This window comes from Rhinopithecus roxellana, chromosome 8 (assembly GCF_007565055.1).
Source record: "Rhinopithecus roxellana isolate Shanxi Qingling chromosome 8, ASM756505v1, whole genome shotgun sequence".
In the NCBI taxonomy this organism is placed as follows: domain Eukaryota; kingdom Metazoa; phylum Chordata; class Mammalia; order Primates; family Cercopithecidae; genus Rhinopithecus; species Rhinopithecus roxellana.
The window spans coordinates 17,883,900-18,022,055 of record NC_044556.1 but is presented as its reverse complement, the minus strand read 5'-3'; the positions used below and the strand labels follow the sequence as shown (position 1 = coordinate 18,022,055).

At 54.2% G+C, this 138,156-nt stretch overlaps 3 protein-coding genes, 1 non-coding gene and 3 pseudogenes across 10 annotated transcripts in view; 6 read left to right on the top strand and 1 right to left on the bottom strand.

The window, feature by feature from the left end:
- The window catches only part of KXD1 (KxDL motif containing 1), a 10,634-nt gene extending 4,355 nt beyond the window's left edge, over positions 1-6,279 (bottom strand). The window contains exons 1-3 of one of the 2 annotated variants that reach the window (XM_010386656.2): positions 6,127-6,279; positions 2,292-2,413; positions 523-675 (exon numbers count right to left, since the gene is read on the bottom strand). In XM_010386656.2, coding sequence (XP_010384958.1) covers positions 523-675; positions 2,292-2,392 — 254 coding nt within the window. In that variant the 5' untranslated portion in view covers positions 2,393-2,413; positions 6,127-6,279. Of the gene's footprint in view, positions 1-522; positions 676-2,291; positions 2,414-6,091 lie in introns of both variants that reach the window. The other variant, XM_030935522.1, reaches the window with a different exon arrangement.
- Positions 6,280-9,982: 3,703 nt separating this feature from the next.
- LOC104680626 lies at positions 9,983-11,392 on the top strand (annotated as a pseudogene). Its single transcript, XR_750481.2, has one exon. The product of XR_750481.2 is annotated as an elongation factor 1-gamma-like (transcript).
- A 2,804-nt stretch (positions 11,393-14,196) lies between these two features.
- Positions 14,197-14,327, top strand: LOC115899428. The gene has a single exon (XR_004059136.1). It is a non-coding gene; the product is annotated as a small nucleolar RNA SNORA70 (small nucleolar RNA).
- On the top strand, positions 14,294-14,681 carry LOC104680674 (annotated as a pseudogene).
- Positions 14,682-24,934: 10,253 nt separating this feature from the next.
- FKBP8 (FKBP prolyl isomerase 8) lies at positions 24,935-36,063 on the top strand. 4 transcript variants are annotated; one of them, XM_010386655.2, is made up of 9 exons: positions 24,935-25,104; positions 26,585-26,901; positions 30,004-30,173; positions 30,265-30,353; positions 31,291-31,508; positions 31,951-32,123; positions 34,474-34,551; positions 35,025-35,156; positions 35,565-36,063. In XM_010386655.2, exons 1-9 carry the CDS (start codon positions 24,959-24,961, stop codon positions 35,649-35,651), a joined length of 1,410 nt encoding a protein of 469 aa, XP_010384957.2. In that variant the 5' UTR covers positions 24,935-24,958; the 3' UTR covers positions 35,652-36,063. The 4 variants fall into 4 exon arrangements, with proteins under 4 accessions (XP_010384957.2, XP_010384956.2, XP_030792886.1 ...); XM_010386654.2 differs by having other exon boundaries at positions 31,288-31,508; XM_030937026.1 differs by lacking the exon at positions 24,935-25,104 and adding an exon at positions 25,622-25,692.
- An 11,454-nt stretch (positions 36,064-47,517) lies between these two features.
- On the top strand, positions 47,518-134,887 carry ELL (elongation factor for RNA polymerase II). The gene is made up of 12 exons (XM_010386653.2): positions 47,518-47,725; positions 100,208-100,255; positions 109,389-109,510; positions 109,723-109,886; positions 114,842-115,116; positions 118,014-118,138; positions 125,952-126,048; positions 126,625-127,123; positions 130,760-130,826; positions 131,095-131,266; positions 132,297-132,341; positions 132,703-134,887. Exons 1-12 carry the CDS (start codon positions 47,591-47,593, stop codon positions 132,817-132,819), a joined length of 1,866 nt encoding a protein of 621 aa, XP_010384955.1. The 5' UTR covers positions 47,518-47,590; the 3' UTR covers positions 132,820-134,887.
- On the top strand, positions 134,047-134,887 carry LOC115899264 (annotated as a pseudogene). The gene has a single exon (XR_004058981.1). The product of XR_004058981.1 is annotated as an uncharacterized LOC115899264 (transcript).
- Positions 134,888-138,156: the final 3,269 nt, after the last annotated feature.

Sequence of the window (138,156 nt, the reverse complement as noted above, 5' to 3'; positions counted from 1 at the left end):
CCTGGGCGGCAGAGCGAGACTCCGTCTCAAAAAAAAAAAAAAGATTTTATCCCAAGGTTGGAATTGTCCCAGACCCTTAAGTGTACAGCGAAGCCTTGTAAAACGAACAGAAATCTCCCCTTGGCCGGGCGCGGTGGCTCAAGCCTGTAATCCCAGCACTTTGGGAGGCCGAGGCGGGTGGATCACGAGGTCAGGAGATCGAGACCCTCCTGGCTAACACGGTAAAACCCCGTCTCTACTAAAAATACAAAAAACTAGCCGGGTGCGGTGGCGGGCGCCTGTAGTCCCAGCTACTCGGAGGCTGAGGCGGGAGAATGGCGTAAACACAGGAGGCGGAGCTTGCAGTGAGCTGAGATCCGGCCACTGCACTCCAGCTTGGGCGACAGAGCGAGACTCCGTCTCAAAAAAAAAAAAAAAAAAAGAAATCTCCCCTTTATACTGGTATGTGAAGGAAACTGAGGCTTAGGTGGGGAGGTGGAGGCAGAGGTCAGCTGGGGCCCTGGGGTGAGGCTGAGCACCCACCTGATCCGGCGGAAGATGCTGTCCAGGTCCCGTTTCATCTCTACCAGGGTCCTTGTGTGGTGCAGGAAGCGCTCGCTCATCTGCTGCAGGCGGGCGCTGGACAGGTTGTTGAAGTTGAGCAGCATCTCATTGGTCTTCTCAAAGCGGTCCAGCCTGATGGTGGAGAGAAGGCATGAGCTGCCCAGCTTCGGGGCCCTGCTCAACCTGGCACAGCTGACTGTTCATGCCAAGCCCTTGCCTGCTTCACAACCTCTGCATGGGCTGTTCCTTTGTCCTGCAGAGTTCTACCTACTCTTTGAGCCACCTAGCAAACTCCTATTCAACCTTCAAAACCCTACTCAAGGGTGTCCTTCTCATGTAGCCTTGTCTACCTGTTCAATCAGACTTTTTTTTTTTGAGATGGAGTCTTGCTCTGTTGCCCAGGCTGGAGTACAGTGGTGTGATCTCAGCCCACTGGAAGCTCCGCCTCCTGGGTTCAGGCCATTCTCCTGTCTCAGCCTCCCCAGTAGCTGGGACTACAGGTGCCCGCCACCATACCTGGCTAATTTTTTTTTTTTTTTTTTTAGTAGAGACGGGGTTTCACTGTGTTAGCCAGGATGATCTCAATCTCCTGACCTCATGATCTGCCCACCTCGGCCCCCCAAAGTATTGGGATTACAGGCGTGAGCCACTGCGCCCGGCCCAATCAGACTCAACTCCACTAGCCCCAGGTTGTTCCTCTGGCCCAGCCCTGACACCATAGGGCCAGGAGGGTCTGTGTCTGGCTTTGTCTCCCCTCAGTCTGGAAGTTCCCCAGAGCCACATCTGAATCTGACTTAAAAAAATAGGAGACGGCCGGGCGCGGTGGCTCAAGCCTGTAATCCCAGCACTTTGGGAGGCCGAGACGGGCGGATCACGAGGTCAGGAGATCGAGACCATCCTGGCTAACACGGTGAAACCCCGTCTCTACTAAAAATACAAAAAAAACTAGCCGGGCGAGGTGGCGGGCGCCTGTAGTCCCAGCTACTCGGGAGGCTGAGGCAGGAGAATGGCGTAAACCCGGGAGGCGGAGCTTGCAGTGAGCTGAGATCTGGCCACTGCACTCCAGTCCGGGCGACAGAGCGAGACTCCGCCTCAAAAAAAAAAAAAAAAAAAAAAAAAAAAAAAAAAAAAAAAAAAAAAATAGGAGACCAGCCAGGCACAGCAGCTCAAGCCTGCAATCCCAGCCCTTTGGGAGGCTGAGGCAGGTGGATCACGAGGTCAGGAGTTCAAGACCAGCCTGGCCAACATGGTGAAACCTGCCTCTACTGAAAATACAAAAATTGGCTGGGCATGGTGGCACATGCCTGTAATACAGCTACTTGGAAGGCTGAGGCAGGAGAAATCACTTGAACCCAGGAGGCAGAGGTTGCAGTGAGCCGAGATCGCGCCATTGCACTCCAGCCTGGGCAACAAGAGTGAAACTCTGTCTCAAAAACAAGAAACAAATAAACAAAAAACCCTGCATATGGTCTCCTCTGGTCCTTCAACTCTCCCCACCCCAGGCCTCGGGTCCGGAGCCCCTGCGGCCCTTCAAACCTCCACAGCTGCAAAACCTCCCCAAAGCCCTGCTTCCCGTGCCAAGGCCTCGCCTCCAGGCCGGGAAGGAATTTACTTTGGAGCCAGCGACAGATTTGCTCATTTCCTTCATTTTATCACCAGTGTGGGCCCCGGGTAGGGGCGGGCAAGACAAGAATGTTGGCCAGCCCGTGGATTCCTTCCCACACTCACATCCCCCAGCCGCCACTCACATGTTCTTCTGGGCCAGGATGATGGCGTTGACATCATCTGTGTTCACCATGCTCAGGATGCGGCCGCAGAAGACCCTCGAGGCCGAGTCCGGGAGGTCCATCTCTTCCTCCTCCTCCGCTGCCTGAAACAGGCAAGAACAGAGTGGTCTGCACCAGTCACCAGGTGAGGTGGGACAAAGAGGCCAGGCCGGGACCCCCATGTGCTGGAATCTAACCCAACCGTGGTGGTATCCTACGGTGGGGATGTGTGACTGTGGCTGTCATGCCACCTGAACCTCAGGTGTGCCAGCCCAGGAATTTGGAGGTATTGGGCAAACTAAGAGAGGTTGTATTTGTAAACTGTACCCAAGCACATTAGAATCCCATCACCTCCCTCTTCCATGAGCCCAAGACCACAGGCACCTCTCATCTGCACAGATCTGCTAGCTTCCTCCCTCATTCCACGTCACACACCTGCTGTCCTCACAAGCTGAATATGTGTGGCTGCCTCAGCAAATCATCAGCACCTCCAATGTCTCCTCTCCCAAGAGGTCAGGGACCCCTATTCCAGTCACTCTTACTGCTTCTCTTACTACTTGACCTTGCTTTTTTATTTCTTTTTTTTTTTTTTTTTTGAGATGGAGTCTCGCTTTGTCGCCCGGGCTGGAGTGCAGTGGCTGGATCTCAGCTCACTGCAAGCTCTGCCTCCTGGGTTTACGCCATTCTCCTGCCTCAGCCTCCCGAGTAGCTGGGACTACAGGCGCCTGCCACCTCGCCCGGCTAGTTTTTTTTTTTTTTGTATTTTTTAGTAGAGACGGGGTTTCACCGTGTTAGCCAGGATGGTCTCAATCTCCTGACCTCGTGATCCACCCGTCTTGGCCTCCCAAAGTACTGGGATTACAGGCTTGAGCCACTGCGCCCGGCCACTTTTTTATTTCTTTTTGATACGGAGTTCTACTCCTGTCTCCCAGGCTGGAGCACAATGGTGCGATCTCAGCTCACCGCAACCTCCGCCTCCCGGGTTCAAGCGATTCGCCTGCCTCACCCTCCCGAGTAGCTGGGATTACAGGCGCCTGCCATGACGCCTGGCTAATTTTTGTAGTTTTTAGTAGGGACAGGGTTTCACCATGTTGGCCAGGCTGGTCTTGAACTCCTGACTTCAGGCGATCCACCCACCTCAGCCTCCCAAACTGCTGGGATTACAGGCATGAGCCACCGTGCCCAGCCTACTTTACCTTGTTTTTGTTTGTTAAGAGACAGGGTCTCGCTATGCTGCCTAGGCAGCTCCTAAATTCCTAGGCTGACACGACCCTCTTGCCTTGGTCTCCCAAAATGCTAGGATTACAGGCATGAGCCACCGCACCCAGCCACACTTTACCTTGATTTAATTGCTTCACTGGTTCACATCTTCATGAAATTATCCTAGTCATCAGCTAACCCATTTGCCTGTCACCCCCACAACGTCAGCTCCAAAAAAGCAGAGGTGGCCGGGTGCGGTGGCTCACGCCTGTAATCCTAGCACTCTGGGAGGCCGAGGCAGGTGGATCACCTGAGGTCAGGAGTTCAAGACCAGCCTGGCCAACATAGTGAAACCCCATCTCTACTAAAAATATAAAAATTAGCCAGGCATGGTGGCAGGCACCTGTACTCCCAGCTACTTGGGAGCCTGAGGCAGGGGAATCGCTTGAACCCGGAATGCAGAAGTTGTGGTGAGCCAAGATCGCGCCACTTCACTCCAGCCTGGGCAACAGACTCTGTCTCAAAAAACAGAAAAAAAAAAAAAAAAGGCAGAGGTGTGTCTGTCACCAAAGCCTGACCCGGAACCTGGTTCATAGCAAGGGGCTGCCAGAATGTCAGAATGTTGTTGTGGGGAAGGGCAACAGAACTTTTCAAACTCAGCTCTGACATGATGCTTTTTTAAATTTTTTTTTTTTTTTTGAGTCCTGCTCTGTTGCCCAGGCTGGAGTGCAGTGGTGCGATCTCGGCTCACTGCAAGCTCTGCCTCCTGGGTTCACGCCATTCTCCTGCCTCAGCCTCCCGAGTAGCTGGGACTACAGGTGCCCGCCACCACGCCTGGCTAATTTTTTGTATTTTTAGTAGAGACGGGGTTTCACCGTGTTAGCCATGATGGTCTCGATCTGCTGACCTCTTGATCCGCCCGCCTCGGCCTCCCAAAGTGCTGAGATTACATGACATGACACTTTTATTAGCAAACTAAAGCCAAGAATTGCAGGCACTCACAGCCAACCTGTGGGCCCCAGTAACCCAGATGGTTTTGAGGTTCCCAGTTTCACTGGCACACAGATGACTGTAGTGGCAGGCAGGGACTTCCAGAAGCAACCAGGGGAGGAGGGGCTACTGCACTGACCCTCCTAGGGAGTTCAGGAAAAATCTAGGATCCTGATATAGTTTGCCTCTGAGGCCCACACATTTAATAGCCAAGAAACAGAGAGACCTACTTCTACTGGATCAGAAAGGGTTTCAGAGGCTGGGCGTGGTGGCTCATGTCTGTAATCCCAGCACCTTGGGAGGCTGAGGTGGGCAGACTACTTGAGGTCAGGAGTTCAAGACCAGCCTGGACAACATGGTGAAACCCCCATCTCTACTAAAAATCAAAAATTATCCAGGCATGACTGCGGTCACCTGTAGTCCCAGCTACTCAGGAGGCTGAGGCAGGAGAATTGCTTGAACTCAGGAGGCAGAGGTTGCAATGAGCCGAGATCAAGCCACTGCATTCTAGTGTGGGTGACAGAGGGAGACTCCATCTCAACTTAAAAAAAAGAAAGACACCTGGAGAGGGAGGTCCATAGCTAGTGCCAGAGAGGCACAGTATTGGGACCTTCTGGGATACACTCCTGCTTCAAAACAGGACTCTTTTCTGTCTCTGGCTCCCAGATGTGAGGGCCGGGGGGGTTCCTGGCACTTCCCTCCCGTCCCCCCCGCAACTTCCTCTCACAAGAAGCCTCTGATTACTGCTAGTCTGCCCCACATACACAGTGAAATTAACCCAGCAAAAGCTCTGATCCCAACTCCAAATGTAGATTTATTGAAGAAACACAGAGAGGTAGGCTGTTTGACCATGGCAGAGCCACTTTACCCTTCTGAATCAGTTTTTTTCAACCATAAAATGGGAATAAGGTAGAATGACGATCTCACAGTGCTGTCTGTGGCAACTGAAACCAAAGGTGATAACGAGTGGAGCTCAGGACAGGCTGTTTCTCCAAGAGGAGTGTGAAGAAGTCCCGGGACAGGGCCCGGGAATCAACATTTTGACAGCATCCCAGGGGTCTCTAAGAACATATTACGGGCAAACACTTGTAGAGCACTTCAGTTAATCCTCAATCACCGTTACGAGGCAAACAATCATCTCCGAGTGAAACTGAGGCTCACAGGGGCGGGCTCAGTTGCCAAAACTCACACGGAGAGAGAGAGAAGCACCACGGTTCTATATTCAGGTTATTTAACAGAATTTAACTCAGCCATCCAAGCTCTGAAAAACCCCAAGTGGGGAGGGGCGCAAATACCCCCTCACGCCCCATCCCCTACAATACGGGGAAACTGAGGCACAGACCGGGCAACGCCCAGCTCCAGGTTACACGACACACCCAGAACACAGGCGGCCCCAATTTCTATGCCCCTGATCCGGATCCAGATCCAGCCCGCGGCGCCGCCTGCGTATCCATTGAGCAGACGGGGAAACTCATGCCTGTGCGCAGCAGCAATGACCAGATGTGGCCAGCGGCGCACCCCATCCCACCGCAGCCCGGGGGCCGCGCCCGACCCGGACCGGTTCCCCGAGGCCCTGGAGTCCCCAGCCCCACCCCAAACTCTGCCCCGGCGTCGGTAGCGGCGGCACCTGCACATCTGGCGGCCTTGCTCGCGCTTCCGGGATGGCGCCCGCGCTGGCGCAACGTCACCACGCACCGATCGTGCGAGTGCGCGCGGCGGCGGCGTACCCTGGAGTCGCTTGCGTGCGTGGAGTCACGATAGGAAAAGGCGGGGCTTAGACAGAGCTACAGCTCGCGGGCGCATCACAATGAATAGCCAATCAAACAGTTTGTCTCGCGCCTGCGTATTTCCAGAAGCCCAGACTTCAAAGCAGCCCGGAAGAAGGAAGGCTGAGAAGTGTCCCATTTTATAGATGGTGTGATTGGCGTCCCAGAGCGGTAACCCTCTGCAAGGTCGGAAATGCTACAGTGGTCAGCGACCAAACCACACTCAGGTGTCCTGCTTTCCAGGCAGGGAATCAGACTCATCTGTGTTCAGACAAACCTACTCCATTTTTGCTGATTTTAGTCTAAGTTTCCTTTTTTTTTTCCCCAGGCAGAGTTAAGCTCTTGTTGCCGAGGCTGGAGTACAATGGCGCGATCTCAGCCCACCGCAACCTCCGCTTCCCAGGTTCAAGCGATTCGCCTACCTCAGCCTTCCCGAGTAGCTGGAATTACAGGCATGCGCTACCATGCCCGGCTAATTTTATGTTTTTAGTAGAGACAGGGTTTCTCCATGTTCGTCAGTCTGGTCCTGAACTCCCGACCTCAGGTGATCCGCCCGCCTCGGCCTCCCAAAGTGCTGGAATTACAGGCATGAGTCACCGCGCCCAACCCTGGTTTCCATTTACACTTCCACGTTGTTTTGGAGGAATGCACTGGGGAATTTTTTAAAAAGGGTTTACGGGCTGGGGAAGTGGCTCACATCCTGTAATTGTAACCCGAGCACTTTGGGAGGCCGAGGCGGGCGGATCACGAGATCAGGAGTTCGAGACCAACCTGACCAATATGGTGAAACCTCGTCTGTACTAAAAATAAAAAAAATTAGTCGGGCGTGGTGGCGGGAGCCTGTAATCCCAGCTACTCAGGAGGCTGAGACAGGAGAATCGCTTGAACCCGGGAGGCAGAGGTTGCAGTGAGCCAAGATCGCACCACTGCACTCCAGCTTGGGCGACAGAGCAAGACCACGTCTCAAAAAAAAGGACAAACTAAAAAATGAAGAAAATGGGCCGGGCGCGGTGGCTCACGCCTGTAATGCCAACACTTTGGGAGGCCGAGGTGGGCAGATCACGAGGTCAGGAGATGGAGACCATCCTGGCTAACATGGTGAAACCCCATCTCCACTAAAAATACAAAAAAATTAGGCAGGTGTGGTGGCGGGCGCCTGTAGTCCCAGCTACTGGGGAGGCTGAGGCAGGAGAATGGCGTGAACCCGGGAGGTGGAACTTGCAGTGAGCTGAGATGGCACCACTGCACTCCAGCCTGGGCGACAGAGTGAGACTTTGTCTCAAAAAAAAAAAAAAAAAAAGGAAGAAAATGTATGGTGAATTTTAAATTCATACTAGTTTGTGTATATGAGTACCAGGTTTCTGTAATAAAATGCCTCACAGCTACAATTGGGAAAAAAAAAAAAAAAAAAAACATGGGCCGGTGGCCCGAGCCTATGGTCCCAGCTACTCAAGAGGCTGAGGTGGGAGGATCTTTTGAGGCCAGGAGGCAGAAGTTGCAGTGAGCCAAGATCCCACTCCAGCCTGGGCAACAGAGTGAGACCCAGTCTCAAAAAACAAACAGGCCGGGCGCGGTGGCTCACACCTATAACCCCAGCACTTTGGGAGGCTGAGGCGGGTGGATCACCTGAGGTCAGGAGTTTGAGACCAGACAGGCCAACATGGTGAAACCCCGTCTCTACTAAAAATACAAAAAAAATTTAGCCTGGTGTGGTGGCAGGTGCCTGTAATCATAGCTACTCAGGAGGCTGAGGCACGAGCATCTCTTGAACCCAGGAGGCGGAGGTTGCAGTCAGCCGAGATTGTGCCACTGCACTCCAGCCTGGGTGACAGAATGAGACTTTGTCTCAAAAAGCAACAACAACAACAACAATCACTATAAACTGATATAGATTTATTTCATGGGTTATAATTATTTCCTTTCCTGCCCCTTTAAATTAGCTCCTGTGTCCTTGAAATATGTCCCCACCATTCTCTGAGCATTATTTATCTTGAGCTCCACAACATGATCCAATGTTGTGGAAAATCCCTGGAATCAGCCATTTTCTCCAAGGAACCCGGTTCCTTTGCTTGAAGAGTAGGATTTAGAAACCAAGATCAGGCAGGGCGCAGTGATTCACACCTGTAATCCCAGCACTGTGGGAAGCTGAGGTGGGCAGATCAGGAAGTCAGGAGTTCGAGACCACCTGGGCCAACATGATGAAACCCTGTCTCTTCTAAAAACACAAAAAAATTAGGCAGGCATGGTGGGCTCCTGTAATCCCAATTACTCGAGAGGCTGGAGAATCACTTGGACCTGTGAGGCAGAGGTTGCAGTGAGCTGAGATCACCCACTGCACTCCAGCCTTGGCAACAAGAGCGAAACTCTGTCTTAAAACAAAAAAGAAAGAGGCCAGGTGTAGTAGCTCACTCCTGTAATCCCAGCACTTTGGGAGGCCGAGATGGGTGGATCACCTGAGGTCAGGAGTTGGACACCAGCCTGACCAACATGGAGAAATCCTGTCTTTACTAAAAATACAAAATTAGCCAGGCATGGTGGAGGTCAGGGGTTCGAGATTGGCCTGGGCAATATGGTGAAACCCCGTCTCTACTAAAAATACAAAAATTGGCCGGGCGCGGTGGCTCAAGCCTGTAATCCCAGCACTTTGGGAGGCCGAGACGGGCGGATCACGAGGCAAGGAGATCAAGACCATCCTGGCTAACATGGTGAAACCCCGTCTCTACTAAAAATACAAAAAACTAGCCGGGCGAGGTGGCCGGTGTCTGTAGTCCCAGCTACTCGGGAGGCTGAGCCAGGAGAATGGCGTGAACCCGGGAGGCGGAGCTTGCAGTGAGCTGAGATCCGGCCACTGCACTCCAGCCTGGGCGACAGAACGAGACTCCGTCTCAAAAAATAATAATAATAATAAAATAAATAAATAAATAAAATTAGGCCGGGTGCGGTGGCTCACGCCTGTAATCTCAACACTTTGGGAGGCCGAGGCGGACGGATCACGAGGTCAGGAGATCAAGACCATCCTGGCCAACATGGTGAAACCCTGTCTCTACTAAAAAAAAACTACGAAAATTAGCTGGGCGTGGTGGCGCATGCCCATAATCCTAGCTATTCGGGAGGCTGAGGCAGGAGAATCGCTTGAACCAGAGAGTCAGAGGTTGCAGTGAGCTGAGATCGTGCTATTGTACTCCAGCGTGGGAACAGAGTAAGACTCTGTCTAAAAATATAAATAAATAAATAAATAAATAAAATTAATATTTACAAGTAATTATTGTTATTGAGATTACATACGGTGTGTATGTTATGAATTATATTTGTAACTTCTCTGAGTCTCTGTTAATTGCAAGTCTGTGTAATCACAACATGTAGGTTGTTGAGAGCTTGGAAGATAAACACACAAGTTCTTGGGCACATGAAGACTGTTTCAGAGCCCTGAAATTACACAAACCTGAGTTTTAAATCCAGCTCTGTCACATCCTAGCTGAATGGCCTTGGGCAAGCAGCTTAACTTTATGAAATCACGTAGGCAAAATCCTTACAAGAGTTGAAACACAGTAAGCCCACAGTACACTGTGGATAATATCACTCCCAGGTTCTGCTGCCATCATTCGTGGGAAAGTCAATGACTGGGAGGCAGGGGCTGGAAGATCCATTCAGCCCAAGAGTTCAAGGCCAGCCTGGGAAACATTGAGAACTTGTTTCTAAAAAAAATTAGCCCTTTTCTTTGCGGAATCACCATGGCGGCTGGGACCCTGTATACGTATCCTGAAAACTGGAAGGCCTTCAAGGCTCTCATCGCTGCTCAGTACAGCGGGGCTCAGGTCCACGTGCTCTTCGCACCACCCCACTTCTATTTTGGCCAAACCAACCACACCCCTGAATTTCTCCGCAAATTTCCTGCCGGCAAGGTTCCGGCATTTGAGGGTGACAATGGATTCTGTGTGTTTGAGAGCAACGCCATTGCCTACTATGTGAGCAACGAGGAGCTGCGGGGAAGTACTGCAGAGGGAGCAGCCCAGGTGGTGCAGTGGGTGAGCTTTGCTGATTCCGATATAGTGCCCCCAGCCAGTACCTGGGTATTCCCCACCTTGGGCATCATGCACCACAACAAACAGGCCACTGAGAATGCAAAGGAGGAAGTGAGACGAATTCTGGGGCTGCTAGATGCTCACTTGAAGACGAGGACTTTTCTGGTGGGCGAACAAGTGACATTGGCTGACATCACAGTTGTCTGCACCCTATTGTGGCTCTCTATAAGCAGGTCCTAGAGCCTTCTTTCCGCCAGGGCTTTCCCAATACCAACCGCTGGTTCCTCACCTGCATTAATCAGCCCCAGTTCCGGGCTGTCTTGGGGGAAGTGAAGCTGTGTGAGAAGATGGCCCAGTTTGATGCTAAAAAGTTTGCAGAGACCCAGCCTAAAAAAGATACACCACGGAAAGAGAAGGGTTCACGGGAAGAGAAGCAGAAGCCCCAGGCTGAGCTGAAGGAGGAGAAAAAGGCAGCTGCCCCTGCTCCTGAGGAGGAGATGGATGAATGTGAGCAGGCGCTGGCTGCTGAGCCCAAGGCCAAGGACCCCTTCGCTCACTTGCCCAAGAGTACCTTTGTGTTGGATGAATTTAAGCGCAAGTACTCCAATGAGGACACACTCTCTGTGGCACTGCCATATTTCTGGGAACACTTTGATAAGGACGGCTGGTCTCTGTGGTACTCAGAGTATCGCTTCCCTGAAGAACTCACTCAGACCTTCATGAGCTTCAATCTCATCACTGTAATGTTCCAGCGACTGGACAAGCTGAGGAAGAATGCCTTCGCCAGTGTCATCCTCTTTGGAACCAACAATAGCAGCTCCATTTCTGGAGTCTGGGTCTTCCGAGGCCAGGAGCTTGCCTTTCCGCTGAGTCTAGATTGGCAGGTGGACTACGAGTCATACACATGGTGGAAACTGGATCCTGGCAGCAAGGAGACCCAGACGCTGGTTCGAGAGTACTTTTCCTGGGAGGGGGCCTTCCAGCATGTGGGCAAAGCCTTCAATCAGGGCAAGATCTTCAAGTGAACATCTCTTGCCATCGCCTAGCTGCCTGCACCTGCCCTTCAGGGAGATGCGGGTCATTAAAGGAAACTGAACATTGAAAATAAATAAATAAATAAATAAATAAGGCCGGGCGCGGTGGCTCAAGCCTGTAATCCCAGCACTTTGGGAGGCCGAGACGGGCGGATCACGAGGTCAGGAGATCGAGACCCTCCTGGCTAACACGGTGAAACCCCGTCTCTACTAAAAAAATACAAAAAACTAGCCGGGCAACGTGGCGGGCGCCTGTAGTCCCAGCTACTTGGGAGGCTGAGGCAGGAGAATGGCGTAAACCCGGGAGGCGGGGCTTGCAGTGAGCTGAGATCCGGCCATTGCACTCCAGCCTGGGCGGCAGAGCGAGACTCCATCTCAAAAAAAAAAAAAAAATAAAAAATAAATAAATAAATAAATAAAATAAATAAAATTAACTGGGCATGGTGGTGCACATCTGTAGTCCCATATGCTTGGGAGGCTGAAGCGGAAGAATTACCTGATCCCAGGAGTTCCAGGCTGCAGTAAGCTAGGATAGGCTGCAGTAAGCTAGGATTGCACCACTGTACTTCAGGCTAGGTAACAGAGGGAGACCCAGTCTCAAAAAAAAAAAAAAAAAAGAAAGAAAAAAGAAAAAAAAGTCAATGAGGACTGGAATTCTTTTGTTTTTTTCTTTTGAGACGGAGTCTTGCCGTGTCGCCCAGGCTGGAGTGCAGTGGCACGATCTCAGCTCACTGCAAGCTCCGCCTGCCGGGTTCACACCATTCTCCTGCCTCAGCCTCCCCAGTAGCTGGGACTACAGGCACCCGCCACCACTCCTGGCTAATTTTTTTTTTTGTATTTTTTTTAGTAGAAACAGGGTTTCACTGCGTTACCCAGGATGGTCGTGATCTCCTGACCTGGTGATCTGCCCGCCTCGGCCTCCCAAAGTGCTGGGATTACAGGCGTGAGCCACCGCGCCTGTCCTGGAATTCTTATATATTTAGTTCAACAATTGGTTTTTGTTGTTGTTGTTTTTGAGATGACTGAGTCTTGATTTGTCGCCCAGGCTGGAGTGCAGTGGTGTGATCTCGGCTCACTGCAACCTCTGCCTCCCGGATTCAAGCCATTCTCCTGCCTCAGCCTCCCAAGTAGCTGGGATTACAGGTGCATGCCACCACGCCCAGCTAATTTTTGTTTTTTTTTTTGTTTTTTTTTTTTCGAGACGGAGTCTCGCTCTGTCGCCCAGACTGGAGTGCAGTGGCCGGATCTCAGCTCACTGCAAGCTCTGCCTCCCGGGTTCACGCCATTCTCCTGCCTCAGCCTCCCGAGTAGCTGGGACTACAGGCGCCCACCACCTCGCCCGGCTAGTTTTTTTGTATTTTTTTAGTAGAGACGGAGTTTCACCGGGTTAGCCAGGATGGTCTTGATCTCCTGACCTCGTGATCCATCCGCCTCGGCCTCTCAAAGTGCTGGGATTACAGGCTTGAGCCACCGCGCCCGGCCAATTTTTGTATTTTTAATAGAGACAGGGTGTCACGATGTTAGCCAGCTTGGTCTTGAATTCCTGACCTCGTGATCCACCCACCTTGGCCTCCCAAAGTGCTGGGATTACAGGTGTGAGCTACTGTACCTGGCTAGAATTCTTTTTTTTTTTTCTTTTTGAGACATAGTCTCACTCTGTCACCCAGGCTTGAGTGCAGTGGTACGATCTAGGCTCACTGCAACCTCCACCTCCCGGGTTCAAGCGATTCTCCTGCCTCAGTCTCACAAGTAGCTGGGACTACAGGTGCCCGTCACCATGCCCATCTAATTTTTGTATTTTTAGTACAGACCAGGTTTCACCATGTTGGCCAGGCTGGTCTTGAACTCCTGATCTTGTGATCCGCCTGCCTCGGCCTCCCAAAGTGCTGGGATTACAGGCATGAGCCACTGTGCCTGGCTATGATTCTTGTATGTTTAGTTCAACAGTTTGTTTGTTTATTTTTTTCTTGAGACAGAGTCTCACTCTGTCACCAGGCTGGAGTGCAATGGCACGATCTCAGCTCACTGCAATCTCTGCTTCCCGGGTTCAGGCGATTCTCCTGCCTCAGCCTCCTGAGGAGCTGGGATTACAGGCACACACCACTATACTTGGCTAATTTTTGTATTTTTAGTAGAGACAGGGTTTCACTATGTTGGCCAGGCTGGTCTTGAACTCCTGGCCTCAACTGATCTGCCCGCTTTGGCCTCCCAAAGTGCTGGGATTACAGGCGTGAGCCACTGTGCTGGCCAGTCCAACAATTTAAAAAATTTTTCAGACCGGTCGCAGTGGCTCACGCCTGTAATCCTAGCACTTTGGGAGGCCAAAGCGGGTGGATCACGGGTCAGGATTTTGAGACCAGCCTGACCAACATGGTGAAACCCCATCTCTAGTAAAAATACAAAAATTAGCTGGGCGTGGTGGCGCACATCTTTAATCCCAGCTACTCAGGAGGCTGAGGCAGGAGAATTGCTTGAATCTGGGAAGCAGAGGTTGCAGTGAGCCGAGATTGCACTACTGCACTCCAGCGTGAGCAACAGAGCGAGACTGTGTCTCAAAAAAAAAAAATAAATAAAATAAAATAAAAAATTTTTGGCTGGGGGCCGTGGCTCACGCCTGTAATCCCAGCACTTTGGGAGGCCCAGGCGGGCAGATCACAAGGTCAGGAGTTCGAGACCAGCCTGGCCAACATGGTGAAACCTCATCTCTACTAAAAACACAAAAATTAGCTGAGTGTGGTGGTGCACACCTGTAATCCCAGCTATTTGGGAGGCTGAGGTAGAGAATTGCCGGAACCTGGGGGGCAGAGGTTGCAATGAGCTGAGTTTGCACCACTGCCTACTAGCCCGGTCGACAGAGCAAGACTCCATCTCAAAAATAATAATAATTCCGACTGAGTTCCTTTCCTCATGGGGGCCCAGTGTGCAATGGCTGCAAACAGCAGCTTCCCTGGTAGTGATGCAACCTGTTTGTTGTATGGGTTGCTCTAAGGGACCTTGGAGACAGTACTTTCAGATGGATGTTCATGTTTCTGACCTTGCATTAGCCCAGTGTAGGCTCCAAACAGGCATGCGAGGTGCCATTGGAAAGCCCCAGGGCACTGTGGCCAGGGTTCACATTGGCCAAGTTATGTCCATCTGCACCAAGCTGCAGAGCAAGGAGCATGTGATTGAGGCCCTGTGCAGGGCCAAGTTCAAGCTCCCCAGCCGCCAGAAGATCCACATCTCAAAGAAGTGGGGCTTCACCAAGTTCAATGCCAACGAATTTGAAGACATGGTGGCTGAGAAGCGGCTCATCCCAGATGGGTCAAGTACGTTCCCAATCGTGGCGCTCTGGACAAGTGGCAGGCCCTGTACTCATGAGGGCTTCCACTGTGCTGCCCCCCTTAATACTCATCAATAAATTCTACTTCCTGTCCACCTAAAAAAAAAAATGCTTTCACTTCAGTTACCCCTCTTTCTTACGTACTTTGTTATTTTAGTTTTATCCTGATTCCCTCAATAAACATTATTAGTATATTAAAATAATAATAATAATAATAATAAATTGTTCACTCCCCTCTGGATATGGCCCATATTCTGGGGACCCAGGAAGTTCTCCATTCTTACCTAGCCCTGGAGGAGGAGGAGAAACAGAGTGAAAAATAGACCCCTCTACCCCACTGGGGTCAGTGGTTGGAAAGAAAGGGGAGGGACTTAAAGCTGGAGAAAACTAGAGTAGAATGTGAGGGCTAATATTAGAAGCAAGTAAGGTTGCAAGGAGGCAGGTACCTCTGGATGGGGTTTTGAGGTAGAAATGGGATTTTTCTAGAAACAGACAATCATTCGGAGCTGAGGGAATTACAGGAGCCAAGGAAGGATGATGGGAAAGCACCTAGGGTGGACTTGATCTTTGTAGGAATTGGCAGGGAGCTCAGTGCACCAGGCAGGAGACACTTCTGAGAGGGCAGCTGGGATGGAGGCTGCTGGGAAAAGAAGAACCGTGACTCTGTTTGCACTCTGCAGCAGAAGACGCCCAGGCTGGAGAAGCCAAGCTTTTCCCTTTTTCTTTTCTTTCTTTCTTTTTTTTTTCCTTTTTTTTTTTTTTTTTTTTTGAGACAGAGTCTCACTTTATCGCCAGGCTAGAGTGCAGTGGCATGATCTCCGTTCACTGCAACCTCTGCCTTCCTGGTTCAAGCGATTCTCCTGCCTCAGCCTCCCAAGTAGCTGGGATTACAGGCACCCGCCATCACGCCCAGCTAATTTTTGTATTTTTAGTAGAGACGGGGTTTCACCATGTTGGTGAAAACAGCACGGTCTCGATCTCCTGATCTTGTGATTCATCTGCCTCGGCCTCTCAAAGTGCTGGGATTACAGGCGTGAGCCACCGTGCCTGGCATTTTTTTTTTTTTTTTTTTTTTTTTTTTTGAGACCAGGTCTTCCTCTGTCACTTAGGCTGGAGTATAGTATTGCAATCTTGGCTCACTGCAACCTCTGCCTCCCAGATTCAGGCAATTCTCCTGCCTCACCCTCTTGAGTAGCTGGGATTACAGGCATGCACCACCATGCCCAGATAATTTTTTTTTTTTTGAGACGGAGTCTCGCTCTGTTGTCCAGGCTGGAGTGCAGTGGCATGATCTCAGCTCACTGCAAGCTCCGCCTCCCGGGTTCACACCATTCTCCTGCCTCAGCCTCCCAAGTAGCTGGGCCTACAGGTGCCCGCCACCGCGTCCAGCTTTAGTAGAGACAGGGTTTCACCATGTTAGCCAGGATGGTCTCAATCTCCTGACCCTGTGATCCGCCCACCTCAGCCTCCCAAAGTACTGGGATTACAGGCGTGAGCCACTGCTCATGGTGCCTGGATAATTTTTGTATTGGTAAAGACAGGGTTGGCCGGGCGTGGTGGCTCAAGCCTGTAATCCCAGCACTTTGGGAGGCCGAGACGGGTGGATCACGAGGTCAGGAGATCGAGACCATCCTGGCTAACACGGTGAAACCCCGTCTCTACTAAAAAATACAAAAAACTAGCCGGGCGAGGTGGCTGGCGCCTGTAGTCCCAGCTACTCGGGAGGCTGAGGCGGGAGAATGGCGTAAACCCGGGAGGCGGAGGTTGCAGTGAGCTGAGATCCGGCCACTGCACTCCAGCCTGGGCGACAGAGCGAGACTCCGTCTCAAAAAAAAAAAAAAAAAAAAAAGGGTTTCGCCACGTTGGCCAGGCTGGTCTCGAACTCCTGACCTCAAGTGATCCACCCGCCTGGCCTCCCAAAGTGCTGGGATTACAGACATGAGCCACTATGCCAGGCCAAAAGCAAATTTTTCAGTGGGTCCCTGAGGCTCTTTTGGAAGCCAAAGATCATTTAGGAGGGTCTTAGAAGGGGTGGGGTCTATAGATTGACGCCAAAAGGGACTTGGCTGGCCCCTGATGTTTGCTTTTTTTTGAGACCGAGTCTCGCTCTGTTGCTCAGGCTGGAGTGCAGTGGCCGGATCTCGGCTCACTGCAAGCTCCGCCTCCCGGGTTTACGCCATTCTCCTGCCTCAGCCTCCCGAGTAGCTGGGACTACAGGCGGCCGCCACCTCGCCCGGCTAGTTTTTTTGTATTTTTTAGTAGAGGCAGGGTTTCACCGTGTTAGCCAAGATGGTCTCAATCTCCTGACCTCGTGATCCGCCCATGTCGGGCTCCAAAATGCTGGGATTACAGGCTTGAGCCACTGTGGCCGGCTCCCCTGATATTTTCTACACACTGGACCTGAGACAAAAACATGTTTTTTTGTGTGATCAGGGGAGAGGCTAGAAAGTTATGGGAACATTCAGTCTGCTCAGAGATGGGGACATTGGGGGGTCAGATTTGGGAACTGGAAGGGTTTCTCTGCCACTTTTTTCCGTTTCATTTCCTTTTTTGTGTGTGTGATAGGGTCTTACTCTGTTGCCTGCACTGAAGTGCAATGGCGTAATCATTGCTCCAGCCTAGCAACAGAGCGACTCCATCTCAACAACAACAACAAAAAAAAGAGAGATAGAAAAACCTCCTAAGGAGACAGATTTATGTCTAGATATGTCCATAATTACATTAAATACCCATAGACCAAATGCCCCAGTTAAAAAACAAAGATGGGGCCGGGCGCGGTGGCTCAAGCCTGTAATCCCAGCACTTTGGGAGGCCGAGACGGGCGGATCACAAGGTCAGGAGATCGAGACCATCCTGGCTAACACGGTGAAACCCCGTCTCTACTAAAAAATACAAAAAACTAGCCGGGCGAGGTGGCGGGCGCCTGTAGTCCCAGCTACTCGGGAGGCTGAGGCAGGAGAATGGCGGGAACCCGGGAGGCGGAGCTTGCAGTGAGCCAGGATCCCGCCACTACACTCCAGCCTGGGCGACACAGCGAGACTCCATCTCAAAAAAAAAAAAAAAAAAAAAAAAAAAACAAAGATGGAGGCCGGGCACGGTGGCTCACGCCTGTAATCTCAGAACTTTGGGAGGCTGAGGCGGGTGGACCACCTGATGTCAGGAGTTCAAGAGTAGCCTGGCTAACATGGTGAAACCCCGTTTCTACTAAACACACACACACACACCAATTAGCCGGGCATGGTGGCATGTGCCTGTACTCCCAGCTATTCAGGAGGCTGAGGCAGGAGAATCACTGAGTGAGCTGAGATCACACCACTGCACTCTAGCCTGGGCAACAGAGCAAGACTCCCGTCTCAAAAAAAAAAAAAACAAAGATGGAGCCGGGCATGGTGGCTCATGCCTTTAATCCCAGCACTTTGTGAGGCCGAGGTGAGAGGATTGCTTGAGCAGGAGTTTGAGAACAGCCTGAGCAACATAGCAAGATTCCATCTCTACAAACAATAAATATATATATAAAAAGTAACTGGGCACGGTAGTGCACACCTATAGTTGAAGCTACTAGGGAGGCTGAGCTGGGAGATTGCTTGAGCGTGGGTGGTTGAAGCTGCTGCAGTGACTGTTGATTGCGCCACTGCACTCCAGCCTGGGCCACACAGTGAGACCTTGTGTCAGAAAGAAATAAAGAAAACATGAACCAAGGAGAAATGGTGTGTAATTTTTCTTTTTTTCTTTTTTTTTTTTTTTTTTGAGATGGAGTCTAGCTCTGTCTCCAGGTTGGAGTGCAGTGGCGCAATCTCGGCCCACTGCAACCTCTGCCTCCCGGGTTCAAGTAATTCTCCTGCCTCAGCCTCCTGAGTAGCTGGGATTACTGGAGCGTGCCACCACGCCCAGCTAATTTTTGTATTTGTAGTGTAGACAGGGTTTCACCATGTTGGCCAGGATGGTCTCAATCTCTTCACCTCATGATCAGCCCACCTCAGCCTCCCAAAGTGCTGGGATTACAGGAGTGAGCCACCGCACCCAGGTGTGCAATCTTAACAAAGTGCACTCTAAGGCAAAAATGAAAGAAGTAAAGAGGGGCACATCTTAATAATGAAAGGTTCAGTTCAGGCCCGGCGCCATGGCTCATGCCTGCAATCCCAGCACTTTGAGAGGCCGAGACACGTGGATCACCTGAGGTCAGGAGTTCGAGAACACCCTGGCCAACGTGGTTTAACCCTGTCTCAACTAAAAATACAAAACTTAGCCAGGCGTGGTGGCAGGTGCCTGTAATCCCAGCTACTCCGGAGGGTGGGGCATGAGATATCACTTGAACTCAAGAGGCAGAGGCTGCAGTGAGCTGAGATCTTGCCACTGCACTCCAACCTGGCAAACAGAGTGAGACTCGATCTAAAAAAAAAAAAAAAAAAAAAAAGATTCAGTTCACCAGGAAACACAACAACTACAACTCTGCATGAAGAAGCCAATGATATGGCCTCCAAGTAGAACATTTTTGTTTTTGTTTTGTTTTGTTTTTGAGATCAAGTCTCGCTCTGTCGTCCAGGCTGGAGTGTAGTGGTGTGATCTCGGCTCACTACAACCTCTGCCTCCCGGGTTCAAGCGATTCTCCTGCCTCAGCCTCCTGAGTAGCTGGAATTACAGGCGCCTGCCACCACACCTGGCTGATTTTTGTATTTTTAGTAGAGACGGGTTTTCACCATGTTGGCCAGGCTGGTCTCAAACTCCTGAGCACAGGTGATCCACCTGCCTCGGCCTCCCAAAATGCTAGGATTACAAGTGTAAGCCACTGCACCCAGCCAAGTATTTGTTTTATAAGGGAAAAGTAGGCTGGGCACGGTGGCTCACGCCTGTAATCCCAGCACTTTGGGAGGCTGAGGTGGGTGGATCACCTGAGGTCAAGAGTTCGAGACCAGCCTGATCAATATGGTGAAACCCCGTCTCCACTAAAAATACAAAAATCAGCCAGGCTTGGTGGCTAGCGCCTGTAGTCCCAGCTACTCCGGAGCTGAGACAGGAGAATTACTTGAACCTGGGAGGCAGAGGTGGCAGTGAGCCGAGATTGTGCCACTGCACCCCAGCCTGGGTGACACAGCGAGATTCCGTCTCAAAAAAAAGGGAAAAGTAAATATAAGTAAAATGTTTGCCTGCAAATGCCTGTTCAATGAGTGCCAGCCATTATTATTGTTGGTGGTGGTGTTATTTTGTAGTTTATTTTAGTAGCTTATTATTTATAATAATAATTATTATTCTTTTAGAAACAGCGTCTTGCCTTGTTGCTCAGGCTGCAGTACAGAGCTTTGATTATAACTCACTGCAGTCTTGACCTCCTGGGTTCAAAGGATCCCCTCCCACCTCAGCCTCCTATTTTTCTGGGACTACATTTTTAAATTTTCTGTAGAAGCTGGGCGTGATGGCTCATGCCTGTAATCCCAGCACTTCGGGAGGCCAAGGCAGGCAGATCACGAGGTCAGGAGTTCGAGACCAGCCTGGCCAACATAGTGGAACCCCCATCTCTACTAAAAATACAAAAAATTAGCCAGGTATGGTGGCAGGTGCCTGTAATCCCAGCTACTAGGAAGGCTGAGGCAGGAGAATCGCTTGAACCCAGGAGGCGGAGGTTGCAGTGAGCCGAGACCACGCCATTGCACTTCAGCCTCATGAGACTCCGTCTCAAAAAAGAAATTAGTCGTAGGTCAGGAGATTGAGACCATCTTGGCTAACAGAGTGAAACCCCGTCTCTACTAAAAAATACAAAAAACTAGCCGGGTGAGGTGGCAGGTGTCTGTAGTCCCAGCTACTTGGGAGGCTGAGGCAGGAGAATGGCGTAAACCCGGGAGGCGGAGCTTGCAGTGAGCTGAGATCCGGCCACAGCACTCCAGCCTGGGCAACAGAGCCAGACTCCGTCTCAAAAAAAAAAAAAAATTAGTCGTGTCTCACGGCAGACGCCTGTAATCCCAGCTACTCAGGAGGCTGAAGGAGGAGAATCGCTTGAACCTGGGAGTCAGAGATTGCAGTGAGCCCAGATTGCTCCACTTCACTCTACGTGGGAGACAGAGGGAGACTGTGTCTCCAAATAAATAAATTAATAAATGTTCTGTAGAGGCAGGCTCTCACTATGTTACCTAGGCTTAGGTTGCCCAGGCTGGAATACAGTGGCATGATCTTGGCTCGCTGCAACGTCTGCCTCCTGGGTTCAAGCGATTCTCCTGCCTCAGCTTCCCAAGTAGCTGGGATTACACCCGGCTAATTTCTGTAATTTTTGTAGAGACAATTTTCACCACATTGGCCAGGCTCGTCTCGAACTCTTGACCTCAGATGATCCACCCGCCTCAGCCTCCCAAAGTGCTGGGATTACAGGCGTGAGTCACTGTGCCCAGCCGAGACTTGTTTATTAGTATTGTTGTTTAGTGCAATTCCTCCTGCCCCTGTAACAGAGATGCAGACGGATGGGCAAGGAACTCCACTGTGCAGATATAAACATAGGGGTTCAGGTAGGTTATAAAAACAAAAAAGTTAAAAAAATAAAAACAATTAAAAACGGGTTCAGTGATGGATGGGGAATAGTTTAAGTCCCTCAGACCCTGGAGTTGCCCAGGGATTATTTCATGCCCCTTCCCAGGTGATTTTTTCTCTTTTTCTTTTTTTTTCAGATGGAGTCTCACGCTCTCTCCCCCAGGCTGGAGTGCAGTGGCACAATCTTGGCTCACAGCAACCTCTGCCTTCCGGGTTCCCACCATTCTCCTGCCTCAACCTCCCAAGTAGCTGGCACTACAGGTGCCCGCCACCACGCCCGGATAATTTTTTGTATTTTTAGTGGAGACAGGGTTTCACCGTGTTAGCCAGGATGGTGTCAATCTCCTGACCTCATGATCCGCCCGCCTCAGCCTCCCAAAGTGCTGGGATTACAGGTGTGAGCCACCGCACCTGGCCTTTCTCCTCTTCTTTGAGACAGGGTCTTGCTCACTGCAACTTCCACCTCTGGGGTTCAAGCAATCCTCATGCCTCAGCCACCCCAGTATCTGAGATTATAGGCATGCACCACCATACTCGGCTAATTTTTGTATTTTTAGTAGAGTCGGGGTTTCACCATGTTGGCCAGGCTAGTCTAGATTTCCTGACTTCAGGTGATCCACCTACCTTGGCCTCCCAAAGTACTGGGATTACTGGCATAAGCCACCACACCCCCCCAGGTGATTTCTTTTTTTTTTTTTGAGACGGAGTCTCGCTCTGTCACCCAGGCTGGAGTGCAGTGGCCGGTTCTCAGCTCACTGCAAGCTCCGCCTCCCGGGTTCACGCCATTCTCCTGCCTCAGCCTCCTGAGTAGCTGGGACTACAGGCGCCCGCCACCTCGCCCAGCTAGATTTTTGTATTTTTAGTAGAGACGGGGTTTCACCATGTTAGCCAGGATGGTCTCGATCTCCTGACCTCGTGATCCGCCCGTCTCGGCCTCCCAAAGTGCTGGGATTACAGGCTTGAGCCACCGCGCCCGGCCTGTGATTTCTTACATAGCTCTGCTGTGCTACCACCTTTTCTGGCTGTCCAACCTCCCTTCCTTCCTCAGTGATTTTCATGAGACCCCACCACTACCTTTTGTGCCACAGGCACTGTGCAAGTCTCCGAGCTATAACAATGAGAAACAACAAAGGCTTCCCAGACTTTGGGGCTCTTCCAGTGTAGAGGGCAAGGCAGAGGTAAATCAAGGCAGTGGCTCACTCCTATAATCCCAACAGTTTGGGAGGCCAAAATGGAAGGATTGTTTGAGCCCAGGAGTTCAAGACCAGACTGGGCAACATGGGGAAACCTCATCTCTACAAAAAATATAAATATTGGACTGGGCGCCGTGGCTCACGCCTGTAATCCCAGCACTTTGGGAGCCTGAGGCGGGTGGATCACGATGTCAGGAGATCAAGACCATCCTGGCTAACACGGTGAAGCCCTATCTCCACTGAAAATACAAAATATTACCCAGGTGTGGTGGCGGGCGCCTGTAGTCCCAGCTACTCATGAGGCTGAGGCAGGAGAATGCCGTGAACCTGGGAGGCGGAGCTTGCAGTAAGCCGAGATTGCACCACTGCACTCCAGCCTGGGCAACAGAGCAAGACTCTGTCTCAAAAAAAAAAAAAAAAAAAAAAAAAGCCGGGCGCGGTGGCTCAAGCCTGTAATCCCAGCACTTTGGGAGGCCGAGACGGGCGGATCACGAGGTCAGGAGATCGAGACCATCCTGGCTAACACGGTGAAACCCCGTCTCTACTAAAAATACAAAAAAACTAGCTGGGCGAGGTGCCGGGCGGCTGTAGTCCCAGCTACTCGGGAGGCTGAGGCAGGAGAATGGCGTAAACCCGGGAGGCGGAGCTTGCAGTGAGCTGAGATCCGGCCACTGCACTCTAGCCCGGGCGACAGAGCAAGACTCCGTCTCAAAAAAAAAAAAAAAAAAAAAAAAAAAATAGCTGGACATGATGCTGCACCTGTGGTCCCAGCTACTCAGGAGGCTGAAGCGGGAGGACTGCTTAAGCCCAGGAGGTAGAGGTGGTTGCAGTGATCTGAGAATCTGAGATTGTGCCACTGCACTCCAGCATGGGTTTCAAAGTAAGACCCTATCTCAAAAAAAAAAAAAAAAAAAAAAAAAAGCAGAGATATAAGTAAACTAGTTTGGGAAGCCGAGGCAGGCAGATCATGAGGTCAGGAGTTCCAGACCATCCTGGCCAACATGGTGAAACCCTGTGTCTACTAAAAATATAAAAATTAGTTTGGCGTGGTGGCAGGAATCTGTAGTTCCAGCTACTCAGGAGGCTGAGGCAGGAAAATCGTTTGAACCCAGGAGGTGGATGTTGCAGTGAGCTGAGATCGCACCACTGCACTCGAGCCTGATGACAGAGCAAGACCCCGTCTCAAAAAAAAAAAAAAAAAAAAGAAAAGAAAGAAAGAAAAAAAAAAAAAGGCCAGGCGTGGTAGCTCACGTCTGTAATCCCAGCACTTTGGTATGTCGAGGTGGGAGGATTACGTGAGGTTGGGAGTTTGAGACCTGCCTGACGAACATGAAGAAACCCCGTATCCACTAAAAATACAAAATTAGCCAGACGTGGTGGCACATGCCTCTACTCCCAGCTACTCGGGAGACAAAGGCAGGAGAATCGCTTGAATCTGGGAGGCAGAGGTTGCGGTGAGCTGAGATCGCGCCATTGCACTCCAGCCTGGGCAACAAGAGTGAAACTTCTCTAAAAACAAAAACAAACAGACAAAAAAAAAAAACAAGTGAACTAGTTATGAAGTGGATGTTCATCAACTTCATTGTGCCAAGACAGCCAAATGGGGCACCTGGTCTTGCCTTGGGGAGGTCTGGGAGGGCTTCCTGTAGAAGGCAACCTGGGAACTCCAACCTTAGAAGTTAGTTATCTCCAAAAACCCAGTTACCACCTCCATCATAGCTACCTCCAAAAGCTGATGTCTGACTAATCCATCCATCCATCCATCCATCCACCCACCCACCCACCCACCCATTTATTGAGCTTCTATAGATGCCAGGCATGGTTTAAGGAAGTGCTGGGTACAAATCAGGCAAAAATCCCTGCCAGGATGGAGCAGAGTGGGGGATGGTCCCTCCAACCACAAGCAAATTAAATGACAAGATAATTCTGGAAGGGAGTAACTGCTAGGAAGGAAATAAAACTGAGTGAAGGAGGGAGAAGTGTCCCGGTTTCAAAACAAGATCCATAAAAGCTTAGCTAATCAAGGATGCCACTTCTCCCCGGGTCATGGGGACCTTATCACCCTCCAGCAGACAGTGCATGGAGGAGGAACTCCTCCCAGTGGCCCTGCTGGCTCAGTCGCCTGCCCAGCAGTAATTGAGCGCCTCCGGTATGCACCAGGCAACCTTCTGGACATTAAACTGGGTGGGGGATGGGAGGGAGGTTTCTGTATGCCTTTGGGCACGTCACTCCCCCTCAGGCCCTCAGCTTCACTTCTGTAACCAGGGCTTCAGGATGGGTCATTCAGCAACCCCAGAGCTGCCCTGCCCGTCAAGCCTGAAGTCTTTAAGCAAATAGCATTTAGAGCGGACTGTCCCCCCAAAAAGCCCCCAAGGTGAGAGTGCATAGATGGGGGTGTTTATCCCCATTTCGCAGATGATCAGGATGAAGCTCAGAGGAGAGGCAGGAGTCGCACAGGCTGCGCGATACTGACCCGTGTCGGGGTCCAGCCCAAGGTCCCCCACCTCCGCCCCAGTAGCCGGGAGGCTTCGGTCCCTTTAAGAAAGCCCCGCGGAGCCAAGCAGGAAGGGGGAGGTGCCAACGCCCGGGACGGACGTCTGCATGAGCCAATGGATGCGGCAGTCGCGGCAGCGGTGACCAATGGGCACGGCAGGGGCGGGGCCAAGCGGCTGAACCCGGTTCCCGAGGCGCGGCGGCCGCGGCTGGGGGCGGGGAGGGGGGCGCAGGACCCCAAGCGGGGGTCCCGGAGCCAGAGGCAAGTATCCTGGGGTGCTGGGGGCGCCGTGCTGGCCGGGCCGCTACCCTGGCCTAGACTGGTCCGAGGGCTAGCGCGCCGGGGGCTGCGGCCGATGGGCGGGGCGAGGGGCCGCGGGGGCGGCGAGCCGGGGGGCACGGGGGTCGGGGGTGCCCGAGGGAGCGTGGCCGGGCGGGGGTGGTCAGGGATGGGGGTCACTGGGGGCGAAGGGAATCCAGTGAGGGGATCCCCATGTAGGCTTGCAGGGCCAGGGGCGCCCGAGGCGTGCGGGGGTCGGGTGCCCCAGACTGGTGGCGTCAGACAGGCGTGGGGCGTTGGGGGCCTGGGTCGCGGCTTGACTGAGGGCCCGGCCGGGGCTGTGGGGCGTCAGAAGGGCGTGGGGTGTTATGGGATCGGAAAGGGGGGGCGTCTGGGGACACTGGAGTGTTTACGGCGAGACGGAGCCGCTGTGGCGGGGAGCTGGCCCGTGCTGGGGGCGGTGGTGGTTGGGGCGGGGGGTGGGAGGGGAGGCCGAATTGTGCGGGCGCGGGGAATTATGGGGGTGGGGGCTGGGAGGGTCTCAGAAAGTGGGGCCCCGAGCCCAGGCAGGTGAGGGCTGGGGAGGGGATGCGGCGGGCTGGTTTGATGGCTGTGCCACACTCTTCTGAGCTTGGGGCCTGGGGGACGGAGGGATTGGTTGTTGGTTCAGGAGGCCTGGGGCAAGGAAGAGGCTTGTGAACTGTGGTGGGACCTCCGCCACTTCTGAAAAGGAGGCTGCTTTGAGGGGGTGGGACCGAGGCCTGATGAGAGGAGGATGGTCTCCTAAAGAAGGGTTTGGGCCAGGGTCCCTGATGTTGGGGTTGTGGGGGATAGTGTTAGATTCAGGGTGTGAAAGGAAAAAATGCTTGGGGTTTCTGGGTGGTTACGGTTGGTGCTTTTGGGAAGGGTCTCCCCTTTGGAGAAGAGGCTGGAGGTGGGAGGCCCTGGTAAAAGATTCAATTCCCCCAGTGGCCCTAGAGGCTCTAAAAATGGCTTCCCTAAGGCCTCAGAGGCTGTCCTCTCCACAAAAATCCCAGCACCCCTCGCTTAGCATAGAATCAGGCAAAGCCACAGGGCCTGAAGCCCCAGGTTCAAATCCTCCTTTGGCCTTTGGCTTTCTCTGTGACCTTGGGCAAATGGCTTTGCCCCTCTGGCTTGTTTCCTGTTCTGTAAAATGTTGGGGGGAATCTTCCCTACTTCCTTGAGTGTTTGTAAACATTAAATAATAATTAGCTCTAAGAATGGCTAACACTATTTGAGCCTGATGCCAAGGGCTTGATGCGTGGGTTAATTTCTCCCAACAAGGTGGGGTTGTTATTATACCCACTGTATAGATGAGGAAACTGAGGCCTGGAGCCCTTGAGTTACACAGAAAGTGATCGGCAGTGTGGGGAATAGGTACAATGGAGTCTTTGAGGGGCTGTGTAGGATTCTGACCCACATCTCTGCCCCCCACTTCCAGGGCCAATTCCCGTCCCCCCAGCAGCATGGCATCGTGTGCTGAACCCTCTGAGCCCTCTGCCCCGCTGCCCGCCGGGGTCCCACCACTCGAGGACTTCGAGGTGCTGGATGGGGTTGAGGATGCAGAGGGTGAGGAGGAAGAGGAGGAGGAAGAGGAGGAGGAGGATGACCTGAGTGAGCTGCCACCACTGGAGGACATGGGACAACCCCCGGTGGAGGAGGCTGAGCAGCCTGGGGCCCTGGCCCGAGAGTTCCTCGCTGCCATGGAGCCAGAGCCCGCCCCAGCCCCGGCCCCGGAAGAGTGGCTGGACATTCTGGGTAAGGAGCAAGGGTGGATCGGGGTGACCTTGGCCCTGGCCCTCTTGTCCCCGAGCCTCATTTCCCCATCTGTGCTGTGAGGGTTGGAAGTCACATGGTCACCACCATGATCACCAGCCAGAGGCAACTACTGGAGATGCTTCACGTTGATGTACCCCATTCATTGACTCACACACATGCACAATGTACTGTGTCCCTGTTTCCCAGATCTGGTGACAGTGGCTCAGAGAGGGTGAGTCCCCTGCCCAGAGTCACACAGCCAGCACGCCGGGCGCTGGCAGCTCCTAACCCCATCACTGTATCTTTTTTTGGCGTTTGTCTGACACATGTTTGGGCTCTGAAAAATGTGTCCTGAGTGCACGCCAGCCTGGGCAACACAGCAAGACCCCACTTCCAGAACCAAAAGTCTGTCCTGGGGTCAAGTAGATCGGAGGAATGTTATTTTGTTCAGCCTTCTGGTTGGTTCATAGTAGTCATAGTATTGTAAATGCTCCGACAAATCCTAAAGAAGAAAACTAGGTGAGCCCACACATGTTCCCCCCAACATACTCTATCACAGCAACTGAAAACAAGAGAAATGTTAGTATTCTGTGGAATACGTCTTGCTGCTAGTATAGTACTGATATCTAATATACCAAATAATGCTGGTGCCCATGCAAATAATAAGATATCAATACCACTATTGATTGTACTAACAATACTATAGTAATAGTACCTAATCATATTGACACTGATGAAACAGAAATATTACTAAATGTCACCACCAGTACTGATAAAAATCTTACTACTTTTTTTTTTTTTGAGACAGAGTCTCACTCTGTCGCCTAGGCTGGAATGCAGTGGTGCGATCTCAGTTCACTGCAACCTCCACCTCCCAGATTCAAGCAATTCTCCTGCCTCAGCCTCCTGAGTAGGTGGGATTGCAGGTGTCCGCCACCATGCCCGGCTGATTTTTGTATTTTTAGGAGAGACGGGGTTTCACCACGTTGGCCAGGCTGGTCTTGAACTCCTGACCTCAGGTGATCCACCTGCCTCAGCCTCCCAAAGTACTGGGATTACAGGTGTGAGCCACTAAATTACGCCTGGCCCCTAATTTTTGTATTTTTAGTGGAGACAGGGTCTCACCATGTTGGCCGGGCTGGTCTCAAACTCCTGACCTCATGTGATCCTCCTGCCTCAGCCTTCCAAAGTGCTGGGATTACAGATGTGAGCCACCATGCCTGGTCATTTTTTACTTTTTGTAGAGATGGGTTCTCACCATGTTGCCCAGGCTGGTCTCAAACTCCTGGGTTGAAACAGTCCTCTCACCTCAGCCTCCCAAAGTTCTGGGATTACAGGCATGAGCCACTATGCCTGGCCTTTGCTTAAGTTCTAAATTCATCCCACTTGGTGCTGTGGTGGAGACACAGTGTCACAGGGCTTCTGCTAGCCAAGAGCCCCATAAGCACCTCATTTCATGGCTGGGTAAATGTGAGTCATTGCACCTGGCCTTTGCTTAACTTCTTTTTTTTTTTTTTTTTTTTTGAGACGGAGTCTTGCTCTGTCACCCGGGCAAGAGGGCAGGAGTGCAGTGGCCAGATCTCAGCTCACTGCAAGCTCCGCCTCCCAGGTTCACGCCATTCTCCTGCCTCAGCCTCCCGTTTTTTTTTTTTTTTTTGAGACACAGTCTTGCTCTGTCACCCAGGCTGAAGTGCAGTGATGTGATGATGTGATCTCGGCTCACTGCAACCTCCACCTCCTGGGTTCAAGCTATTCTCATGTCTCAGCCTCCCCAGTAGCTGGGATTACAGGCAGCCACTACCACACCCAGCTAATTTTTGTATTTTCAGTAGAGACAGGGTTTCGCCATGTTGGTCAGGTTGATCTCGAACTCCTGACCTCAGGTGATCCACCCGCTTTGGCCTGCCAAAATACTGGGATTACAGGCACGAGCCACCATGCCTGGCCATTGCTTAACTTCTAAATTCATCCCACTTGGTGCTGTGGTGGAGACACGGTATCACAGGGGCTCTCCTAACCAAGAGCCCCATGAGTACCTCATTTCATGGCTGGGTAAACTGAGGCCCAAACATCTCAGGGCTAGGATTTCAGCCTGAGGGTGGGGAGACTGGGTTCTTTTTTTTTTTTTTTTTTGAGACGGAGTCTCGCCCTGTCGCCCAGGCTGGAGTGCAGTGGCGCGATCTGGGCTCACTGCAAGCTCCGCCTCCTGGGTTCATGCCATTCTCCTGCCTCAGCCTCCCGAGTAGCTGGGACTACAGGCACCCGCCACTACGCCCCGCTAATTTTTTGTATTTTTAGTAGAGGCGGGGTTTCACTATGTTAGTCAGGATGGTCTCGATCTCCTGACCTCGTGATCCGCCCGCCTCGGCCTCCCAAAGTGCTGGAATTACAGGCGTGAGCCACCATCCCCGGCCGAGACTGGGTTCTTGCCATTTTGAACAGACGCTGGCCTGAACTTGTGATTCTCCCACACTGGCCTCTCAAATAGCTGGAAACCCGGCCAGCCTTAGTTTTCTTAAAAAAAAAAAAAAAACGGCCGGGCGCGGTGGCTCAAGCCTGTAATCCCAGCACTTTGGGAGGCCGAGACGGGCGGATCACGAGGTCAGGAGATCGAGACCATCCTGGCTAATACGGTGAAACCCCGTCTCTACTAAAAAATACGAAAAAATAGCCGGGCGACGAGGCGGGCGCCTGTAGTCCCAGCTACTCGGGAGGCTGAGACAGGAGAATGGCGTGAACCCGGGAGGCGGAGCTTGCAGTGAGCTGAGAGCCGGCCACTGCACTCCAGCCTGAGCGGCAGAGCAAGACTCCGTCTCAAAAAAAAAAAAAAAAAAAAAACAGACCAACCATTGTTCACTGAGCTGGTCCCTAGCACCAGTACTGTCACCCTGAAGTCTGTCCCGTCCTGCCCAGTGTCCTGCATGTGGGATCCCCCACTGTGGTGGCCACGTGGCCACTGGAAGTTTGTCTTGTGCCCCAGTGTTGGGCCAGCACCCTCTGGACAGCTAGTGGGCATAGCTGAGGGTAGGAGTGGGGGCTCAGGGGAGCGGCTGCCTGTTTGAGCCGCCAGGTGACAGGCTGCATGTCCCTGGACCCTGGCAGGGAACGGGCTGTTGAGGAAGAAGACGCTGGTCCCAGGGCCGCCAGGTTCGAGCCGCCCAGTCAAGGGCCAGGTGGTCACCGTACATCTACAGACGTCGCTGGAGAACGGCACACGGGTGCAGGAGGAGCCGGAGCTGGTGTTCACTCTGGGTGACTGTGACGTCATCCAGGTGCGGACTGGGGCGGGACAGGGCAGGGGCGAGGGGCGCGCCTCACTGGGTCTGAGTCTGCCTGACTGCCGGCTATCCCCACGCACCCCAGGCCTTGGATCTCAGTGTCCCACTCATGGATGTCGGGGAGACGGCCATGGTCACTGCTGACTCCAAGTACTGCTACGGCCCCCAAGGCAGGTGAGAATCGGCCATCCTTAGGGTCTCTGCAGGTCTCAGGAGGGGGATGGGTGGAGTGGGTGTACCCCTCGGCTCATCATATCTACCTGCCGTTTTATAGATGAAGAAACTGAGGCTGGGTGAGGTGGCTTACACCTGAAGTCCCAGCACTTTGGGAGGTTGAGGTAGGAGGATTGCTTGAGGCCTGGAGTTCCAGACCAATCTAAGTAATATAGACTCCATCTCTATACAAAAAAGTTTAAAAACTGGCTGGATGTGGTGCACACCTGTAGTCCCAGCTACTGAGGAGGCTCAGGCAGGAGGATCACTTGAGCCCAGGTTTTCGAGGCTGCAGTGAACCAAGATTGCACCACGGCACTCCAGCCTGGGCAACAGAGTGAGAACATGTCTTTTTTTTTTTTTTTTTTTTTTGGAGACGGAGTCTGGCTCTGTCGCCCAGGCTGGAGTGCAGTGGCCAGATCTCAGCTCACTGCAAGCTCTGCCTCCCGGGTTTACGCCATTCTCCTGCCTCAGCCTCCCGAGTAGCTGGGACTACAGGCGCCGGCCACCTCGCCCGGCTAGTTTTTTGTATTTTTTGTGGAGACGGGGTTTCACTGTGTTAGCCAGGATGGTCTCGATCTCCTGACCTCGTGATCCGCCCGCCTCGGCCTCCCAAAGTGCTGGGATTACAGGTTTGAGCCACCGTGCCCGGCCCCATGAGAACATGTCTCTAAAAAAAAGAGGAAAACGGAGGCTTAGGGAGAGGAACTTGTTCGTCAAGTCCCACAGCTCCAAGGCGGCAAGTCACTTCCGCACTTTACTGAGGAGGGAATGACAGAGGGCGGAGGGTAGACAGATCTGGGGCTTGAGCCAAGCTCGCTCCTTCTAAGCCAGCCCAGCGGGTTTAGGGGTCACCAGGTCTGAGTGTTGCCCCTGCGTGCCCCCACCCCACTAGCAGGAGCCCATACATCCCCCCGCATGCGGCCCTGTGCCTGGAGGTGACCCTGAAGACGGCCGTGGACGGGCCTGATCTGGAGATGCTCACGGGGCAGGAGCGTGTGGCCCTGGCCAACCGAAAGCGGGAGTGCGGCAACGCCCACTACCAGCGGGCGGACTTCGTCCTGGCCGCCAACTCCTACGACCTCGCCATCAAGGCCATCACCTCCAGCGCCAAAGGTGACTGCTTGGGTCAGATCCCCACCACCTCCCCTGCAAAAGTGCCCACTCCATGCCAGAAACTTCCAGCCCCAGAGAGCCTCAGACTCAGAGCATTCTACAATAGCCCAGAATATGAGTAGATCCCCAACTGCCCCTAACCTAGGGCCTGTTGCAGACTCGTAGTATATCCCAGACCAGTGGAGTGTTGTAGAATGCAAGTGGATATGGGGACGGGGTGACAGTAGACAGGGCCAGTTCACACACACCATGGGCTAGGCCCTTGCTTGCTTAAGGCTCCATGTTGTAGCTTCCTCAGGAGAGCCCCAGGAAAGCGCAGCCCTTGGTCCTGGGTTAAAATTGGGGAAACTGATGCCAGAGAGGCAGCCTCCGCAGAGGGGTGGGTGTCGGGGTGTCTGGTGGTGTGGTGACGGCCGCTGGGGTGGGCATTGTCTCCCAATAGTGGACATGACGTTCGAGGAGGAGGCACAGCTCCTGCAGTTGAAGGTGAAGTGTCTGAACAACCTGGCAGCCTCACAGCTGAAGCTCGACCACTACCGCGCAGCCCTGCGCTCCTGTAGCCTTGTGCTGGAGCACCAGCCAGACAACATCAAGGCTCTCTTCCGCAAGGGCAAGGTGGGCCACACCGGGGTGCCAGGCCAGGTCACTGAGCCCAGGGTATAGGGGGTGGTCCCCAACCCTGCATTTGAGAAAGGCACAGGTATCAGCCAGCTGAGCTCTGTGGGGTACAAGTGGAGAAACTGAGGCCCAGACGGGTGCAGGAGTGTGGCCTGGTGACAGCAATTTATTGGCTGAGGCCAGATTCGATCCCCAAGTCTTGGGTCCCCAACCTTTGGCCCAGTGTTTTTTGTTTGTTTGTTTTTTTGAGACAGTGTCTCACTCTGTCACCCAGGCTGGAGTGCAGTGGCGTGATCTCAGCTCACTACTGCAACCTCCTCCTCCTGGGTTCAAGTGATTCTCCCGCCTCAGCCTCCCAAGTAGCTGGAACTATAGGCGGGAGCCACCACGCCCAGTTAATTTTTATATTTTAAGTAGAGACGTGGTTTTGCAAGCAAGACTGTCTCCAAAAAAAATAAGGGCGGATATGACCATGCATATGTCTTGCTCTGTCACCCAGGCTGGAGTGCAGTGGCATGATCTCAGCTCACTGCAACCTCTGCCTCCCGGGTTCAAGCGAGCACATCCAGCTTATTTTTTTGTATTTTTAGTAGAGAGTGGTTTTGCCATATTGGCCAGGCTGGTCTTGAACTCCTGACCTCAAGTGATCTGCCCGCCTCAGCCTCCCCATGTGCTGAGATTACAGGCGTGAGCCACTGCGCCTGGTTTGGCCCAGTGTTGAGAGCTCTTCACATAGAACCCTCCACGGATCCCGTTTTTTCTCAGAGTAAAGGTGGAATCCTAGTCACAGCCCTGGGTGTGGTGAGTCACGTCTATAATCCCAGCACTTTGGGAGACTGAGGCAGGTGGATTGGTTGAGCCCAGGAGTTCGAAACCATCCTGGGGAACATGGTGAGACCCTGTCTCTAAAATAGAAAAAATAAATGAGTAGGCCGGGCGTGGTGGCTCACGCCTGTAATATCAGCACTTTGGGAGGTTGAGGCAGGTGGATCACCTGAGGTCAGGAGTTCGAGACCAGCCTGGCCAACATGGTAAAACCCTGTCTCTACTATAAATACAAAAATTTGGTGGTGGCAGGCGCCTGTAATCGCAGTTACTTGGGAAGCTGAGGCAGGAGAATTGCTTGAGCCCAGGAGGCGGAGGTTGCAGTGAGCCGAGATTGCGCCACTCCACTCCGGCCTGGGAGACAGAGCAAGACTCCATCTCAAAAAATAATAATTGAATAAATAAATACATAAATAAATAATTAGTTGGACATGGTAGTACACCCCTGTAGTCCCAGCTCCTCGGGAGGCTGAGGCTGGAGGATTGTTTGAGCCTAGGAGTTTGAGGCTGCAGTGAGCTATGATCATGCCATTGCACTCCAGCCTGGGCGATGGATCAAGAACCTGTCTCTAAAGGAAATAAAAAAAAACAACCTATGGAAACATCCATTCAGCCTCTTGCCAGTGGAGGTGGTGAGGGAGGAGGTGGCGAGGTGAGTGCCTAGATCTCCAGCTGAGACAGATCCACGGGGGTAGAAGGAGCGTGTTGCAGGGGCCAATGCCAAGCTTAGTGTGCACTGATGGAGTTTGAGGGCCAGGGGAGCAGTTTGGGGATGGCTGGAACCCAGGGATATTACCAGAGCTCCATTTGGGACTTGTATGAGTAGCCAGGAACCTGGCCGTTTTTTTTGTTTGTTTGTTTTTGAGATGGAGTCTTGCTCTGTCACCCAGGCTGGAGTGCAGTGGTGTCGTCTCGGCTCACTGCAACCTCTGCCTCCCGGGTTCACGCTATTCTCCTGCCTCAGCCTCCCGAGTAGCTGAGACTCCAGGCGCCTGCCACCATGCCCGGCTAATTTTTTTGTATTTTTTAGTAGAGACGGGATTTCACCATGTTACCCAGGATAGTCTCGATCTCCTGACCTCGTGATCTGCCCACTTCAGCCTCCCAAAGTACTGGGATTACGGGTGTGAGCCACCGCGCCTGGCCTGTTTTTTATTTATTTATTTATTATTTTTTATTTTTTTATTTTTAGACAGAGTCGCACTCTGTCACCCAGACTGGGGTGTAGTGGCATGAGATCGGCTCACTGCAACTTCTGCCTCCAAGTTCAAGCAATCCTCCCACCTCATCCTCCTGAATAGCTGGGACTACAGGTGCATGCCACCATGCCTGGCTAATTTTTGAATTTTTTAGTAGAGACGGGGTTTCACCATGTTGGCCAGGCTGTTTTTATTTATTTATTTTTTGAGATGGAGTCTTGCTCTGTTGCTCAGGCTGGAGTGCATGACACCATCTTGGCTCACTGCAACCTCCTGGGCTGGGTTTCTTGAAGGACAGTGATGCCACCCCCTTCCCCTTACAGGTGCTGGCCCAGCAGGGGGAGTACAGTGAGGCCATCCCCATCCTGAGGGCGGCACTGAAGCTGGAACCTTCCAACAAGGTGAGCAGGACAGGGGCACCCTGGAACTTGCTCGGCTGGGAAGTCCCTCCTGTGGTCTGCCCCAGGTCTTTCTTGCTGTGGTTCTCTGTTGTGTTCCCACCTGGGCAGTGGCACGGGGTAGGTATCTGAAGGGTCCTGGTCAGCTTGTGAAGACCCTCATGATGGCCACATAGGCAGTCTGGGCTCTCACCCCTCCAGCGACTGAGGGCACTGCCAGCCTGCTCCATGCCAACGTCCTTGGCCTTCCTTCCAGATCCTTCTGTCTCCTGGCTACTTTGTGCTGTGCTTCATCGACTGGCTCCCTAGGAGGGATGGGGTCAGCAGCCCTGACTTTGCTAAGCTCAGAAAGGGGCAGATGGGAACCCCATGTCCCAATGGTCCCAGCACCCAAACAGCCTAGGGTCCCAGAAGGGCAGAGTGCCAGTGAAGATAGGTTGGCCGCCGCGTGTTCTCAGCTTCCCTGCCTTTCACAGACGATCCACGCAGAACTCTCGAAGCTGGTGAAGAAGCATGCAGCACAGCGGAGCACAGAGACCGCCTTGTACCGGAAAATGCTGGGTAACCCCAGCCGGCTGCCTGCCAAGTGCCCTGGCAAGGGTGCCTGGGTAAGCTGGGGCACAGAATGGGCAGGGGCTGCGTGCAGGGCATGCCTACCAGAGGGATTTTATTTTGCATACATGAATGTCCTTGGAGACTGGGCCATCCTGGGTGATGCAGGAGACATGGAGAAGGCCCAGCCCTGTGTGATCATGAGTGGAGTTGAAGGTGGAATTCAAGCTGGAGGGCTGCGGGTGGGGAATGGAGCCTCTTCCAGGGCACGAGGGGCAGTGTCCTGGAGGAGGGACCATTTCATTTGGGTTTTGCTGTGTGAGTAGGAGTTTGCCAGAAAGTGGGAAATACATGGTCAGGCAATGATTTGTTGGGACGTCTGTTTGGGCTATGCTGGCAGCTGAGGCCCCAGAAGCTGGTCTTGACCTCCCTCCACCCTTCTCTCCCCTCCTTTTTATCTACAGTCCATCCCATGGAAGTGGCTGTTTGGGGCGACTGCTGTTGCCTTGGGGGGTGTGGCACTCTCTGTGGTCATCGCTGCCAGGAACTGACTGCCCAGGTGGCCGCCACTCCCTCTGCACACCATGGACCCTGCCCTGCGCTCCCCAACTCCCCCAGGCTCCCTGTCCACTGCCCTCCCTGGTCTAGCCCCCTCCTCCGGGTTAGGGGAGCAAGGATTGGGGGTCGTGCAGCCCAGCCAGCAGGAGGGACTAAGGCCCTCTAGGAGGAAAGCCCAGAGGGAGGGGGCCCTCATTCCTTCAGACCCAGTTTTCCCCCACCCTCCTTACTCTGCTGGGCTAGGTCTCTGCCAGGGCCGGCCTCAGTTTCTCCTCAACAGGCCTGGGGGCAGCCCTTCCCCTGCCTAGTCCCTGCCTGAGTGCCAGCCCCCCTGCCCCGCCTGCCGCCCCCTGTCCAGGCTCCCTCCCCGCCAGAGTGAAATAAAGCCTCCCATCCTGCAGTTTCCACAGACTCCTGAGCTTTCTTCTACCGCCACCTGGGGCTGGGCCAGAGAAAGCCTGTGATGCATCTGGAGTCACACAGCATGGTGGATGTGGTTGAGCCAGCTGGAGCTGGAAGTCTCTTCTCTGGGCACAACACACTTGCTCTACAGAGGAGAAACTGAGGCATACAGAAGTGGGGTGATGTAGCAGGGAATAAGTGGGTTGAGAGGTCTGACTCAGCTGGACTCTGGGGGTGTTCCTGCCCAGCTCCACCCGTTACCCCAGCATTCACTGTTTCCTTACCTGAAATCCAGGACCCCAATGGGTCCTAACTTGAGGCTGCTGAATGGGTTCTGTGGCATCATTGCTTTACCTAGTGGATGTGCTGAATTCAATAGACAGATGGTAGAAGGATGACGAGCACCGGAATTTGAGGCTTTAGTGAGCTATCATTGCGCCACTGCACTCCAGCCTAGGCTGGAAGACCTCACAAGAGTGAGGTCTCTCTTTTTATTTTTTATTTATTTGTTTGTTTGTTTGTTTGTTTTTTTTTTTTGAGGCGGAGTCTCGCCCTGTCGCCCAGGCTGGAGTGTAGTGGCCGGATCTCAGCTCACTGCAAGCTCCGCCTCCCGGGTTCACGCCATTCTCCTGCCTCAGCCTCCCGAGTAGCTGGGACTACAGGCGCCCGCCAGGTCGCCCGGCTAGTTTTTTGTATTTTTAGTAGAGATGGGGTTTCACCATGTTAGCCAGGATGGTCTTGATCTCCTGACCTCGTGATCCGCCCGTCTCGGCCTCCCAAAGTGCTGGGATTACAGGCTTGAGCCACTGCACCCGGCCATTTATTTGTTTTTGAGACAGAGTCTTACTCTGTCGCCAGGCTGAAGTACAGTGGCACGATCTCTGCTTACTGCAACCTCTACCTCTCGGGTTTAAGCAGTTCTCCTGTCTCAGCTTCCTGAGTAGCTGGGACTACAGGCGTGTGCCACTACGTGCAGCTAATTTTTGTATTTTTAGTAGAGACAGGGTTTCACCATGTTGGTCACCATGGTCTTGATCTCTTGACCTTGTGATCCCCCGGCCTAGGCCTCCCAAAGTGCTGGGATTACAGGTGTGAGTCACCGTGCCCAGCTCTTTTTTTTGTTTGTTTTTTTTTTTTTTTTTTTTTTTTTTTTTTTTTTTTTTTTGAGACGGAGTCTCGCTCTGTCACCCAGACTGGAGTGCAGTGGCCAGATCTCAGCTCACTGCAAGCTCCGCCTCCCGGGTTCACGCCATTCTCCTGCCTCAGCCTCCCGAGTAGCTGGGACTACAGGCGCCGCCACCTCGCCCGGCTAGTTTTTTGTCTTTTTAGTAGAGACGGGGTTTCACCGTGTTAGCCAGGATGGTCTCGATCTCCTGACCTCGTGATCCGCCCGTCTCGGCCTCCCAAAGTGCTGGGATTACAGGCTTGAGCCACCGCGCCCGGCCTGTTTGTTTTTTTTTAAAGAGGCGGATGTAGCCGGGCGCGGTGGCTCAAGCCTGTAATCCCAGCACTTTGGGAGGCCGAGACGGGCGGATCACGAGGTCAGGAGATCGAGACCATCCTGGCTAACACGGTGAAACCCCGTCTCTACTAAAAAATACAAAAAAAAGCTAGCTGGGCGAGGTGGCGGGCGCCTGTAGTTCTAGCTACTCGGGAGGCTGAGGCAGGAGAATGGCGTGAACCCGGGAGGCGGAGCTTGCAGTGAGCTGAGATCCGGCCACTGCAGTCCAGTCTGGGCGACAGAGCAAGACTCCGTCTCAAAAAAAAAAAAAAAAAAGAGAGGCGGGTGTAGTGTCATGGCCTGTAATTTCAGCTCTTTGGAAGCAAAGGTGGGAGGGTCGCTTGAGCCCAGCTTGGTCAACATAGAGTCCATCTATGTTTTTTTTTTTTTTTTAAAAAAAGAGCGCCAGGCACTGTGGTTCCCACCTGTAATGCCAGCACTTTGGGAGGCCCAGGTGGGTGAATCACTTGAGCTCAGGAGTTCCAGACCAACCTGCCCAACATAGTGAAACCCCATCTCTACTTAAAATACAAAAATTAGCTGAGTGCAGTGGCGCATGTCTGTAATCCCAGCTACTCGGGAGGCAGAGGCTGCAGTGAACCAAGATCATGGGACTGCACTGCAGCCTGGGCAACACAGCGAGACTCCATCTCAAAACAAGAGACAGATGGGGTCCAGGGGAGAGGATGTGAATGTCTGGATGCGGCCTGTGAGGAAGCAGAGCTGGAGACCCAGGAAGACCTCTCCCAGGGGATGTGTGCACTGATATTTCAGTGATGGCAAGGGTCTGCCCATGCAGGGATCTGACAGCCCCAGGTCTGGGCAACAGCACGCCCTGTGCAAAGGCCCTGGGGCCAGATCTAGCCTGGTGCATTCCAGATGGATGAGGCCGGGTAGCCCACAGAGCCACACCCTGCAGGGCTTCAGGGGCCATGAGAAAGGGCCGGGGTTGACGCTGGCAGGTTCCCTGATCCCATCTGGCTCTCCCAGCTCTGGACTCTGGGAGCTTCTCCCATGATGCCGCTCACCAGTACAGCTAGGATGGGCAGAGCCAGCACTGGGGCCTCTGTCACCCCAGCACCTGCACCTTCTTCTTACTGTTCCATCTTGCCCCCAAGAATGAGGACATTCCTGAAAATAGACCACTACATTCATCTCACTTGCATCTATCACCTTATGGCCCAGGAGGGGAAGCTCCCTGCCACAGCCACCCAGCAGAAACTGGTGCAGAAGGGAGGTTGGAGGCCCTCCCAAAGGCCTGGGACTCCAATCTACACCCCCACCTCACTCACTCACCCGCTGCTTCCAGGCCCTTGTTCTCTGGGTCACCTGGATAACTTGAGGCTGGGTGTGGTTTGAGTCTGTGCCCTCTTTCCAGTGGCTAGCCCCAGGTTCAGGCAATTCTCCTGCCTCAGCCTCCCAATTAGCTGGGATTATAGGCATGTGCCACCACACCCAGCTAATTTTTTTTTTTTTTTTTTTGCACGCCAGCTCTGTCACGCAGACTGGAGTGCAGTGGCATGATCTTGGCTCACTGAAATTTCTGACCTCTGACTCCCGGGTTCAAGCGATTCTCCTTTATCAGTTTCCCAAGCAGCTGGGATTACACGTGCACACCACCACACCTGGCTAATTTTTTTATTTTTTTATTACTTTTTATTTATTTTATTTTATTTTTATTTTTTTGAGACGGAGTCTCGCTCTGTCGCCCAGGCTGGAGTGCAGTGGCCGGATCTCAGCTCACTGCAAGCTCTGCCTCCCGGGTTTACGCCATTCTCCTGCCTCAGCCTGCCGAGTAGCTGGGACTACAGACGCCTGCCACCTCGCTCGGCTAGTTTTTTGTATTTTTTAGTAGAGACGGGGTTTCACCATATTAGCCAGGATGGTCTCGATCTCCTGACCTCGTGATCCGCCCGTCTCGGCCTCCCAAAGTGCTAGGATTACAGGCTTGAGCCACCGCGCCCGGCCTATTTTTAAAATTTATTTTATTTTATTTTATTACTTTTTTTGAGACAGAGTCTCGCTCTGTCACCCAGGCTGGAGTGCAGTGGCCGGATCTCAGCTCACTGCAAGCTCCGCCTCCCGGGTTCACGCCATTCTCCTGCCTCAGCCTGCCGAGTAGCTGGGACTACAGGCGCCCGCCACATCGCCCGGCTAGTTTTTTGTATTTTTTTTTTTTTAGTAGAGACGAGGTTTCACCATGTTAGCCAGGATGGTCTCGATCTCCTGACCTCGTGATCCGCCCGTCTCGGCCTCCCAAAGTGCTGGGATTACAGGCTTGAGCCACCGCGCCAGGCCGTTTTTTGTATTTTTTAGTAGAGAAGGGTTTTCACCGTGTTAGCCGGGGTGGTCTCGATCTCCTGATCTCGTGATCCGCCCGTCTCGGCCTCCCAAAGTGCTGGGATTACAGGCTTGAGCCACCGCGCCCAGCCAATTTTTTTATTATTTATTTATTTATTTATTTATTTATTTTGAGACGGAGTCTTACTCTGTCACCCAGGCTGGAGTGCAGTGGCGTGATCTCGGCTCACTGCAAACTCCGCCTCCCAGGTTCACGCCATTCTCCTGCCTCAGCCTCCCAAGTAGCTGGGACTACAGGCGTCCGCCACCTCGCCCGGCTAGGTTTTTGTATTTTTTAGTAGAGAAGGGGTTTCACCGTGTTAGCCAGGATGGTCTCGATCTCCTGACCTCGTGATCCGCCTGCCTCAGCCTCCCAAAGTGCTGGGATTACAGGCGTGAGCCACCGCACCCAGCGTATTTATTTATTTTTGAGATGGGGTCTTGCTCTGTCACCCAGGCTGGAGTGCAGTTGCCCAATCTTGGCTCACTGCAGCCTACGCCTCTTGGGTTCAAGCAATTCTTCCACTTCAGTCTCTCAAGTAGCTGGGATTACAGGGGCATGCCACGAAGCCTGGCTAATTTTTTTTTTTTTTTTTTTTTTTTTTTTTTTTTTTTTTTTGAGACAGAGTCTCGCTCTGTAGTCCAGGCTGGAGTGCAGTGGCATGATCTTGTTCACTGCTACCTCTGCCTCCCGGATCCCGGTTCAAGTGATTTTCCTGCCTCAGCCTCCCGAGTAGCTGGGATTACAGGCACTCGCCAACATGCCAAGCTAATTTTTGTATTTTTAGTAGAGACGGGGTTTCACCATGTTGGCCAGGCTGATCTTGAACTCCTGACCTTGTGATCCACTGCCTCGGCCTCCCAAAGTGTTGGGATTACAGGCGTGAGCCACCGCTCCTGGCCTCTTTTTTTTTTTTTTGAGATAGAGTCTTGCTCTGTCATCCAGGCAGGAGTGCCGTGGTACATCTCGGCTCACTGCAACCTCTGCCTCCAGGATTTAAGGGATTCGCCTGCCTCATCCTCCTGAGTAGCTGGGATTACAGGCGCGTGCCACCATGCCCAGATAATTTTGTATTTTTAGTAGAGATAGGGTTTCACCATATCAGTGATTAACTTTCTTTTTTTTCTCTCTCTCTCTGTTACCCAGGCTGGAGTGCAGTGGCACTATCTCAGCTCACTGCAACCTCCACCTCCCGGGTGCCTCAGAATCCCTATAACAAGCATGTAATCCTAGCACTTTGGGAGGCCAAGGAGGGTGGATCACCTGAGGTCAGGAGTTCAAGACCAGCCTGGCCAACATGATGAGACCCGGTCTCTAATAAAAATGCAAAAATCAGCCAGGTGTGGTGGCATGTGCCTGTAATCCCAGCTGCTCAGGAGGCTGAAGCAGAAGAATTGGCTTGAACCCAGGAGACAGAGGTTACAGTGACCTAAAATTGCACCATTGCACTCCAGCCTAGGCAACAAGAGTGAAACTCATTGCCAATGTGTGTGTGTGTGTGTGTGTGTGTGTATGTATATACATACAACCTCTAGACTTTTCATAATGCAAAGTCAACTTGTTTCCTGTTCACGTAGCACACAAATCCTTCCCCCCGCCCCCAAAACGGAGTATTACTCTGTTGCCCAGACTGGAGTGCAGTGGCCTGATCTCGGCATATTGCAACCTCTGCCTCCCGGGTTCAGTGATTCTCCTGCTTCAGCCTCCAAAGTAGCTGGGATTACAGGTGAGTGCCACCATGTCCAGCCAATTTTTTTGGTATTTTTGGTAGAAGTGGGGTTTCATCTTGTTGGACAGGCTGCTCTCGAACTCCTGGCCTCGTAATCCACCTGCCTCGGCATTCCAAAGTGCTGTGATTACAGGCGTGAGCCACCACGCCTAGCCAGCACACAAATCTTTTTTTTTTTTTTTTGAGACAGTCTCGCTCTGTCACCCAGGCTGGAGTACAGTGATGCGATCTCAGCTCACTGCAACCTCTGCGTCCCGGGTTCACGCCATTCTTCTGCCTCAGCCTCCCAAGTAGCTGGGACTACAGGCGCCTGCCACCATGCCTGGCTAATTTTTTGTATTTTTTAGTAGAGACAGGGTTTCACCGTGTTAGCCAGGATGGTCTCGATCTCCTGACCTCATGATCCACCCGCCTCGGCCTCCCAAAGTGCTGGGATTACAGGCATGAGCCACTGTGCCCAGCCCAGCACACAAATCTTAAGATACAGAATTTCTTCAATCCAGGAGCTCCTAAGTCTTGTTTTTTTCTTAGAGTCACGGTCTCGCTGTGTCACCCAGTCTGGAATGCAGTGGTGCAGCTCTCTGCAGCATTGACCCGACCCCCTGCACTCAGGTGATCTTCCCACCTCAGCCTCCCAAGTAGCAGGGGCTACAGGCATTTGCCGCTGCTCTCAGCCAATATTTTAGTGTTGAATTGCAGCCTAAACCTGGCTAAATGTGAGACTGATAGTTAATATTTCACTCACTTGCTTGATGCTTTTTTTTTTTTTTTTTTTTTGAGATGGAGCCTCACTCTCTCACCTAGGCTGGAGTGCAGTGGGGTGATCTTGGCTCACTGCGACCTCTGTCTCACGGGTTCAAGTAATTCTCCTGCCTCAGCTTCCCGAGTAGCTGGGACTGTAGGTGCGTGCCACCACGCCCGGCTAATTTTTATGTTTTTATTAGAGACGGGGTTTCACCATGCTGACCAGGCTGGTCTTGAACTCCCGACTTCAAGTGATCCGCCCACCTCGGCCTCCCTTAGTGCTGGGATTATAGGTGTGAGCCACTACGCCTGCTCGCTTGTTTGATAAACTTTTTTTTTTTTTTTTTTGAGACGGAGTCTCGCTCTGTTGCCCAGGTTGGAGTGCAGTGACCGGATCTCAGTTCACTGCAAGCTCCGCCTCCTGGATTTATGCCATTCTCCTGCCTCAGCCTCCCAAGTACCTGGGACTACAGGTGTCTGCCACCTCGCCCAGCTAGTTTTTTTTTTTTTTTTTTTTTTGAGACGGAGTCTTGCTCTGTCGCCCAGGCTAAAGTGCAGTGGCCAGATCTCAGCTCACTGCAAGCTCCGCCTCCCGGCTTCACGCCATTCTCCTGCCTCAGCCTCCCGAGTAGCTGGGACCACAGGCGCCCGCCACCTCGCCCGGCTAATTTTTTGTATTTTTAGTAGAGACGGGGTTTCACCGTGTTAGCCAGGATGGTCTCGATCTCCTGACCTCGTGATCCGCCCGTCTCGGCCTCCCAAAGTGCTGGGATTACAGGCCTGAGCCACCGTGCCCGGCCGTTTTTTGTATTTTTTAGTAGAGATGGGGTTTCACCGTGTAGGCCAGGATGGTCTCGATCTCCTGACCTTGTGATCCACCCATCTCGGCTTCCCAAAGTGCTGGGATTACAGGCTTGAGCCACCGTGCCCAGCCGATAAACTTTTTAAAAAGCTTTATTAAAGGAAGGAAATGTCCTTCCTGGCCAAGCAAACTGCCAGTGCCAACCAATGTCTGGAGTTGAAATAGCACTACAGGACGGGTGCCGTGGCTGAAGCCTGTAATCCCAGCACTTTGGGAGGCCGAGGCAGGTGGATCATGAGGTCAGATTGAGACCATCCTGGCGAACATGGTGAAACCCCGTCTCCAATAAAAATACAAAAAAAATTAGCCGGGTGTGGTGGCACACACCTGTAGTCCCAACTACATGAGAGGATGAGGCAGGAGAATGGCGTGAACCCGGGAGGCGGAGCTTGCAGTGAGCTGAGATCGCGCCATTGCACTCCAGCCTGGGCGACACAGCGAGACTCCATCTCAAAAAAAAAAAAAAAAAAAAAAAAAAAAAAAGCCGGGCGCGGTGGCTCAAGTCTGTAATCCCAACACTTTGGGAGCCCGAGACGGGTGGATCACGAGGTCAGGAGACCGAGACCATCCTGGCTAACACGGTGAAACCCCGTCTCTACTAAAAAATACAAAAAAACTAGCAGGGTGAGGTGGCGGGCACCTGTAGTCCCAGCTACTTGGGAGGCTGAGGCAGGAGAATGGCGTAAACCCGGGAGGCGGAGCTTGCAGTGAGCCGAGATCCGGCCACCGCACTCCAGCCTGGGCAACAGAGCAAGACTCAGTCTCAAAAAAAAAAAAAGAAAAGAAAAGAAAAAAACAAACAAGAAATAGCCCCAGAGCTTCCTAAAACATGCAAATTATGACATGGTCCGGGGATGGGGAGGAGAGAGTCCCCGAATGGCTGGAGTAGGATTGAATGTGGTCATTCATTTGGCCACTTCATCCTCAAAGGTTTGAGCTGGATGTGGGTGGCGAGCTGGAGCATCCAGTAGGTGTGATACTGCAGTTGTGTTGAAGGCATGGGATTATTTTCATGGGTGGTGAAGGGTATCCCTCGTGGATGGCATAGCTGTGCAAGGTATGCCAGCTGGACCACGTGTGGTACCTTTGGAGAACGACGGGGATGGCTTTTTCTTTCATACCAAAGCATTTACTAACACCTCCCATGTACCTGGCCTTGAGCAGTGACTCAGGCGGGCCTTACCTGACCTGCTATGGGCTGTGAATTGGAAATGAGCATTGCAGAAGGAATTTTGCATGTGTACGCGAGCTCACATTTCTGGAGCGTTTGAACAGGGCGAGCTACATGTGTCTTTGTCTCATGTCATCGTCACAGGACAATCAGGTAGATGCTGTTACACTCCCTGTTTCCTGGATGACCAAACTGAGGAATAGAGAGGGCAAGACATGTCCAAGACCACACATGGGGCAAGGGGCAGGGTGGGGTCACTGCTTCTATCTGAGAGCTCACCAGGTGGACTATGTGTCCGGGGGGCACTCTAGGGTAATCAACTCACTTGCAATATTGTGGGTGACCTAGTTCTTTTTTTTTTTTTTTTTTTTTTGAGGCGGAGTCTCGCTCTGTCGCCCGGACTGGAGTGCAGTGGCCGGATCTCAGCTCACTGCAAGCTCCGCCTCCCGGGTTTACGCCATTCTCCTGCCTCAGCCTCCCGAGTAGCTGGGACTACAGGCGCCCGCCACCACGCCCGGCTAGTTTTTTGTATTTTTTTTTTTTAGTAGAGACGGGGTTTCACCGTGTTAGCCAGGATGGTCTCGATCTCCTGACCTCGTGATCCGCCCGTCTCGGCCTCCCAAAGCGCTGGGATTACAGGCTTGAGCCACCGCGCCCGGCTTTTTTTTTTTTTTTTGAGATGGAATCTTGCTCTGTCACCCAGGCTGGAGTGCTGTGGCCGGATCTCAGCTCACTGCAAGCTCCACCTCCGGGTTCACGCCATTCTCCTGCCTCAGCCTCCCGGGTAGCTGGGACTACAGGTGCCGCCACCTCGCCCAGCTAGTTTTTTGTATTTTTAGTAGAGACGGGGTTTCACCGTGTTAGCCAGGATGGTCTCGATCTCCTGACCTCGTGATCCGCCCGTCTCGGCCTCCCAAAGTGCTGAGATTACAGGCTTGAGCCACCGCGCCCACCTTTTTTTCTTTTTCTTGAGACAGAGTCTCGCTATGTCGCCCAGGCTGGAGTGCAGTGGTGCGATTTCAGCTCACTGCAAACTCCACCTCCCAGGTTCACGCCATTCTCCTGCCTCAGCCTCCCGAGTAACTGGGACTACAGGTACCTGCCACAACGCCTGGCTAATTTTTTTGTATTTTTAGTAGAGACGAGGTTTCACTGTGGTAGCCAGGATGGTCTCCATCTCCTGACCTCGTGATCCGCCCGCCACGGCCTTCCAAAGTGCTGGGATTACATGTGTGAGCCACCACGTCCGGCCTTGTCTGCAGAAATGTTTAAGAACCAGGTCACCCATGGCCGGGAGTGGTGGCTCACGCCTGTAATCCCAGTACTTTGGGAGGCCGAGGCAGGTGGATCACTTGAGGTTAGGAGTTTGACCTCAACTCTAGCCTGACCAACATGGTGAAAACCTGTCTCTACTAAAAATACAAAATTAGCTGGGCATGGTGGCGCATGCCTGTAATCCCAGCTACTCAGGAGGCTGAGGCAGGAGAATTGCTTGACTGGGAGGCAGAGGTTGCAGTGAGCCTAGATCATGCCACTGCACTCCAGCCTGGGCAATAAGAGTAAAACTCCGTCTCCAAACAAACAAACAAACAAACAAACAAACATGTCTGCAGATGGCTAGGCGCAGTGGCTCATGGCCTATAATCGTAGCACTTCCTAGCACTTTGAGAGCCTGAGGCAGGAGGTTCTTTTGAACCCAGGAGTTTGAGATCAGCCTGGGCAACATGGAAAAATCCCATCTTTTCAAAAAATACAAAAAATTGGCCCAGTATGGTGGAGCATGCCTGTAATTTCAGCTACTTGGGAGGCTGAGGTGGGATGATGGGTTGAGTCCAGGAGTTCGAGGCTTCGGTGAGCCAAGATCATGCCACTGCACTCTAGCCTAGGTGACAGAGTGAGACCTTGTCTCAAAAAAAAAAAAAAAAAAAAAAAGAAAGGCCAAGTGCGGTGGCTCATGCCTGTAAAACCAGCACTTTGGGAGGCCGAGGCGGGCGGATCATGAGGTCAGGAGATTGAGAACATCCTGGCTAACACGGTGAAACCCCGTCTCTACTAAAAATACAAAAAATTAGCCGGTGTGGTGGCACGCGCCTGTAACCCCAGCTACTTGGGAGGCTGAGGCAGGAGAATCTCTTGGACTCAGGAGGCGGAGGTTGCAGTGAGCCTGACATTGTGCCACTGCTCTCCAGCCTGGGTGACAGTGAGACTCCATCTCAAAAAAAAAAAAAAAAAAAGAAAAGAAAAGAAAATGGAAGGCTGGGCTTGGTGGCTCACACTTGTAATCCTAGCACTTCGCGAGGCCCAGACAAGGAGGATCAGTTTGAGTTCAGGAGGTCCAGGGTGCAGTGAGCCATGATGGCGCCATTGCACTCCAGCCTGGGCAACACAGCAAGACCCCTCAAAAAAAAAAATAGGAAAATGAAGCTGGACTGCACCATCGCTCAAGGCCTGTGGGGATGTAGGATTTTATCCTATTAAAAGTACTCATCTCATAAGAAAAAGTTTACCAGCTCCTCCTCTACCTACCGGTCCAGCACCTTCCCTGGGTGGAAGTCCCATCCTCCCACCCTAAGGGATGCCCTATAGGTCCAACTCAGCTTCCAACGCGCGCGCCTCGTTTACATAGCCACGCCCACCGGCCCCGGCCGCGGCGGGGCCTACCCACCCACGTGTTTCGCGCCGGCTCCGCCCCTCCACGCCCTCTCTGCGGCTTTCCACAGAAGCCAAAGACGGAAGACTGTAGAGATCTCATAAATAATGCATCACGTCAGCGGCTGTCGGGGCGGGGCTTTGACGCGCCTGGCTGAGTCAGGGTTATGTATAATACTATGGAGGTGGGGCCTGGAGGGGTGCGCGTGTTGAGGCGGAGTTCGTTCACGGAAGTGGCCGCCTCTAGGGCCTGAAGAGGCGGGGCCATCAGTGCGTTATGAATTTGCAACAACTTGGGGCGTTGACTGTGGGCCTTGTGCGTCCCGTAGGGGGCGTGGCCAGGCCCGCCTCCTGAATAATGCAGTACGCTGCCTGGCGGTACGGCGGTGACTGTTGGCTTCGCGGGACTCTGGGGGGCGTGGCCAGCCGCGTTTCATGAATAATGCAGCACGTCAGCGGGCGGCGGGGCGGGGCGTGGCCGGCGCGGCGGCGCTGGAGCCGGGAAGGGGGCGCGGGGGAGAGATGGTCGCAAGATGGCGGCGCTGAAGGAGGCTAGGAGCTACGGGCTGTCGTGCGGGCGGGTTAGCGACGGCAGCAAGGTGTCGGTGTTCCACGTGAAGCTCACCGACAGTGCCCTGAGGGCCTTCGAGAGCTACCGCGCCAGACAGGTGAGTGGCATGGCGCCCGGCGCGCCAGGGGGGAACGTCGGGGCGCGGGCCGGCCTCGCGCGCCCCTCACTAAGGCGTCCGGGCTCGGAGACGCTGGGTCTGTGGTGCTGCTCGCGGGTCCCTGGGCCGGCGGGGCGCGGAGTGGGCGCCTGTCCGGCCTGGAGCGCTGAGAACCGCTTTCCTTCTCAGCACTAGAAGGCAATACAGGCGGGCGGCCCGGGGCTGCTGAGGAGCCCAGACTCGGGTGCCGGGCCGGGAGGGCGTCGGTGTAGGCACCTGGCGGCGTACGGGGCCTTTCTGGCCTGCCCCGCACCTGGGCAGGATCCAGTTTGCACACCTGGCTGCGGGGCGAGGAGGCGGTGGGCCGCACGGTCCCGGCACCGTGATAGGGGGAAGCTGGGGGCTTTTCCATCTGGGGCCCAGGTAGGGCCGTTGGTGGGGGTGACTGTGTCTGCCTTCATGGGAAGCAGCGATCGTCTGTGTGCTGGCAGGGGGTGGTCAGCGGGGCACTTGTGGGGGCCTGTTCTGTCTGGGTGGGAGGCTGTCTGCAGCTGGGGGCCGGCTTTGACGCGTTCCGATGCAGCCCCTCAGGTTGGGCCACTTTGATTCTTGGGACGGGGAGTTTGGGCCGAAGCTGACGGCTTGTCCCAGCTTTCTGCTCCCCTTACGCCCCTTACACCCTGTCTCTCCGTACACCCTTGGAGAGTGGAAGTGTTGGGGGCGGCTGTGATGTTTTCCTCAGGGCACATGTAGGGGTATCCCTGCCACCCGGGAGGAAACTCTGGCTACCACATCTGGCCGCTGACTCTGGAACTTCTCAGAGGCAGATTTGGGCCCATCTGGGGGAAGTTTGAGGCGTTTCGGTTCTGCCACCTGGCCGGTGGTGGGGAGGGGAGGCTGCCGTGTATGTTCTCTTGGGCCTGACTTTGGGGCGCATCTGGGGCCGTGGTCAGAAACTTGCCTTTTTCATTTCTGTTTATGTCATGGCCCCCCTGTCTGTGCTGGGTCAGAAGTTGCAGATGACCAGTGGTCAGGTCCCGAGGGGAAGTGGTTTAGGAACCTTGTAACTCCTTTTCTGGAAATTGGGGGCTTCATAGCCCTAAAGGGAGTGGGGGTGGGTCTAGTCTCAGACTCAGAGAGCCCTGCTCCCTGCATGTGTGTGTTTGCGTATACTGGTGATGGTGGTGCGGGGGGTGCCGCGGGCGGGTGAGGAGGGAGACTAACTAGGAAGGAATGTGGCTTTCTTCCTGCCCTGAACTTGTTCAGCTCCATTAGCTAAGCGAGAATTTCTTCCCCTGTTTCGTTTCCACTGCTCTCCCGGTGCCCACCCCTTCCGTGCTTCTTCCCATGTCTTTGGGTAATTTCCTCCCTGTCCTGGTGTCTCAGTTTTCCCCTTCATAGAATGAGGATTTCATTTTTTTTGGAAGAGCAAGTTCGCACCTTGTCAAAAAGACTCCCCAAGATGAGGCTAAGGCGCCCCTGCAGGTGAGGAGGAGATGGTGGCAGCGACAGCAGCTGCTGGCCCATGACCAGCCAGAGCCTCTCTTCCTGGTAGAATTCTGGCCCTGGGTCTTTTTCCCTGAGCGATTCTGACTTGTCCTGCAGGAAGGCAGGCTTTCCTAGAAACAGCTGGGGGAGAGATCATGAGTCATGTAACTACGATGGACTTGGTACCTGGTCACCACTGTCTTCTTCGGGAACCAGGAGCCCCGCCTTCCCTCTGATGCTGCTCTTGCTTGCTTCAGTCCAGAAGGTCTGCCTGTGTGTCCACCTCATGCTGTCATACAGCTATTTTTACTTTAGGGTATTGGTTACATCCCCTCTTTAAGCTGGATCTTCCTCATGTTAGGGTGAAGGTAACTCTGGACTGTTACGCTCGGAGCCCAGCTGTGTAGGGCAGTGTGTTGACTAGCCAGGAGGGGCTCCCTAGAATAACTTCTCCAAGCCATCCAGAGCAACTTGGCTGCCTGGATTATACTTTGGGGTGATTCAAACTCGGATTTTTCTCAAAAAGCTGTCTGGTAATTTAAGTGGCTTGGCCACTTTCTTTCCTTCCTTCCTTCCTTCCTTCCTTCCTTCCTTCCTTCCTTCCTTCCTTCCTTCCTTCCTTCCTTCTCTTTCCTTCCTTCCTTCCTTCCTTCCTTCCTTCCTTCCTTCCTTCCTTCCTTCCTTCCTTCCTTCCTTCCTTCCTTCCTTTCCTTTCCTTTCCTTTCCTTTCTTTCCTTTCTTTCCTTTCTTTCTTCTTTCTTGATGGAGTTTCATTCTGCTGCCTAGGCTGGAATGCAGTGGTGCGATCTCGGCTCACTGCAGCTTCTGCCTCCTGGGTTCAGGCGATCCTCCTGCCTCAGCCTCCTGAGTAGCTGGGACTACAGGCACATGCCACCACGCCAGGCTAATTTTTGTATTTTTAGTAGAGACAGGGTTTTGCCATGTTGGCTGGGCTGGTCTTGAACTCCTGACCTCCAGTGATCCGCCCTTTTCAGCCTCTAAAAATGCTGGGACTGCAGGTGTGAGCCATTGCTCCCAGCCAGCTCGGCTACTTTCAAATTTAATCTTGCCCATGGGGCAGTACAGTGGATGGACTTCTCTAAGGACAGGGCACCTCCATGCTCTCTGTGGTTTTGGGTAGTGAGCTTGAGGAAGGCAGCTTGAAGAACTTGATTGTGTAACCAGAGAAGTGTACTGGTTATGGACAAACTCTCATGTGGACAGCTCTATCAACCAGCAGCCAGAGTTTTCTATTCCCCAAGCTGTGGTTATATAGTTTGCCAATTGCAACTTGTGGAGAGGGCTTTTATTTTTAGTTTTATTTTTGTTTTTTTTTTGAGACAGAGTCTTGCTCTGACGCCCAGGCTGGAGTGTAGTGGCACGATCTCAGCTCACTGCAAGCTCCGCCTCCCGGGTTCACACCATTCTCCTGCCTCAGCCCCCCCAGCAGCTGGGACTACAGGCACACACCACCAGCCCCAACTAATTTTTTGTATTTTTCATAGAGGCGGGTTTCACTGTGTTAGCCAGGATGGTCTGGATCTCCTGACCTTGTAATCTGCCCTCCTCGGCCTCCCAAAGTGCTGAGATTACAGGCGTGAGTCACTATGCCTGGCCGATTTTTGTTTTTAATTGCGAAGAGGCTTTTACAAATTCAGGTGTGGCAGGGGCTAGAAGGGAACTTGTTGTGGAACTTTCTCTTTGGCTCCTTGGAGCAGGTAATCCTAGCTCTGGGAACAGCCCAGGTAGAAGCCCTCCTGTTTTCTCTCCCCAGAGGACTTTGGTGTTGACTTGGTAGCCAGCTGGAGCAGCATGGTGGAAGGTAAAGGCGCAGCAATACACATAGCTGCTGGCCTTTTCATTCTACCTTGGACTTCGTGCAGTTTTTCTTTCCTTTTTTTTTTTTTCTTTTTTTTGAGACAGGATCTTGCCCCGTCGCCCAAGCTGGATTGCACTGGTGTGATCTCAGCTCACTGCAACCTCCGCCTCCTGGGTTCAAGTGATTCTCCTGCCTCAGCCTCCCAAGTAGCTGGGACTACAGGCACACACCACCATGCCTGGCTAATTTTTGTATTTTTAGTAGAGGTGGGGTTTTACCATGTTGGTCTGGATGGTCTTAAACTCCTGACGCCTCAAGTTATCCACCTGCCTCAGCCTCCCAAAGTGCTGGGATTATAGGCCCGAGTTGCTACGATGGGCCCTTTTATTTTTTTTATTTTTATTTTTATTTTTTTGAGACGGAGTCTCACTCTGTCGCCCAGGCTGGAGTGCAGTGGCCGGATCTCAGCTCACTGCAAGCTCCGCCTCCCGGGTTTACGCCATTCTCCTGCCTCAGCCTCCCGAGTAGCTGGGACTACAGGCGCCCGCCACCTCGCCCGGCTAGTTTTTTGTATTTTTTAGTAGAGATGGGGTTTCACTCTGTTAGCCAGGATGGTCTCGATCTCCTGACCTCGTGATCTGCCCGTCTCGGCCTCCCCAAGTGCTGGGATTACAGGCTTGAGCCACCGCGCCCGGCCTATTTTTTGTTTTTTTTTTAGAGGTGGGGTTTTGCTCCACTGCCCAGGCTGGAGTGCAGTGGCGTGATCATAGCTCACTGCAGCCTCGAACTTCCAGGCTTAAGCCAGCCTCAGTCTTCTGAGTAGCTGGGGGCCACAGGTGTGTACCACTGCACCTGGCTAAGTTTTAAATTTTTTTGTAGAGACAGGGTCTCACTATGTTGCCAAGGCTTGTTTCAAACTCTGGGGCTTAAGTGATTTCCCTGCCTGCCTCAACCTCCCAAAGTGCTGGAATTACAAGAGTGAGCCATCCTGCCTGGCCTAGTTTTGTTGTTGTTGTTTTTTGAGACAGAGTTTCACTCTTGTTGCCAGGCTGGAGTGTAGTGGCGTTATCTCGGCTCACTGCAACCTCAACCTCCCAAGTAGCTGAGCTCACAGGCATGTGCCACCATTGTCTGCAAATTTTGTATTTTTAGTAGAGACAGGGTTTTATCATGTTGGTCAGTCTGGTCTTAAACTCCTGACCTCAGGTGATCCTCCTGCCTTGGCCTCCCAAAGTGCTGGCATTACAGGAGTGAGCCATCGTGTCTGGTCTAGTTTTTCTCTTTCTTTTCTTTTCTTCTTTTTTTTCTGAGACAGGGTCTTACTCTGTCACCTAGGCTGGAGTACAGTGGTGTGATCATAGCTCACTGCAGCCTTGAACTCACAGGCTTAAGTGATCTTCCCACCTCAGCTGCCCAGCGTGCTGGGACTGCAGGCATGAGCCATTGTGCCTGGCCCAGTTTTTTTCTTTTTCTTTTAATCCCAGCACTTTGGGAGGCTGAGGCGGGAGGATCCCTTGAGGTCAGGAGTTTGAGACCAGCCTGGCCAATATGGTGAAAACCTGTCTCTACTAAAAATACAAAAAAATTAGCCAGGCATGGTGGTGCGTGCCTGTAATCCCAGCTACTTGGGAGGCTGAGGCAGGAGAATCTGGGAGATGGAGGTTGCAGTGAACCCAGATCGCACCACTGCACTCCAGCCTGGGTGACAGAGGGAGACTCTGTGTCAGAAAACAAAACGACGGCCAGGCACCGTGGCTCACGCCTGTAATCCCAGCACTTTGGAAGGCCGAGGCAGGCGGATCACAAGGTCAGGAGATTGAGACCATCCTGGCTAACACGGTGAAGCCCTGCCTCTACTAAAAAAATACAAAAAATTAGCCGGGCGTGGTGGTGGGTGCCTGTAGTCCCAGCTACTCGGGAGGCTGAGGCAGGAGAATGACATGAACCTGGGAGGTGGAGCTTGCAGTGAGCCGAGATCGCACCACTGCATTCCAGCCTGGGTGACAGAGCGAGACTCTGTCTCAAAAAAAAAAAAAAAGGCCGGGCGCGGTGGCTCAAGCCTGTAATCCCAGCACTTTGGGAGGCCGAGACGGGCGGATCACGAGGTCAGGAGATCGAGACCATCCTGGCTAACACGGTGAAACCCCGTCTCTACTAAAAATACAAAAACTAGCCGGGCGAGGTGGCGGGTGCCTGTAGTCCCAGCTACTCGGGAGGCTGAGGCAGGAGAATGGCGTAAACCCGGGAGGCGGAGCTTGCAGTGAGCTGAGATCCGGCCACTGCACTCCAGTCCGGGCGACAGAGCGAGACTCCGCCTCAAAAAAAAAAAAAAAAAAAAAAAGAAAGAAAAAAGAAAACAAAATAAAATGTTCATGGGTTGTAAGGTGGCTGTTCTTGTGGATCTCCCGGTTTGCTCTGATGAGTGATTTCCCGGAGACGGGAGAGTGGAAGTATGGACGTACCCCCTCCTTCCAGTACAGTGTCACTCACCTGCATGGGGAAGTAACCTCTGGTCACTCTGAGGAAGTAACCCTCCCAGGTGCACTTGGGTTGTAGTTCATCATTAGGGGTTTGCATGGGCTCTGTTGCTGAATAACCTCTTCTGGATCACAAGCTCCTTGGTGGAGAGGAGCACACTGTTGTTCAAAAAAAATTGAGGGCCCAGGAAGGGCTTCATGAGGCCTAGGGATTAGAGCCTCTCTCTATTTGAATCTCAGCTCTACCTGCCTCCTGAGGCCATGGGTGAGTGCCTGACCCCTCCCATCTCTGAATCCTTTTCAGAACTGGGGTCAGCAGTACTTGACTTGCTCCCTCAAGTTCCAGATCCTTCTCTCAGGACTGTGAGGATCTTGGTGCCTGACCCTTTCTGAGTTCCAGATTCTCTTCCTTTTGGGAGGAGAATAACCTGACCCCTCTTGTCCTCTGAGCCCTTAGTGAACATACCCAGAGCTGGCTCCTGGGGGGCTGGTCCCTGCCTGGAGGTTCGTACAGAGCCGGTAGGAGACTCTGGATCACTAATCTAACCCAATATGATTGAGCCTCTGGTCAGTGCTCATGGCTCGGGGTCTGGATACCCGCTAGTGATCGAGATGGGCCATTCATGTCACAAGCTGACATTCTAGTGGCAGGAGACAGAGAATTCATGAACAGGAAGGATGGCACAGAAATTAGCAAGAAGAACTCGCTGTTGGTCAATGTTAGTGATGGTGAGGGGTACAGGTGGGGCAGTCGGTAGGTGCTTCCAGCAGGTGACACGGAGCTGCAGTCTGCTGGGGGAAGGGTCCCAGGCATGGCTGGCATGCTGTCCCAGGGAAGGGTATGAAGAGAGTGGAGGTAGAGAGGTGCTGGGCCTCAGGCCTGTCACGAGTACTCGGCTCTTCTGGGTGGCCCTGGAGCTGTGCTGGGGTCTACTGTCTGCTGCTAAGTGGGTGGGCTGCGTGGATGTCATCCTTGGCACTGGTGGCAGGAGGAGCCTTACTTTAGCCTGTGATCCATTCCCACAGCAGGGCCCCAGAGGCCCAACTTGTCTTCCCTTCCCGGTGGGCACCCCCCTTGGTTCTGAGCAGGGCAGCTTCTTGCCAGCCCTGCCTGCTTTTCAGAGAAGGCCTTTTTTAGAGACCTAGTGCTAGTGCTGCCCCTCTTGGCACTGGGCTAGACCCCCATCCCTTCCCATGGGTGTACATCATCTTGACTACTTGCTGGGAGAGCAAGTTTATGGTCCCCTTTCACGACAGGGACAGATGTGGCTCTGAGGGGTGGCATCACCTGTCTGAGGGCACTCGACTGTCCTCACTGGCCCATACTGCCTCTTGAGTGCCCACGCCAGGCTGTCATTTGAGGTTGCAGGGGGCTTGAACTGAAGGGGATGCAGCTCTGAAGGGGAGTCACACTGAGGTCCTGAGCCCTGCTTAAATACAACATTCCGCGTCCCCAAGAGGCTCGAATCGAACCTTGGTGAAATGAGTGACTGAGCAGACTCCTCCAGTTGCTGGCTGTGCTGTACCCCTTCCCCCAAGAAAGTGGAAAGGTGATGGACACCTATACCTGTGGAGGGTGCCCCACCCCACCAGTGCTGGCTGTGCCACCCACGGTACTGCATTTCATCACCGGTCTTCCCTGTGGTGGGAGCAGCTCCCATTTCTCAGGTGAGGATATGGGCGGAGATTTGGGAAGAGGCTGAATTACCAGGCGGGATCTCCCAGCTGAGAAGTAGCTGAGAACCTAGAATCCAGGTGTCATGGCCTGGGCTCTTCCACCTCTAAGGGCTGTGGCCGCTGGATGGACTGGGGCGGAGCAGGTGGGCTGCCAGGGGGCATCAGGAGTGGCCCACTGCTGCACCGGGATATGGTTTGCCCGTGTATTTCAAGGTAAGCATTTGGTGGTTCTGGGTGGGTTCTTCCAGAAGGTGCTAGAAGAGGACAAGCCAGCTTGAGTCTGTGGGCCCAAGCTGGTGGTTTCTGCAGGAGGCAGGCAAGAGTGTCTGTGAGGGACCGAGCTCTGCCCTCGGCACTGTGACCCTTGACTGTGCTTCCAGCTGGTTGCCGTGGCTGTGATTGTGTGTAAACAGCAGGCTGCGCTCACTCGGAAACCCACCCCTCTGTTGACTCACGGCCAAGGCCAGAGTTCGTCACCTTTGAAGCAGTTTTGACATCACACCCGGATTGTGACATCCCGCCCGGGAGACCTTGAGGGTGGAACCCGCCAGCCTGACAAACAAGATTGCTTCTGTGTTCCACGTAGCCCTGGGCTCGAAGCAGCTGCCCAGGGAAGAGACCCTAGTTTTCAGAGGTCTGCTTCTTAGGGAGCATCAGCCTTGTTTAAGGCACCTGGCAGGGCACAGACTTGTGATTGATACTGTGCCTTTTGGGGTTGGCCTCTTCTGTGTCCTTTGTTTTAGGGCCTTGCTTCCCGTTGTGCTTTCTGCCTTGATGAATTAAGTTGTCACACTTTCTCCTTGGTCTCTGAATCTCATGAACAGGGTTGTCTTCAATCTTACCTATGTAGTCAGCTACGGAGTCCAAAGGGACACGCAGAACAATGCATCCAAATGGCCTGTGACCTGCAGATGCAGTGAATGACAGAGATGGCCATGACGTGGTTATTTTGTCACTTCGCTTTTTATTTCTTTTTTAAATTTTATTTTATTTTATTTTATTTTTTGAGACAGAGTTTCACTCTTGTTGCCCAGGCTGGAGTGCAATGGTGCAATCTCGGCTCACTGCAAACTCTGCCCCCCAGGTTTAAGCGATTCTCCTGCCTCAGCCTCCCGAGTAGCTGGAATTACAGGCATGCCATGCACCAACACGCCTGGCTAATTGTTTTGTATTTTTAATAGAGACAGGGTTTCTCCATGTGGTCAGGCTGGTCTCAAACTCCTGACCTCAGGCGATCTGCCCATCTCGGCCTCCCAAAGTGCTGGGATTACAGGTGCGAGCCACCGTGCCCGGCCGTCACTTTGCTTTTTAATGAAAAAGCTGGTATCCAAATAAACCATCCGCAGGGAGACTATTCCCCCAGATAAAAGCGTCCTAGAGAATCACTGAACTGTTTTTTTGTTTTGTTTTGTTTTGTTTTTGAGACGGAGTCTTGCTCTGTCACCCAGGCTGGAGTGCAGTGGCGCGATCTTGGCTCACTGCAGCCTCCGCCTCCCGGGTTCACGCCGTTCTCCTGCCTCAGCCTCTTGCATAGCTGGGACTACAGGCACACACCACCATGCCCGGCTAATTTTTTGTGTTTTTGGTAGAGACGGGGTTTCACCGTGTTAGCCAGGATGGTCTCGACTTCCTGACCTTGTGATCCGCCCGCCTCGGCCTCCCAAAGTGCTGGGATTATAGGCGTGAGCCACCGGGCCTGGCCTGAACTCCTGTTTTAAAAGCAACCTGTGAAGTTTTGTTTTGTTTTTTTTTTCATTTTTACTATATAAGCAGTATAACTCAGGGTAGAAAACCTGCAAAGTACCTAAAAGTAGCAAGTCTGTTCTGATCACCCCAGGCAATCGCTGTTGACACCTTTGCACCCCCCTCTGTCTCTCCTGGGTGTGCCATGTTGTCATAGTGGCTCAATTATATGGTTTTGTGTCTCTTCTCTAAACACTTTATGTTTTAATGCTGCACCTTCTGTGCATCGTGGAGCCTCACAGGTCAGTATTCTTCGTGCATTTTTGTATTCTTGGCACTGTGCTTGGTTCTGAGGATGTCCAGATGCTGCGAGCCTTGTGTGTGTGCAGACCAGTCCACTGTCCCATAGTGAGGCTACACAGAGTGATGAGGTGAGGTGAGGGAGGTGACCCAGCACAGGCCATGCTCGTGTGTCTGGGAGTGGAGCCTTGAGCATGAGGCTGCAATTTTGAGGCCAGGGAAGGCAGCTCAGCCCCCCTTGGCTTGCTCCTCCTTGGAGAAATTGAGCTGCTGGTGATGGAGGACTGTGGTCAGTCCTTCTCACCGTTCTTCAGATGGAGAGACCGCAAGTATATACACCAGTCTGAACACCCCTGTCCTTCCTCCAGGCTCATCGGGGGCCTCAGCTCTTCATGAGATGATGCTGTTGTTGTGCCCTCTGTCCTTTTTATATGCTTGGTGAAAATGTTTTCACGAGGAGGGTCTCTTGAAGGATGCTGAGAACTGCATATTGGGGATCAGGTACATTGGTGGCACTGCTCCCACCGACAATTTGAGCTCCAGGCTGTTGGTACCCTCCCTGAGCCTCAATTTCCCAATTCAGGTGAAGGTGATGTCCTGGAGGTTAGACAGGCTCCTTCTCCCTGGCTGTGCAGGAGGTATCAGCTGCTCTCCTTGTTGACCCAAAAATGATCCCAGAAAGCAAAACCCTCCAAAATTTAAAATAGCCTCTCCTGTAGCTCTGCTGTTAGGGTTTTATTGTTTTTTTTCTGAAATAAAGAACTGAGAACTGGCTTCCTAGTTTTGGATCACTGCAATCTCTGCCTCCCAGGCTGAAGCAGTCCTCTCACCTCATTCTGAGTAGCTGGGACTACAGACACCCATCATCATGCCTGGTTGACTTTTGTATGTTTTTGTAGAGATGGGGTTTCACCATGTTGCCCAGGCTGGTCTCGAACCTGAGCTCAAGCAATCTGCCCGTCTTGGCCTCCCAAAATGCTGGGATTATAGGTGTGAGCCACCGTGCCTGGCCTGTTTCTTTATTTCTTTATTTTTGAGACGGAGCCTTCTGCTCTGTTGTCCATACTGGGGTGCAATCACGTGATCACAGCTCACTGCAGCCTCAACATCCTGGGCTCAAGCGATCCTCCCACCTCAGCCTCCCCACTAGTTGGGACTACAGGCATATGCTACCACACTCAACTAATTTTTTTTTCTTTTTTTTGAGACGGAGTCTTACTCTGTCGCCCAGACTGGAGTGCAGTGGTGCGATCTCCGCTCCCTGCAAGCTCCGCCTCCTGGGTTCATGCCATTCTCCTGCCTCAGCCTCCCGAGTAGCTGGGACTACAGGCGCCCACCACCACGTCTGGCTAATTTTTGTATTTTTAGTAGAGACAGGGTTTCACCATCTTGGCCAGGCTGGTCTTGAACTCCTGATCTTATGATCCACCCACCTCGGCCTCCCAAAGTGCTGGGATTACAGGTATGAGTCACTGTGCCTGGCCCTTTTTTGTCTGTCTGTTGTTTGTTTGTAGAGACAGGGTCTCACTATGTTGCCCAGGCTGGTCTCGAACTCCTGGGCTCAAGCAGTCCTCCAACCTCAGCCTCCCAAGGTGCTGGGATTACGAGCTTGAGACACTGTGCCTGGACAGCTTCCTGGTTTCTTTAGCAGTGCTGGAAAGCCCACAGCACTGTCAGAGGGATCTGGGACCCCTGTACATTCACCTTCTCCATCAGGCCACCTCCAGTGGTGTGGTGGGTGGTGGGCGGTGGGCAGGGAACCAGACTGATGTCCTGTGGTGTGAGTGGACATCGTGCTCATCCGTTCCTCTGACCATGGGCATTCGGGTTGCTTTCACCTCTTGACTGTAGTGAACCATGCTGCTGTGAACAGGGCATGTAAGTATCTGTTCAAATCCCTGCTTTCAGTTCTTTTGGATACACACCCAGAAGTGGACTTGTTGGATCACCCAGGCTGGAGTGCAGTGACATGATCTTGGCTCACTGAAACCTCTGCCTCCTTGGTTCAAGCAATTCTCCTGCCTCAGCCTCCCAGGTAGCTGGGATTACAGGCTCCCACCACCACGCCCAGCTAAGTTTTTTTTTTTTTTGAGATGGAGTATTGCTCTGTCGCCCAGGCTGAAGTGCAGTGGCGCTATCTCGGCTCACTGCAAGCTCCGCCTCCTGGGTTCACGCCATTCTCCTGCCTCAGCCTCCTGAGTAGCTGGGACTACAGGCGCCCGCCACCACGCCCGGCTAATTTTTTGTATTTTTAGTAGAGACGGGGTTTCACTGTGTTAGCCAGGATGGTCTCAATTTCCTGACCTCGTGATCTGCCCACCTCAGCCTCCCAGAGTTCTGGGATTACAGGCGTGAACCACCACGCCTGGCCCATGCCCGGCTAATTTTTATATTTTTAGTAGAGACGGGGTTTCACCATGTTGGCCAGGCTGGTCTTGAACTCCTGACCTCAGGTTATCTGTCCACCTCGGCCCCCCAAAGTGCTGGGATTAGAGGCGTGAGACACTGTGCCTGGCCTCATGTGGTCATTATTTGTTTAATTTTTTTAGGATTTGCCAAATTGTTTTCCACAGCGGCTGCAGCATTTTACATTCCCACCAACAGTGCATAAAGGTTGTGGTTTCGCCATGTCCTTGCCCCCACTGGTTATTTTTTGATGGTAGCCATCTTAATGGGTGTGGGGTGGTCTTGGAGCTATTTAAATACCCTCATGTGTGTGACTGTCCTGTGAGAGCTAGGGCCTGCAGGGCCTCTGATGCCCCTGGTTGGACCCAGGAATCACCTGGTCACAGGTGACAGAGGAAGGTCTTGAGTAGGATCGTGTGGGCTCAGGTGAGAGAAAGGGACAGGGAGAGCCCGGTGTGGCCCTGCAGTAGGGGAAGCTGGGGCTGAGTGGAGATGACAGTGGCTATGTGCCCTGCTTCTGCATAGCCAGTGTGTGGTTGCCCGGCCTGTGTCAGCACACAGGTTTCTTTTTTTTTTTTTGAGACTGAGTCTCACTCTGTCACCCAGGCTGGAGTGCATTGGTGCGATTCTTGGCTCACTGCAACCTCCGCCTCCCAGGTTCAAGCAATTCTCGTGCCTCAGCCTCCCAAGTAGCTGGGATTACAGGCTTGTGCCATGATGCCCAGCTAAGTTTTTGTATTTTTAGTAGAGATGGGGTTTCACCATGCTGGCCAGGCTGACCTCAAACTCCTGGCCTCAAGTGATCCATCCGCCTTGGCCTCCCAAAGTGCTGAGATTACAGGTGTGAGCCATCAGAGATGGGGAAAGGGGAGAGGGGAGAGAGAAGAGGGGAGGGGGGGGAGCATTGACCTGTGTCTCCATCTGTGCTTACCCTGGAGACCTGAGATCGGGCCCCTCTATCCAGGGTAGGCTGATTGGAGGGGGCCTGTGGGCCAAGGGGCCGGGTTGGGGCAGCCACCCCATCACATTGCCCTTCCTTCAGAAGGGTGACTCCCCACCAGGAACCCAGAGGGCTTGGGGTGGCCTCTTCTCCTCCCACAGGCCTGAGGAGGATAAGCTGGATTGGGAAGTTCCCTTTTCCTTTCCTAAAACAGTGATTTTTCGGGGGACATTCAGCTTCCTGCTATGGATCTTGTAGCCCCCCACACCTGGAAGGAGTGACCTTAGGATCTCAGTGAGGCTCTGTGATGATGATGATGCCTGCTTAATTGCATCAGGGCGCTTGGTTCACAGGACCTGCAACCTGGCTCCTGTGGGGAAGGGCCCTGGTGGATGCTCCTGCTCACAGCTTCTCTGAAATATTATTCCCGAGATCTTCAGGGGAATTTGGGCTGCGTCCATCTCATGTTTGTGCCATTTCACCATGGAATTAGTGGTAGAGGTGTCTCACAGGGTCTCTTTTTGTGTCCTCAAGGAAACTGAAGCCTGTAAGGTCTGCCTAGGGTCACTGCCATAGTTGCCTATCCGCACAACAAGGCTTGCTGCCTTGTTAGGACACGGACAAAGTGGCCTGTGGTGTGATCTTTTTCAACAGCAACCCTGGAGACTACAGCATGTTGGTAAACTGTGGCCAAAGGGCCAGGTCTGGCCTGCCACCTGTTTTTGTAAATAAAGTGTTAATTGGGACACAGCTGCCCACTTGCTTACCTGTAATTTATAGCTGTTCTTGCCCTGTGACGGCAGCCAAGGCTGCAACTGTCTAGCTCACAAAGCCTGAAATACCGACTCTTTGGCCCTTCACAAAAGAAGCTTGCTGGCCGCTTGTCTAGGCTGTCCAGCTGGGTGTGTGGTAGGAAGACTTGATGTGTTACTGGAACCACTGTCCTGGGGCCAGGCTCAGGCCTTGGGCTCGCAGGCCCCTGTGCAGTGCCAAGCAGCCCTGTGAAGACTTGCTGTTGGCCAGGGCCAGTTGAGGCTTTGGAGGATCCTTTTGTTCTGGCCCTTTTATTTCACTAATAGGACATCTAGAAGATAATGGCTAACTTGAGGTCACACAGTGCATATGATGTCAAACCTTAAACCTGAGGGCATCCACTCTGGGACAGGCTACCGTCCTGGTTGCTGACTCCTGTATTGTATTTTATTATTTTTATTTTATTTTATTTTACTTTATTTTAATTTTAATTTTTTAGAGAGAGGGTCTTGCTGTGCTGCCCAGGCTGGAGTGTAGTGGTGTGATCATAGCTCACTGCAGTCTCTAACTCCTGGCCTCAAGTGATCCTCATGCCTTGGCCTCCCTAAGTGCTATAGGTGTGAGCCACCACACTCAGCTGTGACTCCTATTTTGATCTCATGCAAACTCAAAATGTTTCTCAGCCTGCATGGGAGTCCCTGGGTTTTCCAGGAGTTTTTCTCAGCAACTGCGTCAATCCTGACATAGCTTCCAGTGGGAACTGGTCTCTTTATTTGTGACCTGTATGTGACCTTTGGAATTGAAAACAAAATACAGTCATGCGCAGCCTGGATGGGAAGGGCTAGCTGTGTGTCCCTTGTGGAGTTGGAAGCAGCTGCCGGGTGGAGGCAGCCCCAGCCTGTTGTATCCTCATCTCTGGGGATGGAGCTGGGGGTCAGGCGTCTGCCTCCAGATGGGTAGTGGGGCCTGCAGAACCTGTGTCTGATTCTAGTTGAGCTCTGAACGCAGTCCTTGAGCCTCAGCTGCGTGGCTGTGCAGCGGGGCACAACCTACACAGTGCAATCTCCTACACAGAGGGATTGCACCCAGTGGGGGTTCGGCTGCCTCCGGGAGTGTTTCTCCTGTAGGAAGCTGGAGGGATGAAGCCCCTGCCCTCACATGGCCCACTGCTTCGCAGCAGGGAAGTACACCATAAACCAGGAACAGCCAGATCATGGTGGCTTCAGACTGGCTCGGTGTACAGTGGTGTTGGACTTGGGCAGGCAGGCGTCTCCCTCCACAGGAGCAAGCTTACCCTGGGCTGGGGAGACTTAGGAGACCCTTCCAGAACTTGCTTAGCTTGGGGCAAGTGCCGTGTGCAGATTAGATTCTTTGTTAGATACTAGTGGCCTGAAAGACTCAGAGGAGGACTTCTTGGGCAGTTCTCTGCCAAGGGGCTGTGGGTCTGTGGCCAGGCTCTGGCAGCGGACTTGGCCTGTTTTCACTCTTCTTATCTGGGGATGTTATCTCTCCCTTTTCAGAGTTGGGTGTGACCCTTGAACTGCCACAGGCCAGGCACAGACCGTGTAGGGAGGTGTCTGAGGGCAGGGACCGGGTGCAGCTAGAAGAGCATGTTCCTTCCTCTCCTGGTGGCACTATTTTTGGAGTTGGATGCTCACAGACGCCTGCTTGTTCCAGTGAAATGTGCTCAGCTCACACTGGATCTGGCAAGTGGGAGGGGACAGCCAGTGCTGGCAGCCTGTGTCCAACTCATCTCTAGGCTGCCCTGGCTTTCTTACCTGTGCACAGGGTCCTGCTGGTCGAGGGCCATGTGGCTGGAGCCACATGACCCCATGATGTAGGAATCGCTTCCATCTTGTAGGCCAGCTCCTTGTAGATAGGAAGTGGAGCCGTGTTGAGAAGGATTCTGAGGTGATGACTGGCCTAGAGCGGAGGATCAATGAGACAGGGTCCCTGGCCCTCTGATCATAGCATCTCTGTGGGGAGGGTTCCCTCTAATCTCTGAGCTGAGGAGGGTAACGAACTCCTAGGTGTGCAAGGTGAGGTTTACATGCTGTTGAATAGAAGTCTGCTCTTGTTTTTTCAGACGGGGTCTTGCTCTGTCACCCAGGCTGGGGTGCAGTGGTGTGATTGTAGCTTACTGCAGCCTTGGCCCCTGGGCTCAAGTGATCCTTCTACCTTAGCCGCCCAAATAGCTGGGACTACAGGTGCGTGGCACCACACCTGGCTAATTTTTTATTTATATGGAGACAGTCTCCCTGTGTTGCTCAGGCCGGTCTCAAACCCCTGGCCTCAAACGATCTTCTTGCCTTGGCCTCCCAATGTGCTGGGCTTACAGGTGTGAGCCACGGCACCCAACCGAGCAGAAGTCTGGGCTGATGCTGCACCCCAGAGGCATAGGGGCTTTGGATCCCTTTCTCCCTGAGGGAGAGGGTAACTTGCCACGGTCTGCTCTGAAGCAGCACAGGTGTCCGTCCACTGTGGGAGGCGACTTAGGAGCAGACGCTCCTGGAGGGTGGCCCAGGCAGGTCGCTGGAGGGTGCGGGAGACAGGGTCCAGGCCTGGGGTGGTGCCAGCAGGGCTGTCTCCACGTTGACTGTTGGGGGCTGGTTCCAAGCCAGGCTGCAGACCCAGCTGCTGCGTGCGGTGTGGCCTGAGTCCCAGGGGCAGCAGCCTGGGCACACACGGGCACCCAGGTCTTGGAGGGAGGCTGGGTCAGTGGGCCTAGGGGCAGAGCTTCTGGGTGTCTAAACTGTTGTCCCAGGGATGGCTGAGGGCCAGCATGGGGGGCCCAGGCTGCCACCTTTGCCTCACTGGTGTTGACCACATTGTGCTGGGTGGTGTGTGAAGTACAGAGCAGGACACAGGGCGGGAGTACCTGACTGTACAGTGGTGCCACCCTCTGGGCCTCAGTTTCTCCCTCTGAAGTGTGAGGTCATCCTGTGGGTGGGAGGTCAGGTCAGTGCCTGCAGCCCCTCCTGCCACACACATTCACCTCTCCTTAGTTTGCTTTCCTGTCCGTGGGGTGTTTCGGGGTTCAGGGAGCTGTGTCCTGGCACATCAGAGGAACACAAGCCACTGTCCCATGGCCCCGGCTCCTCTCCCATCCTCTTCTCCCCTCCCCTGTATGTGCCTGGTGCCCTGCGTGGCTTGCAGGGCGCCAGGCACACACTGTTTCCTTTCCCGGCTCAGCCCTTTCCCATTACAGAAACCCCAGCTCTCTCCCAGGCTAGCTCATAGTGAGGAGCCCGCGTTCCTGAGGGCTGTCGAAGCACCAAAACATAGGAAACTCTGGGTGAGGTGAAGAGCATGTGTGTGTGCATGGCACAGGCGTTATGGCCCTGCCCAGTGCTCTGCACACATGCCTTCCTGCCTACCTGGGAAGTAGGATGAGTAATGGCAGTAACTGGGGCTTACTGCCGGGTGCCCTCACCCGTGGGAGGGTGTGACTGGCCACAGCATCCTTAGGATGAAGAATTGAGTAGGGAAGAATAGCAAAAGCTATCTTCAATCCTGACAAGAGCCTAACTAGTTGGGATTACATTTGCTGTTGGGCGAGGTATGGCAGATGCGAAAGAAAGCACACCACGGAGGAGAAGGGAGGGTAGGAGAGGATGGGAGAGGAGTAGGGGCTGCAGGACAGCGGCTTGTGTTACCCTGATGTCCTGATATGTCACTGCCCTCTGGCACACAGAAGTTGCCCATTGTTCTCAGTCCCCTGAGGTTTGGCCATGATGGCAGGAGGGTGAGATATCCTGAGCCTTGACCTGCTGCTCCCACAGCCCTGGCAGCCCAGAATAGTCAAAGCCTGGGTTGTCTCCACAAGGCAAGATTTTTTGCCTCTGCTGGAGCTTGGACTAAGAGCTCCTGTGTGCAGGCATCACACATCCCCAGGCCAGCTGCCTCCTCGGGTGCTCAGGGCTGCGGGGGCTGTGTGTCCCTCAGACACTGTCCACTGGACAGGTGGTGGCAGGGCTCTATGGAGAGTGTCCCAGAGTAAACAGGTTCTAGTATACGCAGTGTTTCTCATGATAGCCCATGGGGTGTGTTGGTGGGGGGAGACACAGCTCATGTGCCAGTGTCACTCTCGGGCCTTGGCAGGGATGCAGCTGGGAGAGTTCTGTTTATTTAAAGTTGAGCCTCAACTTTTCTGCTGTGACTTATTAACCCATTGATCCACACTATGGGCGGTGCCAGGCTCTCCTGAGGTCTTACAGGTGGGCCTGACCTCTGCTGACCAATGACAGAGAGCATCACTGCTCTGATGACTGGACCCAGACTGCAGGTTCTGGAGCCTGTAGCTACTTTCCCTTCCTCCCAGGCAGAGATGAACGTGACAGGGATCAGACGTACATGGCAATTTCAGATGGGAGTTGAAGAATGCTGAGCTCTGTAGAAAATATAGGGGAAATTTAGCAAAGCAAGTCACGCGTCATGGATTTCAGTCAGGATGTGCCTTGAGATGTGGGTAATCCTGAAAGTCACAGATTACATTGAAAAAACAGAGCAGGAGTGGCCTCTGTGTATCTGTGAGCACACCGTTGGGTAGATGGCTGACAGATGCCCTTTGCCCACCTCCTCCCCTCCTCCTCAGCCTCACCCCTCCAGCCTCTCTGTGCTGTCCCTGGCCTGTTGGCACAAGTGGCCGCGGAGGCCAAAATGAAGTGATGCGTGCTTGGCAGGGGTGCCAGCACAGGTGACCCCCGCACCCACCGTGACGGCCAGCAGATCCTGTGCACGCTGTAGCCACCAGGTGAGGCCTCCCTGGATGCCGAGGAGTCAGTGCTTCAGTGAGCCCCTCGGATCAGGCGGGGGGATGTGAGTGAGCAGGGTGTCCACATGGATACAGGTGGGGTCAGACCTAGCGTCTGGCCAGAGTGTGTGTCCTTAACCTTGGTGGGGCAGCAGCCAGGCCCCCAGGTGTGACTCCAGTTAGCCAGGTGCATTCTGAACAGGAGTGAAGAGTGACAGTCCCGTGGGCCCTCATCCAGCCTGCAGCTGGGAAGGCTCCCTGAGGAGGGAAACTCGGCAGGACCCAAGGAAGGGTGGTGTTATTGAGCCCTGGGTGGGTGCTTTGGAAAAGCCCACTCTCCACTCCTGCTGGTGCCAGGCAGCCAGAGTGACAGGTTCCCGTCCCTTCCCACCACTGTTCAGACATCTCCTCACAGCCCCTGAGTGCTCAGCAGCCGTGACTCTGCGTGTCCCCTGAGCTCTGGGTGTCTGGGGCCACATCAGCTCACTTGGTGAACTGTTACTAGATGAACATGTGGTAGGGCCGGGTGAGGAGGGACGTGTGTCCTGCAACAGCCTGTTCTGTCTGTTCCGTCACCTCCAAGAGCCCACGTCCTGCCTGAGATTCCCGGTACGGGCAGCTCAGCTCCTCAGAGCCTAGCCAGACGTGCCCCCGCCTTGCTGGGGCTCCCTCGCTCGCATGGGTCTGCTTCACTCCCTTGCTGTTCTCCAGCTTTGCCAGATGCTTTTTCAAAAAATAAGACAGAAAAACTCTGTCACCTCCTTTTTATCCCACTTATCACCCCAGGGTGGGGGTGCTCCCTCCCAGATGCCATAAAGACACCCGTGGCCCTGACTGCTGGGTGGGCGGCGCCACGGGATACTCTCCAGACTGTATATGCTCACAGGGATGTCCCTGCGCTAGGTGCCAGCCTGGCACAGTGCGGGTTCCCTTTTCTTTTTAAGTCAGGTTCCTGTTTCACCACATTAAACCAACCGTAAAGTGCCTCTTCATAAAATAAGCAGGTAATAGGGAGCCACTCTGGCAGTGACCAGGGAGCTCTACAGGGCAGTGCCCCCCAGCCCTGTGCCTGTGTGTGGTGGGTGTGCAGCCACTGGAAGTGCCGAGCTGCCTGCCTGGAGCGCTGGCCTGCCCTGTTAGTAACCGAAGCTCTGCCGGGCATTGGCACACCCAGCCAGGTGGCCCCGTGGTTTCCCCAGACAGGGGCTTTTGGATTCTGCATTGATGGCCCAAAACTTCTTCCCTAAGTTGTCTCAGAAGCAAAAACAGCAAGGTCATGGGGTTTCTTTGCAGAACACTAACCCATGCTGCCACCCCGTGTTCCCACTCCTCCTCCTGGCATCTGCAACATGACAAGTGGCAGGTGTCTGGTGTCCGTTGTCATTGGGCCCTCTCTCTCGTTTAAACACTGTCTCTTCCTCCTCGGCTTCTTCAGTTGTCTTCCCTCAGAGATGGGATTTTGGGAAGCCCTGTGTGCAGATTACTGGGACTTTTGTGGTTGGGGACATTTGACCTTTTAGTTGTAAATGTCTGCTCCTAATGCAGCTGGTTGCAGGATTTCCCTGGCGTTGGGGGTGCCTGTTGGCAGAATTGACTAAGGTGAGCTCACTGCTGGGTTCTGGCACAGTCAGCACAGGCCTGGCCCTCACCTGGGACACCTGCCTCCCCTCCTGGTCTACTCCTGGCCTGCCCACAACTCAGAAGACGCAGGTGGTGCTCTCCGCGGATAATGGCTCCAGGGGGCCTTTCTGTATCCACAGCTGTTCCCACAGCCCACCCTAGGGTGGTCATGTCTCTCTCTTGCTGTCCTGGAGTCCTTCATTCACCTCTGGGTGCTGGACTGGAGGTGTGCATCCTCAATGGGCTATCCGGCTGTGGTGTTGGGAGCCTCCTGGGTGCTCCTGCCCCGTGGAGCTGTGGGGCACCGGGCAGCTGAGTGTGGAGCATCAGAGCATCTCCCACTTGCTGTAAGCTCCTTGTCCCCATGCCAGGTGCTGCTCATGCCTCTGTGGGATGCACTCTAACAACCTCTGGGGGCTCTCTGGGGGTGACTCCTGGTTCCTGATCGTGTGTCTCCTGAGCCCAAACCACCCTCATGAGGCTCCAGGACCTGCCCGCCAGGCCCCAGTGTTTCCTCCTCTTCCTCTTGACTCTGCTCAGGGCCTTTCTTTGGAAAGGGCTGCCCTGGTCACTGGCGCCCATGCTGCCTCCCCTCCTTCCTGCCCACCCTCAGACATGTAGCTGGAGGCCGAGGATGTGGGGGAGATGCTCCCCAAGGATGGACCATTTGTGGGAGAGTCCGAATTTGCCTGGATCGGTGGTTTCAACTTTCTTTTGCTTTTATGTTATGCTGCCACCTCTTGGGCCCCAGCCAGGTGTGTTCGATGAACCAGTAGGAAGTGCCTGGGGTTGGGCAGATCCTGTCCCAGTGAATTCTGGCTGTCCTCGTGTGCTCCCCTGAGTAGCCGGCCCCTGGCTTGGCCTCTGTCTCATCTGCGCGGCTGGCTGTGCCGTGAACCAGTGTCTTGGTCCCTTCTCCCAGTGGCCCCTCACTCCAAGGCCCCAGCTGGCCTGGAAGAGCTGCCTTGAGGTGTGTGGCAGGTTGGAGGGTCCGCCTCATTGTCAGAGGCATGGGCCCCTCTTCGCCGACAGTGGGCCCATCCCAGGCCCTTTCTCACGTCCTCTCGCTCAGCAGGATTTTTGATTCCTCTGAATTTGATTCCTCTTAATTTTTGATTCCTCTTAATTTGGTGCTGGGCACACATGGTATCTCGCTGTCATCTGAGTCTGCCTGGTGGCTTCTCGTGTGTTTTGCCCACTTGTGTTTCTCTCTGTGGTCCATGCTGTGCTCACCACTGTTTCCCATTGAGTGGTTTGGCACGGAGTGGGGTTTGCTGTGGCACAGGTTGTCTGCATGGCCCCTGGAGGTGTGCCGCTTGCTGCCCACTGATGCAGATGGCAAGAACAGTGTCATGGCCTGCTCGTTCTTCTCCCAGGTGTGCGCCCACATGCTTGGGATGGGACAGCATTGCCTCTCCCGCTGTGAGTTTTGCCCCAAGTTCAGTGGTTGGAGGTTGGCCTGCCTTCCCTGCAGGTTCTGCTCTGTGGAGTCACAGAGTCGACTCTGTGGAGTTGAATTTGGCGAGCAGTCACCATGTGTTCACTTTCCTGAGTGTGATCTGTGTGCACATTGGCTGGTATTTTTTGAAGCACCCAAACCATCTTAGGCTGTTTTTGAGAGTCTTGGGTATGCTTCAGTGTACCTCAGTGACATATTAAAAAGCTACAGCAGTGTTTTTGAGTTGAAAAATAGTAACTTTGTAAGGCCCCTGACAGTTCCCAAAGCTGTTTTACACACATGGTGTGTTCCAGCCCGAGACCACCGTCTGCCATGCTGCCGCAGGCCTGGCACAGGGAGGGCTCACCAAGAGGTCGCAGGGCACCAGTGTTGTGCCGACCTCCCCAGGGGACCAGTCAACCCCTCCATCGGCGCCAACACACAGCTGCTTCCTTGAAGGAAGTTCTCAGTTCCCGTCTCTCCTTTTGTGAGAATGGACTCTCTGGGAACGAAGCTGCGCCAGGTCCTGCCTGGAGAAAACTGGATTCTGTGTGCAGGATTTCAAATGTCGCAAGCAGCCCGTTGATGGAGCGGCTGTGAAAGTGGCGGGAGAAGTGGACCTCTTGAAGAGCACTTGGTGCAGCATAGTGGGGTTCATTTACAAACCCACGATATGCTCAGGAAGCCTCATGGTCACACCTGTCTCAGGAGTGAGGAAGGCAGGAACAGGAACGTGGCTGGTGGTCTCACTTTTTTTTTTTTCTTTTTTTTTGAGACGGAGTCTTGCTCTGTTGCCCAGGCTGGAGTGCAATGGCACGATCTCAGTTCACTGCAACCCTCCCGGGTTCAAGCAATTCTCTTGCCTCAGCCTCCCTAGTAGCTGGGGTTACAGGCACCCGCCACTATGCCCAGGTAAATTTTATATTTTTAGTAGAAATGGGATTTTGCCGTGGTGGCCAGGCTGGTCTCTTAACTCCTGGCCTCAAGTGATCTGCCTGCCTTGGCTTCCCGAAGTGTTGGGATTATAGGTGTGAGCCACCATGCCTGGCCTCATGCTTTGCTTAAGCACTTAATGGGTTTGCTCTCACTTTGCTGAACATTATTTGGGGTCATTGATGCAGTTTTGAGAAAGGTCACTGAGCATGTTCTGTGGTCAGATGGCTCCCTCGGCCCTGTTCTTCCTCCATTGTGGGGCCTGTCCCATCAGCCATCCCTGGTGGGTTCTCCTAGAGGGCCCAGAGCCCCCCAGTGTCCTTTCTCCCAGCCCTTGTCCCCTGTGCCCCGTCTGTTCCTCTGGCTCGGGAGCAGATGCCGTGAGGTGGTGTGACTGTGGCTACTCATACCCTGACTATGGCCCCTGAAAGGGAGGATGGGGTTATTCCTATTTTACAGATGAGAAAACTGATGAGGTCAGGTGTCAGGTCCATCACTCACAGCCACACGGTGGGCTGAGGGACTGTCTCCCCAACCCTGGGAAGTCTGCAGGGGCCCCGAGGCCTTGCCCCCTTGCTCATGGCTGGACTTGTATTTGTGTTGTTTTGTTTTAAAGAACGCTGCTTTATTTCCAGCATTTAGAAGCTTACAGGCAGATACTGGAGGTCAAGGGTATGGTAGAGTCCAGTTTGTGCTGTTAATACATTGTTTCAGCAGCCTTTCAAGTTAGAAAATCAGCCCTGTGTGACAAAGCCTGGAGAGGTTAAGTGTCTTCCTGAGGTCACACAGCTTTTAAATGGCAGATCATGAGTTGGAAGTGAATCTTCAGATCTCAGTTCTTGGGCCCCAAGACAGAGGTTTTGCTTTCAATTCCCAGCAGCCGCTGGTGGCCCTTGTGTCATTCCTGTTGAGCCCTCCCATCCGTGCTGGGATGGGTGAAGTGTGCTGCTGGGTTCTGCAGCTAGGAGAGGCCACGACACTGCCTCAAGAGCTGCCTCAGCTTTAAGGCCAAGGCTAGCCTTCCCTCCTGGCATCCTAGGCTTGAGTATGAGTGGCCTAGGGTGGCATGCAGGAGGGAGCCAGCCTTTAGTTTTGTCCCTAGTGCATACATTTGTGTGGGTTTTGTTGTTGTTGTTTGGAGAAGGAGTCTCGCTCTGTTGCCCAGGCTGGAGTGCAGTGGTGTGATCTCAACTCACTGCAACCTCTGCCTCCCGGGTTCAAATGATTCTCCTGCCTCAGCCTCCTGAGTAACTGGGACTACAGGCGTGTGCCATCACGCCTGGCTAATTTTTGTATTTTTAATAGAGACAGGGTTTCACCATGTTGTCCAGGCTGGTCTCGAACTGCTGAGCTCAAGCGATCTGCGCGCCTCAGCCTCCCAAGTGCTGGGATTACAGGCGTGAGCCACCACACCCAGCTGTCTGTGTTCTTCTTAACCTAGCCTGTCTACCCATCTGGGGGCAGCAATATCCTGAGAGGCCGGCCCAGCTGCTGGTCATTGGGGAGGGTCTCACAGGGTCCCTGAAGCTAAACCACACCTTCTGTCCTGGTCGTGACACTGCCAATTCTATTTTCCCAGAATTGTAGAAATCCAGGAGTTTGGATGGTACTGTGCAGTCTCACACCGTTGAGTTCAGCTGCCTGGCATCAGAAAGACAGTTTCGTTTTCCCTTCCTTTTTTTTTTTATTTTTATTTTTTGAGACGGAGTCTCACTCTGTGGCCCAGGCTGGAGTGCAGTGGCCGGATCTCAGCTCACTGCAAGCTCCGCCTCCTGGGTTTACGCCATTCTCCTGTCTCAGCCTCCCGAGTAGCTGGGACTACAGGCGCCCGCCACCTCGCCCGGCTAGTTTTTGTTTTGTATTTTTTAGTAGAGACGGGGTTTCACCGTGTTAGCCAGGATGGTCTTGATCTCCTGACCTCGTGATCCGCCCGTCTCGGCCTCCCAAAGTGCTGGGATTACAGGCTTGAGCCACCGCGCCCGGCCTCGTTTTCCCTTCCTAACTCAATAGACCTCTGGATTGTCTTCTAGCGGAGGCAGCTGCCCTAGGGTCCCGTCAGGTCCTGCTACTATGAAGCCCTTCTCAAAATCTAATTTCAGGCCAGAAAGAAATAGTTTTAGTGATCCAGGTGGCTCTGGCCAATACTGAGCAAAGTTGAGTGGAAGGTAGAGTTCCTATATAATTCTCCCTGCCTCCCCGCACCCGCAGCCTCGCCCGTTCTCAGTGCCCCACCCACCCCACAGAGTGGCACGTTTGTTTCCAATGGATGAATGAGCCTGCATTGACATATTTTTTTTTTTTGAGACCAAGTTTTGCTATTGTTGCCCAGGCTGGAGTGCAATGGCGCCCTCTCGGCTCACCCAACCTCCGCCTCCTGGGTTCAAGCGATTCTCCTGCCTCAGCCTCCCAAGTGGCTGGGATTACAGGCATAAGCCATCATACCCGGCTAATTTTGTATTTTTATTTTTATTTTTTATTTTTTATTTTTATTTTGAGACAGTCTCGCTCTGTTGCCCAGGCTGGAGTGCAGTGGCCGGATCTCAGCTCACTGCAAGCTCCGCCTCCCGGGTTCCCGCCATTCTCCTGCCTCAGCCTCCCGAGTAGCTGGGACCACAGGCGCCTGCCACCGCGCCCGGCTAATTTTTTGTATTTTTTTTAGTAGAGACGGGGTTTCACTGTGTTAGCCAGGATGGTCTTGATCTCCTGACCTCGTGATCCGCCCGTCTCGGCCTCCCAAAGTACTGGGATTACAGGCTTGAGCCACCGCGCCCGGCCAATTTTGTATTTTTAGTAGAGACAGGTTTTCTCCATGTTGGTCAGGCTAGTCTTGAATTCCCGACCTCAGGTGATCGGCCCGTCTCGGCCTCCCAAAAAGCTGGGATTATAGGCATGAGCCACCGTGCCTGGCTGACATTTTTTTTTATTTTTTTGAGACAGAGTCTCGCTCTGTCGCCCGGGCTGGAGTGCAGTGGCCGGATCTCAGCTCACTGCAAGCTCCGCCTCCTGGGTTCCCGCCATTCTCCTGCCTCAGCCTCCCGAGTAGCTGGGACTACAGGCGCCCGCCACCTCACCCGGCTAGTTTTTTGTATTTTTTAGTAGAGACGGGGTTTCACCGTGTAGGCCAGGATGGTCTCAATCTCCTGACCTCGTGATCCACCCATCTCGGCCTCCCAAAGTGCTGGGATTACAGGCTTGAGCCACCGCACCCGGCCTTTTTTTTATTTTTTTGAGACAAGAGCTTACTCTGTTGCCTAGGCTGGAGTGCAGTAGCATAATCATAGCTCACTGCAGCCTTGACCTCCTAGGCTTAGGTGATCCTCCCACCCCAGCCTCCCATGTAGCTGGGACCACAGGTGTATGCTACTATGCCCAGCTAATTTTTTTTTTTTTTTTTTCGGACAGTCTTGCTGTGTTGCTCAGGCTGGTCTGAAACTCTAGGCTCAAGTGATCCTTCTGCCTAGGCCTCCTAGAGTGCTGGGACTACAGGTGTGAGCCACCATGCCCAGCCTGACATCTTTATCATCTGGAGCCCTGAGTTTCCATCAGGACACACTCTTGGTGCTGTACATTCTATGGGTTTAGACAAATATAAAATGACATGTCCACCATGGTAGTGCCACATAGTCATGTCACTGCCCCCAAAATCCTACCAACTCTACCTACTCATCCCTTCCTCCCCTCTGCCCGCTGACATTCACTGATGCTCTCACTGTCCCCATAGTTTTCTTTCCAGCGTGTTCTGTAGTTGGAACTGTGCAGTGTGCAGCCTTTCTAGACTGGCTGCTTTAGTCATAGGCTTTTAAGGCCCCTTTATGTCTTTGCATGGTTTCCTAGCTCATTTCTTTTTATATCCTGTTGTCTGGATGTGACATGGTTTATTTATCCATTCATCTAATGAAGGACATCTTGTTTGCTTCTGAGTTTAGGCAATGACAAATAAAGCTGCTGTAATTCGTATTTTTCATGTGCAGGTTTTTGTGTGGATGCACGTTTCCAGTGCCTCTGGGCAAATACTAAGATGTGCAATTGTTGCATTGGATGGTAAGAGTATGTTAGTTTAGTTTTTCAGGAGTCTGTTGAGGCTGCACCATTTTGCGTGCCCACCGGCAGTGAATGAGGTCCCTGTTGTCCTGTGTCCTCGCCAGCACTTGGTGCTGTCTGTTCTGGGTTTTGGGCATTCTAACAGGCATGTGGTGGTATCTCATTGTCATTTCAGACTAGACTTTTCCTTCTGGATTTTTTATATTATTGAAGTGATGTTTGCCCGCAGTGGAAAATTTGGTATCGTAGGCCACAACCACAGGTTCCTGTGCTTCCCGCCTGGCCTTGGCAAGGACCTCCCCAAGTCCCCACCACCTGAGTGGACAGCAGCAGCCTGGATCTGGCCCCACCTGCTGGCAGGGGACACTGGAGAAGGGCCTGTACCTGGGCTTGTGCCAAACCCCAACCCTACTCCACACCTCCAACTCGTGATCTCTGTAGCTCCTGCCAAACTATGTTTCTAATAATGTCAAAAAAAAAAAGTTTGTTACCTGCAGTTGACCTGGTTTTATTTATTCTCGAGCCCAGGAAGACAGGCTCTGTTACCACAGGAAGTAGAGGAAGCGCTCTGGGTGCAGTGTGAGGCTGAGTCTGGTCAAGTCTCTGTCTCCTGAGTCATCCCTCAGGGAGACTTTGAGCTCTTTCCTCACGCAGTGTTGCTGCACAGCAGCCCTCTTCCTGCATGCAGGGGAGTTTTCTGGATGAGGCAGTGGCCTGGCCACCTTGCGGGGCTCATGGGTGGTTCTCTTCACACCCACGCCCACACACTCAGGCATGACCATCACAGCTCCGGTATCAAGTTCTGATGTTTGGCCCAGTAGTACTAAAAGGTGCTTGTGTGGGGCGCAGCCATGGCCCCTCCTGAGTCTCAGTTTCCCCATCCATAAGGAGGGAGTAACCCCATCTGTCCTGGAGGTTGTGGGGACCAAGTGGAGTGTCGGTGGCACTGTACCTGCATCTCCACGCCCTCTGCAGTCCCCATATAAACCTCCCACATCACCTCCAAATGCCCACTGTGTGGAGCAGGTAGGGTAGGGGCTCACGGAGGACAGGCCCTTTCAGGCCCGTGTGGCAGGAGCCTGCTCCTCAGTCCTCCACCCTCAGCCTCATAGTCCAAGGTAAGATGAGAAGAGGCCTCAGTGGGCCTACCCTGGCTGGCGCTGTCCACGTCCAAATCTCCTCCACAGCCCAGGTCTTGGTCAGTATTGGGAAGCTGAGGCGCGTGGGACGTGCCCGCCTCCCCATCCCCCCACTGCAGTGCATACTGCCCTGAGTGGCCACTCATGGTGGGGCAGGAGGACTGACTTCTGCTCACTCAGCTGGGGCATGTGGCTCCTCCTTTTCTTCTCAGTGGGGCAGCCACTGCTGCCTGTCACTCTGCCCACCAGCCCTATCTCTGCAGCCTCCCGGCCTTCCTCCTTCAGCTACAGCGGGAGCTGGGCACCCTCATGCAGGGCGCTGCTTCCAAGAAGCCTCTAGTGTCCTCCTGACATCTGAAACAAGGAAGTTGCAAACTGTACTACCCAGGGCAGCCAGGCGGGTGCTGCGCCCTCTCTGATGGGGATGTGAGTGAGTAAGGGAATGGTGGGACCCACCAACTCCCGCTGGGGCTTTTTGCTGCTGTTGCCAGTTCCTCTCTACATCCCAGCAGCCCATGGTGCTGGTGATGTGCACATGGGTGGGGCCAGGCCCTCCCCACCATGCTCCCGAGCCTTGTCATGCCAGACACTGACGCTCCCCGCTCCTCCACAGACCACCCCACGAGGCCTGCAGTCTCCTGGGGTCAGCTCACCTCTTGCACTTCTGCTCTCGGCTCAGTGGCCCCCAACCCTTGGCAGTTAGAACAGCCCTGCAAGGGGTCCCCTGTGTCACTCTAGGTTTTGTCTACTCCAAAATTTGTGCCCAGGGGCTATGAATGGGCAGGGCCACATCTGTCTCATTAGCCGGTGAGTTCCCAGGGCCTAACACGTTATAGCCCACACCTTGATTGAGTTAGTGCCAGCCTTCTGTTCCAGACCTCTGCCTTGCTATCTTTTTCAACTCTCAAATCCTGGGCACATGGTGGTTCTGAGATCACACTTGCCTAGAGGTATAGGGTAGAGCTGTCCAGATGCCACCCGGCTAGGGAAGTGGAGGAAGGTGAGGCTCCAGCTCAGGTATGGCTGAGGCCTTCCAAGCTCTGAAGGGAAAGACAGGAAGATGCCTCACCTGGTCAGAGCCCAGAAGGCTGGAGAGTGGGGGCTGTCATCAGCACAGGTGGGAGGGGGAGTGGGGGCAGAGAGTAGAAATCAGAAATTAACTTCTGGCCTGGTGCAGTGGCTCATATGCCTGCAGTCCCAGCACTTTGGGACGCCAAGGTGGGTGGATCACTTGAGGTCAGGAGATCGAGACCAGCCTGACCAACATGGTGAAACCCTGTCTCTACTAAAAGTACAAAAATTAGTCAGGTGTGGTGGCAGACACCTGTAATCCCAGCTACTTGGGAGGCTGAGGCAGGAGAATTGCTTGAACCTGGGAGGAGGAGCCTGCAGTGAGCTAAGATCATGCCACTTCTCTCCCATCTGGGTGACAGAGCAAGACTCCCTCTCAAAAAAAAAAAAAAAAAAAAAAAAAACAAAAAAGAAACTAGCTTCCTTCCCTTCCTTCCTACATAGGCTGGGAGCTGATGCCGTCCTGGCTGACACCGTCTATATCCAAATCTCTACTTTTTCTCTCTGTGACCTTCCCCTTCCCTCCCCTCCCCTCTTTTTAAAATTTTTTTCGAGGCAGAGTCTTGCTCTGTTGCCCAGGCTGGAGTGCAGTGAGTGACTTGATCACAGCTCGCTATAACCTTGAACTCCTGGGCTCAAGCGATCCTCCTGCCTCAGTCTCCAAATAGAAACTTTTTTTTTGTGGCCGTTCACTCTGGGCAGTGGAGAGGAGGGGTGAGGTTGGAGTAAGGGGGAAAGACCTGGAGATATCTTGGGGTCCTCTGGTCTATGTGAACCTACCTGTCCTTGGATGGATTTCTGGTACTGATTGTTGTTTCTGTCTACCTGCTCGGGACAAGAGGCCGTGAACTCACTTTACTGTGCCCTCGTAGGTTAGATCACCTTTCAAGTGTCTTCAGGATTGTCCCTGCTGGGGAGCATCTGTGTGTGGGGACAAGAGAGTAAACAGCTATGAGGAGTGGTCAGTGACTCACCCAGCAGGCCTTTCCCAGGCCATGAGAAAGGGATGGGGTGGCTGATGGGCCTGCAGGCCACTTTCTTCCCTAGCCCCCTGTTAGGGAGCTGGGCACTTCTGGGGCATGGCCTGAGGTGGGGCTGACTGAGCCTTGGGAGTCCAGGTGGAGGCAGCTAGACCAACACCTCCCCTCCAGGTGTCTGTGGAGCATGGGGCCGTCTGGCTGCTGTTGCTCTGCATGCCCTGCCTGTCAGGTTGCCAGCGTGGGTCAGAGGTTGACAGTTCACTGTGGTCGTGTCATTCTCTCCTCCCAAATATGGCAGCTCACTCCCAGTTCAGGGTCTCTGTTTTCCACCCAAGTTGGAGCACCAGGCCCTGCATTTGGGGAGCCAGCCCTCCCTGCCCTGGCCAGCAGTGGCAGCGCAGCCCTGGCCTCAGAGGGGCCAGAGGCATTGTTATGCTGCCCAGGGCCCAAGGTAAGCCCCTCAGGGCCACAGCACAGAGCTAGTCTTTTCTGGAAGATGTGGGCAGAGCTTCCCCACTGGCCTGGTGGGCCACCCTGGTGGTAGCGGCCCTTCTTTTCACCAGGGTTTCTGAATTGCCCCATAGGATCCCCAGCCCTGTTTCTGTATTCTCTCAGACAAATCCCTGGACTTGTAGAAGTGGCTTGTCTCCATGGGATAAGCCCCATCTTTCCTTCTTGGTTGCCCTTGTGGTCTGGTCTCAGAGGGGATGATGCAGGCAGCCTGCTCTTCCCTCCACTTGTCACTGTTGGCTTTAGAAGCCACCCGGGATTAGGAGCAGCAGGTGACAAGGTCATGGTTTTCATTTGGAGGGTGGGAAACAGGTCTTGGGGAGGAATCATGAGAGGAGTGGGGAAATGAACTTGTCCTAGCCTTTCCTTGTGTCATCACAGCCTGGCCAATGGAACTTCACGGCCCCATTTTCCAGAAGAGAAAACTGAGGCTCAGAGAGGCTCACTCATCCACCCAAGGCCATGCAGCTTAGAGGGCAGTGGAGCTGGGCCTGGGCCTGGCTGCTGAACTACAGCCCTGCTTTCTGACTTGAGCTGCACTCTGCCAGCTTCAGCTTCTGTCACCTCCCCTCCTTGGTAGATGAGGGGTCTAGGGATGCCTTTGGCAGAGAGGAGGAGAGGGCACGCTTGTGTGTCAGGAGAGTTATCAGTTGTTCAAAAGAAATATGTGACACAGTAACAGATTGACTCTTTTAACACGTTAATAATGAGATTGAGTGGCAAGTCTCACTGCCATAATTAGTGGTGAGCTGAAGTGGCATTTCCAGATAGTGGCACAGCCATCACTGTATGCACTAACAGCACGTCAGAGGCACAGATAGTGCTGATACCACTGTAGCTTATTGCTTATGTTTCAAACGGAAGGAAATGCTACATTTTAGTTTATGGAAAATAGATACGTTCCTTCATCCCACTCAAATTCAAGGACATCCCTAGGGTGAGCTGTACAGGAATGGCTGTCCTTGCACATAGGGCCCTGGGGAGCTGTCCTGTGCAGGAGACCTCTGTAAGCGGTGTCACCATGACGGATGAGGAAGCTTCCAGGTCTCCGAACCGGGCCTCCTTACAGAGGTGGGTAACCCCATGGTGTGGTCAGAACAGGCCAGGTGGAGCCTGGATCCTCTCCCAGTGTCACAGTCTCAGTGGGGGCTCAGAGGAGGTTTGGGAAGAGCCAGGAGCCAGTACCAAGAACCAGCCTGGGACAATGTGAACATGAAGATTTTAAGGGCAGTGTCATGCTCCAGGCCATTTGCAAAAGGCAGTCTGTGAGTCTGTGTTGGTCAGGCCTCTCAGAGCAGAATCTAAAGAGAGTGTGTGTGTATGTATATTTAGAGAGAAGAGAGCTAGGTAGGTAAATATAAAGTCATCTTTATTTTATTATTTTTTAGACTGGGTCTCACAGTTTCACCCAGGCTGCACTGCAATCTTGACCTCCCAGGCTCAAGCAATCCTCCTGCCTCAGTCTCCTATGTAGCTGGGACCACAGGTGTGTGCCATCATACCCAGCTAATCTTTTGTTTTTTTTTTTTTTGTAGAGACAGAGTCTCACTATGTTGCCCAGGCTGGTCTCCAACTCCTGGGCTCAAATGATCCTCCCGCTTTGGCTTCCCAAAGTGCTGGGATTATAGACTTGAGCCCCTGTGCCTGGCCCATCTTTATTTTAATGAATTGGCTTAAGCATTTATGGGGTTGGGGGGACAAGGCCAAAATCTGCAGGGCAGGACAGCAAGCTGGACACCCAGGTTACAGTGGATGTTGCAGCTCAAGCCTAGAGTCCTTCTGCCAGAGGGCCTCAGTCATCTTCTCTTCAGGCCTTTAACTGATTGGACGAGGCCCACCCACACTTTGGAGGGTGATCTGCTTTACTCAGAGTCTGCTGATTTAGGCCGGGCACAGTGGCTCACACCTGTAATCACAGCGCTTTGTGGGGCTGAGGCAAAAGGATTGCTAGAGGCCCCTGGAGTTCAAGATCAGCCTGGGCAACATAGTGAGACTCCATCTCTACTAAAAATTAAAAAAAAAAAAATTAGCCAGGTGTAGTGGTGAGCACCTGTAGTCCCAGCTACTTGGGAGGCTGAGGTGGAAGGATCGCTTGAGCCAAGGAGGTCGAGGCTGCAGCGAGTTGTGATCACACCACTGCACTCCAGCCTGGGCAGTAGAGCAAGACCCTGTCTCAAAGGAAAAAACAAAACAGTCTACTGATTTAAATGTTAATCTCATCTGAAGAATAGCTTCATGGCAACATCTAGACTGTTGTTTGGCCAAACAGCTGGGCAGTGTAGCCTAGCCACATTGACGCGTGATGCTAGCCATCCTGTTGCCAGTGGTGAGCATGTGTGAGAATGACCAGGGAAAGAGAGGACTCCTCCCCAGGCCAGCAGAGACAGAAGCAGGGTTTTATGGCCACCGTAGCCAAGCTGCAGATGGCAGGCACTACACCTGGGGCTGCGGGTGTGCAGTGGGTACCTGCTGGGAGATGCGAGGGGAGGAGGTTGGCGGCACAGGGCAGCACTGCCTGGGCAGTCAGAGCTCATGGCTGATGAGGGTGGGATGCCTTCCGAGGGCCGTGGTCACAGTGTGGCTCTCGGCTGGGAACATAACACGCATTTGATCTCAGGAGATACCAGGCAGACCCAAAATCCAGCACACTCTGGTGAAGAAAGTGAGGAGGGATCTGTGTTACCCAAAAACATTGAATGTCGAAGAATGGCCAAGAAACTTGCAGGTTAGAGGCAGCCAGTGAGGGCAGCTGAATGCAGTGCGCCACTGCCCACAGGCTCCCGCTGCAGGGAAGATAATGTGAGGTCGCCACCAAGTCAGGCAATGACCTGGGAGACAGACGGTGGCTTGAAGTGTCATATTGATAATAAATGTGAAGCTGGTGCCTGCCATGTCGCCCCAGAAGAGTATTTTTACTCTCAGGAAACACACTGAGTTTAGGGGCACAGTGTGACAATGACTCCAGCCATCCCTGAAATGGTTCAGGAAGCAAGTGTGTTGCTGCACCCAAGTTTGTGGACAATAGGGGTTGGGGAGGGAGCAGGTGGGAGAAATGTCACAGAATATGGCTGTTCTTTGTACTGTTCTTGCAGGTTTTCTGTAAGTTGAGATTGTTTTAGATTGCGTCCAGGAGAGAAGGCCACAGCAGGGCTCTCTGCTCTCAGACGCAGCCGGCGTGTAAGCATGGCTCTGTCTCACCCGGCCCGGCTGGCCCCACATGCAGGTGGCTGGAGGCTCGAGGAACCAGCAGGGGATCCACAGCGTGGTCAGGGCCAGCTCTGAATCTCTGCTAAGTGCGTGTCTAAGCCCTTATTCTGTTGTCCTAGTGCTAGGCCATCAGCCCCAGGGGTTAGCAGAAACAGGAGGGACTGCCTCCTCCTGGAACTCCCTTTTAGATGGGAAGAGACCAACTTCGCATCCCAGTCAGTGAGATGCTTACAGCCAGGGGCCGGGGCCCCAGTGAGCCCTCACAGGCGGAAAGCTTCTCTGATGAGGCCTTGGGGGAGGTGTCAGCTGGGTGGATCCCAGGAGGATCTAGACTGGAGTAGGCAAAGGGGTCACACAGCACTGAGTGTGAGTACCATGGGGGCTGCAGAGCTAAGCCTGCCGGCCTTATCAGGCAGCTGGGCGGTGCGGGGCGTGATCCAATGGATACTTGGGTAAGATTCCCCTGTGAGGAAGCTAGAGAAGGTGCCAGAGCTGGCTGTGAGAGGCTCAGGGCTTGAATGGAGCAGCAACCAAGAACCTGGGGCTCGTGAGGTCCCAGCGGGAGTGAGTGGTGGTTGGGGGAACCAGGGGCTAACATGAGGGGAATGGGAGCAGCCGGGGGTGGCCAGCCCTAGGTCTGCCTAGGCCTGCATGACTTTCTCTAAACCTGTCCGCAGCGGGGTGGTTATCTGACCTGGCTGAACTTCAGCATTCTCTTGAAACTTCTGGAATTGTGCTAGAGTGCTTGGGAGGACGCCCCCTCGCTCACACCTGCACCGTGTTCTGACCTAGATCCACAGCACGCTTGGCAGAGCTCCTGCTGCTTCCTGCTTTCTGGTGTGTGTCAGCTTCTAGGCAAATACCCAATGCATGTCACCTTGAGCCAAAATCGGGTGCTTTTATTTGAAGGCAGGTGACAAAACGTTCTGTAAAAAGAGCAGCTGAGATTTCAGACTCCGCCTCCTTTGGGCTGTCAGGCGGGGCTCCTCCACACCCCCTGCAGGCGGGATGACGAAAGTGGGTCTGCACATGCAGGGACCTGCGCCTGCACCGCTTCAGTTCAGGACGCTGGTCAGCCGGTCCAGGACGCATGACCTGTGCCTGTGAAGAGTCGATCTGTCAGTGTGGAAGGAGAAAAGACACATCCTGACATAGCAGGGTGCCACTGCCTCGTCATTCTGGTGTTTCAGCTCAAGCTCTGCCACTGACTGAGCTGGTGGCCTTAAGCAAGGCACCTGGCTTCCCTGAGCCTCGGTCTCCTCCTTTGCTTAAAGTTGGCCCCCAAGATGCACTGCCCTGTCTATAGAAGGTCCCTGTGATCAGACTTTCCTTTGCTTGAAGTTGGCCCTCAAGATGCACAGCTTGGTCCATAGAAGGTCCCTGTGATCCGGCTTTTGAGGGTGTGTGGGTGCTGAGCACCTGGCAGAGCATGTTCTGTTCTAGCCCCCGCCCCGTGGATGCTGGGAGCATGCAACCCCTCCCTAGAGCCCTGGATCCTGAGCCCCAGCGCCTCCTGGGTATGCTGAGGTTTGGGGACTTGCCCTGGGCCAGCCCTGGCCAGCAGGTGCCCCGCTGATCACAGGCTGCCTCTGCAGCTCCTATCCAGCTTGGCAGTGCTGCACACTTCCTGCTGTGTGGTCTCCTTCAGGCTCTGTGGGAGCTGTGCCCTGGGTTCTTTGCTGCTGGTGGGGAGGAGTCCAGTTTGGTGACATTTCTTGTCAGGCTGTTTGCTGTGAAGTACAGGCATCTTTCTGGGAAGAAGTCAGTTGGCGGATCTTGGTGTACGCTTACCCACAACCTAACCCAATAACAGAGCCGATCCTTTTGTGAGATAAGACCTAGGTGGAGACGCGGGCTGGGACCCACCTGTCTCGCTGCTCACCTGCCAGGTGTCTTCAGGCATGTTTCTCAGGATGGGCCCACCAGGTGAGGATGCCAACACCACACCGCACTGCTGAGGTTATTACTGGGCAGGGACCACGGTGGACACTTGCCAGCCTGGTTGTGGCCAGAGTGAGGCGGGGCCGGCAGGCACAGGGCTCCTGTCAGGGTAGGTTGGAGTCTGGTGGCTGGAACCATGGCTGGATGGGCAGAGCAGGCCCTGCCAGCTGGGTTCTGAGCACATCTCCTGAGTATTCAGAGTCTGAAAGTACAGATCGTACTGGGAAGGCTCTACTTTGTTTTTCTGGGTAATAGAAGATCCTGTTGTTCCAAAGGTAAGCACCTGGGCCTGTTAGAAGCCACGTGTTCAACTTTCAGGAGGATGAGGATCTGAAGGGACTGATTCATTCTCTCCAGAGGAACAACTTGACGATGTTGTTGATGAACCTGAGCATCAGGCAGCTGCAGCAGTCCTCGTCCCAGAGATGTTCCTTAGTGGAAAACGCAGGCAGTGTTTATCTGGCCTGGGGCCTCCCTGAGGGGCCAGTGCAGCCTGGCCGTGGCCACATCAGGTTCTGTCTCAAAAGTTAAAAGTGCGCTGGTTTCATGCAGCTGCCTCTGTCAGACCCCGCAAGGTGGAGGATTTTCCTGAGACAGCACATTCTGGGATCTGAGCACATCCTAAGTGCTCAAGGTGGCTCATTGTCATGCTGAGGGCAGCTATACCCCAAGCCCAGCTGCTCCTCAAGTGCGAAGGAAGACTGAGGCCTGGCTGTTGTGGCACCTCCTTGATGCCCACCTCAGGACACGTTTTTTACACTTGCTCTGTCCTCATTGGGCCTGCCCATTTGAGGGGTGACCTTGCTCTCTGGAGTGGTTGGCTTGTCCAGATGTTCCCAGAAGCCTCTGGACCCCTCGATGGGTTTTTATGGGGAATGCCAGCCCATATGGACATTGGCTTAGAAGCAGTTACTCCTTTCTCAGGCGGTCTTCCGGTGGGTAGCAGAGTCTGAGCAGCAGGGTCTATACGCACAGGGCCTTCTTCGTGTTCCTGAGTGATTAGGATTTACCCACTGTGCGGTGGTGGAAGCATCAGAGGTGTCAGCATGGCCTGTAGCTGATGGTGGAAGCCAGCATCTTGGGAGGCTTTGGTGGACTGCAGAGGCGCATGTGGGTGAGGTGGCAGGCGGGACCCGATGCCCACCTTTGTGGCTGGCAAGGTCACATCCCTGGGGTCCTGATGTAGCAGCTCCCAGGTTGCAGGTTCAAGCTGGGAAGGGGACCTAAGAGCACCCTTGCAGTGGGTCCTGGCTGGGGGCCACGGGTCATGCCTTGAAGGGTGCCACATTCTCTCGGCAGCCTCTTTTATTTTTCTGTGATCTGTGCCTGTCTTCTGGGACAGGGGTTTGGGTGCTATGCAGAGGGTGCTTTGCAGAGGGTGCGGTGGGCAGACAGTGAAATGAGGCGCTAAGAGCCGAGTCTGGTGCTGAGCTGTGAATCACCCAGGCGGCTGATGTGACACGGGGGCCCTGTGGAAGGGCGTGGTTTCTTCTACAGAGACAGGCTCCCTTCTCAGAACCGCCTGGGTCTCTGAGGGCCTCAGGGGCAGCCTTGGTGAGTGTGGCCAACCACTGGAGGAGGAAGGACCATCCTCCTGGGTCCTGAGTGTGTGCCTCTGGAGCTTGGCAAGCTACCATTTCCTTCTGACCTGGGTCTCATCTACGGTGTACACTCCCAGGACCGCACCCCCACTCTGGGTCACAGCGTACATCTTGGGTGGGTATGTTGTACATAAACTGTTTGAAATGGGGCTGGGCGGCCTGAGGACGAGGTGCTCAGCAGCCTCTCTTCCTGCACCTGTTGAGCTAGTGCCTGACACTGACCGCCCTCGGGGCCTTTAGCTAGGCTTCACACAGAAGCCGCTCCCCAGATTCCTTCCCAGGTTGCAGGGCTCCCATCCAAGGGGTAGCCCCCTCTGCAGAGGAGGTAGCCTTGGGGTGTTTGTGCTGTGGGGCTTGTTGCTTCCTGCCAAGGTCAGCAGGGGGTGGCCGTGCTCTCACAGTGGCTGAGGGGCTTCGTGGTGCATCCAGGAGAGCACCTTACTGTTTTCATCCCCGTAGCTTTCTTCCTTTTTTTTTTTTTGAGATACTCTCTTTGTGGCCCAGGCTGGGGTGCAGTGGCGCGATCTTGGCTCACGTCAACCTCTGCCTCCTGGGTTCAAGCGATTGTCCTGCCTCAGCCTCCCAAGTAGCTGGGACTACAGGCGTGTGCTACCACGCCTGGCTAATTTTTTGTATTTTTAGTAGAGATGGGGTTTCACCGTGTTAACCAGGATGGTCTCAATCTCCTGACCTCGTGATCCACCCGCCTCCGCTCTCAAAGTGCTGGGATTACAGGCGTGAGCCACCGCGCCCAGCCCATCCCCGTAGCTTTCCCAGTGAATGTGGCATGAATTTGGGCAAGGGATACCCTCTGCCTCCTTCAACTACCAAGCCTCATGGGGCACCCTGAGCTGGGCCTGAATCTCGCCTCTAAGATGAGCCTTCCCTGGGTTGGGGGCCAGTCCTGGTCTCCCTGGTTTCCCTGGCCCTGGGAGGAGATGGGCTCCCATAGTGGAGTGTTAGCTGTTTTCAGGGGAGAGGTGGAGGCAGCTGGAAAGCTTGGGTACGCTGAGGCTCAGCAGAAGGGGCGGGTCTGCTCTGTGGTGAGGCTGAGGACGGGCAGCCTTGGGAACGTGGCAGAAAGGAGACGCTCTAACAGCAGTTGAACTTGGAAGGTGCAAATGTGAGATGGCCCTAGAGACTGACAGGTCGAGGGCACACACATGGCCTTGTCTGCAGGGGAGTTGAGATGGAGGCCTGGAGGGGCCTCCTGGGGACAGGAGAGCCCATGGGCCGCGTCTGCTGGGCTCCAAATAGTCCCATGGAGGTGAATGGGGTGCGGGACCTCCTAGCCGCCTGAGCAGGAAGCACAGTGGCAGGACAGAGCTGCATTCTCAGGGACCCAACCCCCACGGAGGCCTGGCCCGGTCTCTGATGAGGGGATGGCCCGTATCAGGCCCTAGATCGTTCTCATTCATCTCAGAAATGTCAGGAACCCGGGGCTAGGAGAGGCCCATGCTGTGCCCTGGAGGACCCCAGTGACCTGGGTCAGTCCCTTAGCTTCTTCCATTGTCAGATGTGATCAGATCATGGTCACTGTTGTCTGGGGGAAAGCAGTTGTCTGGCACTGCAGACCATGGGCAGAGGGCAGGTTTGGTGAGAGGGCTGCTTCTCGGGGGCCTTCCGTTTGAAATTCCTAGGTCCAGTACCTGTTGGTGAGTTTTAGTGAATGATTAAAAAGAAAAACAAAACTCCTCCAAATGCTTGCACTTCTCTTGAGGAGCACAGGTGGAGGCAAAAGAGCATTGGTTGTGAAGCCTCATGTGCTTCCTTGCCCGTTTTGTTTTGTTTTGTTTCAAAGACAGTATCTCTGTCACCCCTGCTGGAGTGCATTGATGGAACTGTGGCTCCCTGCAGCCTGGATCGCCTGGGCTTAGGTGATCCTTCTGTCTCAGCACCTGAGTAGCTGGGACTGCAGGTGCACATTACCGCACAAATTTTTAATTTTTTTTTTTTTTTTTTCTTGAGACTGAGTCTCACTCTTGCCCAGGCTGGAGTGCACTGGTGTGATCTTGGCTCACTGCAACCGTCCCCTCCCATGTTCAAGCGATTTTCCCGCCTCATCCTTCCGGGTAGCCGGCCAGGCACCACGCCTGGCCAAATTTTGTATTGTTAGTAGAGACGGGGTTTCACCATGTTGACCAGGCTGGTCTCGAACTCCTGACTTCAAGTGATCCACCCACCTCGGCCTCCCAAAATGCTGAGATTACAGGTGTGAGCCACCACAGCGTCTGGCTGCCAAAGGGGATTCTGTGCCCGTCACACTGGCACTTGCAGGTTCGCTCTGTTTCAGACTCTATGGAGTGCACTAGAGGGGATGGGGGGCCTGACACTGTGGTTTAGGTGCCCCTGGGGTGTGCAGCAGGTGCCCACATGCCCACATGCCTCTTTTCCTCTTTTCCTGTTTGAAGAAAGGCAGATGCAAAAGGTGGAATAATAAGGGGGAAGGGCAAAGTTAAGGTGTTGGCAAGAGACCTTGTGCCAGGCGTGGATTGCATGTCTCTGAGATGCACTCTCTTGGAAGCAGGCCTGGGCTGTGCCTGGAGCATGACCCATGCAGGTGCAGGCAGGGTGGGCAGGGCAGGCAGGGTGCTTGTCCCTCCCTTCGAGGGAGACTTCTGTCTGTCTGATGAAGCAGGGCTCAGGGACATAGAAGCACTATAACTTGAAGAAGTGTGTAGTAAACGTTTGTCATATCCCGCTATCCTGGGATCATGTGAGTTTGGATAAATTGTGAAATCCTCATGGGGACCCCAGGGCTCGGTTTTGAGGTTGGGATGAGGTCTGCTTTGACCTCGGGCAGCCCTGTCGTCTCTCAGTACCTCATTTTCCTCAGTTGTAACAACCAGAACCTGATCCCATGCTGTTTAGGATGGGAGTGGGTTAGTGATGGAGGCTGGCCATCTGTGGTACCACGAGTCCTCACATGTGATTTGGCTGTGATTTCTGTGGACAGGGAGTTCAGGCAGCTCCCCCACCCCCAGCCATGACGCAAGAATGGATCTGAGGGCCTTCCCATGACTACAGACGCCGCTTTCTGCTCACCTGCTGAGTGCCTTCTGGAAGAAGGGCCTGGACAGTGTCCAAAAGCCCTGCACTGCAACTGCCAGGTGGGCGGTGGCATCCAGGGAATATCCAGGGAGCATCTGTGGTCATGACCCAGAGCTCATGCAGATGAAGGAATCTGGGAGACCCTTCACGGGGGGCTGTGGCGGCCGCAGGTGTGTGCAGGAGTTACCCAGAGCTGCTAGTTTGGAAGGGGAGAGGGGAGTTGGTAAGGAATGGCAGTTTGGAGGATTTTCCTAAAATAGAGCTATTTAAAAAAAGATGGAAGTGTGGATTATAAGCTCACACTTGTAATCCCAGCACTTTGAGAAGTTGAGGTGAGAGGATCAGTTGAGCCCAGGAGTTTGAGACCACCCTGACCAACATAGGGAGACCCCCATCTCTACAAAAGAGTTAAAAAAAATATGTAAGCCGGGCGCGGTGGCTCAAGCCTATAATCCCAGCACTTTGGGAGGCTGAGACGGGCGGATCACGAGGTCAGGAGATTGAGACCATCCTGGCTAACACAGTGAAACCCCGTCTCTACTAAAAATACAAAAAACTAGCCGGGCGAGGTGGCGGGCGCCTGTAGTCCCAGCTACTCCGGAGGCTGAGGCAGGAGAATGGCGTAAACCCAGGAGGCGGAGCTTGCAGTGAGCTGAGATCCGGCCACTGCACTCCAGCCTGGGCGACAGAGCAAGACTCCGTCTCAAAAAAAAAAAAAAAAAAAAAAATATGTAGGTGGGCATGGTGGCACATGCCTGTAGTCCCAGCTACTTGGGGATAAGCTGGGAGGGTTGCTTGAGCCCAGGAGACTGTAACTGCAGTGAGCTGTGATAGTGCCACTGCCCACTGCCTGGGCAACAGAGTGAGGCCCTGTCTCAAAACAACAACAACAACAACAAAGATGGGAGGAACTAAGACACAAAATCAAGACCAACCCATAAAAGAAAAAAATTGAAAAATTCCACTTCATCAAAATTAAGAACTTCTGTATTTTGAGAGATACTGTTAAGAGAATGGAGAGACAGGCGAGGTGCAGTGGCTCATGCCTGTAATCCCAGCACTTTGGGAGGCTGAAATCACTTGAGGTCAGGAGTTTGAGATCAGCCTGGCCAACATGGTGAAAACATGTCTCTACTAAAAATACAAAAAAATTAGCTGAGTACGGTGGCAGGCACCTGTAGTCCCAGCTACTTGGAAGGCTGAGGCAGGAGAATCGCTTCTAGCCAGGAGGCAGAGGTTGCAGTGAGCTGAGATCACACCACTGCACTTCAGCCTAGGTGACAGAGCGAGACTCCGTCTCAAAAAAAAAAAAAAAAAGGAAAGACAAGCCATGGACTAGGAGAAAAATGTAAAATTTATCTGATAAAGCTCTCATATATAAAAAACCCTCAAAACTCAGTAAGAAAATGACCCAGTTTTTAAAAATGGTATAAAGATTTGGACAGCTTCACCACTGAAGCTAGAAGAATGGCACATTAGCCTGTAAAAAGGTGCGCAACATGCTTAATCAACAGGGAAACCCAAACATGAACCTCCATGAGCTGTCACTGCACCACACACCTATCAGAATGACTGACATTTTAAAGAAGCCAACAACACCGAATGTTAATATGGATGGGAGCAACAGGAACTCTTCATTGCCGGCGGCAGTACAAAATGGAACAGCCACTTTGGGAGCCAGCCTGGCAGTTTTGTGTTAAATTAAATATACCTCTCTAACCCAGCAGTCAGGCTCCTGGGTGTTCACCAAGTGTAATGAAAACATGTCCACAGCAAAACCTGTCCATGAGTATTTATAGCTGCTTGATTCATTAATTCTCCAGACTGGAAACAACCTGTGTCCTTCATCCAGCAAATGGATGCATGGGAAGGTGGCGTATTTATACAGCAGGGCAATGCACAAGATAGATCTCAAAAGCGTCATGCTGAGTAGGTGGTTCACTGAATCATGGCCACAGCAGATTCCAGGAACCTGTGAGTGTAACCTTCTGTGGAAAAAGGGACTTTGCAGATGAGATTAAGTTAAGGATCTTGAGATGGGGAGGTTACCCTGCATTATCTGGGTGGGCACTGTTTGTCATCACAAGTGTCCTGGTAAGAGAGGGACAGATTTGATGCCCACAGAAGAGGACTTGAAGGCCACATGACCCCAGGGGCAGAGATTAGGGTGATGCAGCCACAAGCCAGGGAGTGCCTGAGCCTCCAGCAGGTAAAGAGGCCAGGAAAGGTCCTCCCCTAGAACCCTCAAAAGGAGGGAGCCTGCTGACACTTGGATTTCAGACTTCTGACCCCCAATCCATGAGAGAAACCAATTTCGGTTGTTTTAAACCACAAGTTTGTTCTCATTGTTGCAAGGACCACGGGAAACTCATCTTGTGTGATTCCATCGATAAGACTTTCTGGAAAGGCAAAACCATAGGGACAGAAAACAGATCCAGGATTGCTGAGGGTATGGCGGGGAGGGTCAGGCTCCGAGTGGGGACGTGGGAAACTGGGCAGAAAGGAAGGTGGCCTGCTTAACACGCTCACCTGGGAAAAGCAAGCAAGCTGCGTGGAGTGTGTGGAGGCCACAGTTTTGGGCAATCTGCATATTTTTGTCTACAAGGTTTCTGAAAAAACGTTTCCCATAAGCTTTCTGTGCACCTTTGTGAATGTAGATACAAATATCTGCTGTGGGCTGGGTGCGGTGGCTCGCACCTGTAATCCTGGCACTTTGGGAGGCTGAGTCTGTTGAGCTGCTTGAACCTAGGCATTCAAGTCCAGCCTGGGCAACATGGCAAAACCCTGTCTCTACAGAAAATAGAAAAATTAGCCAGGTGTGGTGGTGTGCACCTGTGGTCCCAGCTACTCGGGAGCTGAGGTGGGAGGATCACCTGAGCCTAGAAGGTCGAGGCCTTAGTAAGCTGTGTTCACACCACTGCTCTCCAGCCTGGGTGACAGAGTGAGAGCCTGTCTCCAAAAAGAAAGAAAGAAAGAAATAAATACTTGCTATGCCAGCCACTGAATTACACTTGGCTTGTAGCCAGTTGGAGTCCCTTTCTTGCTCTTACAGTCCCACCCAGCCTGCTGAACACACCACTGTCCTCCCAGGCTGGCAGAGGAGCTGCCATGGGTCCTGCCCGCTGCTCTGCCCTGACCGTGGCCGCCTGGCTCCTTCGGCTGGAACCAGTGAGGTCCACACTGTGTCTGTCCAAGTTCCCTAGCTCGTTCCTGAGCCAGCCAAGCCTGTCCCTGAGCCAGCCAAGCCCATTGGGCAGGTCTTCCTTTGTTTTGTAGTTCATGGAGACAGCCCCACTCAGTCACTGTCTAAACTCTCTGTGGCCTCAGTGTCCTGCTCCAGTTCTGCCAGGAAGTCTCAGGGAGGATTCCTGAATAGTGTTTCCCAATCATGTGTGCTTTACTGGAAAGGGGGGGCCTCTTGTGCGGAGGTCATCGGCCAGGGCTCCTCCCAGGACTTCACCTTCCCTTTGATGGACCACACGCCGTGGCTTGGCAGGGTGACCCAGCTCTGTAAGATCAGGACATGTGTGCTGACGCTGGTGCTTGGGAGAGTCAGCAAGATGGACTTCTGAAGAAGCAACAAATGCCTTCCTTTCTGTCATTTCCTGTGTCGGGGGTGGGGTAGCAGGCCTTGCCCAGTAGACAGTAGGGAGAACGTGCTGCCTGGGGAGAGTGGGCACTTCTGCTGAGTGGGTGCTTCTGGAGGGTGGTGGGAAGGATTGTGTGTCCTTGGGGCAGCCTTGGCACCCGCTGCCTTGGGCCTCATTGTCCTCCAGGCCCGTAGCAGGTATCCTGGGACTTGGCCAGATTGGGCCCCATCCATCCATCTGTGTGTCTCATCTCTTCACTGGGCCTTCTCCCTAGTTTTTGTCTTTGTGGAACGTTTTTTGTTTTTTTGTTTGTTTTTGTTTGTTTGTTGTTTGATTTTTACCACCTAGTCTCACTCTGTTGCCCAGGCTGGAGTGCAGTGGTGCTGTCTGGGCTCACTGCAAGTTCTGCCTCCCAGGTTCATGCCATTCTCCTGCCTCAGCCTCCCTAGTAGCTGGGACTACAGGCACCTGCCTCCACGCCCGGCTAATTTTTTGTTTTTTTAGTAGAGACGGAGTTTCACCATGTTAGCCAGGATGGTCTCGATCTCCTGACCTCGTGATTTGCCCGCCTCGGCCTCCCAAAATGCTGGGATTATAGGCGTGAGCCACTGTGCTCGGCCAACTGCTAGAGCGTTTTTTTTTTTTTTTTTTTTTTTTTTTTTTTTTTGAGGCAGAGTCTCACTCTGTCGCCGGGGCTGGAGTGCAGTGGCCGGATCTCAGCTCACTGCAAGCTCCGCCTCCCGGGTTTACGCCATTCTCCTGCCTCAGCCTCCCGAGTAGCTGGGACTACAGGCGCCCGCCACTTCGCCCGGCTAGTTTTTTTGTATTTTTTAGTAGAGACGGGGTTTCACCGTGTTAGCCAGGATGGTCTCGATCTCCTGACCTCGTGATCCGCCCGTCTTGGCCTCCCAAAGTGCTGGGATTACAGGCTTGAGCCACCGCGCCCGGCCTTGCTAGAGCGTTTTTAAAACAATCCTAGATTTTTTTTTTTTTGAAATAGAGTCTCACTCTGTTGCCCAGGCTGGAGTGCAGTGGCGTGATCTCGGCTCACTGCAAACTCCGCCTCCCGGATTCAAGCAATTCTCCCGCCTCAGGCTCCTGAGTAGCTGGAATTATAGGCATATGCCACCATGCCCGGCTAATTTTTGTGTTTTTAGTAGAGATGGGGTTTCACCATGTTGGTCAGGCTGGTCTTGAACTCCTGACCTCAAGCAGTCCACCTGCCTCAGCCTCCCAAAATGCTGGGTTTACAGGCGTGAGCCACCATGCCCGGCCAACAATCCTAGAGATCTTCTTATTCCCGTAACTTTTCTAGCCGGTAGCAATTTATACCTTCTGTCTTTTCCCCCTCATGCCATTTGTATTTGTTGAAGGGAGCAGGTCTTTTTTCCCATAGATTTTTCTGCTTTCTGCTCTGATGGTCGCTTCCCGTGGCAGGGTCAGCCCAAGGCTTCTCGGCCCCTGCACTGCTTGACATTTGGGGCAGGAGGTTCTGTGTTGCCTACAGTGTTCGCTGAGCATCATCCCTGGCCTCCCCCGAGCCAGATGCTGGGGACTGTCCCCACCCCCAGTGGTGAGGACCAGAAATGGCTCCAGACGTTGCCTCAGTGCCCTGGGGAAGATTCACTCACCACACTTCCTGTAAACTGGTCACTCGACCTGGAGGTGGATTTCGTAAGCCACTTCCTGTTGCTTCATCCCTTGAAGTGTTCTTTGCTGGAGAGGAGAGGATCAGGGGATTCTGGCCCCGGAGAGGTTCCTCCTCACCCTTTCCCCTGTCTCAGCATTGAGGGCTCTCGCTGCGTCCCACGCCCTACACCCTCAACCTTTCTCCCAAAGGCATCGCTGTCTTTACGGGAGTGTCCTCATTGAGGGGGAGCTGCCTGCAGGAGTCTCCTAGTCTGTGTTCAGCAGCCCCAGTGAGCGCCCAGGCCAAGCGACTACAGGGCGCAGGCATCACTGCCCTGCTGTGTTGAGGTCTGTTCTCTGAGTCAGGGTATGAAGTCCAGTTGGGTCTGGGGAGCGCCAGCCTCAGCACAGCTCAGTGCCTGCCTGCCCAGCCTTGAAGACCCAGCTGACCTGCTGACTTTATCAGGCCAGCTGTGGCAACCCTACCAGGCTCCCCAACTCCCACCTGGGGCCCTGGCCCGAAGCACAGCAGAGGGGGTGACTTTCTCTCACAGGAGCTCCCAGTTCCATACCTCATGCTGGGTAATGAAAGATGGATTTCTGCCACTCCAGGGCCTGAGAGGACTTGTCTACCAGTGTGCGGCCCAAGGAAGGTTGTCACCTCTGACCCTGCAGTGGGGATGATAGCACCCCTCAGAGGGTCTACAGAGACTGTAGAGAGTCTACAGAGACTCTGCAGAGACTGGGCAAGCGGTGGCCTGAGGCATGGCTCTCCCCTGCCAAGTGTTCTTGGGTGTGAGATGGGCAACACCCTGCAGATGTCATGTGCTACTGAGTTACCCCGTTAATTAATGTGGCCTGAGGCCAACCCCAAAGCTTCTAAGGCAACAGGGAAATCACCTGTGCCACAGGCTGTTCTTAACCCTCTGTCCTGCTGCACAGACGAGGTAACGGGGTGCTGGGCCCCCTGACAAAGGTTCGGCCATGACACCATGTATGTCAGCTCTGGAGGGAGCATCCAGAAGAGGGTGTGGTGGGCCACGCGCTGTCAGGAGTCCCCGCTGGGCCAGGCTGGTGAGCACAGAGGGCGACAGCTGGTCCCACCATAAAGGGACCTAGCTGGCTCTGCCTGTCTGCAGCTGACACTCACCTCCCTGGGGCCCTCGATTGGCTTGTCAGGGCACTGCACCCCAGCTGCTTTCTGTGTTTTTTTATCATCCCCCCACCCCCTGTCCTTGTGTTCTCATCACCATCTATTTAGCACCCCACTTTCAAAACCCAGCCTCACTACTGTTATTTATGCCTTTTTTTTTTTTTTTTTTGAGACGGAGTCTCGCTCTGCAAGCTCCGCTTCCCAGGTTCACGCTATTCTCCTGCCTCAGCATCCCGAGTAGCTGGGACTACAGGCACCCACCACCACGCCTGGCTAATTTTTTGTATTTTCTGTAGAGTTGGGGTTTCACCGTGTTAGCCAGGATGGTCTTGATCTCCTGACCTCATGATCTGCCTGCCTTGGCCTCCCAAAGTGCTGGAATTACAGGCGTGAGCCACCACGCCTGGCCGTTATTTATGCCTTGAGTGATCTTTTGCAGAAACATCATGAGAAAAAAAGCCTTTTCCATTCATGCACATTCAGTGTGCCCACGTCATCCTCTGCAAATCCATCTAGGGTCACTCTCCCTCCTTCTGAAGAACTTCTAGAACCTTCCTCACAGTGCAGACCAGCTGCTGACAGAAGATTCTCTCAGCGTTTGTCTGAGCGAATCTTTTTTTTTTTTTTGAGATGGAGTCTTGCTCTGTCGCCCAGGCTGGAGTGCAGTGGCCGGATCTCAGCTCACTGCAAGCTCCGCCTCCCGGGTTTACGCCATTCTCCTGCCTCCTGCCTCAGCCTCCCGAGTAGCTGGGACTACAGGCGCCCGCCACCTCGCCCGGCTAGTTTTTTGTATTTTTTAGTAGAGACGGGGTTTCACCGTGTTAGCCAGGATGGTCTTGGTCTCCTGACTTCGTGATCCACCCGTCTCGGCCTCCCAAAGTGCTGGGATTACAGGCTTGAGCCACCGTGCCCGGCCTCTGAGTGAATCTTTATTTCCCTTTCTGTTTTCACTGGGCATAGAATTGTGGTCTGGCGGTGTTTCTCCCTCAGCACTTTGAAGATGCCCTTCCAGTCTTGGGGATGGCTCCTGGCATACAGTGTCGGCACCTCGGCACTTGGGGCGACTGTTGTGACTGTGCTGATGTGCTCATGAGGCGCCACAACCTGGTAGTTTTCCTGCTGGGGGCTGACAAGGCTTCTTGGGTCTGTGGATTTATAGCATTTGTTACATTTGGGAATCTCTGGCCACTCTTTTTGTTTGTTTGTTTGTTTGTTTGTTTTGTTTTTTTTTGTTTTTTTGTTTTTTTGAGGCAGAGTCTCGCTCTGTCGCCCGGACTGGAGTGCAGTGGCCGGATCTCAGCTCACTGCAAGCTCCGCCTCTCGGGTTTACGCCATTCTCCTGCCTCAGCCTCCCGAGTAGCTGGGACTACAGGCGCCCGCTACCTCGCCCTGGCCACTCTTTTTTCAGATCCCCTGCCCACCCTCAGGACTCCAGTTACTTGTATGTGGGATCCCCTGCTGTCGTCTGCAGGTCACTGAAGTGGTGTTCGTTTCCTGTAGGCTTCTTTCTCTGGGATTCGTCTAGGTGGCTCCTGTGGCTTTGTCTTCAAGTTCGCTGCCCTTTTCTTCTGTGGTGCCTGCTGTGACTTCCACCTAGTGGCCGTTTCATTCCGATGCTCCGTGTTTCAGCTCCAGAAGCCCCTCGTGGCTCTCTCACGATACCCTTACGTCTCCTCTTCAGCTGTTTTCCTTTAGGTGTGGAGCTTTCTGAGTTCACAGTAGCTGTCCTGAAGCCCCTGTCTGTTCAGTCGGCATCTCTGTGCTTCCCACTTCTTTGTGCTGACTCATTTTCCCCCTGGCTTAGGGGTCTCGTTTTCCCGCTGCTTCACGTGTCTGTAGGGTTCTGCTTGTAGATGCCGCCTGGCATTCTTATGAGGTAGGTCCCTGCCCGATGGTCCACACGGGGCTGGCTGTGATTTAGATGAGAGTTAGCCTTGGGACCATGTCTGTTAATGGCTTAATGCGTCCTGTGTGGACTGTCATCCTCATGCGTGTGTGATGTTAGGAGTGAATTGCTCTATTGTTAACAAGGGCCTAGTCTCCTGCTGGAGGGTGGGGATACAGTGTGAGCCCGAGTGGCTGGGAGCCTGGCCATAATGACGGCCAACTTTCGTGGGGACAGGCACTTGAGGTCAGCCCTCCTGGCATCATGGAGAAAGGCTGGCTCTGTGGCCCCTCAGCCCTTCTCCTCTGAGGCTTGAAGTCTCGTTCTCCATACCCTTGGGGGATAAGCAACTTGGCAAGAAAGAAGTCTTGCAGGCGACCCGCTTGACAGTCAGCTACCAGAACATGTTTAAATGCCTCACTGGATGGCGTGGCCCACAGGGAGTGTGGAGCCACGGGTTGGGTGGGAGGGCCAGTGTGTTCAAGGCCTGTCACCCTCAGCCTTGCACAGCTGGGGCTGCCCTGGCACAGTTCTTGGGGGATTGTGCACCCTAACTGATTCCTGTCCCTTGTCACCCTAATGGGCTTCGACATCATCACTGTTTTCTTAGCCCTCATCCCTGGCTCACGGCTGCACATGCAGAGGCCTCGCATGGACAGTAAACAGGGTGTTCATGTTGGCCCCAGTCCGACCCCTCTGCAGAGGTTTGTGCCGCGAGAGGCCCCACCTGCTCTCTGCAGCCGCTGCACTGAGTCCCTGCTCCAGTCCCCTGCTGCTCCCTGCTCCAGAACACCCTTCCCACCTGGCCTTGGTTGCGTGCTCCCTGGGCCTGTGAGGACTGATGCTGTGAGTTTGGGGGCTCCCTGAGTGGGGTGGGCCAGGCCATTCTGCTTTGGTGCTTCCTTTGCTCCGTGTGGTTCTTGTGTCTTATGCCAGTTCCCTTTCACTCGTGCATTGAAAATGGTTAACGGACAGGACTCTCCTCTGCCTGTTCCAGAACTCTCCATGTGTGTGTCAGAGAATGTTGCTCCTGTGCCCCAAGTCAACAAAGACGACCCCTGTGAGCTCGAGGGCAGTTGGGAAGGTGTAGCGAACATCCTGTGAAACATCCCCATCTTGTGCATAGTCAGTGAGTTTTGACCCTCTACCCTCACCCGGCTGTGGCCACTCCCCACTCCCACCTCCAGCCCTGGATACCCATTAGTCGGCTTTCTGTCTCTTTGGTTTTGCCTTTCCTGGGGATTATAGAAATGGAGTCATACAGCCTGTGGCATGATGTGCAGCCTTCTTTCACTTGGCGTGGTGAAAGATTGATTTTCTCTCCACCAGTTGACGGACATTTGGGTTACTGCTGCTTTTTGGATACTCTAAATAATTCTGCTGTAAATGTTCAGGTGTAAGTTTTTGTACGGAAGTGTGTTTTTCTGGGTGTATACCCGGGAGTGGAATTGCTGGGTGTGTTTAACCCTTTGTTTAACCTTTTAGAAAACTGCCAGGCGGCTTCCACAGTGGCTGAGCCTTGTCCATTCCCGCCCACGATGGCAGAGGTTCTGGGTCCTCGCCAACACTTGCTCTTGTCAGCCTCTTTTAGATTAGCTGCTCTGATGGGTACGGTGCTATCTCTGTGGTTATTTTTTTTTTTTTTTTTTTTTTTTGAGGCAGAGTCTCGCTCTGTCGCCCAGACTGGAGTGCAGTGGCTCAATCTCGGCTCACTGCAAGCTCCGCCTCCCGGGTTCACGCCATTCTCCTGCCTCAGCCTCCCGAGTAGCTGGGACTACAGGCGCCCGCCACCTCGCCCGGCTAGTTTTTTTGTATTTTTAGTAGAGACGGGGTTTCACCATGTTAGCCAGGATGGTCTCGATCTCCTGCCCTCGTGATCCGCCCGTCTCGGCCTCCCAAAGTGCTGGGATTACAGGCTTGAGCCACCGCGCCCGGCCGGTTATTTTTTTTATGTTTTTTTTTTTTTTAAATATTTTTATGGCTATCAATCTAGGTCACTGTGGTTACAGTTTGCCTTTCCTTGATGAGTAATGGCATCCGGTGTCTTTCACACCTTCATTGGTCCCTGTAAGTCTCTTTTTCATGTCTGTGTTTAACCAAATTCTTTTTTGTTGTTGTTGAGACAGGATCTCACTCTGTTGCCCAGGCTGGAGTGCAGTGGTGCAATCTCAGCTCACTGCAAGCTCCACTTCCTGGGTTGAAGTGATTCTCCTGCCTCAGCCTCCCAAGTAGTTGGGGTTACAGGCACCCGCTGCCACGCCCAGCTAATTTTTGTATTTTTAGTAGAGACGGGGTTTCACCATGTTGGCCAGGCTGGTCTCGAACTCCTGATGTCAAGTTATCCGCCCACCCCAGCCTCCCAAAGTGCTGGGATTACAGGCTTGAGCCACCATGCCTGGCCTGTTTAACCAAATTCTAAGCAAATGTCATTCAGGAGCTGCTTCCCCAAGGTCCCAGCCAGGCCGAGGTCCCCTGTTCTCTGCAGTAGCAGCACAGGCTGGTGGTTGGGTCGTGTTTTAGGGTACAGGGCCAGCCCTTCCTGAGCCGCTCTAGACGAGACCCCGTTGTCGCAGCAGTACAGTGGCCCTTGTGACTGCAGCAGCTGTTTCCTGGTCCTGGAGCAGGACAAGGGAGTGGGCCGTGGATGTGTTGCACACGTGGACAGTGGTGGCTTGCCCCGTGAATCGTGCTCACTGTGGAGTGGGCCTGTGCGCCTGTTGAGGGGTTGTGTGCTTGAGAAGCATGGGGCAGTTTCTGGGGCGTCACAGCCTGGATGGTGGTAGCGTGCAGGGGCACTATCCCTCTGTTCTCCCCTGAACAGCAGAATCCTTGGGGAGTCTTGGCAAAATCCTTGGAGAGCCTTGGCAAAGAAGAAGGCTCCTCGTAGGCCAAAGTGAGGCGCTCGGTGCCTCCCACTGTGGTCACTATGCATGTCATATGTATACGGCTGCATGGTCTAAACTGGCCAAGCAGACCCATGACTCAGAGTCACCGTGGAGCAGGTGCTGAGAGGCCAACCATCTCTCACATCCCAGGCGGCTTGCCCTGCTCCTAGCAGCTCCGTCGTGCCCAGCTGATGGGCACTGGATGCGGGCAGTTGGAGAGCCCACCCCTTCCAAAGGTCAGGGCCCTGTGCCACCTCAAGCTGGAGTCCTGAAACGGCGCTGAGTGGCTCCAGGGGGTGGACCCTGGGCAGACCCATGGGGTAGGTGTTGTCTCTGATACTGTCCCAGGTGTAGAGCTGCTCGGCTTACCCTGGGTCTTCCAACAGGTCTCTCCAGACTCAAGTAGTGCTTTGCCCTCTGAGGAGAGCTATGGGCAGACCAGGGTGGGAAGGAGTGAGACCTGAGCAGTGGAGATGGAGCCCAGAACAGGGTACTATGAGGACAGGAGCAAGGCCTGGGTGGGAGGGCATCTCAGTGAGCTGGACCTGAGTGGGACAGTGGGGCCAGGTGGTGCAGGGGTGGGTGGGTTTGGGGACCGAGGATCATGGTGACCAGCCAGGGCTACGCTGTGGGGTAGCATCTGGGACACTGAGATCCATGCTTAGGGCCCCAGGTTGGGAAGAGGGAAGAAGATACAGAGGTGTAGTTCTCTGGATCCCAGTTCTTTCTCAGACACTGCCAGAAGGCTGGTCTCTGAATAGCTGAAGCGTCAGTATTTATTTTGAGCTCTTTTGTATATTTTTTCCTTGGAAATTCCACTGCTCCAAGCTCAGTGACCAGCTGCCCTAAAACCATGTGGCTGCCCGAAGGCCGTGTGGCAGAGCTCTACAGGCCTCGGGCTCCCACCCCAGGCTCCCACCCCAGGCTCCAAGGTGGCCCCACTGCACCCGCTCTGACAGACAGTGCTCACCCACCTGGTTGTTAAAAGCCAGTGTTTGTGAGACAGGACTTAGCCTGGTTGGTGGTTTCAGGGAATCAGCTGGGGCTGTGAGAGTGGAGGGGGCTGCTTTTGCCTATATGGGGCCTCGGGAGAGTCACGATCCAGGGTCAACCTTGACCTGACCTTGCTTTTTCCTGGCAGGGCTGTGAGCACCTTGAGCCTTGCCCTTCTCTCCCGGTGGATTCACAGGCTGGTGGTGGATTCCAAGGATGGCACACTCCCCACCCCTGCATCCTGGGCCTGCTGCCAGCCTGTTGCCTGTATCTGGAGGCCCCATTCTTACCTGTCATGTGGCCCCAGCCCTCTGTCCATCTGAGGAACTCCTACTGATCCTTCCAAAACCCTGCTCTGGTGACCTTGCCTGTAATTTTCAGAGTGTGTGCATTTCCTTTCCCCTCTCTTGAGAACACCATCTTCACCCTGCTCCTTCTATACCTGGGGAGGGAGTCTTTGGGTTTCTCAGTGTCTTTATTGATGTTCCCCTCACCCTTTTTTTTTTTTTTTTTTTGTAGGATTCTGTTTCACTGAGGCCGTCTATCCGATTTCAAGGAAGCCAAGGGGTGAGTTTCTGTTTTAATCATTCATATTTGGAATTTTGGGACTGGTATAGTCTCAGGTCTGTCCTTGCTCACTGGGTACAGCAGCAGCTCATGGCAGTGTTTGGGCCCTGTCTGCCTCCACGCAAGGCTGGGTTCTAGGCCCCCAGGATAGCCACTTGGCTGGGGCCACACCAGGACGTGTCTGGTGCCCATCACAGGCTGCCTAGGTGATGGGCAACTCTCCTCTCCCAGTGGCCCCCTTCGTGCAGTGATGTGCACCTGGCTTCCAGTCTGATAGGGTAGGGGCCCCAGCCCCCAGCCCTGGACCGGTTAGGAACTGCCCACACAGCAGGAGGTGAACTGTGGGTGAGCAAACATGACCACCTGAGCTCTGTCTCCTGTCATCTGAGCGTGTTATTAGATTCTTACAGGAGTGCGAACCCTATTGTGAACTGTGCATGCCAGGGATCTAGGTTGTGTGCTCCTTATGAGAATCTAATGCCTGATCTGAGGTGGATCAGTTTCAGCCCGAAACCATCCTCCCCTATGGCTCCCCGTCCCCCTTCCACCATCCATAGAAAAATTGTCGGCCGGGCGCGGTGGCTCAAGCCTGTAATCCCAGCACTTTGGGAGGCCGAAACGGGCGGATCACGAGGTAAGGAGATCGAGACCATCCTGGCTAACACGGTGAAACCCCGTCTCTACTAAAAATACAAAAAAATTAGCCGGGCGAGGTGGCGGGCGCCTGTAGTCCCAGCTACTCAGGAGGCTGAGACAGGAGAATGGCGTAAACCCGGGAGGCGGAGCTTGCAGTGAGCTCCGCATGGTCTAAGAGATCTGGCCACTGCACTCCAGTCCGGGCCACAGAGCAAGACTCTGCCTCAAAAAAAAAAAAAAAAAAAAAAAAAAAAGAAAAATTGTCTTCTGGGCTGGGCGCGGTGGCTCACGCCTGTAATCCCAGCACTTTGGGAGGCCGAGGCGGGCAGATCACAAGGTCAGGAGATCGAGACCACGGTGAAACCCCGTCTCTACTAAAAATACAAAAAATTAGCCGAGCGCGGTTGCGGGCGCCTGTAGTCCCAGCTACTTGGGAGGCTGAGGCAGGAGAATGGCGGGAACCCGGGAGGCGGAGCTTGCAGTGAGCCGAGATCGCGCCACTGCCCTCCAGCCAGGGGGACAGAGCGAGACTCCGTCTCAAAAAAAAAAAAAAAAAAAAAGAAAAATTGTCTTCTGGCTGGGTACGATGGCTCATGCCTATAATTCCAGGACTTTGGGAGGCTGAGGCGGGTGGATCACCTGAGAGGTCTGGAGTTTGAGACCAGCCTGACCAACATAGAGAAACCCTGTCTCTACTAAAAATACAAAATTAGCCGGGCGCGGTGGTGCATGCCTATAATCTTAGCTACTCAGGAGACTGAGGCAGGAGAATTGCTTGAACCTGGGAGGAGGAGGTTGCAGTGAGCCGAGATTGCGCCATTGCCCTACAGCCTGGGAAACAAGAGCGAAACTCCGTCTCAAAAAAATAAAGAAAAAGAAAAATTGTCTTCCACAAAACTAGTCCCTGGTGCCAAAAAGGTAGGGGACTGCTGCGTTAGGGGACACAAGGACCACGGACATTTGTCTGGATTTTGGTTGGGAGAGAGGTTCATAGAAACTCAGCACCCTCATTTTTATTGAAATATGTTTCCTTCTAAATGACCATCTTATAGAAAAATCAGGGAATGAGAGAAAGGGTGAGTTGTCTGCCTTCCTTGACCCTTAGGACTCTGCATCTCCCCTAGCCCACCCAATATACCTTAGAATGGTTTGATTTTTCTTCTAGCCTTTATTACTGGTTCCCCCACTACCCACCCCCGAGACAGTCTCGCTCTGTCATCCAGGCTGGAGTGCAGTGGCGTAATCTCGGCTCACTGCAACCTCGGCCTCCCGGGTTCAAGCAATTCTTGTGCCTCAGCCTCCCAAGTAGCTGAGATTATAGGCGCCTGCCACCGTGCCTGGCTAATTTTTGTACTTTTAGTAGAAACAGGGTTTCACCATGTTGGTCAGGCTGGTCTCAAACTCCTGACCTCAGGTGAGCCACCATGCCCGGCTTTGTTTTGTTTTTTAAGAGATAAGTCTCTGTTGGCTGGGCGCGGTGGCTCAAGCCTGTAATCCCAGCACTTTGGGAGGCCGAGACGGGTGGATCACGAGGTCAGGAGATCGAGACCATCCTGGCTAACACGGCGAAACCCCGTCTCTACTAAAAAAAAAAAAACTAGCCGGGTGAGGTGGCGGGCGCCTGTAGTCCCAGCTACTCCAGAGGCTGAGTCAGGAGAATGGTGTAAACCCGGGAGGCGGAGCTTGCAGTGAGCTGAGATCCGGCCACTGCACTCCAGCCTGGGTGACAGAGCGAGACTCTGTCTCAAAAAAAAGAAAAAGAGAGATAAGTCTCTGTTGCCGAGGCTGGAGTGTAGTGGCACGATCATAGCTTACTTTAGCTTTGAACTCTTGGGCTCAAGGGATCCTCCCGCCTCAACTTCCCAAGTAGTTGGGACTACTGGTGTACACCACCATGCTAGACAAATTTTATTTTTATTTTTATTTTTATTTTTATTTTTTTTTGAGACGGAGTCTCGCTCTGTCGCCCGACCTGGAGTGCAGTGGCCGGATCTCAGCTTACTGCAAGCTCCGCCTCCCGGGTTTACGCCATTCTCCTGCCTCAGCCTCCTGAGTAGCTGGGACTAGAGGCGCCAGCTACCTCGCCCGGCTAGCTTTTTGTATTTTTTAGTAGAGATGGGGTTTCACCGTGTTAGCCAGGATGGTCTCGAACTCCTGACCTCGTGATTCGCCCGTCTCGGCCTCCCAAAGTGCTGGGATTACAGGCTTGAGCCACCGCGCCCGGCCTTATTTTTATTTTTCTATAGACGGAGTCTCATGTTGCCCGGGCTGGTCTTGAACTTCTGGGCTCAAATGATCCTCCCACCTTGGCCTCCCAAAGTGCTAGAATTACAGGTGTGAGCCACTGCACCCAACTTTTTTTTTTTTCTTTTAGAGTTACCATGTCATACCTAAATCAGTTTCTATCCACAGCCCGAGAGCTCTGCACAGCTGGGTGTGGGGATGTGGACGTGATGATCCGCGGGCTTCCAGGTGCAGCCCAGGGTTCCGCAGAGACATGGAGCCTCTAGGAGACGCGTGTCTGTGTGTGCTAATAAAAAGATGCATTGTGGCCGGGCGCGGTGGCTCAAGCCTGTAATCCCAGCACTTTGGGAGGCCAAGATGGGCGGATCACGAGGTCAGGAGATCGAGACCATCCTGGCTAGCACGGTGAAACCCTGTCTCTACTAAAAAAAAAATACAAAAAACTAGCCGGGCAAGGTGGTGGGCGCCTGTAGTCCCAGCCACTCGGGAGGCTGAGGCAGGAGAATGGCGTGAACCCGGGAGGCGGAGCTTGCAGTGAGCCCAGATCGCGCCACTGCACTCCAGCCTGGGCAACAGAGCGAGACTCCGTCTCAAAAAAAAAAAAAAAAAAAAAAAAAAAAAAGATGCATTGCAAGCAGTGGGCTCAGATGACTGTGGGCTGGGGAGTCTGTAACCCTCAGGGCTGACTGCAGACCCCCAGTAGGAGCTGATGGAGCAGTCCTCAGGCAGCCCCAGTAGGAGCTGATGGAGCAGTCCTCAGGCAGAGTTTCTTCCTCCTCCTGCCAAACCCCGATTTACCTCTTAAGGACTTGAGCTGATTCAGTGGGGCCACCCAGACCATCGAGGATCATCTGCTTTACTTGCTTACAGTATCTGGGTTGTAGATGGTAACCATGTCCACAGAGTACCTCCAGGGCACCCCTAGACGGGATGTTGTGGAATAATAATGAATCCCCAGGGGCTGCAGCCTAGCCAGTTGACACAACCCCACACCTCCATCAGCCCCAGTTGGGTCTGTGGTCACCCTTTGGCCACCTCCTTTTTACCTTCCCCAGGACATTCTCTCAGGGGTCAGACGGTGGGGTCAGGGGCGGGCTGGCCGGGGCTTACTGCCAGAGCAGCCCCACAGTGCCCTCTGGTGTCTTACAGCAGTCACTCTGTGCCTTCTGCTGCCACTGAACACTCATGCCACTCCACCCCAACCTGGGCAGTGGGGGACCCCTCATCCCCAACCCCCATCTCAGCGAGCCTGTCAGATGATACACTGCAGCCTGGCCATGACCGAAGCAGACAGTGGTGTCCTTGCGTGCAGCGTGCCATGTGTCTTGACCTGGAGCCTAAGCACATGTGTAGCGGGGGCTCATGTCACTGAGAGAGACCTGGGGTGGCTACAGGGCTAACCTCCTCCTAGAGACAGGGTTTTGCCATGTTGGTCAGGCTGGTCTTGAACTCCTGAGACCTCAGGTGACCCATCCACCTCGGCCTCCCAAAGTGCTGGGATTATAGGCGGGAGCCACCGCGTGTGGCCAGCAGCTTCACTTTAGTGGGCTGTTAGCTTCGGGGCTCTTGGTCCTGGGTCATGCTGCCGGCAGCCTGCCACCAGAGCCTGCACTGGGCTCATTGTTGTCAGAGCACCCCCTGGAGGTGTGTTCCTTCGTGGATCCAGTCAGCCAGCATCACCCAAGCTCCTGCGGTTCACTGTCTGGGTCTTGGGGCTGGAGGGACTACTCTTAGGTTGTCATCAAGTACACGTGCTGATTCGATGTTCAGGGTCTCGTGTGGGATTCAGGGACCTATTCCCCACGGGCCCACTGGACTCGAGCTGGAGACGTTGTGACTTAGGGACCTTGGCCATGCTTCTCCCTCTGTTCATCACCTTCCTTGTCCACCTCGAGGGCATCTGCAGGTTGAACTTGAGGTCAGGAGAACCAGTGTCCTTCCTGCAGCACAGAACAAGCTCAGCCTTTCATGTGCCTCTCCTCTTACATGGGTGCACCATGGCCAGCATAGGGTCTCGGCCTACGTGCTTCTGGGGTGGGGGTCTGATCTCGCCCAGCCACCTCCCTGCCTGTGCAACAGGTGCCCTCATGATGGCCAGGTGCACCTCTCCCTTCCCCTGCACAGGGAGATTCGTCAGAGTCGCTTTATGGCATTTGCTGATTCACCGGGAAAGTCGAGCCTGCTGTGGTGTGTCCTGCCCCCGAGTAGCGTGCTTGGCTTGATGGCATTTCCTTTGTCCATGCTTGTGTCTAGAGCCTCTGCCCTTTCCCAGACCTCGAGTGGGGCTGACGTGGATCTCAGCTGTCTGGGGATTCCTCCTAGGATTTAACCCTAGTGAGGCCAATAGACTCCAGAGGGGAAAAGAAACCTGCACTTTGTTGACCCCAGCTGTGAATTCCAGCAAAGTCCCAGGTGATGATTTAAAAAAAAAAAAAAAAAAAAAAGGCCGGGGGAGCTGGGCATGGTGGCTCACACCTGTGATCCCAGTACTTTGGGAGGCTGAGGTGGGCAGATCGTCTGAGGTCACAGGAGTTCAAGACCGGCCTGGATAACATGGTGAAACCCTGTCTCCACTAAAAATACAAAAATTAGGGCCGGGCACGGTGGCTCTAGCCTGTAATCCTAGCACTTTGGGAGGCCGAGGCGGGTGGATCACCTGAGGTCAGGAGTTCAAGACCAACCTGGCCAACATGGTGAACTCCCATCTCTATTAAAAATACAAAAAATTTAGCCAGGCGTGGTGGCGCGCACCTATAATCCTAGCTACTTGGGAGCCTGAGGCAGGAGAATCACTTGAACCCGGGAGGAGGCAGAGATTGCCGTGAGCTTAGATCGTGCCACTGCACACCAGCCTGGGCAACAGAGTGAGACTCCGTCTAAAAAAAAAAAAAGAAAAAGGAAAGGAGCAGTTGGTGTCCAGGGATGTTCCAGGTGTCAAGACTTCTGTGCGCCGAGGCAGGACCTGTATGGCAGTTTCTAGAAGGAGGTTTGGCAGGGTTTGTCTCTGCCAAGCAGAGATACAGCAGTGTCTTGGCAGCTAAGAATCGATTCCTGAAAACCTCCCAGGGGCCCATGCATCCCCTACACCCTGCCACAGCTGCACACCTGGCCCTGGGTTCTGCACCTGACCCCCGCTTCTAGGATGGAGTTTGGGCGGCAGATGTCTACCGTGTGGAAAAGAGCCAAGCAGGGTGAAGGGCCACTGTGAAGCCCCTACCGACGGAGAAGCAAGGTCTCTGGGCAGGCCCAGGAGGGGCACTGTCAGTGCTGACTGGGTGTGCAGCTGCCCCCGGCCACAGTCGGTGCCCAGACCCTCCCGTGGTGGCAAAGGGGGTGGGCTTTGCTGTATCAGACTCCCCACCTCTCCAGCTGGCTGTGGCCCGGTCTCATTGCCAGGTCTGCTGAATGGCATCTCCCCTGAAGCCAGGGTGACAGGATGAATCCTGCCTGCCTGGGTGGAGCTGGGGTTTTCTTGGGATAGGACTGCACGTGAGGGTGCCCAGCCCTCAGTCACTGTGGGGCAGGAGCCACTGGCGACTTGGGCCTCAGGCCAGGACCACAGGGGCAGTGGGGGTTAAAGAGACGACAGAGGAGGGCGGGAGAGCCACCCAGGCCGGGCTCAGGTTCCCACAGCCACTCCTTTTGGTTTCCCTGGATGTGTAGTCCCCAGCTTCCCTGGCTGGCTCATTCTGGGTCACCACGTCACCTGTGCACCTGGCCACCACAGAGCCTCTCGGAAACCTGAGCTTCCCTCATCCCAGCGGCGTGTTTCCAGTTACTTGTATGAATGAGAATAAAAGTCACATCTGGGAAGGGAGGTGCAGGCAGGGCAGGGTGGCACCTGTGTGTGTTGGGCGAAAAAACACCTCAGTGGCATCGGAGCAGGACAGGTCTGGATGGCCAGGGTCACCCACATGGCTCTGGCAGAGGCTTCAGGGTGTGTGTGGTTGTGTTTGTGTGTGTGGCGGGGGGGGTTGTGTTTGAGTATAGGGGGTTCATGGTTGTGTGGGTTGTGGTTGTGTGCGGGTTGTGTTTATGTGGCTGGGGGTTGTGTGTGGTTGTGTGTGCGTTGTGTTTGTGTGGTTGTGTGAGGGGTTTGTGTGTAGAGGGGTGTATGTGGGGGGGGTTGTGCATGTGTGGGTTGTGTGTCTGGGTTGTGCTTGGGGGGTTGTGTTTGTGTGCGGCGGGGTTGTGTGTGGGGGAGGTTGTGTGTGTGGCGCTGTGGGGGGGTATTGTGTGTATGGTTGTGTGGTTGGGGGGATTGTGTGTGTGGTTGTGTGTGGGGGGAATTGTGTGGTTGTGGGGGTTGTGTGTAGGGAGACTGTGTGGAGGGGTTGTGTTTGTGTATGTGGGGTTGTGTGTAGGGGATTATGTGGTTGTGGGGGTTGTGTGTAGGGAGATTGTGGAGGGGTTGTGTTTGTGTGTGTGGTTGTGTGGGGGGATTATGTGGTTGTGGGGGTTGTGTGTAGGGAGATTGTGTGTGGAGGGGTTGTGTTTGTGTGTGTGTGTGGTTATGTGTGGGGGATTATGTGGTTGTGGGGGTTGTATGTAGGGAGATTGTGGAGGGGTTGTGTGTGTGGTGTGTGGGGGAATTGTGTGGTTGGGGTTGTGTGTAGGGAGCTTGTGGAGGGGTTGTGTGTGGGGGGGGTTGTGTGTGGGGGGATTGTGTGGTTGTGCAGGTGTGGCCTGGCATGGTGGGCCCTCAATGGGCTTTAGCCTCGCCCTCCACCAGTACACTGGCTGAGCCCTGACCCTTCAGCTTGCGTTTCTGTATCAGCATGACAGGGACAAGGGTGCCTGCCCTAGGGGGACACGTTTGAGGCTGAGAGGGGATGCTGGGCAGACCCCAGCAGATGGGACAGCTTTTTTCCTGGGGCAGTGTTCCGCCTTGGGGAGGGGCAGGATGGGCCTCTGGAGAAGGGTCTGCAGGCCGGGCACAGGGAGTGGCTGGTGCAGGGACTGCCTGCAAGCCCAGACCAGACTCTTCCTGCCCAGAGTAGCCGAACCCAGGAACTGTTCTTATCTTGGGAGCAGGGACTGACACTGGGCTGGGTGCAGCCATGGCTTCCCTTGTGGGTCCAAACACTGCCCCAGGGGACAAGTCCTAGCCAAGGCCACATAGCAGGGTGGGGGAGTGGTGCTCTTCCACGTTCCTGGTGGCCGAAGCCCGGTCCTCTGTCTCACAGGTGAGGCACAGGCAGGCAAAGCCTCCCATGGGCGTACGAGGCAGCTCGGCAGGGGCGAGGGGGCTGGAGATTCAGCCGCAGTCTCTCCTGCGTTCATGGTGTCACAGAGGAGGAGATGGGGCTTGGGTGTCAGTGGGGTGCTGCAGCCTGGGGGACAAGACCTGAGGGCTCCCTCCATGTTGTCCCTCCTTGTTGACTGTTTGAACGCCCCTCATGTGTCAGTCTAACTGTGAGGAGCTCGTGCCAAAGCCCAGGCATTAATTTAGGAAGGGCCACCTCTGTTGACAGAGGGTCTGGGGTCAGCCTGGAATGCAGTGGCCTCAGATGTGATGCTGCCCTGCACTGAGCCTGGCTGGGACCAGCACAGTCCATCCATCTGCCTGCCTGTCCCTGACTGTCCGTCCTCCCAGGCAGGGCTGGAGCTTTGTGCAGCTGGGCTGCAGGGGCACAGCCAAAGTCAGGCTGCTGTGACCCATGATAGGTTTGTTGGGGTCCAGTACTTCTGATCTGTGAGCCCACAGGACACAAGCCTACCTCATTCACAGCTGCAGCAAATGGAGACTCACATGGAGTCAGTGTCCTTTGTGGGGGGATGCTGACAGGGGGTTGCCAAGGAGGGACGCCAGAGTTGCAGGTGGCTGCCCAAGTCCCTCTTGTCACATTTTACGTCATAGGATGTCCCAGGCCAGGTCTGTCCGTTTGGTGGTGGGGAAAGTGAGTCGTGATCCAGACAAGCCACTTTCCAGGGGTCACACGATTGGGGTGGGGGCCCTGCATCTGGGCAGGTGCTGAGCACTGTCCTCAGACAGCAGTGCTGTTGATGCTGAAAACGGCCCCTGGCCCCATGCCCACCCGCATAGGTGCCTGAGTCCCCTGTCTACGCAGTGTGTTGCTGAGGATGGGCCACCCATCCCGTCACTGGCAGAAGAGCAGGGATGTGTTTTAGGGAAAGGGGACAGGACATTCCTGTTGTGAGGGTTGCATTGTGGGGACTCGTGCAGGAGATGCAGGCTGGGGGCCCGTCCTGCTGAGGACCTCCTGGTGACACCCCCTCCCCCTCCATGCAGCACATCTCCATCCCCCAGCCCGACTGCCCCACGGAGGCGCGGACGTTCTCCTTCTACCTCTCCAACATCGGCCGCGACAACCCCCAGGGCAGCTTTGACTGCATCCAGCAGTATGTCTCCAGGTGAGGCGGCGCCCCAACCCAGAGCACCCCACTGACTCTCCAGGTGCCACCTCTGGCCCAGGGTTAAGATGTGCCCCATTGAAACCGTGTTGCCTGAGACGGTGCTGATGGAGCCTGTTTTCCAGGCCAGGTGGTGGACTGGGGGCTTGGGTCCTGAACAGATCCTCCCTGCATTGTCCCAGCTGCTGACCCCAGCTGGCCTTGTCTTGCAGTCATGGGGACGTCCACCTGGACTGCCTGGGCAGCATACAGGACAAGATCACAGTGTGCGCCACCGACGACTCCTACCAGAAGGCACGGCAGAGCATGGCCCAGGCAGAGGAGGAGACACGGAGCCGCAGTGCCATTGTCATCAAGGCTGGAGGCCGCTACCTGGGTGAGCAGCGAGTTTGGGTGCTGCCACAGGGTGGCCAGGGAGCTGCCAGTGTCGGGAGGCATTTGGGACCCGTCCAGGTTGGGCACTGGCTGTGCCCTGCACAGAAATGATGGGCCAACCGAGGAGTCCCTGAGCAGGACGTGCCTGGACCAGAGTCTGGGTTGGGAAGAGAAGTCTGGCCACATGGGCCTGGGGGCCACGTGAGGGGTGGGGGGTTGGGCTGCAGCAGCTGCTGCCTTGTGAAGCCGGAGGTGGACAAAGCGGCCTGAGAACTCCAGGAGCTGTGAGTTGGTGGTACCTGCTTTCAGGCTGCAGCCTTGGGTACCTTCACCTGTCAGGGAAGCCAACAGGCCCCCCGAAGACGGGCATGCAGCCTAGGGCAAGGCCCATGTCTGTCTCTGGAGGCTGCCCCCACCCTCACCTGACCAGCCAGCTCCTCCCCAAGGCCACCACAGTTGGCAACAGGCAGGAAATGAGCCTCACAGGCCCTGTTGCCAGCGACCCAGCACTGCGGGAAAACTGTAGCCACTCAGCATCGACTTGGAAACAGTTTCAGCAGTTGAGAAGCCAACAGGCCTTGACAGTGGGAAGGAAAGTGCTGTTTGTTTACAGAGCTGCAGCACCCCGCCTCTTAGTCCAGGCAGAGCGCCAGAAGTCATGGGAACTCATTATGGCAGGAGTAGGGTGTCGGGCTTCAGAGAGGAGGGAGATGGCTCAGAGCAGACGACAGCCTTGATGGCTTTTTGAGTTTTCTCTTTAAGAAAAGTGGGGGGCATTTCAATTCCTCTCTTTCCTCCTTCTGAAGAAAGCACGTGATTTCCCTTTGCTGAGCAGAGGGGTGCCCTCTGAATGAAACCCCAGATGTGGGTGCAGGGGTTGGATCTCCTGGTCAACACTGAGCCCAGGTGGACGTGTTGTATGGCTAGGGAGCCCGGGCTGTAAGCCCCAAGCACAGGGCTGCTGTGGGCAGAACAGTTGAAGAGACAGCTGTACACGTGTTTTGTTTTTTGTTTTTTGTTTTTTGTTTTTGAGGCAGAGTCTTGCTCTGCCGCCCAGGCTGGAGTGCAGTGGCCAGATCTCAGCTCACTGCAAGCTCCGCCTCCCGGGTTCACGCCATTCTGCTGCCTCAGCCTCCCGAGTAGCTGGGACTACAGGCGCCCGCCACCTCGCCCGGCTAGTTTTTTGTATTTTTAGTAGAGATGGGGTTTCACCATGTTAGCCAGGATGGTCTCTGTCTCCTGACCTCGTGATCCACCGTCTCGGCCTCCCAAAGTGCTGGGATTACAGGCTTGAGCCACCGCTCCCGGCCTGTTTTTTGTTTTTTTAAAGATGGGACCTTTCTCTGTCACTCAGGCTGGAGTGCTGTGGCACAATCATAGCTCACTGCAGCCTCAAACTCCTGGGTTCAAGTGATCCTACCTCAGCCTCCAGAGTAGCTGGGACCACAGGTGTGTGCCACCACATATGGCTAACTTTTAGATATTTTGTAGAGACAGAGCCTCACTATGTTACTCAGGTTGGTCTCTGACTCTTGGGCTCAAATGATCCTTTCGCCTGGGCCTCCCACTGTGCTGGGATTACAGGCATGAGTCAGTGCACATGGCCTCATACACATATTAATAAATCTGTGGGTCCTTCAGCCAAACACTTGATCAGAAATTATCTTAGCACACCACTTTGGGTACAGTGAGGGTTTTTTTTTTTTTGAGACGGAGTCTCGCTTTGTCACCCAGGCTGGAGTACAGTGGCGTGATCTTGGCTCACTGTAAGCTCCGCCTCCCAGGTTCATGCCGTTCTCCTGCCTCAGCCTCCTGAGAAGCTGGGACTATAGGCGCCCGCCACTACACCCGGCTAATTTTTTGTTATTTTTTAGTGGAGACAGGGTTTCACCGTGTTAGCCAGGATGGTCTTGATCTTCTGACCTCATGATCTGCCTACCTCGGCCTCCCAGAGTGCTGGGATTACAGGCCTGAACCACCGCGCCCGGCCTTTTTTTTTTTTTTTTTGGGATGGAGTCTTGCTCTTTCGCCTCGTCTGGAGTGCAGTGGCACTATCTCGGCTCGCTGCAAGCTTTGCCTCCCAGGTTCACACCATTCTCCTGCCTCAGCCTCCCGAGTAGCTGGGACTACAGGCACCCGCCACCACGCCAGGCTAATTTTTTGTAGTTTTAGTAGAGACAGGGTTTCGCCATGTTGGCCAGGATGGTCTGAATCTCCTGACCTCATGATCCACCCACCTCGGCCTCCCAAAGTACTGGGATTACATGCGTGAGCCACTGCGCCCGGCCCCTGCCCCCCACTTTTCTTTTTTTGAGACAGAGTCTCGCTCTGTTGCCGAGGCTGGAGTGCAGTGGCGCAATCTCGGCTCACTGCAACCTCCGCCTCCCGGGTTCATGTCATACTCCTGCCTCAGCCTCCCAAGTAGCTGAGAGTACAGGTGCCCACCACCACATCTGGCTTTTTTTTTTTTTTTTTTGTATTTTTAGTAGAGATGGGGTTTTACCGTGTTATCCAGGACGGTCTCGATCTCCTGACCTCGTGATCCACCCGCCTTGGCCTCCCAAAGTGCTGGGATTACAGGCGTGAGCCACCGTGCCCGGTCCAGTGAGGGTTTTTGAAACAGCTTATGTTCTGGTAGGGGACACTGTCTGTTAAGATGTGGATGTGGCCGGACGCAGTGGCTCACACCTGTAATCCCAGCACTTTGAGAGGCTGAGGTGGAGAGATCACGAGGTCAGTAGTTCAAGACCAGCCTGGTCAATATGGTGAACCCCCCTCTCTACTAAAAATACAAAAATTAGCCGGGTATGGTGGCATGCACCTGTAGTCCCAGCTACTCGGGAGGTTGAGGCAGGAGAATCTCCTGAACCTGGAAGGCGGAGGTTGCAGTGAGTTGAGATTGCACCACTGCACTCCAGCCTGGGCAACAGAGCGAGACTGTCTCCAAAAAAAAAAAAAAATTCTTGTGAATGTGCGTGTCCCTCTGTCTCACAGTGCCCCCCATAGGCTGCTCCTCCTCCCTGTCGACCAGCCTGGCCCTATACGGGTGAGTGCAGCCCTGCTGTCAGGACCCCACTGAACAGACGCTGGAGGTGTGAGTGCTGGCTCTGGGTATTCTGAAAGCACAGCTTTCTGGGTTAATTTGACAGATCAGATTTTGAGAGAGAAGATCAGAGTGATGTTGTTATGAAGCACTTTTGGGGGAAGGATTTGAGGCACTGTTGAGCTTGCTCGGCCGACCCTGTTCCCAAGGATGCCAGGGCATCATTGTTCAGGACAATGCAGGGAGCAGCGTGCTAGACCCTGCCCACATCTCTGCATCGGGAATAGAGGGGAGCCTGCTCTCCCCAGGGCTCTGGGCACAGCCACGCCTGCCAGAGGAGAGCTTGACCAGGCCTAAGGCTGGGGTGCCACTTGGCACCTGGGTCTTCACAGCAGCTGCTGAAAGTGGCTCTGACATCTTTCTTTCTTTCCTTTTTTTCCTTCCTTTCCTTCCTTTCCTTCCTTCCTTTCCTTCCTTTTTTCTTTCTTTCTTTTCTTTCTTTCTTTCTTTCGACAGTCTTGCTCTGTTGCCCAAACTGGAGTGCAGTGGCCGGATCTCAGCTCACTGCAAGCTCCGCCTTTCGGGTTCATGCCATTCTCCTGCCTCAGCCTCCCGAGTAGCTGGGACTACAGGCTCCCGCCACTTCGCCCAGCTAGTTTTTTGTATTTTTTAGTAGAGACGGGGTTTCACCGAGTTAGCCGGGATGGTCTCGATCTCCTGACCTTGTGATCCGCCCATCTCGGCCTCCCAAAGTGCTGGGATTACAGGCTTGAGCCACTGCGCCCAGCCTGACATCTTTATTGACTTTAGAAAAACAAAAATGGGCCGGGCGCGGTGGCTCAAGCCTGTAATCCCAGCACTTTGGGAGGCCGAGATGGGCGGATCACGAGGTCAGGAGATCGAGACCATCCTGGCTAATATGGTGAAACCCCGTCTCTACTAAAAAATACAAAAAACTAGCCGGGCGACGAGGCGGGCGCCTGTAGTCCCAGCTACTCGGGAGGCTGAGACAGGAGAATGGCTTGAACCCGGGAGGCGGAGCTTGCAGTGAGCTGAGAGCCGGCCACTGCACTCCAGCCTGGGCGGCAGAGCAAGACTCCGTCTCAAAAAAAAAAAAAAAAAGAAAAAAGAAAAACAAAAATGGCAGCCGCATGGGGCCAGCATAGGACTCTGAAGAGCAGGCTTGGGAGTGACTGCCTCTTGCAGTTCAGGGACCCCCCGTTTAACATCAGAAGGGTTTATAAACAGTCCCCACCTCAGGCTGGGCAGGGTGGCTCTGGCCTATAATCCCAGCACTTTGGGAAGCTGAGGTGGGAGGGTCCTTTGGGCCCGTGAGTTTGAGACCAGCCTGGGCAGCATAGTGAGACCCCACGTCTACAAATAATAAAAAAAAATTAACCAGGCATGGTGGTGCGCACCTGTCGTCCCAGCTACTCCAGAGGCTGAGGTGGGAGGATCACTTGAGCCCAGGAATTTGGAGCTACAGTGAGCCATAATTGTGCTACTACACTCCAGCCTGAGTGACAGAGCGCGATCCTGTCTCAAGAAACAATCCTCCCCACCTCTCCCCGATCTTCCCACACAAACACATTGCCCACCAGAGTTATCAGGTGATTTTGCTGTCCAGGATTTAGGTCGCCTGTGATAAAGTCAGTTAAGGCTCTGACACAGTTCTGCTGCCTGCACCTCCCACTTCTAAGGCTGTGTGCCCTGAAGGTGCCAGCCATGGGCAGCAGGTGGCGCTCTTGGCCGCCCAGGGTCCCCAGGGAGCAAGCTGGCCTTTGCTGTGGTTGGTGTGGTGCCTGCCGCCAGCACTCTCTATAGTCTCATACCTTTGGGCACCCGCTCAGCAGCACTGGCTTAGGACACGGCAGCGCCCTCTCTGTTCCCTAACACTTGGATTCTTGTTGCAGGCAAGAAGGTTCAGTTTCGGAAACCAGCCCCAGGTGCGACAGACGCGGTGCCCTCCCGCAAGCGGGCAACCCCCATCAATTTGGCGAGTGCCATCAGGAAGAGCGGTGCCAGTGGCGTGAGCGGGGGCAGCGGGGTGTCCCAGAGGCCCTTCCGTGACCGAGTGCTGCACCTCCTTGCGCTAAGGCCCTACCGCAAGGCCGAGCTGCTGTTGCGGCTGCAGAAGGACGGCCTGACACAGGCGGACAAGGACGCGCTAGATGGCCTCCTCCAGCAGGTGCGTGCCGCCCTGATGTCATGTCTTTACCAGTGGTCTCCGCAGATGGTCTTGTGCGGGTGGAATGGGCCAGAGCATGGAGACTGGGATTGGGGGCTGGCAGGGAAGAGCCCTTCCTGGGTTCAGAACCTGCCTGAGAGCTGGGACCTCTTTGATTAGAACAAGCTTAGGGGGCCATGGGTGCATCTCTGGGCATGGCCCTGACTGTTTAGGGTTGAGAGGTGGGCTCAGCATGGAGCCCAGGCCCTCCTTCACTGTCTGCTGACACGTGGGCCCTGGGGCCTGGCACAGTGGAACCAGGCTTCGGCTGCAGGCGATTCGTGGACTCAAGGCCTGGGGAAGGAATCTACACTTGCCTGGCAGAGCCTGGCGGGCCTCAGTGTGAATCAGCTGCCTGCTGCCCTCCACCTGCACCTCCAGGCGAGGGGCTTCACGTCTTGGACCATAAGGCTTCCGTCTGTGACCTGCAGTGCCCCTCCCTGGGGTTGGAGGCTAGGCCATCTGGAATGTGGTGCTGGCAAGTGGAGCCTGCTGTTGAGAAACACCCTGGGCATTGGAGCAGGTGTGATGGCCCTGACTACCTTCCACCCCTGTCACCCATGGAGGTTCCTGAGGCTCCGTCCTGGCTTCCTGGGGTCCCTGGGAAGGGGAGTGACTCACACTGGCTTCAGAACATCAGCCAGGCTGTGCAGACACAGCCCTGAGGTGAGCTGAGGATGGATCTCCTTGGATCGCAGCTGTGGTCGAGGAGGAGGCACCGCTGAGCCTCTTGCACCTCTTGGGATGATGGAAGTGGGATGTTTGGGGTCACATCCAGCACCTCAGGAACACAGGTGATGCCTGCAGCAGAAAGCATACACTGGCATGCTGGGATAGCAGCTGTATAAAGGGCGTTCTTCCATGTTTGTGGAGCTCCTCATAGGCGTCCCGCTCGGGTGAACGCCTGGTGGGACTGTGCTGCACATTCCTTGGGAGGATGTCAGCCTAGCCCTCGTCCACCTACACCCTGCTCCTGAGGCAGGGCTGGCATGGTGCCAGCAGGAGTTGCTGAAGGGAGCTTGATGGAGTTACCAGATGTGGAACCTTCATTGACCTGGCCAGGAGGTGCCTGTGCTGGTGCCTGGCTTCTCCAGGTAACTTTGGTTCAGCACCTCCTGGGAGCAGGCCCGGCCAGCGTCTGCAGGCAGAGTGTCCCTTCCCGTGCCACTGTGACTTCCCGTGGACAGCTTGTCTTCTTCTTGCTTCTATATTCATTATGCAGCTGCTTCCCCCCAAGCAGCTATGGGGGTCAGCAGAACACTGTTGCCTTGCAGAAGCGGAGGGGGATGTGCCTCACCCACACTGGTCATTTCCAGCCCCTCACAGGCCTGCAGACACGCTGAGGAACAGCAGTGACAAAATTGCACCCCTCAAAGGTGCTTGGCCCCCCCTCTGGAAAAATCTAGAGCAGAGATGGAAGGTGACCACCTCTAGGACTGGCTGGGCCCCAGGGTTGAGTAATGTTTAGCAAAGCCCATTGAGAGCCATAAAAATATTCAGCCTTTGACCTACTAATCTGGCTTCTGGGAATCCCGTCAAAGGAAACTGTTGCCAACCTGAAAAAAACTGCACACAGTAATGTCTGTTTATGCTACAGAGAAACTGGCAGCAGTTTGAGGGTGGAATATTACTCAGCTGTTAAAAATGCTCCCCATGGAATACGCTGTGACGCAGAGCCATGTCAGATGCAACAGAAAACAGTGGCTACTGTGCCTGCAGCAAGATGGAGACCAGAGCGCCCTGCAGGCCAGCATGCAGCGCCCACTCAGGGCAGTGACCTGGAGCTTCCTCAGGTTCCTTTAAGGCAGATATTCTGAATCCATCTTTGTTAGCAGTCTGGGAGACGAACTCAGCTTTTGTCAACCAGCAACAGCAAGGCATGCTGGTTGTAGGGAAGGTGGGGTCAGACCTGGCCCCGGAGGTACCCCTCACCCAGCATCCCCAGCTGTGGCTGACTCTGCCCTGGGAGTTGTGATCAGAAACAGGGTGGAGCCCAGTACTGTGGCTCACGCCTATTTCCAGCACTTTGGGAGGCTGAGGTGGGAGGGTCCTTGAGGCCAGGAGCTCAAGACTAGCCTAGGCAAAATACTGAGACCCTATCTCTACAAAAAAATAAAATTTGCTGGGTATGATAGTGCATGCTTATAGCCCACCTGCTTGGGAGACTAAGGCAAGAGGATTGCTTGAGCCCAGGAGGTTGCAGCTACAGTGAGCCTTGATCACACCACTGCACTCCAGCCTAGAAGAAATAGGAGCCGGGTGTGGTGGCTGGAATCCCAGCACATTGGGAGGCTGAGGTCAGAGGATCGCTTGAGCCCAGGGGTTCAAAACAAGCTTGGACAACATAGCGAGATCCCATCTCTAACAACAACAACAACAAAAAAATTAGCTGGAGTATAGTGGTGCACACCTGTGGCCCCACCTACATGAGAGGCTGAGGTGGGAGGATCGCTTGAGCACAGGAGGTCTAGGCTGTAGTGAGCCAAGATCTTGTATCAAAAAAAGGAAAAAGAGAAAGGGCTAGGGGGGCCAGGGGACAAGTGATGGGGTCTCAGGACTGCAAGTGATAGCCCTCCCCTTTTTGGAGCCAGCCTGGCCCAGCACCTGTAAGACAGTTGAGTCTGGACCTGGCTTCATGAACCTCATTGTCCCTTCTGCACCCTGAGAATTGTGTGCGGGGGAACTAGGGGTGGGAGGCAGCACGGATCGGTAGTGGGCCATCCTCTTTCCTCTCCTCTGTCTCCGTCTGTCTCTCACTGTCTCTGCACACCCTCCCAACCTCGCCATAAGATCTTTTTTCTCTAGTCCCCCGCCTCTCGTAGGCTTCCCACAAAGTGATGGCTGGCTCTGTCTTGCAGGTGGCCAACATGAGTGCTAAGGATGGCACGTGTACGCTGCAGGACTGCATGTACAAGGACGTGCAGAAGGACTGGCCTGGCTACTCGGAGGGAGACCAGCAGCTGCTGAAGCGGGTGCTCGTCCGGTAATGCCGCCTCCTGTGCCCCAGCATGTCCCCCCCACCATGAAGGCAGCCAGAGCTTACCCAGAGGATGTTGGGGTGGTCTTGTGTGGTCCTGAAGGCTGCAGGGCTTGGGAGCAGGATGGAAGGGTCCAAACAGGCCTCTCTGGCCATCCTCCCTACTGCCCACGTGGTGCCCCAGGGCCTCCCATGGTGGGGGAAGGCCACGCCCACAGAGGGGGATGGAGGTGTGAGTCACTGGCCCCAACCTCAGAATCTTCAGACAAAGGCTTCAGTCTGCCGGGACCCTCCTCAGCTGTCCCCAACTTCCCCTCATGCTTCCCTCCACAACCTGGGCATCCCCACAGGGCCTCGGAAGTTCACTGGCTTTTTGAAAAGAGCCTCTCAAGAACCTGAAGTAGAGAGAAATAAGGCCAAACACTCCCGGCAGGTGTCATTAAGCGGAGTTAATTAAATGCATCCCCTCAGGCTAATTGGGACCCAGGGTCAGGAGTGGCAACAGCTCAGGGGAACAGTGGTTATGGAGGCAGGCGGCTAATGATTTCCTTCTCCACGGCTGCCAGTTAGGGAGCTTGGCTACGGAGCTTGGGCTGTGAAGCAGGCCAATCTGCTAATTAGTCCGTAAGTGATTTCTCAGGGACTCGGAGGTATTTATGAGTTTGTAGTTGTTTTTTGGAAGTTCAGCTGTTTAAAGCAGTAATTGCCTCTGGAAAGCAGAGTGAAGTTGGAGGTCCACTCTGCTCCCCTGAGAGGGTAGTGCCTGCCTGTCCACCCTGGGTGTGCAGGTTGGGGGCCTGCGGGGCACTGCCCTGGCTGGCGGCAGGCTGGCGGAGGGCACAGTCTTGGCAGAAGACCCCCCCCATCCTCACACCCTGTGTCCTCTCCCTTGGCCCCCTGGGTTCCTCAGACCCTTAGGGCAGTGGAAGGAGAACTGCCCAGAGCTAGTGGAGTGAAGTGGAGAAGCCTGGGCTGCTTCCCCGGGATGCAGGCTCCAGAGCTGCCTCCAGCTCCCGTGATTCGAGGCTCATGTTCCATGTGCTGAGTGAGCTGCTGGGCTCGTGCCAGCCCCTTGACACTCCGTTTTTACTCTGGGCTGGCATGGGGATCAGCACTGCCTTCACAAGCTTCCACTAGCGTGCAGGGGGTAGGGTTAATGTCCCTGGGCCATAACCACATAGAAGGTGACCCGCAGTGTCCCTCTGCACAACTGTTTCTTATTTTTTTTTTTTCCTATTTAGCACCCCCCGCAAGAAAGCCCCATTTATAGCAGTTTTTGACACCACGGCCTCAAAGCAGGGCCTTGGGGTATTTGTTACCAGCCGGGCTAGCCCAGGGCAGGCCGTTAGCCCAGTGCAGGCCATTAGCCCAGTGCAGGCCATGAGACAGATGGGATGTGGGGGCCTAAGTCACTGCAGGAGTGTCCTCAGCTGAGCCGGCACCACATGTGGCTCTGGGGGTGGTTTCTTCACTCATGTTCTCTTTGTTCATCACGTCCAACCCCGAGCTGTCCCTGGTATCCACATCTCCTCTCATCACTGTCCATGGGTCAGGGGTCCTACAGGTCCCCCCAAGAGTTCCTGGTTCCTCTGCCCAAGCCACACACTGCCTGGTGCCCTCACCTCCAACCTGAGCCACTCCCCTCTTATGTGAGCCCCATGCCAGAGTCTACACTCCTGCTTGTGCTCCTCCCTGGTGCCAAGGGGGCACAACTCCTGGAGCACCTCTCTGAGGACAGGGCTCTGGGAGGACTGCTGACCACATCTTCATGCCCAGACAGTGGTCCTGCTGAGCTGGCGGTTGATCACGTCTAGACTTGTAGAGTCCAAGGTGCTTTCCCTTCACGTTGAAGGTCAGAGGCTTCCCACCCCAAACCTGTGCTGGTCCACACAGCCAGGGGCTGGCCAGGCACCTACTCTGGGATGGTGGGCACCACCGCCCCTGCAGGCTGAAAACTTGCCTTATCCATCCATCCATCCTTCTATTCTGTGTGTGGTAGTGGAAAGACCTATCCTTCTGCACGCCACCTCAAACTGCCTTTGGCAGGCTGCTAGAGTCTATCCTCCTCTTCCTGGTTTTCATCTCTTGCTCTTTTTTATTCTCCTTTTTTTTTTTCTTTTTTTGAAACGGAGTCTTGCTCTGTAGCCCAGGCTGGAGTGCAGTGGTGTGATCTCGGCTCACCTCACTGCAGGCTCCGCCTCCCGGGTTCACGCCATTCTCATGCCTCAGCCTCCCGAGTAGCTGGGACTACAGGCACCTGCCACCACGCCCAGCTAATTTTTTGTATTTTTAGTAGAGATGGGGTTTCACCGTGTTAGCCAGGATGGTCTCAATATCCTGACCTTGTGATCCGCCTGCCTTGGCCTCCCAAAAAGTGCTGGGATTACGGGCGTGAGCCACCGCACCCGGCTTTATTCTCCTTTTGGGAGACTTCTTTGACATTTCTCATCCCGTCTCTTAATTTACTAGTATTTCTAGTTTCTTTATTTTTCTTGAGACAGAGTGTTGCTCTGTTGCCTAGGCATAGAGACGAGGTTTCACCATGTCCAGGCTGGTCTTGAACTTCTGACCTCAAGTGATCCGCCTGCCTCAGCCTCCCAAAGCACTGGGATTACATGCATGAGCCACCATGCAAGGCCTATTATTTCTAGTTTCTGAGGGTCTTCCCCACTGTGTTTTCATAGCATCGTGTTCTTTTTTTTTTTTTTCTTACTGAGACAGAGTCTTGCTCTGTTGCCCAGGCTGGAGTGCAATGGCATGATCTCGGCTCATTGCAACCTCTGCCTCCTGGGTTCAAACAACTCTGTGCCTCAGCCTCCTGAGTAGCTGGGATTACAGGTGCCCGCCGCCATGCCTGGCTAATTTTTGTATTTTTAGTAGAGATGGGGTTTCACCATCTTGGCCAGGCTGGTCTTGAACTCCTGACCTCATGATCCACCCGCGTCGGCCTCCCAAAGTGCTGGGATTACAGGTGTGATCCACCGTGCCTGGCCTAACTCATCATGTTCTTTTTTTTTTTTTTTTGAGACAGAGTCTCGCTCTGTTGCCCAGGCTGGAGTGCAGTGGCCAGATCTCAGCTCACTGCAAGCTCCGCCTCCCGGGTTCATGCCATTCTCCTGCCTCAGCCTCCCAAGTAGCTGGGACTACAGGCGCCCGCCACCTCGCCCGGCTAATTTTTTTGTATTTTTTAGTAGAGACGGGGTTTCACCAGGTTAGCCAGGATGGTCTCGATCTCCTTACCTCGTGATCCGCCCGTCTCGGCCTCCCAAAGTGCTGGGATTACAGGCTTGAGCCACCGCGCCCGGCCTATCATGTTCTTATTTCATGGAAAGGATGTCTTTCTCTCTCTCTCTCTCTCTCTCTCTCTCCTTTCTTTCTTCCTTTCTTCTTTCTTTCTTTCTTTCTTTTTAGAAGAAGTCTCACCCTATCGCAACCTGGAGTGCAATGGCCCAATCTTGGCTCACTGCAACCTCTGCCTCCCTGGTTCAAGCAATTCTCCTGCCTCAGCCTCATGAGTAGCTGGGATTACAAGCACGTGCCACCATGCCGGGCTAATTTTTTGTATTTTTAGTAGAGGTGGGGTTTCACCATGTCGTCCAGGCTGGTCTCGAACTCCTGACCTCAAGGGCCTCAGCCTTCCAAAGTACTGAGTTTACAGGTGTGAGCCAGTGTGCCCAGCCAGGATGTCTTTTTTGTTTGTTGGTTTTTTGAGACGGAGTCTCACTCTGTTGCCCAGGCTCGAGTGCAGTGGCGCAGTCTTTGCTCACTGCAACATCCACCTCCCAGGTTCAAGTGATTTGCCTGCCTCAGCTTCCCGAGTAGCTGGGATTACAGGCGCCTGCCACCACTAATTTTGTATTTCTAAGTAGAGACAGGGTCTCACCATGCTGGCCAGGCTGGTCTGGAACTCCCAACCTCAGGTAATCTGCCCATCTTAGCCTCCCAAAGTGCTGGGATTACAGGCATGAGCCACCGCACCCAGCCCAGGGTGTCATTTGTAACCTACTCTTAAGGATTTTTTTTTTTTTTTTTTGAGACGGAGTCTCACTCTGTCGCCCAGGCTGGAGTGCAGTGGTGCGATCTTGGCTCACTGCAAGCTCTGCCTCCCAGGTTCAAGCGATTCTCCTGCCTCAGCTTCCCAAGTAGCTGGGACTACAGGCGTGTACCACCACACCAGGCTAATTTTTTGTATTTTTAGTAGAGACAGGGTTTCACAGTGTTAGCCAGGATGGTCTCGATCTCCTGACCTCGTGATCCACCTGCCTTGGCCTCCCAAAGTGCTGGGATTACAGGTGTGAGCCACTGTGCCCGGCCTCTAAGGATGTTTTTTCAAAAAAAAAAAAACAGGTTTATTCAGATACAGTTCATGTAACACAAGTCACCCATTTAAAGTGAGCAGCTCAGTGACATTTTTTTTTTTTTTTTTTTTTTTTTTTTTTTTTTTTTTTTTTTTTTGAGACGGAGTCTCACTCTGCCGCCCGGGCTGGAGTGCAGTGGCCGGATCTCAGCTCACTGCAAGCTCCACCTCCCGGGTTCACGCCATTCTCCTGCCTCAGCCTCCCGAGTAGCTGGGACTACAGGCGCCCGCCACCACGCCCGGCTAGTTTTTTGTATTTTTTTTTTTTTAGTAGAGACGGGGTTTCACCGTGTTAGCCAGGATGGTCTCGATCTCCTGACCTCGTGATCCGCCCGTCTCGGCCTCCCAAAGCGCTGGGATTACAGGCTTGAGCCACCGCGCCCGGCCCTCAGTGACATTTTGTACATTCATTATGTTGTGCAGCCACCACCTCTGTCTAGTTCCAGAAAATTTTCATTTCCCCAAAAGGAAACCCTGTCCCCATCAGGAGTCACTCCCCATTCCCTCCCACACTCCCAGCCCCTGGTAACTACTAATCTGCTTTCTGTCTCTATTGATTTGCCTGTTGTGGACATTTCAGATCAATGGAATTATACACTATGTGGCTGACATGTAATCTGTGGAAACTTGTAGCTGTGAGGAATGTTGAACCAGGACCTGGCGTGGTGGCTCATGCCTATAATCTCAGCACTTTGGGAGGCTTAGGCGGGAGGATCACTTGAGCACAAGAGTTCTAGACAAGCCTGGGCAACACAGTGAGACCCTCATCTCGACAAAAAAATGAAAAAATTAGGCATGGTGTTGTGCTCTTGTGATCCCAGTTACTCTAGAGGCTGAGGTGGGAGGATCACTTGAGCACAGGAGATGCAGGCTGCAGTGAGCTGTGACTGTGATTAGAAGCGTGAACCACTGCACCCGACCTATTTTCTGTTTTTTTATTCCAGTCATCCCTGGGTGTGTGAAGTGGTATCTCGTTGTTTGTTTTTTGTTTGGTGGGTTTGTTTGTTCATTATTGCTCCTTGCTGGGCAGGGCTAATGCATAGGTAGTGTGCCCAGAGTAGCTGGTGTCTCGTTTTGATTTGCATTTCCCTGATGACACATGGCATTGAGCATCTTGTTACGTGCTTTTGGCCAATATGTATAGCTTCTTTGAAGAAACGTCTATTCAGAGTTTTGTTTTCCCAAGGATACTGAAACTGGCATTTTTATGTATTTATTTTTTGGTTTTTTTGCTTTTTTTTTTTTTTTTGAGACGGAGTCTCACTCTGTCGCCCAGGCTGGAATGCAGTGGCCAGATCTCAGCTCACTGCAAGCTCCGCCTCCCAGGTTTATGCCATTCTCCTGCCTCAGCCTCCTGAGTAGCTGGGACTACAGGTGCCCGCCACCTCGCCCGGCTAGTTTTTTTGTATTTTTTTTAGTAGAGACGGGGTTTCACTGTGTTAGCCAGGATGGTCTCGATCTCCTGACCTTGTGATCTGCCCGTCTCGGCCTCCCAAAGTGCTGGGATTACAGGCTTGAGCCACCGCGCCCAGCCTGTTTTTTGTTTTTTATGTATTTATTTTATGTTTTTGAGACGGAGTCTCAGTCTTATTGCCCAGGCTCATGATCTCTGCTCACTGCAACCTCCGCCTCCGGGTTCAAGTGATTCTCCTGCCTCAGCCTCCTGAGTAGTTGAAGTTACAAGTGCCCACCACCACACCCAGCTAATTTTTTTGTATGTTTAGGAGAAACAGGGTTTCACCATGTTGGCCAGACTGGTCCCAAACTCAGGTGATCCGCCCGCCTTGGCGGATCTAATGCTGGGATTACAGGCGTGAGCCACGGCGCCCGGCCTGTTGATTTATTTGTTAACGTTTTCATCTCCCTGTGGAGTCTCTTTTCTTTTTTTTTTTTTTTTTTTTTTTTTTTTTTTTGAGGCGGAGTCTCGCTCTGTGCCCGGGCTGGAGTGCAGTGGCCAGATCTCAGCTCACTGCAAGCTCCGCCTCCTGGATTTACGCCATTCTCCTGCCTCAGCCTCCCGAGTAGCTGGGACTACAGGCGCCTGCCACCTCGCCCGGCTAGTTTTTGTATTTTTAGTAGAGACGAGGTTTCACCGTGTTAGCCAGGATGGTCTTGATCTCCTGACCTCGTGATCCGCCCGTCTCGGCCTCCCAAAGTGCTGGGATTACAGGCTTGAGCCACCGCGCCCGGCCAAGTCTCTTTTCAAATGTATTTTCCTGTTCCTTTGTTTTGAGGTCTGACATTTGTTGCTTGGAAGCTGCAGTGCAGCCCTTGGGGACACTCTGCACAGCTTGGGGCCTCTGAATCCCGATGTGCCCTAGTCCTGGGCCCTGTTTCTTCCCCTGAGGCCACACATCTGGCCATCCTGTTATCCAGCTGTGGCCCAGGTAGCTTCCCAACTGCCTGGAGGAGTGGCCCGAGCCTCTTTGCTGCCTGACAGCCCTGGGCTTACTGCCCTGCAGCCCCACCAGCAGTGATGAGGACCTGGAGTAGAGCTGTGGGGGATGGCCCTGCAGCAACCTGTTGTCCCCTGAGGTCGTGGTGCCTCTTGCTCTGGGCCCTAGATTCTCTGGATCCTGCAACAGTCACCACTCATGCTTCTGCTACGCTTCCCGGTGTCTTCACTCCTTCTTTTGTCTCTGCCTTGCCTGTTTAGCGGACGCAAATGCCTGTCCTCAGTTTTCTGTCTTTAACTGGCAGTTCTGTTTATATCCACATGGCTCTCCTCTCAGGCCACCAGGGAATTGATACCTGCAGTGGTCTGCACCTGAGCCCATTGGTTAGGGAGATGGGCTCTGGGTGTCACTGGCTGGCAGAATGGCCATGGCCCTGGACTTCAATCTCCCTGCGGGGCCTGGAGCGGCACTAGGCTCCCCTGAGATGCACAACCCCTGGGAGTTGAACAGTTGGGTCAGAGAGGATACCCGTAAGCTGCAGGGTTGCTGGCGGGGGTGGAGGGTTCCACTTGCCCAGATCACATGGAGTGGGAGAAGGAGCATGCACTGGGGTGTTTCTTCCTTTCTTCCCCAGCTGCATCACCTGGTCATGCTGGTGGCCACTCTGCCGCCCTCCAGATCCTGCTGTGACCTGGGCTTCCAGGAAAGCTGTCTCATCCTAGGCCAGGGCCCTCCGTTCTCTTCTGCATTTTGGACAGTTTCTGCAGTGAGCGTTCTGAACAGGATGAACAGCTATCTTTAAAAGCAGGGTCCAGCACCCTAGTGTGTGTCCCTGGTCTCTCTGGTAGCAGGCACCTACACAAAGTGACCCTCCTCTGGGCTCAGGGGGAGAGTGAGTGGGGAAGTCCTCCTTTGGGTGAAGCTGGCGGCAGGATGGGCTCAGGCCCAGGCTCCTATGACCCCTTGGCCCTGCTCTGGATTTGGGAGCAGGAGGGTCCCTTCCTTGAGGCATCTCCACCAGGCCCCCATGTAGATACAGGCCTGGAGTCCTGCCTCTCCTTCGCAGGAAGCTGTGCCAGCCACAGAGCACCAGCAGCCTCCTTGGAGACCCTGCTGCCTCCAGCCCCCCAGGCGAGCGTGGGCGCTCGGCTTCACCCCCACAGGTAAATGGGGCAGGCCTGGGGTGACTGTCCCGAGCACCTGCAGGGCACCCTGTGTTGCGTCAGTAACCCTTGTCACCTTCCTCACCAGCTCCTTGGAGCATGAGCTGCTCCAAGTTGAGCCGTCTCCCTCCACCCAGGGACCAAGGGGGAAGCTGTCGGGTTGGGGTTGGGGGCAGATTCCTGCCATTGTGGCTGCAGCACCCCAGTGTCACAGTGCGGAACCTGGGACAGGGGGCAGCTCCCTGATGTGGGGTTGCCCCCGGACCTCCTGCTCCTGTGTCACAGCTATCGCTGGGGAAGCATGCTGAGCACAGCAGCGCTTTAGACCAGTCCCCAGGGGTGGCCCGCTCACACGCTGGGCCCTGCCCTCCCCCTGCATCTATCCCAGCAGGCTGATGGGCCCCAGCTGAGGCCACCCTGAGCGGTACCTGGGACCTGACTTGGTGCCCGGGCGCCCCCGTGTGGCCAGTGTGGGCCTTGCAGGCGGCACTGGGTTTTCTGGCTGGGCCAGGGGATTGCCTGTTGCTGCCCAGCTGCTCTGTGCTCCCCTCTAAAATGGTCTCTGTTCCTCTCCAGAAACGGCCACAGCCTCCTGATTTCATCGACCCCCTAGCCAACAAGAAACCCCGGATATCGCACTTCACTCAGAGAGCTCAACCTGCCATCAATGGGAAGCTGGGCGTGCCCGATGGCCGTGAGGCTCTGCTGCCCACCCCGGGCCCGCCAGCCAGCACGGACACCCTCAGCTCCAGCACCCACCTGCCCCCGCGGCTGGAGCCCCCAAGGGTCCACGACCCTCTGGCCGATGTCAGCAATGACCTGGGCCACAGCGGCCGGGACTGTGAGCATGGAGAGGTGGCTGCCCCAGCCCCTACTGCGCGCCTCGGCCTGCCCCTGCTGACGGACTGTGCCCAACCCAGCAGGCCCCACAGCAGCCCCTTGCGCAGCAAGCCCAAGAAGAAGTCCAAGAAGCACAAAGACAAGGAGAGGGCGTCTGAGGACAGGCCTCGGGCCCAGCCTCCAGACTGTGCACCTGCCACCCATGCCACCCTCGGAGCCCCAGCAGACGCCCCAGGTAGGTGCCCAGGCAGGAGGGCGCTGCTGCGACTCCAAGTACTGGCCCCACACCCGCCTCACCCTCATGGGGTGTTGAGGGGGCTCACGCTGTAGAAGCTGGGAGAGGGAGCCCTGTTGCCCCAGGCCCTGTCAGATTCGCCCTGTGTGCCCGGCATCTGGCACCCTATGTTCCTGCATCTGGTCCTCTCCCTGCCCATCTGGAGTGCCTGGTGTCACTTGTAGTCAATGTGCCAGGCCAACACTGGGGACCGGCGGCCCAGAGCCTTGTGGGGAACTGAGGCCACAGAAGGGGCTAACATGTGGAGAGGAATGGGGCCCAGGCCCCAGCTCTGACTGCAGGGAAGCCCCAGGAACCAGGGCCATGCTGAGGTCTGCTGGGGTTCAGGGAAGGCAGTAGGGGCCCAGGCAAGCCAGCCCTATTCAGGGAGAGGCAGCGCAGGTACGGATAGGCAGATCCTGGTGGGAGAGGGATAGCACCTGGACCTCCGTAGGCCCCGTGCGACTGTTGTGGAGTGTAGGTTTCTGCTGTGGGGACAGTGCCTGGCAGGCTGGAGTTGGGGAGCCAGGAGACCTGGGCAGCTCCGAGCCCACAGCCCAGGCACCTGAACCGAACAGCAGCAGCACCCGCCCAGCATCATGGCCATGAGCCTGTGCAGCTGTTCGTTTACAGGAACCAGCAGAAGCAGCGGCCAGCGTGCAGTGGCTGTTCCACCGCCATGTGTGGCAGGGGCTGCAGTGGTCCCATGTGGTGATGGCGGCCAGTTGCAGATAACCACCTCGCTCTCAGCGCCGGCTGGCCCAGGGCAGCCCAGGTGGTGTCACCTGTTGTGCTTTTGGGTTGTGTCTCTGGGGAGGAGGCTGAGTCAGGGACATTCCTAGGATGAGGATGGGAGCCCCTCTTCCATTATAGCTTTGTGTTGCTCAGAGGGCCATGCCCTGTCCCCTGCTGTGGCTGGAGAGCAGGTCCTCACAACTGTGGCTGGGTCTTACTGGATAGGAAGGAGGACTTTTGGGGTTGGGTCAGCCCTGCCTCGTGCTGGGCTTCCCACCTCCCGTGGGACTGCATGTGGAGGCCAAAGGGGAGAAGGTGGCCTCACTCCCTGGGCAGCCTCTCTGACCAGGGCTGTGCTTAGGGCAGGACTCCTGATTCCCAGGACATACCCACACCCCACAGCCAGACCTGGGCCAGGATCTGTCTCAAATGGCCCAGGTCCAGGGTCCACAGACCACTCTAGGCTGTGTCCCTTCCTTGGGTGCCCAGTGCCTAGGTGCCAAGACAGGCCTGGGGACTCAAGGTGGTTTCCTATCTGGCCTGATGCATGTCAGCCCCTAGGCAGCTCATCCCCGGCCCAGGAGCTGTCATCTCTACCACAGGTGAGAAAGTGTAAACCAGGGGTAGATGTCCCAAGCACCAAGAAAAGGACAGTAGAGTCACCAGAAGCTGAGCCAGGTGCTGGTGGTCCATGTTACCCAGGGTCCCGAAGGTGGTACATGTGCCTGTGCCCCTGCCCGGGACAAGCAAGTAGAGAGATGTGGGCTGTGAAGGGACAGATAGGGAGAGGAGCTGCTGTGGGGGTGTTCCCCAGGGCCCCAAAGCAGGGACCAGCTTGGCCGGCCCCACACAGCCAGAGCTGAGCGGGAGTGGGGACCGCTGAGGTTTGCCAAGGGCTAGACTTTAAAGGGCCCACTGGTACCAGGTTGAGCTGACCCTGAGCCTTGATTTCCCCATTTGTCATCCTAGCTGGTGAAGATCTTGGGGCCTGTCAAATGCAGTGATGTTGACCAGCCTGACACATGGCAGTTACCTGTCCTAGAATACCCACAGAGGCCACTCTGGCAGGAGCATGGGCTTGGCTTTCCCAGCTGTGCCTTGCCTGTCACTTCCTTCCGGCCCGGACCAGGGTCAGATTCATTCAATACATGCCCAGTGGGTTGCAGCCCTGGGAAGGCCACAGCCTTTTAAAGACAACCCAGGTGGGGGTGGTGGCGATTTTGAAGGCAGTGCCTGACCCAAAGTTGGGACTGTTAAAAACTTTGTAGGGAGTGAGCTTTGTCAACTTTTGGGAATTTGGCAGCAGAGAAGCTGCTGTGGTCAGCCCAGGTGTTGCACTGAGAGAGAGGGCTCAGCAAACTGGAGATCGCAGACTCCTGCTCTCTCAGGGGATAGTGCAGAGGGCCCCTGAAAATGTGCACGAGGGCCAGGCACGTGGCTCCGCCTGTAATCCCAGCATGTTGAGAGGCCAAGTCAAGAGGATCACTTAAGTCCAGGAGTTCAAGACCAGCCTGGGCAATATAGGAGAGCCTCCTCATCTCTACTAAAAAGTAAAAAAAAAAAAAAAATTCACTAGCTGTGGTGGTTCACACCAATAATCCCAGTGCTTTGGAAGGCCAATTCAGGAGGACTGCTTGAGGTCAGGAGTTTGAGACCAGCCTGGGCAACACAGTTGGACCCCATCTCTACAAAAAATGTATTTAATTAGCTGGGCATGGTGGCATATGCCTATAGTCCCACCTATTTGGGAGGCTGAGGCAAGAGGATCACTTGAGCCCAGGAGTTCAAGGTTGTAGTGAGCCATGATCGCACCATTGCAACTCCAACCTGGGTGGCAGAGCAAGACCCTGTCTCTAAAAAAAAAAAAAAGTGTACCGAGGATACATCTGAAATTGATAAAATCATTTCTGTATTGGAAAGAAAGTCATTGCAAGAAGGCCTAGGAAACGCACTAAATTGTAGTTGTGATCCAAGGGGATGAGGCGACTGTGTTCCTAGGTGATGGGCACTTCAGTCCTCCTGCCCCTCCTCCCTGATTGCCAAACCCTCAGGGGTGTTGTCATATGTGGCCAGGACACCCCACCACATGGCTGAGGAGCAGGACAGCTGCCTGGGGTCCCATCTAGCCATCAGCTGTGCAGTTTTGGGCAGGCCCCTGAAGGGCTGAAGGGCTGAGCATCATCATGGACGCTTTGCTCACGGATGGCCGATTGGGGTGGCCCATGGGTTCCTCTGGTTGGCCCTGTCCTGGAGCTGCCTTGTGGAGCCTGCAATTCAGTGTCTAGTGGAAAGGACAGGACGATCTGGGTGGGGCGCAGACCAAGGGCCTGGAACTTTGTCAGCAGCAAGAGATGCAGGCCCTGCTGGCCGTCTTGTCTTTGTCTTGCCTGGCCAGAGACTGGGACGCCCCAGAGACTCGGGTCAGGCCAGGGGTCATTTGTTTTCAGCTTAGTGACCTTTAACATGCAGTCAGTGGAGGCAGCAAAGACCTGGCCTGGGGGAAGCTCTGACCGGTTGTGCAGGCTTTGGCCCTGCAGTTCCCTGACCTGTCTGCTGTTTGCCAAGAATGTGACTGTGGTGATGCCTGGGCGCTCTGTGTCCTGCAGGGCTTTGCCTTGGACACGCAGGTGCATGTTGAACTCTGCTCGACACCTGGAGGGCACGCCCAGGTCCAGCAGCCCACAGTTGCCAGGTGCCAGGTGCTCAGCCCTTGCACCTGCCACACAGTCATCCCCTCTGCCGTCCCTCCATGTCCCTCCAGCAGCAAAGCGTGCACTTTTCACGCGTGTCCCCATCCTGGCATGCTTCCTGCAGACCGGTGCCATGGGTGCAGACTCAGGAGGTATGTGTTTGTTCTCATAGGTTTAAACGGAACCTGCAGCATTTCCAGTGTTCCCACGTCCACGTCGGAGACGCCCGACTACTTGCTGTGAGTGTTTGTCCGGGCCCTGCAGGCCAGGCCTCCCTTTTCTGGGTTCAGACCCCCTCCCCCAGCACTGCAGGTTGTCAGAGGCAGAAAGCCACTGCAAGTCTGAGTATGTGAATTCCAAACATAGCAGCCTTTTCTGGGCCAGGCCCCCTCATAAGCCAGGGGATCACCCGAGAGGCCAGGCCGCCGGCGGAGCCAGGATGGCCGCTGCCTGGGTGGGGCTGGGTCCTTCCAGCCTCCACTTAGTGGCCCCTCTCTCCTGTCTCAGGAAGTACGCAGCCATCTCCTCTTCGGAGCAGCGCCAGAGCTACAAGAACGACTTCAACGCCGAGTACAGCGAGTACCGCGACCTGCACGCCCGCATTGAGCGCATCACACGGCGGTTCACGCAGCTCGACGCCCAGCTCCGGCAGCTCTCCCAGGGCTCCGAGGAGTATGAGGTAGAGCCGGCCCACTGTCTGCTGTGCCCCGGCCCTGGCGGGAGCCAGGGCCCATTTGGGCGCATACCATCGCCAACGCTAGCCTACTGGCCTGCTTGGTGGCCCCAGAGTCTGGCCCTTCCCCAGGCAGCGCTTCTCCCCCTGGTGCACTCCATGGGGCAACTCCATGGTTCTGGCCCAGCTCTGGGGCCCTGTTGTGGGAGTCCTTGAAGGCAGCCCAGCTTGTCAGCCTCCTTTGCAGTGGGGACAGCTGTGACCCACCTCCTTGGGTGGGGGCGATCCAGGGTACATGGATCCCCACACGTTTGAGCACCGGGGGTCCTCTCACAGCCCAGGACACAGGGCTCTTGGTACCTGTGCCACACCCTCGGGAGACTCCGCAACTGAGCCCTGTCCAGCACCTTGGAGCCCATCCATGCTGCCACAACTGTAGCAGGGGGAGGTGACAGGTCCCTGTGGTCCCCTGGCTTGAGCTCACAGCTCCTTCAGCTGCCCTGTGTAGACAGAGTCTCCACCCTCAGCCACAGCCTTGGACACAGCCTCCCCACCTGCCACCTTTCGGAACTGGTGACCTGACTGCAGGGCTGGGCCCGATTAATCAGATGCCGGGGTATCTCCCGGCCAAAGCCCCTTTAGCTTCCAAAGAGGATGACTCATGATGGGGTTCTAGGGGCTGCGAGCCACGGGTTCTTGGGGCATCTCTCCCTCCCCTCCCTCTTTGCTGCATACCCCACCCAGCCCCCCATCCCAGCCCCTCCGCGACATGGATACTTCCTTGTCCTCCCACGCCCCCATGACAGCAGTGCCCCACCTGTTCTTGCCTCCAAGGGACCCGGCAGCCTTTCCCTCATGCCCCATCCAGTCTGGAGCTACAGCCGCTGCAGACCCATGGGGTGTGACTTGCCCCTGTACTTGAGGTTGCCCCACCTTCCCACCCCTCACCCTTCTCAGAGCACCTGGGACCACTCAATTTGAGTTTCCTGCAGGCGGGGATGTATTCTGTCATCTCAAAATTTTGTTTTTCTTCTAGACTACTCGAGGGCAGATTTTGCAGGAATATAGAAAAATCAAAAAGGTGAGAGTGTCTCTTGTGTTGGGATGGGCTCCAAGTGAGCCGTGGGAGCCGGAGGGAGGAGGGTGGGCCCGGGGCAACCTCCCTGCCTGCTACTTCTAAGGTGTGGGGGAAGAGCCTTTGGGTCTGAGGCCAAAGTTGCCCCGCCACCCCCAGCCAAGTCTTCAGCCGTGGCATCCCGGCCCAGCCACACAAGCTGAGGAGGTGCGGGGAACTAACTCCCACTCTGCCCTTGGACCACAACCCTCCTTGCTGGGCACCAAGCCCAGGTTTTTGGTGGGGGGGGGGTGGGCACTGGCCTGCTCGCAGCGGGGAGCAGCACCCAGGGAGGCTCTGTCCTGAGCGTGACTGTGCTGTCCCGCAGACCAATACCAACTACAGCCAGGAGAAGCACCGCTGCGAGTACCTGCACAGCAAGCTGGCCCACATCAAGAGACTCATCGCCGAGTACGACCAGCGGCAGCTGCAGGCTTGGCCCTAGCCGCCCGCCCCGATGGTGGGGATCTGGGAGGGTGGGGGGAGCAAAAAGCGGGGAGAGAGGATTTATTTAAAAAAATAAACCCAAGGAAGATGCTCATCTGAGCCAACACCGCCGGCTTTCAGGGCAGCCCCTGCAGACGTCTCGCCCTGGCAGGTGGCTGCAAGCCCACCTTGGCCCTCCCTGCGCCTCCTGAGCAGTCCCTGCCTATGACGGGCTCCCCAGAAGCCCACTGCCTCCTCCCTGGCTGCAGCCCCCGGGGTTCAGCCTCCTCTCTCGCCAGAAGACTCCTAGACCCTCAGGGCGGCACGCCTGCCTTTTCTAGTTTTATACAAAGACAGCCACTTTTAGCTACTGCTAATGAGACTTGAGTCTATTTTTGTACAAAAGAGAAGCAAAATCTTTTTTCTAAACCTGTGCCTCCCTCTCCTCGGACACCCAGGGTCTAGCCGCTGCCCTGGGTCCTGCCTGCAGTATTACAGAGGCCGTCGAAAGGTGCAGCCGCGTTCTGAGGGCGCAGGGATTGGGCACGTGGCCTCTGCTAGTCTCTGGCTCTATGTTTAGGCACCCCCGTCCCCAGCCTCTCCTCCTCGGGCAGGGTCTCTGCTCCAGCAAGCAAATGGGGTGGCCTGGGTGGCTATTTTGAGAACTCCAGCTGGTGTCCCCAGGCAGCTGCTCAGAGCCAAGGGGGCAGAGGGCTTTTGGCGCCCCCAGGCCTGCCCTGTTATTTGAGGCCCTCAGCTGTCAGGGGCCACTGTGTTTCTGTGCTCCAAGTTGAGACTCGGCTGCAGCGGCGTCCGATTTTACTTTGCGATGTCCTCGGTTTCCCATTTGCTGCTGCTGCTCATTCCACACTGTTGAGACCTTGTAGTCTCGATGCTGCTGGCCTCCCTCCGTCCCTCTGTCCACTTGTGGGTCCTGGGGTCGTTTTAGCAGAGCCACCGCCAAGGTTTGCACTCAGGGAGGGGCTGATGGAGGGCTGGGTGCCTTGGGGTCAGGGAGGCCCCAGGGACCCATGGGCAGAGCTGGGGAGCCAGGAGGATGGGTCCGCCTGCTCTAGGGGTGCAGGCTCTGCAGATACCCCAATTGCTGCTTTGTTGCTGTGCCTACTCTAGCGTCCCCCAAAGCATCGGGGGGCCACGCAAGTGTGCGTGTGTGTGTGTGTGTGGGGACCCCCCAGGGCATGGTGGGGTCTGAGGCGTGTGTTCCCATTTAGGGCTGAATGAAGCCATGACTTGGGAAGGTGGTGGTGGGGGTGGCTGTGACTCAGGGCCCAGGGATCACATGGGGGTCACTGCTGCCATCAGCAGTCAGGCAGGGAGAGCAGAAATGCAAAAATACAGATGTGTCTATTTTTCTAAACTGGGGGGTGGAGGGGTGCTTCCTGATGGCTTCCAAAGAGCTGACCATGGAGGGCCCACAGTGCATCCCACCCCTGCCCAAGAGTCTCTCTCCCTTGGGACCCCCGGGTTCCCAGAGCTCCGAGGAAACTGATCCTTCATGTTTCAATAGCTGTTGTTGTTTTTCTCTTCTGGGCCGGCCAGGGAAGGGCCGAGCAGGCTCCAGGGGGTCTCCAGGGTCAGCTGGACCCCGCTGTGTTGCCCGCAGCCAGCCCTGCAGACATGGGTGAGGTGGGATAATTTCAGGAGGTCCCAGCCCGGGACTGCCTGCCCCTCTGCCCTGGGAACCAGTCCAAGGGGCTGTCAGTTGAATTTGCCTTTTTGTTGTTGTTGTTGTTTTTGCTGTTTATTTGTTCTCCTTTTAAGGGATTATGAAGCTAAGAAAAGTTTTGTGTTTTGGGGGTTGGTGGACAAAGTTCTAGCTGATTAAATATGGTCTAACTTATTGATACTATTTTTTTTCTTTTAATGTTGTACTGTGGAGAAAAACTATTTTGAGCCATGGGGTTGGTGTTTACAAGAACTTTCCACTTTTGCCAAAATGTTACAATTGAAAGGCATCTGCATCTTCAGTTTCCTAATATTTTCTTAAAAGATCTAGTGTCCTTTTTGTACACTAAACAGGTGAATGCTGACTTTTTTCATTCTCCAATAAATTTCACTGAACTGAACCCGGCAGCCCAGACTGCCTGGCTGGTGTGTGTGTGGTGTGTGGTGTGTGGCTGCTGGTATATCTGTGTTTGTGGTGTATGGTGTGTGTGTGTGTTGTGTGTGGGTGTGTAGTATATCTGTGTCGGTGTGTGTCGGGTGTGATATGTGGGTGTATAGTGTGTGGTTAGGGTGTGTGTTAGATGTGTGTGTTGGATGTGTGGGGTACCTGTGTAGGTATGTGGTTGTGTTAGGGTGTGGGTTCTGTGTTGGTGTGTGTGGTTTATCTGGGGATGTTAGGGTGTGGGTGTTTGTGGGTGTTGTGTTGGTGTGGGTGTAGTGTATCTGGGTGCGTGGTGTTGGGTGTGGTGTATCTGGATGTGTGTGTTAGGGTGTGGGTGTGGGTGTCGTGTATGTGTGGGGTGTGAGGGTGGGGTGTTGGGGTGTGGTGTATGTTAGGGTATGGGTGTTATGTATGTGGTGTGTGCTAGGGTGTTGGTGTGTGTGGTGTGTGTGGGATGTGGTGTGGAGTGGTATGTGGTGAGGGTGTGGGGGTGTGGTGGTGGGGGTGTGGTGGTTGGGTGTGTATGTGGTGTGGGTGTGGTGGGTGTGTGGGTGTGGTGTGTGTTGGGGATGTGTGGTGTGGGTGTGTTGGGGTGTGGGTGTGTTGGGGTATGGTTGGTGTATCTGTGTGTGTGGTATGAGGGTGTGGTGTGGGGGTGTGTGGGGTGTGGGTGGTGTTTGGTGTGTTGGGGATGTGTGTGTTGGGGTGGTGTGTGGTGTGTGCTGGGGTGTGGGTGTGTGGTGTGTGTGGTGTGTGGTATGTGTGTGTGGTGTGTGTTGAGTGTGTATGTGGTGTGGGGGGTGTGGTGTGGGGGGTGTGATGTGTTGGTGTGTGGGTGTGATATATCGGTGTGTGGTATGAGGGTGTGGATGTGTGGTGTATGTTGGGGTGTGTGGTGCGTGGTGTGTGTTGGGTGTGTGGTGTGTGTTGGGGTGTGTAGGTGTGTGAGGTGTGTAGTTGGTATGTGGTGTGTGTTGGGGAGGTGTGGTGTGTTGGGCTATGGGTGTGGTGAGTGTAGGTGTGTGGTGTGCGTGTTGGGGTGTGTGTAGGTGTGTGGTGTGGGGATGTGTGTGGTGGGGTGTGTGGTATGTTGGTATGGGTGTGGTGTATCTGGGTGTGGGGGTATGTGTGTGTGGTGTGTGTTGGGGTGTGTTGGGGCAGTGTATGGTGTGTATTGGGATGTGCGGTGTGGGGTGTGTGGTGTGTGTGGGTGTGATGTGTGTTGGGGATGTGTGGTGTGTGTTGAAGGTGTGGGGGTGTGTGTTAGGGTGGGTGTGCGGTGTGGGTGTGTGGTATGTGGTGTGGGTGTGGTGTGGGTGTGTGGTGTGTGTTGGGATGTGGGTGTGGGGTGTGTGTGTTGGGGATGTGTGGTGTGTGTTGGGGATGTGTGGTGTGGCTGTGTGTGAGTGGGTGTGGTGTGTTGAGGGTGTGTGGTGTGGGTGTGTGGTGTGAGAGTGGGTGTGGTGTGTTGGGGTGTGCAGTGTGGTGTGGTATGTGTGTGTGGTGTGTGTTGGTGTGGGTTTGGTGGGTGTGGTATGTGTTGGAGGTGTGGGTGTGGTGTGTTGGGGTGTGTGTGGTGTGAGGGTGTCGTGTGTGTTGGGGTGTGTAGGTGTGTGTGTGGTGTGAAGGTGTGGGTGTTGGTGTGTGTTTTGGGTGTGTGGTGTGTGTGGGTTGTGGTGTGGGTGTGGTGTGTGTTGGGGTGTGGTGTGGGTGTGTGGTGTGTGGTGTGGGTATGTGGTGTGTGTTGGGTGTGTGTGGGTGTGTGGTGGGGGTGTGGTGTGTGGGTGTTGGGTGTGTGTGGGTGTGGTGGGTGTGTGTTGGGGGTGTGGTGTGGGTGTTGTGGGGTGTGTGTGGGGGTGTGGTGGGGGTGTGTGTGTTGGTGTGGTGTGGGTGTGTTGGGTGTGTGTGGGTGTGTTGGGGGTGTGGTGTGATGATGTGGTGTGTGCTGGGTGGTGTGTGTTGGGGTGTGTAGGTGTGTGTGCCGTGTGAGGGTGTGGTGTGTGTTGGGTGTGTGTTGGGGTGTGTGTGTGGTGTGCGAGTGTATCACAGCCTGGTTTCTGTGGTGGCTGTCCCTGTCCGGTGGTTGGGGGTGGGCTGGCATTGGGAGGTGATGTGGCCTGGAGCCGCCATAGTGATGAGGAGGGGTTGTTCAGGGGCTCTGGCTGGGACCAGATGAGAAGGCAAAGTTTGCAGCCTACCTGAGCGGTTGCCCGAGAAAGGACCAAATCAGAGGGCCCTGTAGGTGACGGAGTGGGGGGAGGGGAGGTGCGGGGGGAGGGGCAGCCATAGCGGGTGTATGAGCAGAGCAGTACCCTCTGGTGTGGATAGGGTGGGCTAAACCCAGCATTGGGATTCCTTGGCCCCCTGTGGCATCAAAGGCTACAGGAGTGGGGCTGGGGGTGGGGGAAACCAGCTGTGACTGTCTTCCTTTGATGAAAACAGCAGCAGGTAACGGTAATATTTTATTACCTGTTCTTTCCACACTGGGGCAGGGGCATCCCCTGTGCCACTAGTGGGGATGGGTAGAAGACCTGGTGGGAGTGGCGGCGGTACAGGTGGAACTGGAGCCAGGGGCCATGGAGAACATAATGCTCATCCTGCCGACCAAGGGCAAGAGGGGGTGCATTTAATAAGAGATAACACGGAAGAATAGGACCATGGGCAAAGGTCCTGGGCCTGCAGCTGTGGGGCCTGGTCTCCCTGCTGGTCTGTGGCCTTGGCCTATGTTCTAAGGCCACCCAGGAGTCTGAGGGGCGCGGGAGGGGAAGTCATGCAACCCAGCGGGGCAGTGTGTAGTACCCTGCTCCCAGCATAGCCTGGCCATGCTGTTCTCCCAGGATAACATCTCTGTCCCCACATCCCAGGGCCAACATCAACCTCCTCCAGCTCACGGTCCTGCCTCCCCTGGCCCTCCAGCACCAGCCCTGAGCCAACAGCCCAGCAATACTCTGGCCATCACCCCCACAGCCCGCAGAGGCCACAGTCAGTCTCTTGATCTTCCTGAGCCATGGGTGCCATCAGTCCAGTGCCCCGGGTATCCAGGAGAGCCTTCCCACCCTCATGACCTGGGCACCATGGTGGAGAGGGGCTCAGGCCTACTAACCCCTCTCCTGCCACCTTCCAGGGGCCCCAATTGTCCTCTTTCCACTGGCACCCCTGTTCCTGCAGCCCCCTCCTGTACCAAGCTCCACCTGCGCTCTGCAACACAGCAGTGACTGAGGGAGTGTC

Coding starts and splice junctions, on each gene's coding strand:
- ELL (XM_010386653.2), top strand. CDS start 47,591: ATGGCGGCGCTGAAGGAGGCTAGGAGCTACGGGCTGTCGTGCGGGCGG. Junction 109,511..109,722: donor ATCCAGCAGTATGTCTCCAG/GTGAGGCGGCGC, acceptor CTTGTCTTGCAG/TCATGGGGACGTCCACCTGG. Junction 109,887..114,841: donor GGCTGGAGGCCGCTACCTGG/GTGAGCAGCGAG, acceptor TTCTTGTTGCAG/GCAAGAAGGTTCAGTTTCGG.
- FKBP8 (XM_010386654.2), top strand. CDS start 24,959: ATGGATGCGGCAGTCGCGGCAGCGGTGACCAATGGGCACGGCAGGGGC. Junction 30,174..30,264: donor GTGACTGTGACGTCATCCAG/GTGCGGACTGGG, acceptor CACGCACCCCAG/GCCTTGGATCTCAGTGTCCC. Junction 34,552..35,024: donor AGCTGGAACCTTCCAACAAG/GTGAGCAGGACA, acceptor TGCCTTTCACAG/ACGATCCACGCAGAACTCTC.